This window comes from Rhamphochromis longiceps, linkage group LG7 (genome assembly GCF_057381845.1).
Source record: "Rhamphochromis longiceps isolate RC_006_pf linkage group LG7, R_longiceps_female_GT1.1, whole genome shotgun sequence".
NCBI lineage: Eukaryota > Metazoa > Chordata > Actinopteri > Cichliformes > Cichlidae > Rhamphochromis > Rhamphochromis longiceps.
The window spans coordinates 65596622-65699597 of NC_140563.1; the positions used below are offsets into that span (position 1 = coordinate 65596622).

The 102976-nt window shown below is 41.2% G+C and overlaps 4 protein-coding genes and 1 pseudogene across 7 annotated transcripts; 2 read left to right on the forward strand and 3 right to left on the reverse strand.

The window, feature by feature from the left end:
* Positions 1-7245: 7245 nt before the first annotated feature.
* On the reverse strand, positions 7246-10441 carry LOC146666707 (E3 ubiquitin-protein ligase CBL pseudogene; annotated as a pseudogene).
* A 1886-nt stretch (positions 10442-12327) lies between these two features.
* dkk3b (dickkopf WNT signaling pathway inhibitor 3b) lies at positions 12328-23227 on the forward strand. The gene is made up of 7 exons (XM_085414842.1): positions 12328-15096; positions 15698-15823; positions 15980-16060; positions 19442-19534; positions 21211-21355; positions 21643-21793; positions 21890-23227. Exons 1-7 carry the CDS (start codon positions 14902-14904, stop codon positions 21909-21911), a joined length of 813 nt encoding a protein of 270 aa, XP_085270968.1. The 5' UTR covers positions 12328-14901; the 3' UTR covers positions 21912-23227.
* Positions 23228-28504: 5277 nt separating this feature from the next.
* LOC146666709 (basic helix-loop-helix ARNT-like protein 1) lies at positions 28505-60816 on the forward strand. Of its 3 annotated transcripts, none has more exons than XM_085414835.1 (20): positions 28505-28660; positions 37060-37238; positions 40510-40573; positions 42542-42689; positions 43121-43141; positions 43364-43396; positions 45714-45743; positions 46321-46478; positions 47040-47119; positions 47235-47327; positions 47597-47714; positions 48094-48243; positions 52187-52433; positions 53151-53257; positions 53361-53511; positions 53633-53712; positions 53832-53940; positions 55202-55295; positions 56498-56591; positions 56673-60816. In XM_085414835.1, exons 3-20 carry the CDS (start codon positions 40528-40530, stop codon positions 56828-56830), a joined length of 1917 nt encoding a protein of 638 aa, XP_085270961.1. In that variant the 5' UTR covers positions 28505-28660; positions 37060-37238; positions 40510-40527; the 3' UTR covers positions 56831-60816. The 3 variants fall into 3 exon arrangements, with proteins under 3 accessions (XP_085270961.1, XP_085270963.1, XP_085270962.1); XM_085414836.1 differs by lacking the exon at positions 28505-28660 and adding an exon at positions 28829-28982; XM_085414837.1 differs by lacking the exon at positions 43121-43141.
* Positions 60817-62227: 1411 nt separating this feature from the next.
* Positions 62228-85350, reverse strand: LOC146666710 (BTB/POZ domain-containing protein 10-like). Of its 2 annotated transcripts, none has more exons than XM_085414840.1 (8): positions 85181-85350; positions 74441-74682; positions 74051-74354; positions 73671-73773; positions 70541-70661; positions 67184-67381; positions 66754-66864; positions 62228-64048 (listed from the first exon to the last, which is right to left on the reverse strand). In XM_085414840.1, the coding sequence occupies exons 2-8, from the start codon at positions 74619-74621 to the stop codon at positions 63594-63596; spliced, it is 1473 nt and encodes a 490-aa protein (XP_085270966.1). In that variant the 5' UTR covers positions 74622-74682; positions 85181-85350; the 3' UTR covers positions 62228-63593. The 2 variants fall into 2 exon arrangements, with proteins under 2 accessions (XP_085270966.1, XP_085270965.1); XM_085414839.1 differs by lacking the exon at positions 85181-85350 and adding an exon at positions 80209-80509.
* A 111-nt stretch (positions 85351-85461) lies between these two features.
* On the reverse strand, positions 85462-86825 carry LOC146666711 (parathyroid hormone-like). The gene is made up of 3 exons (XM_085414843.1): positions 86700-86825; positions 86317-86408; positions 85462-86224 (listed from the first exon to the last, which is right to left on the reverse strand). Exons 2-3 carry the CDS (start codon positions 86397-86399, stop codon positions 85966-85968), a joined length of 342 nt encoding a protein of 113 aa, XP_085270969.1. The 5' UTR covers positions 86400-86408; positions 86700-86825; the 3' UTR covers positions 85462-85965.
* Positions 86826-102976: the final 16151 nt, after the last annotated feature.

Below are 102976 nucleotides of genomic sequence, written 5' to 3' on the forward strand. Positions count from 1 at the left end.
AAGCCTGTTATGACGTGAGCTCTGTGTCTGCTCTAGAAACTCTGAAAGTCTGTAGATCTGAGCCGTACATTAAATACTCACATGAACCTGTACTTTGAATTCTGTATGAGCTGTATAAAATACAGCTATGCATAAGAGTTTTGAATGAATAATTAGATTAGATAACTCTTTATTGTCTAATAGAATTATATAGAAATGAATAGAAAGTGGTTCTTTAGACTGATGCCATAGAAGAACCTTTTTTGGTGCCACAAAGAACCTTTCAAACAATGGTTTCAAACATGAGAAGGTGTGTCTTTGACTGTTCCTGCATAACTTAGTTTCGGACTAGTTGACAAGTTATGCTCCGGTCATTTGATGTTTCCAACATAGATGTTCTTTTGTAATATAGTTAAATTTTTTTGTATATTTCATTTATCCAACATCATACATCATACATACAAGCTAAGAAGAGGTCGTTATACTAACAAGAGGTATCAACGCTGGGCCAAAGTTCAGCACATGGTTAAAGTTTGTAATCCAGCCAGGGTGTAAATATCACTCAGCAGCCAGAGCTGAAGCAGGTAGCATCAACACATAAATCTACTCTACCCGGCTTAAATCACAAGAGCACCTCTGACCAAAAAGCTGTAGATTTTTCTTGTTTGCACAAATTAATCCAGATTCACATTAACTGTGTTCACAGCTCCAACAAAATGAGGAAGAGGAGGGGCAGAAACACAATTAGATTGAATTACAATTGGATGGAAGGCGAGGACAAGAAGAAGGAAGCTTAGGATGAGGAGGAAGAGAAGCAGCAGGAGCATCTTTAGGGATCCCTATGATGTCATTGAGGTTTGTTTCATTAATATGGTCCTCTCACAAAGACCGATGACATGTTTTAGTTCACGTACTTCCTGTATTAAATAGTGATATGCAAAATGTTGTGAAAAACCATGGAGCAGGTACGTATAGTGCATCTGCAGGTAAATGAAAATCAAATCTCTAAGACAGACTGAAATCTGTATATTTATCACCCTTATGATAAAACCCATGTCAGCCATTGGTTTATGGACTTTGTATTTTGAAGCCTCAGCATTTGCATTATTGCTGTTGCTATGTTGGGACCATATTAGGATGAGGGATCAGAATCTGGAGTCATGCACACTATTATTTCATTTAGTGTGTATCCATAAGATTCGTACAGCAGATCCAAGTTGTGCCTTGAAAACAGGAAAGTCGTCTGCATAGAGGAGAACTGTAATAGCAGGCTTGTACAAAGTGAGGCTTTGTGCACTCGTTTTACTTCTGTCACCCTGTTTTGATGCAGATTTCACTTGAAATCAGGCAAGAACTGGACTTATTTTTTACAATGTGTTCTTGTGAATTGATTGTGTATCGCATATGTTTGATTGATTTGACTTTCTGCAAGACAACAGTCGTCCACTGGCCAAAACAATTTTCCAAATACCTCCACGTGATCAAGCCTGGATTTAGAAAAGAATAGCAAAAAAAATCTGCACCTCCTGCTTCAGATGCAATTTGTGTTTGTGTGTTCAGAGGCAGCGGCGAGAGGGGAGACCTCGGGTCATCCAGCTGGAGAGCCTGACCAGGAGGAGTCGAACATTAACTCAGCTCTTCCAGGGCACCCTGCAGACTCTGCTGCTGGCATCGGCGAGGGATGACGTGAACGCCAAACTGGAGTCCATCACAGGTCAACTGCAGGTATGCGAGTCAGACCTTCTGAGGAGGGTTTCACTTTTCTCTCTTCTTTATAATTGACTCTTTTCTCTCTCTTTCAGCTCCTTGTCTCAGAGTGGGAGGGATTTGAAGCACAAAGGGAGGAACTTGTCGTTTGGTTGGCTGATATGGATGTCCGCCTGAGTGAGGTTGACCAGCTGACAGGAAACACCAGTGAAAAACTGAAACAACTGCAGGTGTGGGCTTGTTTTGATATGACATATATTTGATATGAAACATACGTCAGAGACATTGTCCTAAACTGGACTAACAAAGGGCCATGAGTACAACATGAAAAGTACATTACAGAGCGTAAGGCTGAAGTTCATTGATCATTTTAATCATAAACTTGTTGTTGAAATGTTTTTACTGAACATGCAAACATCTGCTGATGAAAATGTGTTGATTTATTGGTCTGTTATGAAGCTATTTCTAACGTGTTTTATCACTTTCTGATGTTTTATTAATTAAACAATACATGTATTATTTGTTGTGTTATCTGTAGATCTAGTATATATATATATATATATATATATATATATATTTATTTATAGTATAGCCAATATATTTAATTATTACTGTTTAAAACACTAATATGTGACATGTATTAGTAGTGATGTTGTGCTGAGGGTTAAAATGCCTTTTTGTCTTTTGGTAACTACAAAATGACAATAAACCATTAATATATGTCTATGCTGTGCTCGTATTTATTTTACCCTGCTCAAATTCAATTTATGATGCATTTTATTTTGAAAGATTTAAAATGGTTTTTTAAAGAACCACTCAAAAAAGGTTCTTTAAAATGGTTCTTTTAAAGAACCATTTGAAGAACCATTTTTAAAAATGGTTCTTTGAAAAACCATTAAAGGTGCCCCAAAGAACCATTTCTTGATGGTTCTTTGGGGCACCTTTAATGGTTCTTCAATGAACCACTGAAAGAAATGGTTCTTCAAAGAACCATTGTTTGAAAGGTTCTTTGTGGCACCAAAAAAGGTTCTTCTATGGCATCAGTCTAAAGAACCACTTTTGGTTCCAGTTGGCACCTTTATTTTTCTGAGTGTAGCAGCTAAAAATGGTACTCAATAGATTGTATGTCCCCCAGGTGTTTGTATGCATGTGTGACAATGTCAGGGCATGCTTCTAATGAGACGATAGATGATGTCCTGGGGATCCTCTCCCAGATCTGGACCAGCATCACTGAACTCTTGGACAGTCTGAGGTGCGACCTGGTGGGGTTGGATACTACGAAACATATTGTTCCAGAGTGTTCTGTTGGATTTAGGACAGGCGTCTGAGGGCCACTCAGTGGTAGTAATTCCTTCATCCTCCAGGACTTGTGTGTATACTCTGGACTGGACGGTGGTCTGTCTGATGTGCAGTGCAGGAGTCTGTACTGTCTCCATTCCTGTTCACCCTGTAAACCTCAGACTTTCAGTACAACGCCTGGTCATGCCAACTAACGAGATAATATGACAAAGTGTTGGAGTGCTTGGAAGTATTAGTGATGAGCATAAGAAAGAATACAGAGCATTAGTAGGTAATTTGTGGAGTGGCCTGAAAGGAATCATCTGGTTATGCGTGTGAATAAGAACAGAAACGATGACTGACTTCAACAGGAAGAGGACAGCTCTATGACCCGTGTCTATCCTGACACAGGATGCTGATGTAATGTTTGAGTACAAGCACTGGGGCCTCCACATTAACAACTGACTGAACTGCAACACCAACACAGATACTGTGTATTTCCTATGAAGCTGAGAGTCTTGTGTGTGTGCAGTAAAATTGAGATTTTCCATTAGTCATGTATGCAGAGTGCAGTGTGCTGGAGCTGGTGACACTGTGGACTCTCATCTCTCTCCCTCTTTTCTCCTCTTAAAGCAGACAGTGTTCTGAAACTTTTAAAGCTCTGCAGAAAGACTTGAGAACTGTTGCGCAGCACCACTTAAAAAAATTACTCCTTGGAAGCACAATATGAAAAAAAGAGGGATGTCTTGAGACATTTGGACACTAACCTCTGTCATATGTGGTCATTGTTAAATAATACACCAATCATCAGATAGCTTTATATTTCTAAATATAAAAATTTGGTGAATCTGATCAAACAGATTTTAAGTAAAAGAGAAATGCAAACAAGTTTCGTAACTTTTCCCTAAACAAAATGTACAAAAATGGGCTGATATCAGACAGAGTAGCCATCTGAATACACTTTGACTTTTATACTTCGACCAAGGAAACAAGAAAGGAGGACGAAACAGTAAAATATGCCACTGTGTTACCTGATTTTTGTGTTTTTCTTTTACATAAATAAATGTGCACTGTAAATGATTGCAGAGAAGGCACAAATCAGTGCACAAGGAAAACAAATATCATCAGAATTCAGGAAATGAAGTGTTTGAAGGTCAAAGTTTCCTGGGGAACATCCAAAAGCTACGCTCATTCTTCCCTATTCTGCCTGCACGCTGCAGAGAAAACAGGTTAGCTTAGTTGTATCTACTGAAACCCAGAGCTAAACTAGCACTCTTACGCTGAAATAATACAAAATGGCCCCATGTTAAGTTAACAAGGACATAATAGTAGATCATCAGAAGCAAGAGACTGTGCTTTTGTTTAGCTGGGTGGACAAACTAGTTTAACAGAGACTTGTTTCATTCTGGATGAATACTGAAAGAGTAGTGTTCCAGCTCCAATATTACTCATAGACTACATTATTAAAGATATACCTTGTATACTTATAGTACAAAAATTAGAAGCTAAATGTACAGAATCACAGGCAGCAGGCTCCAGATGCAAGAGCAGGGCATGAGCAGTCCTAACGAAAGAGAAGGATCTGAAATTTTTTTCCATACTTTACACAATATAAGCCAAGAGTTTACAGAAAGGCTTACATCTGCAATATCCATATTCATGAAAGAATCAAAATCTAAGTAGAACATATGGGAGTCTGGTGTGTATGTGTGGAGAGGTTTGGAGATATCACATTTATTTGTGGAAAAACACGGGCTCTTAATGTGGAAATCAAAGAAAGAAAAAAAATCAGCATCAGTCCACGGTATGATCATGTGGGGATCAGCCTCTTAGCATTTTCCCAGTGTGGGTGGTTTGGTGGGTGCATGTGTGTGAAAGAGTGTTATGTGCTGCCAAACACAAAGCAGGCAACATTTCGCCCTCTAGTGTTCACGGCTGTGTTTGGACTTGATTCCAACGTGCAAATAACTGAGTGCTGCTCAATGAAAAGTACATAGATAGATGAGAAAAGGTCACAAAGTATTAAGGTACTTGTGATTTTTTGGGATTTTTTAAACTTAAATATTTGGATTCTCTTTGTATTACATAGTGTTATAGTGTAAACATATACAAAACATATAGCATAAATGCATGCATGTGCAATAAAACTAGCAGACCTAAAACCCCTGATTATTTTAACAAACATATAACCATTTACTTGTTTGATATCACTAAACAATATGTATACTTCACGCTTATTTACATATCTGAACGTGTATATCAAACACACAGTTGTTGTATTCACATTTCGGCATGGTGATGCTGCTAATCCATTTTTATGCCACTGTCATTGCACAAAACAGGTGTTTCTCTGTTCTTTTGTGTTACACTGGTATCTCTCTTTTGAATACAATTACACAGTGCTTTATATTTGAATTTGCAACCCATGTAGATGAGCTAAAGTTAGAGGGCGGGACAACAATTGGATCAAAGCAGGTATATCTTTAGTATCATATGTAGCAGTTTTTACTCTTTCTCTGTTATGACAAAAATCTGTAATCATAGAGCCAGTTTCATGTATGCGGGGACAGGGTTCAAGATGTGCTTGAAAATCATGTTCAGATCTTTTTAAATTACTGACTTCATACACTTAATTACTTTTGGATCAAATGGTGATTCCCCCTTGGAACTGTAGCTAATAAATCTTGAACAACAGTTACTTTTACTGGAAGTTAAAAACTAGGATGAAGCGATGACTTCAGAATTGAGCTATACGTGGCGCCGACTCTTAGCTCAATTACTTTAGATTCATAGAGATATTATCTTATCGTTAACTGTATTACTGTGCCAACACAGTATATTGCTGCCAAACAGACCTATCAGATCTGCTGAGGTACGTGTCCCTGTAGCATGAAGCTACATTTCTGAGAAAGTGTATGCTAGGCTGAGGCTTCCATGGGTGGGCAATTCATTCTCCAAAGGGGCCACATGAGACACTAGGACTGTTGTGGAGGGCTGCACCAATACGCTGAACTTAGTTCTGCTCATTATTGCTTAGGCTATGCTGTAGTGTATAGAGTTAAGATGAAGCTTTCTATTTCTACGCAGTGTTACTGAGCCATGACTTCATGTTGTAGCTATGAACTGTCACCAGGGGACAGTATCAGACAATATTTCCAGCCACCTGTTTCTGTTTTTATTGGCTCTAGCTTAGCTCTTGCCCCAGAGAAAACAGAAGTCGTAGCATATGTAATACTCTGATAAATATCAGTGGTATTTATTTTGTTTTCATGAGAATAAGTTAAAGAGAAAATAATTGTTCATGGTGAGGTTAAGAGTGGTATAAATATGTGATATAAATGTTTGTATTAAAATGCATAAATCGTGTGTGAAAAAATCAGTTATGTTAAAAAAAACATAATTTCATGGAATGTGAATGTCTGTTAAAAGAGAGGAGGTGTAACTTGTCTTATATGCTACGTCACGAGAGGTCATGACTTGCAGATGACTTCCGGGGGAAAGAGACTCGGGAGGAAGAGAGGAGAAAAAGGAGGATTACTAAAATGGCATAGACGAAGCACGGACTTCGGGACTGCTTATGTCACCAAAGTTGTTCGGCAACAACATATCACCCGTCTGCGGACTTCCCGGTAATCATTCGGAGCGTTTGAGCCGGGCTTCCCGTATCTTTTGTGCTTGGCTAAGCACGAGGCACGTTTGGCTACGTTGGCTAGCTGGAGCTAGGCTAACGCCACGGTCCTGGCTAACGGAGATTCCGCCGGAGCGAAGAGACGGAGGTTGAGAGTTGTCTCGGGAGAGAGTCGCTAACCGTGGATGATTTGCTGCTATCTAAGGAACCGGAGATTCGTTGCTCGCTGCCGCGAGTGGAGACGGTTGCTACCACAACGAGCGAGTTATTCATCGGAGGAGGTGGAGACATCACGGATACTCGGAGGTATTGTTGTTATTATTAAGAGCTCCAACTAAAGCGCGCCAACAACAAAAATAAACTAAGAGTGCACTCTGGGGAAAGAATAACATTGGACAGGTTAAGGGAAAAAATACTAAAATCTATCCCCCGGGGGTTTATTGTATGTTTTGTATATGTGTTTTTTTCATGAAGAAAAAAAGGGTTGGATGTGAATTTCCTGCAATTGTTTAATACATTTTCTAACCCTGAGATCCTGTGTTGGGTTTATTGCATGATGTCTTATCATTTGAGTATTCACATGTATTAGCCTTAATCGGTTAAGTGTATTTCCTTAGCCTCCGCTTGTCTGTGTAGACACGAGAATCATATGAACCTTAGACTGATATTTATTTTTCGAGATGTATCTTTTATCACAGAATGTTTAAGTAGAGTCAAGACTGCACCCGAGGGCATAAGGGGGGAGTCTTGTCACACGAGCCGGTGGTAAAAGTGTTACATTTTTGGGGGCTCGTCCGGGATCGCCGCCTGCTACAAACATACTGGGATCTACTGCAGAGTCTATGTTGAGATTGCTGAAGGCTGCAGAAGGGCCGCCGATATCTGACAGGGCTCTTCTGGCGGGGGCAGGAGGGACCACTGGTCTGGGAAAGTCATACTCGTAAACATCCTCCACACTGGCCTCCTCCTTTTTGTCCTGCGGAACAGCTGAATGCTGAGGATGGTAGCTCAGAGTTCTGCGTCGTCTCCGACGAGCCGGCCTGGGCCTGGATGTTACACATGGATTCGTAATCCTGGGGGTCCTCAGAGTCTCTGTCCCCGACCTCACTGCCGGAAGGTCTGAGCATGTTTGTTGATCTGCCGGTATTTCTAACAACCCAAGATCTATATTTTTCCCTTAAATTCAGCGCCATATAGCCCTGTTGTGGTGGGGCCTTCGTTGCAGGGCGTGGCACCATGTAGTTTGCTGCCCAGGCTGGCTGGTCCAGGGTGGAGGGGAGGGGTCTCCTTTCGAGTCTGGATTCCTGGCCGACCAGGGAGGGGCGCTCCGGTGGGGGAGGAGGGGGAGGCTCTCTCAGTGCTGGAGGCAGAGGTAGAGGCTTGTCCCTGTGAGTGGCTACCATTTTGACTGTGGCTCCCTGACTCAGTGCACTATGGGAGGTGGAGGACCTCTGCTGTAAGAGGTCCAGTCGCAGAGGCACCGGAGGCAGCTGAGACACTGGAGACGGAGGGCGCTCCACTTTGGTGCAGGCCAGCCTGATCATGATAAGTTGCTGGTCTTCCAGCCGATCATCCTTTTCCTCTTCCTTGCCTGCGGCTTCTGCTCTGCTCGACCCCTGGAAACCAGCAAAGGAAGCCCCAGTGGCCTTCGGGTGAAAGGGGTCCACTACAATAGGCTCTGTGCCTTTAATCTCACATCGGCTAAACGGGCAGCCCTGACCCTCCGATTCCTGAGTAACTTTGATGTGGTCCTGTGGAGACGGTTCACACAACCCTGTAAGGTCTGGGTTCCGTACACGGCCATCTGGGAAAAGATAGAATCCCTCTCTGTATCCATCAATGAGTGCTTGGAAGAGTGGTTTGTTATGCGGGATGGTCTGCAGGATGTTCCCATCATCTGTCACATAGCCAATTACCCACTGGCCCAGCCGAGTGCAGCTCAGCCTGAAGATATAGCTGCCAGGTATGCGGATGAACCTGTGCAGTCGAGCCTTCATCTCATCATAGGTTAAGAAGGCTATATAACCAGGGTGTGTAACAGCCAGGCTGTTCCAGTTCCTTAGAAGAGATGACCATGGCTGAAAGAGCCTTGTAAAGATGTCAAACTCGAAGACGGAGATGTAGTCGTTACAGGTGAGGTCGATAGTGGATTTGAGCGCCATGGCCTCCAGACCTGAGCTAATAGGGTGAAACTCATGAAGAGCCTGCCGAAATGTCCTCCATGGCACTATGGTCTTGTCCCCGAATGACCTTCTCCAGAATTCAGCAGCATCAGCTTTGGTAATCCTGAAGTTGTCGCCCTGAAATAGGCCATTGGGGAAGATGGCTTTTAACTCCGCTAGCATGTGACTGAAGATCAGAGATAGCTTGGTAAGGTTTTGCCTGGGCTGGGAGTTCTCCTCGTACATCCTCTTCTTGGCCTCCTTAAAAAGACTCATGGTCTGCTTCGTCTTGTTCGTCAAGTTGTCGATGACCACGCGGAAATACTCGTTCTCGCCGAGGATCTCTATTTTGCCCTCATACCTGGACAGAATGGTGCGTAAATGCTGGTAGGTATTCGGCAAAAGATCCGGGATGTAGGGCAGATTGCTCTTCAACGCCACCTTGGGGTTCTCGCACAGATGCACCACCTTATCCATGAGTTTCCAGCATTTTTCCACCATTTTCTTGTCAACCACTGCGGGCTGGTGAGGCTGGAGAGCTTGCTGGTGAGGCTGAAAGGCGTCCTTCATCAAGCCGATGAGACCGGCGCCCCTTCTCGGATTTCCGGCCATTAATTCGGTTGGTGACAGGGGGTTAGCCCGGGGCTCTTCTGGGGGTGGGTGGCTGACAACCTGACAAAACTGACATTTATCCAGTGACAGCTTCAGTCCTTCGTCCTTTAGACGGTCAAGCACCTTCAGCAACCGGATCTCATGCTCCTCAAGCGTGGCTCCAAACACAATGAGATCGTCGAGATAGACCAACACCTCAAGCAAGTTCATGTCTCCAACAGTTTGTTCCATTACCCGCTGAAATGTGTAGCGGGAGCCCCTGTCACTCCCTGTGGCATTCTTTCAAATTGGAAGAATCCAGCCGGGCAAATGAAAGCTGTCTTTTCCTTGTCGGAGTCTGCCATGGGCACTTGATAGTATCCACTCCGAAGGTCAAGCACACTGAACCACTTGCTTCCACTGAGACATGCCAAAGCATCTTCAATTCTTGGCACCGTGTATTGGTCGGGAGTGGTGCGGCGGTTTAGGGTCCGAAAATCCACACACATCCTTATTTTCCCATTCTTCTTTCTCACGACCACAATGGGTGAGGCATAAGGACTGCGTGACTCTGTAATAACACCAGCAGTTTTTAGCTGCGCTAGATGCTGTCTCAATGCCTCTACGTCAGCAGGTGGCAACCGACGAGACCTCTCCCGAAATGGTTTGTCCTCTGTGGTTTTAATAGTGTGCTGGGTGCTCTTACTGCATCCGACATCAAACTCATGCAGAGAGAAAACTTCACTCGTTATGCTCAAGCTTTTCCAACAAAAGACCAGAGAGCCTCTACGGTTGCAAAGGTGTTGCTGGAGAAGTATTTCGTTCATTACGGACTGCCACGGAGGATGCACAGTGATCAGGGCAGAGATTTTGAAAGTCGTCTTGTTCATGAAGTGTTGAGTTCGCTTGGAGTTGAAAAGTCAAGAACGACGCCCTATCATCCTCAAGGAGACCCTCAACCCGAGAGATTTAATAGGACGTTGTTGGACATGTTGGGGACCCTGGAACCGAACAGAAAGAAAAAATGGAGTCAGCACGTCGTTCATTTGGTTCATGCTTATAATTGCACTCCAAATGAAGCTACAGGTTTCTCTCCTTATTTCCTTATGTTTGGGCGTGAAGCTAGGTTACCTGTGGATTTGTGTTTCGAGACTTCTAGTGATGGCACACCACAGAAAACTTACCTCAAGTACGTTTCTGACCTGAGGAAGGAGTTGAAGGCTGCCTATGAACTAGCAGAGTCCGTCGCGGCCAAACAGAATGAGAACAATAAGCAGCGGTATGACAAAAGAATCAGGTTCGCACAGTTGTTACCTGGAGACAGTCTTGTTACGAAACCTCGGGTCACAGGGGAAGCATAAACTGGCCGATCGCTGGGCGTCAAAACCATATGTTGTGGAAAGCAAGATGCCGAACCTACCAGTGTTCCGGTTGAAACCTGAAGATGGTGATGGACCAATCAAGATCCTCCATCGAAATCACTTACTGCCTCTTGGGGAGAGGATATGTCTAGACTCTGCATCCCATACGGATCTCACCCCTACAAGGAGAGTCTTGCGATGGAGGAAACAGAAAGAATGCACAGACAAGCCTGGAAAGGAAAAGACACTATCGCAGAGAACGGCAGATAAAGACTCTGAAAGGGAAGGAGTCACACCCAGTGATAAAGATGAGAAAGAGTACACTGACTCCGAAGATGAGGATTTTGGCCTTTGGTGTGATCTGACTGTTGAACCTCTCAGGTGCAACATGGATAGTGATACTCTGGAACCATTCAGTCTGGATTTGGGTATTTCCTTAAGCGACATAGCTGAACAACCAAAAACAGTTGGGCTGGGAGTAACACAGGAATGTGTAGAGGAACCTGAGACGGACAGTGTAAATGAATCTGAGTCTGTTGAGATCACCGAAGCCGAATCACCTGATACTTGCGAGAATCCTGAGGAGGCAGGGAAAGAGAAAACACTGAATGCAGACCTTATTTCGCAAGAAGAAGATACTGGATTTAACTCTGAGACTAATCCTGACTTTGACATTAAGACCAGACCTCAGAGGTTAAAGAGGGCTCCTTTGAGGTTAACTTATAATGAACCAGGTCATCCCAGTGTGGTAGCCGCCACTACAGTGAAATATGTCTCTTGTTTTTATAAGTGGATAGGTACATCCATCTTTGCTTAGTTGTGTGTTTTACTCACCTGTTGTGCCATAATGGTTTATGTTTTCAAGGTACAAAGTCATGAGGGCATGCTTTTCTTTGGTGGGGGGAGAGTGTAATACTCTGATAAATATCAGTGGTATTTATTTTGTTTTCATGAGAATAAGTTAAAGAGAAAATAATTGTTCATGGTGAGGTTAAGAGTGGTATAAATATGTGATATAAATGTTTGTATTAAAATGCATAAATCGTGTGTGAAAAAATCAGTTATGTTAAAAAAACATAATTTCATGGAATGTGAATGTCTGTTAAAAGAGAGGAGGTGTAACTTGTCTTATATGCTACGTCACGAGAGGTCATGACTTGCAGATGACTTCCGGGGGAAAGAGACTCGGGAGGAAGAGAGGAGAAAAAGGAGGATTACTAAAATGGCATAGACGAAGCACGGACTTCGGGACTGCTTATGTCACCAAAGTTGTTCGGCAACAACATATCACCCGTCTGCGGACTTCCCGGTAATCATTCGGAGCGTTTGAGCCGGGCTTCCCGTATCTTTTGTGCTTGGCTAAGCACGAGGCACGTTTGGCTACGTTGGCTAGCTGGAGCTAGGCTAACGCCACGGTCCTGGCTAACGGAGATTCCGCCGGAGCGAAGAGACGGAGGTTGAGAGTTGTCTCGGGAGAGAGTCGCTAACCGTGGATGATTTGCTGCTATCTAAGGAACCGGAGATTCGTTGCTCGCTGCCGCGAGTGGAGACGGTTGCTACCACAACGAGCGAGTTATTCATCGGAGGAGGTGGAGACATCACGGATACTCGGAGGTGTTGTTATTATTAAGAGCTCCAACTAAAGCGCGCCAACAACAAAAATAAACTAAGAGTGCACTCTGGGGAAAGAATAACATTGGACAGGTTAAGGGAAAAAATACTAAAATCTATCCCCCGGGGGTTTATTGTATGTTTTGTATATGTGTTTTTTTCATGAAGAAAAAAAGGGTTGGATGTGAATTTCCTGCAATTGTTTAATGCATTTTCTAACCCTGAGATCCTGTGTTGGGTTTATTGCATGGTGTCTTATCATTTGAGTATTCACATGTATTAGCCTTAATCGGTTAAGTGTATTTCCTTAGCCTCCGCTTGTCTGTGTAGACACGAGAATCATATGAACCTTAGACTGATATTTATTTTTCGAGATGTATCTTTTATCACAGAATGTTTAAGTAGAGTCAAGACTGCACCCGAGGGCATAAGGGGGGAGTCTTGTCACACGAGCCGGTGGTAAAAGTGTTACACATACAAAGAACTTTATGAAAGAGTGAAGCTTGCAGTAAACTTTAAAATACTTGACTATATTTTTACATACAAAAAACTTACAGTGTTCACACGTGATGTATGCCGTACCCCTCTGGATACACAGTATGTCCATCCATTCTCTTCCACTTCTCCAATTCAGGGTAGTTGGGGGGCTGGAGCCTATACTGGCTGTCGGAGAGAAAGAGGCAGGATACACCCAGTCTGTCGCAGGGCTAACACATAGAAACAGACCACACAGCATATGTCTGTACTATATTCAAACTTGTTTCATATTTCTGCAAGTAAGATTGGAGTCACTGTAGCCGCAGCTGTTGTTATGCTACCTACCGGTAACCATGTGAAACTCACAAACAGTACTCCTTCCAACAGAACGTGTTTGGTTTTTATTGGTGAACGGCTGTGGAATCAAAGCACTTTGAAATCGGATGATGGTTTTTTAATACACCCTGTACAATCAGACAGTCACTTTATTGTACTGACATATGTGCACAATGTACTGAGGTTCACAGTTGTTTCAGGACGTGTAAAGTTGTGAAACCTCATGTGTAATGTGCAAAAGAATAATCTGACCAGGAAGTTGTTCTTTTAAATCTCATTTTGGGGGCAGAATCACCAAATATTTAACCTCCGGACAAAAAATAAAGCTCTCAGACACCTGGAGTTGATCCAAGATGGTTGCCAAGTTGTGAAACTTGCTTCTCTGGGGGAACCCCAAGCATCATTTTGAGTGGGTGCAATCAGCTCAGGTGGCTAAGGTAGGTAACCCAGAATACAGACTGATCTAAAAGCAGTAAGAACAAAGACTCCAGCAGGAGGAAACACAGTCAAAAATACAAGGCAAGACTGAAACAAATGTAACTAAAAGATGCCATAACCATCTGAATATGTGAAACATATAGGAGAACAGCGAGGGATATTTTAAGAAAAGGTAAGCGTTTCTTAAAATACAAAGTCCAACAGGTGAAATCTAAAACCCACAAACAAGAGACTTAGACATGCAGGAGTAACACAAGACTATATACACAAACAGGACTGATTAGACAACAGGACACGGGAGGAATCACCTGACAGCAGACGATAACAGTCAAGGAAACATAGGAAGAAAGAGACCGGAAGTAAAACTAACCTTCAACATAAAACAGGAAATAACCAAAACATAATAAAAGACATAAAAAGTTACAGACAAAAGAACACAAAGGGACTAAAACCAGACGGAGGGAGGCACTGGAGAGCCGACCTCTACTACTACTACTCTATTATATTATTATACTACTATAATAATGTAATATAATATTATACTACTATTATATTATTAATACTACTACTACTACTAATAATAATAATAATAATAATAATAATAATAATAATAATAATAATAATAAAGACATTAACCCAAAATTATAATACTAAAACTCATCATCAGGGTAATAAGATCAAACCAGAACCAACACTCAGAAATGAACGAAAAACCTCAAATTAAGCCTCATAAACTGAGGAGACTAAGTATCCAAGCTACACAGTATCAGTAATGAAACATCGAGTTGCTCTTCATCACATAAATATAACTAAAATCAAATCTTTTTTTCTGTAGGATTGTGCAAAAGAGTCCAAACTTTGTCTCGATTTTCAAAAGAACGGGCAGACCTTCACTAAAGCTGTCTGACATGATGTGTATTTCTTGCTGTCAGCTCCACTGAAGTGACCGGTGATTAAGCGCAGGCCTACGTGGGAACTTGCCTCTACAGATCACATCTGGCATTCGTCTGTCAGCCTTTACTTCTGTTTGTTTTACAGTCCGGTTCACATTTATGTCTTTATAAAGGCCACTCGCCTGTGTTTGACGTTTAAATCACGAAATGCAGCGTGAACTTTTTCCACCCCATTAAACCTGATCCTGCTAATACCCCCCCCCCCCCCACCACCACCACCACCACCTTCCTCCCCTCCTCCGCCTCCCCCTCACCACCGCTGCTGCTGCGCTCCTCATACTTTCCAAATAAAACGGATCCAGCTGTGTCCAGCTGTGTGCCCTGCGTGCGTCACACCCGTGTGCTGCTCGGTAGACAGACTAGGTGGAAGAGAAGGAAAGATGTCCGGCATCGCGCAGCTGTCGGTGTTCCGGGGTTTGTGCTTTCTGTGGGCAGCCGTCGGCACGGCGAGGAGCGGGACCTTGTTCCCGCGGGAGAGCCTGGAGCGGGGGCCGGTCAGCTTGACCGATATGTTCCGAGAGGTAGAGGAGTTGATGGAGGACACTCAGCACATACTGGAGGAGGCAGTGGACCAGGTTGGCGTCATATTTTATCCATTCATATAAAGCCAGTGCTGACTGGCAGAGAAATCCAATGTGTCCATATTAAAGTAAATACGCGACAGTTTTATTAGAAAGCAGGGGGATAAAAAAGTGTTTCAAATTATTTTAATGCTCAGTTACTTTTAGCAGACACATAGTTTCCGTGTCTGCTTTAAATCTGACCCACGCCGTGCTGAGTACCACCGTCACTCATCATGATAGTATTTGCTTAAAATAGAGATTTCCCGGCCAGACACTCAGTTCAATAAAAGAAAAGGCAATACGGAAGAGCTCCTGCAAGAACTTCATACAAACAGCTTTTTCTAGACAGCCTTCAGTACCTTGTGTTTGTTATTTTCCTTCCCAAGAATTGAATTTCAGCAGGTCCGATACATTTCCTGATGTCAGTGAGCGTCTGGTTTTAATCATTTCTGGGCTACTGGGAGGTTTCCCTGTTGCATCAAGCAGAGAATGCAAACTATCCATTTTTATAGCCCCCTTAAGGATCCATATTTTCCAAAATATGAACAACAGATGTACAGTATAACATATGCTGCTCTTTATTTAAGATTTACCCTAATTTTCCTTCCAACAGATCACTACAGAGAGTGCAAAATCCTCTTCAGGCTCACTGGAGCTGGGTCCTAACTACCACAATGAGACTACGATGGTGATAAAGAACGGAGACAAAGCAGTTAAGGTGCTAGACAGAACTGACAAGGTAGGGATTCACTCATTACCGTGTAACTTTCGCACACAAGCCATTCACTTCAGTCTACAGTGTCTGAGTGGGTTTAGGATTAATTGGTAAGAAAAGAAAAGTTGTTTTTCTTCCCCAGGTCTGATACAGTATTTCACCCCCTTACTGTTTTTATAGGACACTAACAACAACACTGGGGAGACTCATTTGTCCCATGTTCATATGGAGATCTCCAGCCAGTGGAACAACATGAATCATGTGAGTCTTTTACCTCTTGTCCTTGATCCAGACCTAAACCAAGTTTTAAACAAGGTTTTGTCTTTTTCTTCTGTGTCCACATTTTCCCGATGCTGCCATGAAGCTGCTATTTTTATGTGTCAATGGAAAATTGTATTTAGTAGTCAGTATAATCTTTTAGTGATATAAGTTTGCTTATGGTGAGTCAGTATTTTGTACTGAGATTAATAGTTTAACATTTTGGCTTGTATCAAGTTGGGATTCTGGAAATATTTTGGAGAAACACAAAATCCAACTCACTTAGTTTCAGACCTCTTTTCAAAGCGATGGAAAGTTTACAGGCTGCCTTTTGGAAACAGATAAAAGCTCAAGCCTCTTTTTTATTACATTCCAATGAGAATCTGTCAGTATTATTTTAAATATTTATCAGCTTTTAGAGTGCTTGATTTCAGATGCATTTTCCTTCAGTTTGGGAAATATTCCACATTTGTAAGACGAGACAGAGAGAAAGAGAGGTTTTTGAAACCATGGGACCATTGTATTAATACGTTTTTTCAAAAAAAAGAATGATCTCATCCAGCAAAGAAACCTACCATATACTTTTCATAGTTTTCACCAAGAGGAGGCCAGTTTGGATTGAGGTTGCTGCTGCTGCTTGCTCTTTACTTTACGGTGGTGGTTTTGATCTTTTTCTTTCCTGGCAGCTGTACAGATGGTGGTTATGTTAATAGAGGAAAAAATGCCAAGGAAGCAAGGAAGATTGTAAGCCAAAAAACTGTACTTTTGTAAAGAAACTACTAAAACAAACAAGCAAACAAATTAAACAACTAATGCCATATGTATTTAACCTTATTTGTTAAGTCACAGTAGAGTAGAGTCAGTTAATCGCATGGCACTGTTGCTGCTTCAGAAAAAAAAATTAGTCAGCGCATGGGGAGTTGAAGAAAAGCACATGTAAGCTAAAATGTGGAAACATTTGGTTAAAATGTGGAAGCTTTTTGGATGAGTAGAGGCAGTCTGCGATTAATGTGATTTAAGTGAATAGAGGGTCTAGATAATTTCCTACAGCACTGCTGTCCATAACAATTGTCAGTCAAATGCCTTATTGTTGCTACAAAGCGTTGCAGACAACTGTGGCTACTACATTTCAGCTGTTGCGTTAAATGTCCCGTATTTTGCTCCTTTGTGGTTTCATAACTCTGGTCTGTGCTCTTTTTACCCTGATTCTGCATACCTCCATTTCTGCTGCTGAATTTTCTGATGGGTTACCTAGCCCAGCTAAGACACTGCATTGGCATGAGTTCTCTACCTAACTCGTTAAGTAGCAGTGCAGCATTCTTAGAAAATGTCAGTTGCCAATAAAACTGCAAGGCATGCGCTCCCTCTTTGTTCACTCTTTGCTTGTGAGTGTGCTGAAAGAGCTACTAGGCAGAAACCGTGCCTTTGTGTCAACTTGTAAGATAGATAAGTAATGAGAAGACAAATTGTATTAAGCTGTGTGAGAGAATAACTGAGCTTCTGCCAGGAGCACTTCAGACAAACCTAGGATTGTTTCTCCATTTTCAGACATTTATATTTGGTGGCATTTCTGGGACCTCCCCGCCATTTGAAAATCATACGTAGAAAGCCTAAGAGGAGGGGGAACAGCAGCAAGATCCTCCTACTGTTATGATTTAACCGAAGCAGGACGGGACACAAGAAAAGCAGTTGACAAGGTTTATTCACCAATTCATAATGTGAAGTGGAATTTTCAGAGGCAAAGCCAGAGAGGAGAGACATTGTAGGAGAGTGGTGAAAACAAACAAGCAGACTAGAGAGCAAAACAATAAAATACTGTGTGGAATTCCTGGCACACAAGGAGGAAATCTGGAGCACAGCACAATTCTAAGGTGTTAACTTGAAAACACAAAAAAATTAACACTAAAGAGTATGAATTATATTATAAACAATCTGTAGAGTGTAGGCGGAAGAGCTGGCGCCATGGTGGATGGGACAAGTGCACAATCCAGGGAACCAGTGATAACAGTTGTGTAGCCATGGCTCTGGGAAACACACAAATGTACACAAATGCAGGGAGAGAAAGGTCAACACTGCAGGCAAGCAAGGATTGCCCACAGAACAAAGCAGACAACCGACAAATAGCGCAAACAGGTTGAACAATATGGGGTGGTGGTGGGTGACAAAGCAGCTTGCAGCAAAATAGCACGCTCCTATAAGACTTGCTAATAGGATGAGCAGAATAGAATCTGCTAAGCCGCCAGCTGATGAGAGCTGGCATCTGAAATCTGCTGAACTTGACTCCCCGACCTGCAAAAAATAACAGTTGATTTCCAAGCTTTGCAACTTTGTCATGTTACATTTCCTCAGAAAAATATAAAGAAGAAACCCCCAAAAAAGGATCATAGAGGAACTTTAAGTCATCCATTCCTCACAAATAAAACCAGGACTCTGTAATGTGTGATTAATATCTAACCTTTTAGCTTCATTTGACCTGTTTTCCTGTATTGATGAGGTAGAAACGCAGACAGTAATAACGCTTTTGGGCAAGAAAACTGAAATCTAAATTTACAGTGGGAAAGGAGGTCTGGTTTAAAGATGTTCTTTGTTTGCTTCCTGTGTTAAACTTTCACAGGCCACACTTTCAAAGATAAATCAGAGAAAGCCACCCATGTGGCTGGGATGGTTTTTGGCATGCACTGTTTCCTCTCACCACTGGAAACAAGTCAAACTAAATCTCAAATATCTCATTAGCATAAAGACTTGTTGACTTCCTCTGCTGGAAAATCCACCCTTAAAAGCGCATTTTTCAGCATGCACAATATTTGTCGCTTTGTTGCATGGTGTACATGGTGTTCCTGCAACAAACTCACAGTTAGCATCATTTAACAACAAGTTTATAATATTTCCAGCTTGGTCTTAAAAGCCCAGATTGTTTCAGGCATTAAAAAAAATTGTGTTTTCTTTTAAGCACCGTTTCTTTCTGTGAGTCATCCTAGAAAGGGCACATATTTGAAGATAATTTCTTTACCTTCAACATGCTGGAGTGCAAATCAAGTGTAGAGGACAGAAGGAGGGGATACTCTAGAGACCCAGCCCTTCTGTTGCATTCGGATGCCACTGATGTTATCCTTAATGCAGTTTGCATGGAGATGGACCCAGCAGATACCGGGAAGTCATTATGTGGGGGTGCAGTGGAATAACGTACGACTGTTATTGTGATACAGGCAAATAGCACTCAGCTACACTGAATTCTGTTTGGCTGAGTGCTTCTTGATAATGATATCCATTGTGAGATGAGATTATTTTCAAGATGCATGTATTTCTTATCTAAAACTATATAAATACTTCTGTTAGGTTCTTCATCACTTCATATATTTGTAATTCATTTTTCTCATCCCACAGGAATGCATGGTGGACGAGGACTGTGGCAACCTGAAATACTGCCTGTATGAGATTGAGAACTCCAAATGCCTCCCCTGTATCCCAACAGACATGGTGGGGAGACAGTTAGTGTTGTCTTTTGTGGTTGCGATGAGCTACTATAATCAGTGTCTTTGCTTCAAGTACAGCATCACTAGTCACGATGAACCCACAGACGATTCACACTTCCCCTCTAATCGTTGTATTGCCTTTCAGCTTTCGAGGGAACAACCTTCCAGCTACAGTACAGTGTGACTGGCTGCATGTAAAAGTAATCACCATAACTTAACCTGGTGGTTTCTGGACTGTCAGTCCCATCGGTCTGAAAGCTCAGCTTTAGCCTCCATGTTGTTTTTGTTGAGCTACAAAGGAATTTGGGCAAAAAGAGTGGAGTACAAGTTTATCAGTTATGCTTGAAAGTTTGAGTAATGGATGCATCCATAAATGGTTTGGATGATAAGTGCTAACAGACTAATAAAATACTGGAATTTCACTCACTGATAGGAGCTCTGCCGTTGAGAGGTTCAGTTCAGTCACTCAGATTAGCAGTGCTTGGCTAAAACCTGTCAGTCACAGAGACAACATGGCTAACTTTGTCTCAACATAATACATACAGGGGAAAAAATTAAAATTGAAAAATCACAAACAAACAGTTGTTATCTAGGAGAAACGTCCACAGAAGCTAATTCTGTTCTAAGCTGTAAACATCCTTTATAATGCTGATAAGTTGGACAGCATTGTTACTGTGTTACTGTGCCTCCCTTGTGTCCATTGTGCTACGTATTGATAATCCTTGACTCTACGTTTGTGTATTTCCTGTTTTACTTTGACAGTCTGTGTCCTGTGTCAGTGTATTCTGTTTTCCTTCCTCCCTGTCTGGTCTTGTCTGATTAGTCACAGCTGTGTTCCTCACCTGTTTGCCATTTCCTCCTTTCCCTCTGTGTGTATATATGTTTCCCGCTGTTCCTCATTGGATCATCTGCTTGTTCTTCATGTTCTTTTGTTTAGCTTCTCCCAGTTTAGGTTTTGTTAGTGTTTTCAGTTCCCCTTCCGTTAAATGCTTTACAGTGTTTTTTACAGCCACCAATGAAAGGCTCACTTTCAGTTTAAACCTCCACCTGTTTCTCTACTTGTCTGCACTTGTGTCTGCACCTCTCATCTCCACACAGTCTGCCCTTGCAAACCATGACAATATGGGGACTTATATATTTGAAGCCTCACGTGGCCAATAGAGGAACTGCAATTTCTGCAGTTTTTTTTATTAGAAATATACAGCATAGAAAATATTGGACATAGTTTTAATGTTATGTGCAGTAGACAAAAAGTAGCACTGAACTTGAGTTTAAAGATAATTTGTGTTGAATGTTTGTTTTGAATAAAACATTTTCTATTGTAAAGTGGCAGAAACAAGTATTTAGCTCGTTTACATAATACAATCCATAATCTTGGTTAATTAATGGTACCAACGTTTCTGAAATAAATGATGTATACTACAATATGTGCAATATTTGCTCCTAAATAGCAGATTAGAAGCGGAATGTAGCATAACATAGAAATACCACCCCATGCCCCCCTCGCCACACACCCCTGGACTTGAAAATGTTCAAAAGTAACATAAGTGACATAAAAATGCATCAAGCAAAAAAAAAAAAGTGCCCTTTATGCCGTGATGTAATGCTATCTACATGAATCCAAAAGGATGCACTTGACATACTTTTTTTTAACATATCTGATTGCGTGTCCTCACATAGCCCTGCATCAAGGATGAGGAGTGCTGCTCTGATCAGATGTGTGTTTGGGGCCAGTGCACAGTGAACGCCACCAGTGGAACAGAGGGAACCATCTGTCAGAGTCAGAGTGACTGCAGGCCACACCTCTGCTGTGCTTTCCAACCAGGTAAGTTTCATCTGGGTTGGAACACCAGAGAGACTACCTTAAAGTGCCTAATTGGATCTGTTTGCTATTTTCAAGCAATCTGTAATATGTTATTATCTCAACCTGTAACCAGTTCTAAATGCTTGGTGACAGAATTTAGGAATCAAACATAGTCCAAGACTAACAAAGTCAGAACGGGGATAGTCTAAGTGAGACATTGTGATTTGGACTGACCAGTCAATGACTTAGAAGATTCAATAAAGGCAATTTTAAACTTCATGTATTTTTTTCACTGCTGCTTCCATCAGAGCTTTTGTTTCCAGTATGTAACCCCAAACCGGGCAAGGGGGAGTCCTGTCTAAGCCACCCCAACCTGCTGATGGATATGCTAGCCTGGGACCAGGAGGGTCCCCGTGACCACTGCCCCTGTGCCGATGACCTTCAGTGCCAGCCTCATGGGTGAGACCAAACACAGCAGCACACGTTTACAGTGAAAAAAGAGCAAGTGTAATTTTTTTTTTTGCTTGAAATTCACATTTTTCTCTTTTCTTGCAGCCGTGGGTCTGTGTGTGGATAACAGTACTAGAGATTTACAGTGCAGCAGAGTTAGATTAAATGACCTTAACGATCCAAAGACGGACGCCTCTGCTGATCAACAGCTGCTGAAAGTACAGGCTGTTGCTTCAGGACTGAACTTGCACTCACTGTATTATTTATGCCTTACTGCCAGTGTATATTATATATATATTAAAAACAACAACAACAACAATAAATGACTTGTTTTCAGCTTTGAGAACCAAGGAAAGCACGTTCTGTTATTTACTGGTGATCTTATTTTTGGTTTGTCAGCAGTGAACACTAGAGGGCGAACTTTTACACATTTAAAAACTTGGTGGGTATCTCTTTTTGTAATGACCTTTCATTGACATTACTGGAAACTATTAAATGTCAAGAAAATGTGTGAAGGAGAATTAATAAGGAGGAGAATCAGTGAATCAGACTGCATGTGCACTCGGCTCCTTAACCTTGTGATATCTGCTGGACTACAAAATGCACATCATACTTCAGCCTGACTTTCTGACTCATATTATTTCATGCAGGTCACATAAAAAAAGAACCAGAGGTGAAAAATATCACTTACAAATTCAAAAAGTTGGATCCATCTATCCACTTATCCTTTTCAGGGTCCTGGGGGGCGCTGGAGCCTATCCCAGCTGTCTTAGGGCGAGAGGCAGGGTACACCCTGGTCAGGTCACCAGTCTGTCGCAGGCGACCAATCATACTCCCATTCACTCCTGCATTCAATCCTATGGGCAATTTTATGTTTTCCAGTTAACCTGTCCCCACTAACTGCATGTCTTTGGACTGTGGGAGGAAGCCGGGGGAGAGCCACGCAAACAAATAAAATAGATCCTGGTTTGTTTGTTTTTTCGTTTGTTTTTGTGTTTTTTGCTGGGAAGGGGATCCAGTATAACTCCTTTCTGTGACTGAAGAAAAATTTCTTCCACTCATCTCTTATCGAGTTCAGGCTGGAGGCTGTCTCATATTACCCAAAGTAAAAAATTAAAAATGATGACTATCCTAAATGCTGGCAAAACAAACAAATGTGCATAAAAATGCAAATTAAACTATAGTTAACTTTAAACAGTTATATAGCTCATAATCTGGATATAAATCTATGTTCTTCATGCAACACAATACCTGGATATGAAGCAGATGTTATTACAGCCGCATAATCAACAGGCTGTTGATCAGGTTATGACATAAAATATTAAATGTAATTTTAATCAACATTTACATGATTTGTCAGTCCTTTTGATAGTTTGTTTTCATTAAAGGGCTGATGGTGTGTTGCTATAAATTATGGATTTAGAAAATTCCAACTGTTGCAATGAATTTGTATGAACAAGATATAATAGTGTAATAAATTGTCAATGTGACAAGATATAATACAGCAGAGGGGGCAAAAGCGCAGACATTTGTCACGTACATAGCAGAAAAGATGTGTTAAAAATACTCTGGCAAAACTGGGAGTACTAATTCAACTTCTTCAAGGGAAAAAGTGTATTTTAAATTAATAAAACATTCAACTTAAACATCTGTTATATAAAACTCGACCAAAGAAAATAAAGGGAATTTAAAAAGATATATCTATATTTTCTGTTGCCTACATTGTAGAGCGGTGACTCTGCATGCACACCTAAAAACATAGGTTGTAACGGTGCAACATGGGCAAAACACTTACAAAGAAAGATGTCACGCTTTCCATTTATGAGTGTCTGAGCACTTCATCTGTAAGTAGAGCAATATCACCACCTGCTGGTGCTCACAGTCAGACACACACTTTTCCTCTGACCTCATTACAGAAACACTAGAACAGCGATCCCCAACCTTTTTTCCGCCACGGACCTGTTTATGTCCGACAGTTTTTTCACTGACCGGCATTTAAGGTGTCGCGGATAAATATAACAAAATAAAACCGGTACCAAAACCAAAGAATGTTTATTCATATCACACGGGAAAATCATAAATTTCACACCCGAGCTTAAGTTATCGCAGGCCGGAGTTCTGGGAATCCATCCTACCTGGAAAAACATTCTACCCAATGTTTCTGCGCAGACGCGGCGCATGCGCACAACACCAACGCCAAATAACAGCGGTACCAAACGACTCACGGACCGTTTTTTGTTTTTTTTAATCTTCGTCCTGTATTTAATAAATTCAAAATGAAGTAAAATCGCTAAATAAGGCAATATTTTAATTAGGAAAAAAGTGCATTTATGTCAGTCATCCGGAAATATAGTCTTTTAATTCACCCGTTTCCTTACATTATATTGTTAAACTGTTTTAAAATCCAATGACTTGAATCCCAAAAGACTTACTGGTGAAAACTTCTTTGATTGCCCATGCCAAATCATAATATTACAAAAAGGGAAAAATAACACTGTTTGTTATTTAAGGATCACCAAGATTACAAACGTGCTAAAAAATAAAGCTAAGCAGTGCTACATGATCAAAAATACAACTACAAATCTAATCGTGAAGAAGAGAAGCGTTGATTAATAAAAAAAATTTTTTTAAAAAGTCATTTTGACTCAAACCTGAGCCCACCTCTGTTTGCAGCTATTTATCTTTAGCTCATGTTGATTTTAGTCTAAACTCTAGCTCATATGTACAACAGTTACATTTACATCTGCAACACAAGAATTTCACTTCTACTTGAGCATTGCTTTTTTAAATCCAGAAGAATATTGAAATCATCCTCCAGAATTTTTAAATATAGTTAGTAGTGTCAGACCAGTTTTGATGTTTTGGTCTCCCTGTTTTTCGTTGATTTTTTTTTTTCCATCAGGATTTGGCAGTCACTGAACCAAGCAGAGGAGATAGCACAAACTGCATGGCAGCAGAAGCAGTAGCTGCATAGCTGGCCCCTGGTTTGTTCCCTGTTTTGGCTGTTAAAAAAAGAAAATGAAGATATCCAGTAATATCTGAAAATAGCCTTGTTTATTCCTTTAAAAAAAAAAAAAACAAGTTAGAATGTGTCACAGCTTTTCACCTTAAATTGATTTCATACCACTGTCAGTACTATATATCACTTTAATTTCCCCTTTAAGTTTATATCCTGTTTCTAATGTTTGTAGTGTGGAAGCCTCTGTCATCTGCTGTTGATGAACTGTATGAAGGTGTTTGACGGATCGGATGGCATAAACAGGCATTTGAGATCATGTCTGAGGGGTCTCCGGGAGTGGAAGAATTCATGAAAGTTAATGTTTCTCATTCCATTCAAACTGTTTTTGGTAGAAAATATAAACATAGTTTTGCAACAGTAATTTATTACTAACATGCATTATTGTCTAAATTGGTGCATGTGTCTGCTGTCACTAATACCCCAGAGCATACAGTTCATTCTATACAGGAAAAATAAGTAGACAATAAATAAATCATCCATGCCATCAACACACAGCAGTGTAAGAGTGTAATTACTGACTCCTTCTTCACAGTCAAGACAACCCGTTGTTAGACTGGCTGTCTCCATCAGTCTATATGTCTGTGTCTCTGTAGTTTACCTCTGCAGGCTGTTTCTCCAGCCTTTCTGATTCTCACTTTTCCAAGTATTTTTGATGTATTTATTAATTATGCTATGATTCTTTTAGTGCAGTTCTGTTATGAAGTCAAAAGGTAATGTTTTAAAACTGAGGTGACGAGCAAGAGGCAGATCTGACTGAGAAACTCAATTACAAGTATACTGCACACTCAAAGGTTACCAGCATGGGAATTATACAGTAAAGCCCTCTTCATTTAAAAAATGAACATCTTAAATTTAAATTTAACTTAACACTAGTGATTGAGCTTATGACGTCATCAGGAAAGTGTTTCAGCTTCTATACAGCTTTCTTTTTGTAACTCCACAAGTCGCCCTCTGCTGGCCATAAAAAAGAAAGCAAGTATAATAGACTGCATTCTTTCTCGGAGCCTCGGTGTCCTTTTGGTGTATCACCTCCTCCCTCTTGGCACACAGCTTCTTCTTCTTCTTCTTGGTTGGCAACCAATGTTAAGGCGCATTACCGCCCCCTGGCTCACAGCTCAGTGCACATTTAGATGAGAAAATATATATTTGACACATTTAAGGAAAATACTAATGAAATAAAATAAAAATGTTCCCTTTAGATTTTTTTTGCTCTATAAAATAGTTGTTTTCTTTTACAATCATTCATCTTAGCAGTAGGATTTACATTAAAAGAGAAACAAATTAAGTTTGAGTGAAAATATACATTTTTGCACTCTCTGGTCAACTGACTCATTGACTCAAATGACTCAAGGAAATCCGATTCACTTTGGTGAGTGACTCATTAAAACGCGATTCAGTAAAAAGAATCGAATTTACCATCACTAGCACATAAATAAGTTACATAATATTCAGTACTTACTTTTAAAAGTTTACTCTTTGGCCTCTCCGATTCAGCCGTTTTTTTCGGCAAAATTATCCACACCCACCGCAGCGCTATGAAGTCTGGGATATGTTGGGCCATGAAGTCTACACCGCCACATCCTTAAAATTCAGGGAAATGAAGGATACATTTGAGGGCTGCATTTCGAGCAGCCTTCGTCGCGTCGCAGTGACGTAATCGGCCTTAAAATGCGGCCTTTAAGGCTGCAGACCCTGAATTGGGATACAACCTGTGTTTCCTGCACCCTCTGTACTACTTGAACGTCATCTTCAAGAATGTCTCAATTCCAGAAAATAGTTACTCCATATTAAATTAACTACTTCTGAAAGGTGGGTTGTATAGTGTATATAGTATATTATATAAATGGGTCCAGCTCTTTTTTTTTTTTTTACCTTCATAACTTTTGAAGTACAGGAGACACCCACCTGAAAAAAGCCACAATCTTCTTTTGCACAATTAGTTTCATTATCATAGTTTCAAGTGTTACGAAATCAGTTTTACCCCGGTTCTTTTTATTCCTCAGGCATCCAGAGACGGCACCGGAACTCAGTAATTATTTCACAAAACCTTTATTCATCTTTATTCATCTTCATTTAAGCATGCATCTTCTAGAAGGGAAGACGTGCAAGGCCGGTGTCCCTCTGCAAATCTTCCACCTCTTTGTTAGTTACAGCCAGCTTTATAGAAGTGACCCCATCATAAAACCCCCATGATGTGCTGCAAACTCTGTGTGTCTGTGTGTATGCACGAGCACGTGAGTGCCTGTGTGTGCGCGTACCCGTGTGTATGTGTGTGCACGTGAGTGAGTGTGCATGTGGGTGTGGGTGCGTAACAGTTAAAGCACTGTGTGTGTGTGTGTGTGTGTGTGTGTGTGTGTGTGTGTGTGTGTGTGTGTGTGTGTGTGTGTGTGTGTGTGTGTGTGTGACTTCCTGCCGGTCAAAAGTAATCTCCTCACCCAAGCTACACCAGGTTCCTTTAGACAACAAACAAAACAAGTTAACATATTACAAACACTGAGACCCCCACTCTGCCTCCACTGGGCCATTGGCCTCTTGTTGTTTTACATTTACAGATAAGCATGTGGAGAGTCTCCTGCAAACCTACTTCTAAGTTATAACAATTATGCATTTTTATTAAAGGTACAAGCATCAGCATCAGCAACCCCCAACTGTAGCTTCCTGTCTCCTTTTATGACACCAGACCCCCAGTGTCCATAAATTCCTTTCTCTCTAAACAATTTCACACACTCTCAGGCCTACAGCTAAGCCAAACTAAAACACAGACCAATCCTTCCTTATTCCTGTGATCTAAACAAATTTAACACATCATATTATAATAATTATTTTCTTGTACTCACACAAGTAACAATACTGCACCAACTTAATGTCTGTGATTTAGAGTAAGAGAACAATCAGTGGTATACTGAGTCCCATGTCATTCCCCAATTCGTTACTGGACCAAATGCACTTTAGGAATTGAAATGTCCTTCAAAATGTGTAATGAAATGTGTTTTCGGATTACGGTGAGAAGAACGGAGGAGAGAGGAGGCAGAAATGAGAGAAATAGGAAAATCCCTTAGGTTAAGTAATTCCTTTTGTTCTGTTCCCCTCTTTTGGTGTCTCTTGCTCACCTTTTTACATCTGCATTTTGGTGTGGTGTCTGGACTCCAGGATCTACAAACTTTGTTTCAATAAAATTTATTTCAGGCTGTTAAGAAAGACCAAACATAACAAAACAGAATCAAATAATTGAAATGAAGCTTCGTGATAAACAAACAAGAAAAATTGAGTCATAAATTTACATTTGTGGTTGTGGAACTTGAGAAGGACTTGATATGTCACATCAAGTTAAGCCACCGTCTTAAGAAAATATTTCTGTAGTAAATGAAAATTTCAGAGAAAAAAAATTAATAAAAAGTACATTAATGTTTTTTCTAAAATGATGAAAAATTATTCAATTAAATGGGATTTTTTTCTGAACACTAGTTACGGAGCAGAATAACCTCCAGGACAACCTGTGAAATGAGAAGAGAGGTTAGGTTCGTCACGAAGTGGGAGGGCGCAGTGGACGGATTGGACTCGGGCCTACGGCTCACACACGGCTAGCGTCTGCGTTCCCTTCATCTCCGACCGTCATTGGCTAATGAGCACGTCGGTCATTGTTTCCCAGCCTGAACTCGCGTCTGATTGGCTGACAGGACACCTACGACGGTAGGGCAAACGCTATTGGTTGAAAAACTAGGTTAGTGGTCCGACAGGCATGACGGTGAAGAGAAACTGGGTCACCGATTGAAAATCGTTTATGTCACACTTCTGTGTGTTGCTATTACATATTACCAGCGGCGTTCAATGGATGGATTAGTCCCCCTGGATCTTTTGTAAGTATAACACAAGAACGAGGATATGTTTGTTGACGCCGCGTCTGTGTGACTTTGCTGGGCTTCGGTCTGTGATGGATATCGTCGATGTTTTCCCAGCGCTGTGGTCATGTCAGTGTGGTTTTCTAGAGCAGGAGGAGGGACTTTAGCTTTGCTGGCCAAGTCTTGACAGTCAGTAGCTAGCAGTGAGCTGTATGCTAATGTTAGCAGACGGGGGAGAAATGCCGTTATGGTCAAAAAGTGCGGAAAACGCCTTTAGTTTGGCGGGGTTGGTTTAAGTGGTGCCAGGAATCGCCGGGACTTAGAGGAAGCTCGGGCGTGGGTAAGTGCCGGTCAGTGGCTTTCAGTTTATTAACTGAACGTGACCCAAGTGAGTAAAGCTCCAGTGCTAGCGCATTAGCTGTGTAAAACGGGCCTTGGTGGGTATACTCAGCAGCATCTATCCTGCTCCGGTAACTTCAAAGCCTCCATTGCTTGTCTCTTTAAAAGGCCTCAACGGTACTGTGCTATTCTTCTATTTATTTGGAGACCTGTGCTTGTCTTAAGTATCGCGACGGTGTATGCACTTGCTGTGGAAATGTGGCCACCGCTAGGTGTCTCTGCTGTGGTTGATCAAAGACTATTTGATTGGGTTGTGGTTATACTGTGCATGTAATTAGTGTATTATTGAAGCAGGAGGATATGGGGTGTGATAGATAATATAAAATCCGAAACAAAACCTAACCAAACCGCTCGAAAGCTGAGTGAGTGACGATTTTAGTTGTTTGTTGTTACACATCTTGGGCATCATAAAGGGTGGACGTGGCTTAAAAGTGAAACAAGTGCAGAAGGCCTAATACCCAGGGATGTCAGCTGGCAAGGCTAATGAGCACCAGAGGGCGATACCTGTGGTTGTAGAAAAGCCTTCCTGTCCTGTATAAGTCTATGGGAAAACAGCCCTCTGCCCTGGCATCAATAAACACTTTCCTTATGTGTTTATGGGCACAGCAACTAATTTCAGGTCACATTGAGTAAGACGTCAAATACATTTTCTAATGTACTGTCATTATTAGAGACAGACAGGAGGATTAGGTGTTAGCCAATGAGCATGCAGGTCTCCTTGCATGTCATACCTGGTTTCAGGCGGGTCCTGCTGAGGACCAGCTGGTTTTGACTGGGAGGATATGAAATGGTCTTGAGCAGGATAGGAAACAGTTGGTTGTCACTGTTGATTCATCATCTGAGTCACTCTCACCACACTGAAGCCTTTTTTTAGTACACAGGGTTTATGGATCTATTTGGGGATACATCATATTAAACCTTTGGACGTTGTGTTAAAGGCAGTTTGCTGTTAATCTTTTTTTTTTTGTTGGATTACTGTCTCGTGTGTTAGTTTGACAGGTGCACCTTGTGTTTTTGTAGTTTCTCATGCCTGCCTTGAGTAGATTATCCATTAACTGTTTCACCACATGAAAGGCACTTGCTGTGAACTTCAGACTGTGTCTTTGTTTTTGTTTCTAGCCAGGTAGCAACCTATATCAGATCTTATCAGTACGGATCTATGTAGCCACAAAGACATTTTTACAGCAGACATTTGTTGTGATGACTCAGAAGGGTTGCAGTTAACCATCCTGTTGATCATGAAGGCCAGATGACAAACTTCTGGTTTCTATGAGGAAACTGTATGATATAAAACGTTATAGAGAAAAAGATCCTTGTCATGACTATGTGGATGCTAATTTAGATTAACTAGAGATCATTCTAAGTAATTATGTGAGAGAGACTGTCACACTAAAAGTTTCTTGTATTAAAATGTATGTGGAAAATTCTTCAATGCCTAATATTGTGGTAGAAGTATAACGTTAGTGGGGGAAAAGCTTTTTAAAACCTTATTTTAGGGCAACCTTAGTAAACTTATTAAACATATTTTTTTTTAATGAGATTTAAGTTGTGATCCTACACATGTAGCTGTTATTTCCTGTTAACCATTGTAATGAATATTCATTTGGATAATTCTTCAACATAAGAGCCCACAAGTGCTCAAGGAAAGTTCCAATTGGTGAGGCTTGCTTAAATGAGATTACGGGACACAGTTTATTTAGAGGTGAATGTATGAGAGCTACTGAAAATGTCCTTCTTAAGGGGTGAATAGCATTGTCAGTAATGAATAATAATAAATAAAGGACATGGCATGGAGGTGTAGTTTGTAGCGCTGATGCCTCACAACAAAGTTTGGATCTTCTGATCTGCTGAGGTCTTTCTTTGTGGAGTTTACACATTCTTTATGTGCCTACATGGGCTTCTTCTGGGTACTCCCACTTCTTCCCAAAGTCCAAAGATATGCATGTTGAGTTTACTTGTGACTGCAGGTGAGAGATTGTGTGGTTGTCTATCTCTGTGTCGGCCCTGTGATGGTCTGGCAATCTGTCCAGTGTGTGTACCTGGCCTCTGATCTTATGATAGCTCCACCGCATTTCCCTAAGTAGGATAAGCAGTTAAGAAAATGGATGGATGTAACCAAGGCACCCTGCCAAGTTTAATAAAGATGCCTCCTGTCTAATTCCCAATAGGAGATGTTGGCCACAGTGACTGGCCATATGCTTTGGCCGGACAAACCTAACGAGCCATGCCATTGACTAAACAGAGAGGTTCCACATCCATCAGGAAACCCTTGCATGTAACTAAGAAGATACGATGCTTGACACTTACTTATTTCTCCCCTGTAAGCTTCTGTGGTTTAAAAAAGGGAAAAGGTAAAGAATTGTTGGGGTTGAAAGGAAAATTGATCAATAAATGTGTTTATCTAAATAAAAAGACACAAGTAGAGATAACAAGCCAAAAGATTTTAACTCGTGTAAATACAATAAATAAATAAAAAAACAATTTTTTCCATTGTACTTCAAATAATGCATTTTAATGTAATTTTTTCCTGATATTAAATAAATTAAAATCTAATTTCTCTAAAAACAAAATGTTCTCAGGTGTATGTTTAAGTATGTTTAAAAGGAAACTTAACCTTATCCTTGGCTGGACTAATTTTGGTCTCCAAATATGCAGGTTTTTCAGGCCTGTATATTATCAGGCCTGATTGGTCAATTTTCCTGAAATCCCAAGGATTCTTTCTGCACATATTGCTCATTATTCCCCATTGCATATAGATTGCATAAGGGATTCGAAGCATCCATCCATGCATCGATCTTCTTATGCTTGTCCAGATCAGAATCACAAGGGTGTTGGAAGTCTAACCCAGCTGTCCTATTCTATACACCATACATTTATTCTGCTGGCATACACAACACAAAGTGGGACATGTATTTAGTGTTTATAAAGGGAGCTACTTCAACAAGCTCCACCAAAAATGCCAGCTTATAAATATGCAAAACAATAAGCAAGAAAACAGTTTCCACTACATGTGGAAACAAGAAACGTGTTTACCACCTTAAACAGGCCGTTGAGTACAACTGTGAAATTGAGGTATACAAGAAGGGGTTGCTAGGTGGATGGAAATTATTTACTGCTTTTGTACTCAAAATTGACTTACAGTCACAAGTGGAAAAAATAAAGTACACCCTCTTTTCAATTCTCAAGTTAGGGAGATAATAAACAATCATCTGGTCCTCATCAACTTCTAAAAAATTTTAAATACAGTTTGTGTTGAGGAACAACTCACAACATATTGCACTGTCATTTGTTTAACAAAAACTAAAGTAAAAACTGAGTATACCCCATGGTTCAGTAGCTTGTTGGGACAGATGGCCTCACATTGGGCTCAAGAATACTTTGCTTACAAAGGAGCTCGTGGTTGCCTTAATTACTGCAAGGTGCCCACATCATCACCCCTTCAGGTATGAGGTGTTTGTGCCGATATGCTGTGGTTTGGTTTTGACAAACGTGATGCTGTGGATTTTGCCCAGACATTTTCAATGTCCAATGAACATTGTTCCAGAAGTCATGTGGTTTGCTCAGATGTAATTTTGCTCATCTAAGTCATTCGCCATGTTCTTCTTAGAGAGATTAGGTGTTTGAAAACCCTTTAAAATAAGCTGTATTTGTTCAGTCTTTCTAATTTTACTGTTATGAATTTTAACATTTAACTGTTAACTGAGAAGTTTCTCTGACTTTGGGGTGAATTGGCTTGGACGACCACTTTTGTGAAGATTTTATGAATGTTTTCCTCTTGTGAATAACTTTGTCAAATAAAATGATGGACACTGTATTGTTTAGTAGGGCTGCCACAAACGATTATTTTGATAGTCGACTAGTCACCGATTATTTTTGCGATTAGTCGACTAATCAGATCATGCATCCATTGGATGTAAAACGTACAGCTTATTGCACCAGCATGCGTCTGCTCTTATATAACTATCATTAGCTGACAGCTTGAAGTGTTTAATGTATGTGATAACTAAAAATAAAGACAAGATGACAGTTTATTAAACTTTTAATGAATTTTTCAGATTGTCTCGGTGGAGTTTAATAAACTCGGCCATCTCTTCTTTCTATGTGAAATATAACAGGACACTGGAGTAAATTCTCTACCATTTCACACTTCTGTTTAATCAGTTCTCTGTTTGACGTTTATTCAGCTGTGTAAAAACTATAACTTTAATCTCAGCCAAACCGATTTACTGAGGAACAAATAAAACATAAAAAAAAAGCCAAACAATAACATTTTTAAATGATCTGAGTGGCTTTTATATCATGTTTAACCTGAGTAGCGAAAGACTGCGGCGGGTTTGAAAATGATGTCCCGGGAGTTTGCCGTTCTCACCGGCTCTAGTGAGCCTTGAACCCTCTAGTTATCGAGCTGGTGGGTAACAGACGTCTCCGAAAACGTCGGAGCACTTTTGCAAAAGTGTGATGTCTTGATAAACCGAGCAGATATTTGAAGCTACACAGCTACATTCTTGCCTGAAAATATGTTAAAAGTTTATTTTGTGACCCAGAAATAGTAATAAGAGTAATATTAAAACTAAGTAGCTGCCGCCATTGTTGAAAACTGGAATTGGCTGGGCCACGCTATGAATTCTGGAATAGTTTGGGCCACGAAGGATACACCCGACCCATCCTTCAAATCTGGGGAAATGAAGGATGCATTTTTCAGCCACGTTTGGGGAAATCTTCAAATTTGGACAGGCTTCGCCACGTCGCTGTAACGTAATTGGCCTACAAATGCGGCCTCCGAAGGATGCGGCCGCTAAATTTGGACACAGCTACGAAACCAGACACTGCTGCTTCTTCTTTGGGGTTTAACGGCAGCTGGCATCCCTGGACATGCAGTGCTACCATCTGCTGTTTCAGTCTGTTATTACACTCTTAAATCCTACTACTTATTCCTGCGTCTTTCAGGATCTTACAAAGCTTCAAACGACACATCCACAATTTTAATAGTCGACGTAATCGTGGCAGTCCTGTTGTTTAGTAATGGCCTTTCTATTTATTACTTTGTATTGTAATAAATAAATATAATGTCATGGCCATCTGTAATAATTACCTGCCTTCTGTCAAAGTAGATTTCAGATATCGTGGCAACAAGAAAAGCAAAGATTTAAAACTGGTGTCTGGGGCTGCTGGTGCTGTCATATCATTGTGATGGGTCTTGATGGATGGGGTCTATTATTACTATGAGGAAAGAGGATCGGTGCTTATTGTGTCACTCAAAAGTGAAAGTTGGTTTCGCTCTTGTCGCTGCACATGTTGTTTGTCGCCACCAGCACTGGCTTGAGTGATTGCATAATCTCTTTGCCATTTGAGATGTCTCTCAGTTAAGGTGCAGTTATTGACACTCGCTCTATGTAACAACAGACTGGGCACTATGTGACGTTTTCCCTGTTGAACACTCTCCAGCTGTAGAGTATTAATTCATTACTTTTTCCATCATAAGCTTATGCCTTTGTATTTGAATAACAGCAGTAATGACTGCTATGTTACTCAGCACAAGAACAGAATATATACATTTCTGCATTTTCTAGCCACTCGTCTCAGAACACAAAAAGCAGTGTGTGCACAGCATTGTCATGAGTGCCGCCATCAACCGAGGTTGGACTTGTTGGCATGCCGGATGCCTGCATGAGTGTCCCAGCTGGATCAGCAGCCATGCATATCCATGAGAGCACAATCTGTGATCTGATTGTTCGCAATGGAAATGCTCCAACCTGTACTCGGGCCATTTTTGTAGCAGCACCTTGACCTGTGCTTTTTTTTTTTCAGCTGGACAGGGCGCAATCTCATGCTGCCAGAGAAGCACAGGTCTTTCTAGATAACAAGCATATCCAGACACTTACTTGGACCTGTTGCCCTGAATCTGAGATTATAATTTCCACATACAGCGCTGCTAGGGTCTTCTTGGGTCAGCAATGTTGAGCCCTGAGACTTGACAACCAGACTTTACTTCCTTGTCAGTGCTTAAATTTAAATCGGTTGTTTATCATTTGTTTAGAAATGTAGCTGGGATTGTTATCGTTTGGCAAGACCTGCCCAGTGATGATGAAAAACTCAACCTCGGCACACAGTTAGTTCTTGGCTGTAAAAAGCTGAATGTGAGCACACTGCACTCAATCTATGCAGTAAACCCTTTCACATCCTTGCAGACAGGCTGCTACACCCTGACTGCTGCAACAATACAAACCCCAACTATGCACGTAAGATTTGGTGACCTCACGTAGAGAAATTCCCAGAATAGCTCCACCCACGAATAGAATTAAAAGAAAACACCTGTGTGAGTGTGCAGGGACTTAAAGTCTGACATAGTTGTACCTGTATATCAGGTTGTTTTACAGGTCAACTTATTGTAGTCTCTTGCATATTTCAGAATTGCCTGTATTGTGATGTTTGTCCAAAAGGTTTGCATTGTACTGTGAGTTTTATTTTTTATTTTTTAATTAAATTGGTCATTCAAAAGGGGCACATTTAAAGCTTTATGAGTTTAAAAGTCACCAGTTAAGAGTTAATGCTGAGTGAAATCACATTACAAGTACCCACAGAATTATGTCATGCTTGCAGATTCCATCTGTGGAGCTCTGAAAGCTGTAATAATTTTTAAAATTTTTTTTTAAATGACTCATGTTGGGGTTGAAACTATTAAATCTCACAGGAAGCTGGATATAATAGCAGTCGTTAAAATATTCCATTTTATTTCACTGACCAGAGGTCTTTGCACAAGCCAGTGTACAGTTTTGATATTTCTGGGTAAGAGAAGATGAGAGTGCAAGGGTTTCGGTTCATCCCTGTTTGAAGCATCGAGTATTAATTTGTAGTGTATTTGATATTTGTAAAATCTTTTCACATCTTTACAAAAACGTTCCATCACTGGCCATGGTGGAAGTATTTGGGAGATTTGGCAGCTGACTTGCCGGCTGCATGCGTCTTTCGTGTATGAACGGGCTTTCTGCCTGCTTCCTGCCTGTCTGAGTGGGTGTTTAGTATTTAGTATTTATTTATTTATTGTCATTGTCAAGAACAATGAAATTGCGTTTGGGGCTTCCATACAACCCAAAAAAAAAAACAGGGAATCAAAGCAGAATGCCTTGCTGACTCACTGATGAAGTAGAAGTAGGTGGTGGATGGAAATCGAGGCTGGCTGGTTAGAGACCATAGAGATTGGCTGACCCACTTTTTACTCCAGCACCAGTTCCTTTCAGTGCTCAATCATGACATAGTGGTTTTCCCCTTCTAGCCCAGGGCTTTGTCCCAATAAAAGAGCTCACCAAACTCGTCCTGACCTAGTACTCTCCTGCCTGCATCTTGAGTTTCACATTGGGTTGTTACTGAAAATTAGATAGTTGTTTTATGAACCCGATCGGCACTCATTCTACATCTATCTTCATCTACTTTTTCTAATAAAGGTTCATTAATATTACACTCTTAAGATTGGAATTGATGGATACACCTGTTAACTAAAGCTGAAAAGATCTTTCTCCATAACTTGTCTCTGCACACAGACGTCATTTTGACATTTTCATAAATGTAAAGTAGAATCTTTACCCAGTTACTCCTCACATTTCTATAGCACAGTGGGAACAGCTGGGTAGCTCACCGTGTTGGAAAATACTTTTTCTTAAATCTCATACAGATCTATGTTGGCAGCCGTGTTGCCACCTTGATGTGCTGCGCTTCTCCCATCTCCATCACTCAGGCATTTTCTGAAGCAATGTATCCAGTTAATATAAAGCTACTGACAATGAAACTGAGCTTGAATCTGTGCAGGAGATATACTCCAAAAAGTGATTCATTAATTTGCTGGGACTAATGAGTAAATATTTTGCAGAATGTGACTTGTAGTTGGCTTTTATCTCGTACCAGAATGAATGTTTAGCCCTGGATTTTAAGTGTGTTACTTGAATACATTTTGCTTACATTTAGAGATTGGCGACAGATTGATTTTGCACCTGACTCACAGATTTCTCTTCATCCCCCTGCAGATGTAGACGGGCCCCAGCTGCTTAAGGATCTGATCATATGAGGGGAGACCACTTCAAAGTGGATGAAACTAGGTCAGGCTGAATCAAACCAGACTCAGACCAGATCACAACCGAGCAGACCAGATTGATTCAGACGATACCAGGCCCGTCCAGGAAGCCTGTTCCAGTTTCCTGTCCAGGTAACTGAAGCCGCTCTGCACGCCATCTGTAGGAGGTGCCTACTCATATTTCAGAGATGTGAATTTGAACCAAGGAGTCCTCCTTCACAGTGCGAGAAATAATTAACATATTTGAAAACTAGGCCAGCATTTGCTTTGGAATAAGTGTGACATTAAAAATGTGATATTTATGTATTTTTATTTCCATGTAATATTTGTAGTGTTTGGTTCAATTTAAGTTATCAGTGAACTTATGTATTAATACACCTCTGTTATATTTGCTTACACAATTTAAGGACTAAATCTGGTTTTAAAGGAGTCATGTTTTCAGAGCAGTGACATGTTGCATGCATCTGATTCTGGCTGACTGCTGTTTAACTTTATCAGCATTCACCCCAGAAAAAAGGCTCACCGCCTCCACATGCTGCTGACATTTTTAGCATCTTATATAAAAACAGCACTCCCATTGCAAAAAATTTAAATGGTATGCTTGGCCTTGAACAAGTGGTTTAGTGCACACACCTGCTTGCGGTTGAGTGAATAGATAATGGCATCGAATATCTAGTTTTTTTGTCTTTGTTTTGTTCTTGTTTCGTATCCTGAACTCCTGAATGACGAGGTGATGCCTACTTCCTTTTTTTTTTTTTGTGGTGTTGAGTTGCAGTGAGAGATAGAGATTCCTCTTTACTTCTCTTTTCTGTCCTCTATTTCACCTGACCTCTCCACTCCCTGAGCCTGGTTGTGCTGGAGGTCTCTTCCTGTCAAAGGAGTTCTTTGACAGGCGTTCTTTAACCGTACGGGATGATCTGATCTTTGGGTTTCTCTTTGCTTTTCTCTAGTCTTTAGCTTACAGTATAAAGCTCTTCGAGGCAAATATTGTTTTGACCTGGAGCTGTATGAATAGTGCATTTACTTGGCAAACTCATTCAGTAGCAAAGGTTTGTTCGTTTAGAGCACGTGTCCCGTGAGAATATTTTTTATAGATGTACTATTATTGTTATGCATGGCCCGGCAATATGAGGTGCTAATGATATACAAACTACAGATTCCATAATGCAGCACTGCAGCCTCCTTGCTGAACCGCTAGGCTAACTGGGAACATTCCCGCCTCAAACAAGTCAAACTTCTGTTATTGCGAAGCTAGCCGCTCACAATGGTGGAGAGAAAAGTTGATTCTGAAAGCAGAGCCTTTCAGCGCCAGTGGGTGACTGAATATATGTTTACAGACATGCTGGTAAACCCGTGTGTCTTATTAGTGGAGCTAATGTGGCTGTAATTAAGGAATTTAATTTAAGACGGCACTACGAGACAAAACGTCAGGATAGCTGAAAAACCTAAACGCAGAGCAGAAACTACAGAAAGTAGAAGAGCTAAAGAAGAATCTGACATTTCAGCAGACGTTTTTCACCAGAGCAAAATCACAAAGTGAAGCTGTTGTGAAAGCAAGTTTTATTGTAGCAGAGGAGCCAAATTAGCCCGGTACCACTCTGAAGAGCTGCATGATGAAGCTGTGCGACGTCTTGTGTCCAGACAAAACGCAGATTTTGGCAAATGTGAGCCTGAGGAGAAATACGATTGCTGATCGGGTTTGTGAGATGGCCACTGATTTAAGAACACAGTTGTGTGAAAGAAGCAAAAACTTTATCGCATACTCTCTTGCTGTGGATGAAAGTACAGACATGATGGACATTGCACAGCTGATTGCACAGCTGGCCATCTTCATCCTTGGAGAGGAAATATTGAACATTAAATCGATGCACAGGACAACGACAGGGAAAGACATTTTTTAAAACGTATGTTAAAGTGTAACCGACATGAAACTGCCCTGGGACAAACTTGTTGGACTTACAACAGATGGTGCGCCGGTGTTGTGCGGTGAAAAAAGCAACTAGTCAGCAGGTTGTGAGTAAAGATGCAGGAGGAGAACTGTACCGGTGAGTTAACAGCATATCACTGCATCATACACCAGGAAACGCTGTGTGGTAAAGTCCTAAAAATGGAGCATGTAATGATCACCGTAACGTAAACCGTAAATTTTATCTGAGCTAAAAGTTTAAATCACCGTCAATGTCAGTCTTTTATGTGGGAAATAGATTCAGAGTTTGCCGACATGCCATCATACAGAGGTCGGTTGGCTGAGTTGGGATAAAAATTCTCAATAGAGTTTTTGAGCTCAGCAAGGAAATCTGTCAGTTCATGGACATGGCATGTATGATGCGGTGAAGGCATTTCAAGTGAAGCTGTCACAAATGCACCAGTGCAACCTGCCTCACTTTCCCTGTTGCCAAGTAATGTTGAACCAAGTCAGCGGACTTTGCTGAACTGCACCTGTGCAGATTCAGATGGAGCTGCAGTGTAATGATAGACTCAAGGGAAAGTACGACACTGAATGGCCCGCACAGTTTATTATTTCCATTCCTGAAGCAATGCCTCAGCTCCGTCTACATGCGGCTCCAACCTTGTGTATGCTTTCATTTATTTTTTCTGGGGTTTTTGGCAGCATGTTCATATTTCTAACTTGCATAATTTTGACAGGATATATTTTTATGAAGAGCAAAATATTTAAAGTTAAAGTTTATTTTTTTAAGTTTATTTAATCTGGAATAATATTCCTGTCTGTTTTTATTCATATTTATGTTTAAAAAAACATAAACATGTTCAATAAATGTTTATCTTGTTTGGCCCGCGACCTAAAGTGTGCCTTGAGTTTTGGCCCCCTGTGCAATTGAGTTTGACACCCCTGGTTTAGAGGCTTCACAGTAAATACATTTGCTTATATTGTTTTTTTTTGGGGGGGGGGGGTTCACCCATTCCTCTGAAACATTAGTGTGGCTCTTGATGAGTCATGCCACCTGTTTGCGCATGCATGTGCTCGAAAACTCTAATCGAAACATTTACAGAAAATGACTGAATAATTAAGCAAGAACTCTTGTTAACGACAGGCCTTCTTCAGTCAGCTCAGAGTCATCATCTCTGAAGTTTAAACACTTGCCAGGGTTGTAGTTGGCGAATTGGAATGCACATGGCACATCTCAACCAGTCTGATTTATGTGTCATGTAACTGATACGGTGCGACCTAAATAGCTTACAGTATTTCAATACATGCAGTTGTAATAGTGGCTTCCTGTTTATTGCGCCTGCACACTTGACCCAGATGACACGATGTTTGCTGCATGTGTCCAGGCAACAGTTACTCTGTCTGTATTTTCTTTGTTTTGGGATTTCTTTGTTTTTGTCTTTGCAGATTCTCAGAATGATTCCATCTTAAAGTGTTGCTTTTGTGTGTTCACAGTTGAGGGCTCCAGAGTGGATGGAAGGAGATGATTTTAACACACAGGCTGTGATGAACATCTGTGGTGAGTTTGGCCCTTCCTAAAAAATAAATTAGTATTTCCCTCTGTGCATCTCTCAATTAAGTGTGCACGCTTTATTGAAAAAAAGGTCTGTGCAGATAGTCACCTCCGTTTCTCACAACTACAGTATTTCCGCTTTGATCTTGACCTCAGACCTTTTATAGTGATTTCTTGTCAGCACGGATAATATGAGTAATCCCGCACATGTCGCGCTTATTATTTGTCAGTTCATTTACATACTTAGACCCAGTAGTTTCGGTCTATGCATGCATATGCATGCGACATTTGTGTGACTGTCTGCTCTGTGTTGCTTATTTTCTTCTGCAAAGAAACAGTGGATTGTTTCTTTTATTTTAGCTTCTAATACACACAGACGCCTGCATTGCAGCTATTTCTTAAAAGAGAGGGTTTAATCACCAAAAGACTGAATAACAAGGTTGCACACGGGTCTGTTGAAATCTGGCACAAGAGCCTTTTTAGATTTGCAAATGGATTTTTATATTTCTGGGGAAATATTCGTCCTTATGTTGCAGCTGTCATTTAGCAAGAATGTGTTTGTGTATGAACCGTAGGATCCATTCATTTTCTATTAGTAAAGTAGACCTGTCTTAAAAATATTTAAAAATTTAGTTCACGAACCACAGAAAACATCTTTAAGGCAGCAAACCTGTTTCATAATTACCTGCCTTCGTCTATGAATAAACATTTTTTCTTCCTCCTACGATTGAAGCAATTTCTCAGCGTTTGTCAGTGCTGTTACGCTGACGTTACCTCGCCATGATTTACATTTAATGAACAATTCTGGATATTAATGAGGTGAAATTTTCACACTTTGCAGTGCCATCCAGGGAACCATAGTGGATGTTTTTGCTGGCCGGTTCTGTCCTCTGAGCAGCTTGTTTAACGCCCCCTGGTTAATACATTTACGTGTCAGATTAGCGTCAGCTCGGTTATTCATGTAATTGTGCTACATTGTCAAAACAGCAGCTGATACGTTTGTTTAGCTGTTGAACTAATCTGGCAATCATGACAGTTGCTGGTTTATTGTGCTGTATTTGAAACTGCTGGATAGTCCTTTTGGATTTTTGAAATGTGTGCCAGAGGCATCATCCATCTGGTTTGCTGTCTACAACAACAGACTGTGGTTTAAGAATCTTTACACCAATAAAACAATATATAGGTCCCCTTTAAATATGTGCATTTGTCCTTCAATTTAAAAAAAATAAATAAGTGAATAAAATAACATTTACCGTACTTGGTCAAACTGCAAGAGCTTTATATAGCCGCAATGATGTCTCATACAGGAGTGGGAGCTTTTGTTTTACTTTTTGCTATGAATATGAGTTATAGACTCACACAGCCACCAACTCGTTTGGGGCAAATGTAATTATTCCAACCACGCAGAGTGTTGTGATCTCAGTCAGCAGTGGCACAGCAGTCACTCCTCCTCATCTGGAGCCCTGTGCAGGCAGGCGGCTTGATAACCACTGCAGAGTCACCCAGAAAGAGTCACAACAAAGAAAGTCGTCAACTGTTGTTATTCTGGTTTGGCAGTGTGGTTTACTAGGTTGCCAGTTTGTCTTAAGATTATGTAGCTTCAGCAGCCGGTGAAATAAAAATGGTTACTAAAAATGTGTATGTAGTATTTTTTTTAAATTTGGTGAAACACTTGTGCACTGGTAAAGCCACAAATGCGGTGACAAATAAATGAAGGAAAAACACCAACTTTTGCAGTGCATTTTTCACAAAAACAGACTGCTTTCAGTGTGTATACGCTTTACACGACCAGTTCGTACCTACAAAAAAACCCAAAAACAAACCAACAAAAGAATGGAATCTTGGGGGTTTTTTTTTTTATTTATTTTTATTTATTTTTTTATTTATTTTTTTGTGACACTGTGTATAAAGGCCTTAAATCCGCACACAGAGAGATGTCTGTTTTTAAGCTCAGTGTCTCATTGTGCTGTGCAGATGACCTGATGGCAGACCAAAGGATGGACATCTCGTCTACAATGACCGACTTCATGTCCCCCAGCTCCACTGACCTCATCTCCAGTTCCATCAGCACGCCTGGCATGGACTACACCCGCAAAAGGAAAGGCAGCACCACCGACTACCAGTAAGTAGACAAGGAAGAAAGAGAAGCTCAAATGCTCACTTTATTGGTAATATAAACATATTTGCTACTACTGCTTGACTTACCAGCAGTGGTAACTGTAACATCACATAAATAGACCTTGAATGTATTCTTGGCAATAAGGTGCACAGAGAAAGGGGAAAAATATACAGACTGAGAATTATGGGAAGAAGTGATAAAGTGAAATGACTAGATAGACAGAGTGTTTCTGGTCCTATTAACCATGTCTGATTATGGAGACACAAAGTCTTTTGCATTCATTAGTGCAGGTGTGCTACAATATTCATAACATTTGTGTCCTTAAACACTGTTAGCCAATGTTGCTAACACTTTACACGTTGTTTAAAAAAAACATAATGATCTGAATCATTCAGTGACAAAAAATTGATTGATAAATTTGTGTTTCTTTGCAGAATTGATGGCTTCTCATTTGAGTAAGTTCAAACCTGACTCGATGTTAGTAGATCTAGCAAACTCAATTAATCAGCCTGAAATGCCACTGAACCCTCACACATAATCTTTTGCACCATGAAATATTGAACAGACTGAAAAGCAAACCTACTCAACCCAGTGAACCCTTTGTGAAGTGCTCTGGTTATTTGAATGTGTTCCTGTGGTCTTGCTGAAACTTATATCTCCTGTTTTCTCCTTCTCAGTGACATGGACCCAGATAAAGATAAACTGGGCAGGTAAGGCGCCATTATTGCCATGGTGATAGAGCTTTAATCTGCTGGATGTGTCTGTTTATTGCTCTTGAAATATCCTGCTTCTGGCACGATTGGGTTCCCTGTTGATTTCAACTTAAAGGGTCCGTTGAGCCAAATCATAACGTTCGTGTTTTCACACTCACATTTGTGAATCTCAGAGATCTGTATTTGGATGTTTCAGTGCCCACATAAACACAGAGGAGGTGAATGGAGGTTTTACACTGGATGCTGCTCAGAGTATTGAGAGATGTTATTTTTAACAACAGCAGCTCTTACTAGAATAAAAATCCATGTTGCTCTGAATATTACACAGATTCCAAGGTTTGTCCTTTAGAGCACAGTAGAGAACGATCGGGTAATAAACACCCAGTAAAGATGTTTAAGTTTTCCGCCACGAGGACTTTTGCCATGATCTATATGACCAAATCTGACACGTCAGAGTTTTTCACCATGTTAGGACTGCATGTTCGATCATTTTATTGCATCGGACGTCATCAGTGCAATTTAATTTCACTTAACAGGGAAAGAAAGGCAGTGATGGGTGTATTAAAATAATTTTTCGCAGAAATGTTCATAAAGTTAAAGCAAAGTTGAATGAATGTAATAAGCTGCACAGGAAAAGTATCATAAACTACTACAGCTGCTGTAATGCATGTTACTCTCCAGGGGAAAATCTCTTGCACACTGCACTGTGACACCAAAGCCAATCGAGGAGAACCATTTCACTACTGTACAGACATGTCTGCAGTTCAGCTGGGGGTGCAGTAGGGAGTGCTGCCTGAAGGAGAGTGAATGACGTAGTCACGTTACATAGCAACTTAAGGGGCTTTGGATGTATTACTTAACCCTTTGGTTTTACTGAACTAAGTGCTCGCCACACACTGGATTAGACAAATCTTCCACTAGCAGAAATAACCCAAAAAAGACACAGACAACGCCGAGTTTGGAGAGATGCTTTATCTCAAAATAAAGTCAGTCTCCTGACTTTTTAGACGAGTTTAACTCATCCTAATTGTTTTTGGAAAGTCAAGGAATCATTTGCATGTACTATGAAGTCATCGTCTGGGTGTGTCTGTAGAGTGGAGTGGACATTTTCCTTGTTGTTGCTCTTTTTTCCTAACTGTAAATATGAGATAAAGAGATGTGTCATGTAGGGCTGCCACAAACGATTATTTTGATAGTCGACTAGTCACCGATTATTTTTGCGATTAGTCGACTAATCAGATCATCATCCATTGGACATACAGCGTACAGCTTATTGCACCAGCAGCATCTGGTCTTATATAACTATCATTAGCTTACAGCTTGAAGTGTTTGTGCTAACTAAAAATAAAGACAAGATGGTAGTTTATTAATTTTTAATGAAATTTGCAGATTGTTTCGGTGAAGTTTAATAAACTCCTTGCTTTCTAAAATATAACAGGACACCGGAGTATATTCTCCAGCGTCTCACACTTCTGATAATCAGCTGTCTGCTTGACAGTTTTAGCTGTGCAAAAACTATAACTTTAATCTCAGCCAAACCGATTTACTCAGGAACAAATAAAATACTAAAGAAAGCCAAACAATAACATTTTTAAGTTATCTAAGTGACTTATATATATGTTTAACCTGACTAGCGAAAGACGGCGGTGGGTTTGAAAACGATTTGCCGGGAGTCCGGTGTTCTCACGGCTCTAGTTAGCCTTGCCCCCGCCTAGCTAACGAGCTAGTGGGTAACAGACGTCTCCGAAAACGTCGGAGCGCTTTTGAAAATATGCGGTGTCTTGATAAACTGAGCAGATATTTGAGGTTTACACAGCTACATTCTCGCCTGAAAATATGTTAAACGTTTATTTTGTGACCCAGAAAGAATAATAAGAGTAAAGTTAAAACTACTAGCTGCCGCCATTGTTGACAACTGCGCTGGGCTGCGCTATGAATTCTGGGACACAGCTTCTTCTTCTTCGGGGTTTAACGGCAGCTGGCATCCTTGTACATGCAGTGCTGCCATCTTCTGTTTCAGTCCGTTATTACACTCTTAAATCCTACTACTCATTCCTGCGTCCTTTGTGATCTTACAAAGCTTCAAACGATGCGTCGACTATTAAATTAGTCGTCGACGATTTTAATAGTCGACATAATCGTGACTAGTCGACTAATCGTGGCAGCCCTAGTGTCATGTTTGTACTGCATTAGTCATCAGATTTGCCCTCTTGCTGCCCTTTTAAAGTATGTGCTATCGCATTAATTTAACAATCAAACCCTTCAGTCCTCTCTAATTTCTCTCTCTAATTCTTTCTCTGTTTTGTTTTTTCAGTGACCAACAGGGCAGGATTAAGAATGCCAGGTATAAACACTCCTTTTCTTTCTCTCTCTCCCATTCCCCCTTACCTGCTAAGCTCCCTTGCATGAATTAAATGTCACTCTGTGGATGGGGACAGAGAGATCTTTGTGCACACTGATAATAAGAAACTTTATACATTGAAGTGTATAGATCCAAGCATTATGTGGAAGGGGACTGTAAAAGCAAACCTAATTGCTAAAGCCAAGCTGTCTTTCTCTTACATGGAAAGAATTCTCTTTTATAGCTGCTTCTGTGCAAAGCGAGAGCAGACAAGCAGGAAGGATATAACCTTATAGTCGTGGAGGATCGGCAGAACAACAAAAACTGGATTTCTTCATGTCTCTTGAGGCTGTTTTCTTTGCGTCTTGCTAGCTGATTTATATCATGTTAGACAGGACTATGAATGCGTAGACAGTGGAGTCTGTTGGATAAGGTGCTAGGAGTTTGTATTTTGTAGAGCAGGTAAAGTTCAGCCAAGCTGGTTTATTATTATTTACTGTGGATTTCTGCCAGCAAGATGGGTGGAAAATGACTTTGTTCATTGACACTTTTTTGATGTCTGATGTCTTCTCCTGCACAGAGAGGCCCATAGCCAGATTGAGAAACGTCGCAGAGACAAGATGAACAGCTTCATCGATGAGCTGGCATCACTGGTGCCCACCTGCAATGCCATGTCCCGCAAGCTGGATAAACTGACAGTCCTCCGGATGGCTGTCCAACACATGAAGACGCTCAGAGGTTAGAATCAACTGGGAGGGTTGGGGAGGCAACGAAGTGAAAAGTCTTCTCATTCAAACACTTGCTCGCATCAGTTTTTGTACTAACATGTGAAATATGCGCTGTTGAGGACCTGAGGGTTTCCATCCCAGTTAAATAAAGATTAAACAACGAAACATATTCATAAACATGGGAAACGTGAGAGGTTTTTACTGATCAGGTGACAAATAAAGAAGATAATTGATGATGGATCCCTAATCGGGGAACGGGCAGGTCAGGATAGTTAAGATGGATGATGTTAATGCAGTGAAATACTTACCTGTGCCGTGTTGGAGACCACTGTTAAAAATGTGAAGGTCAGTGGGGGCTGGTCAGCAGCTGGTCAGTTGATATTGGTAATCCTTTGGTAAACATTTCCAAATATGGAACTGTGTGTAATTCTTAAAGGAAGATAAATTCATGGTACTCAAAGCAAATAAGATTAAGTGGGAGCATACAGCTTTCTAAAAATGCTCTTATGTGTGCATGTGCAGTCTGAATAGTCACAGGTGTGACCTGCGTGTGTTTTAATGTTGTGTGCAGGTGCAGCCAACCCGTACACAGAGGCAAACTACAAGCCTTCCTTCCTCTCAGATGATGAACTGAAGCACTTGATACTAAGGGTGAGTGGAAAAATCAAAAATAATTAAGGTTCTTTTTATAACTATACAAAGGGGGGGAAAAACCTCCAGAAATGAACTTTTAATCCAGTTTTTAACGTTCTGTTTAATAATGCAGGCTGCTGATGGCTTCCTGTTTGTGGTCGGATGCGATCGTGGCAAGATCCTGTTTGTTTCTGAATCCGTGTACAAGATTCTCAACTACAGCCAGGTACGCTGACAGCCTGAGGAATGAAGGGATCTTTTTGTTAATGGTGGATGATTTTTAAGCCACCTTAAAAGGCTTTACTGTGGATCTGCGACAGGCATGCGTTAGTTCCTTTACAAAGCAAAAGAAGGATGCTGTGAATCTGCTCAATCACTATTACTACACAAACAAGTGGACAATTCATAGCCAGCAAACATCTGTCTATCCATCCTAATTTGAAATTCCACAAATTAAACAATTCAAATTTATTCATCTTTCTCTCTCCTCTCAAGAATGACCTGATAGGTCAGAGCCTGTTTGACTACCTTCACCCCAAGGACATCGCCAAGGTCAAAGAGCAGCTGTCGTCCTCTGATACAGCCCCACGAGAGAGACTCATCGATGCTAAAAGTAAGCAAAAATGGACGTGTGTAATCTGTTTTGTAGAGCCAAGAGTTTGGTCAATGCCGTTAAAATCTGTCACACCAAATGGTGTGAAAAAGGAACCCCATATAGGGAACTGAAGGCTAGAAACAGTCAGTGCATTTTCTCAAAGGAAAAGCCTGTTGATTTAACGATGGCAAACACAGCTGGAGGTAAAACAGGGGAAGTGTGCATCATTCAAGGCACTAAGAATAGAAAATGCAACCAAGAGCTCCAAATGGATTTATTTTCCACATGTGCGTTTCCTTTGTTATTTGTGTGCAAGTCCTTCTTTCTAAAATTGCTGAGGCTTGAAAGAATAGTCGTTTTCTGTTGACTGATTATTTTCTTTCCTTTATTTTTGCAGCTGGTCTTCCTGTGAAGACGGACATCACCCCCGGTCCTTCTAGACTCTGTTCTGGAGCTAGGCGGTCATTTTTCTGCAGGATGAAGTGCAACAGGCAGTCTGTCAAAGTAGAAGATAAAGACTTTCCCTCCACCTGCTCTAAGAAAAAAGGTAGCGTGCCATCGTCTTCATTAAAACCTGACAACCTTCCTCTCTGTCAGAGCACCACCTGAAAAAGCTCTGTGCTTATCAGCTCTCTGGTCCCTTTCTGACATCCACTCATTTCTGTAAATCTGATGTCTCTGCTTGTCAGTGCTGTTTCTGTATGGGTGGACTGATCACAGCCTTGTGAAAAGCTGTGACAGCAATCTTATGAAGCACGTGCAGTCAAGTTACCACTTACTCTTTTGGAGATTGGTGTCTAGATCTGACAAAAAGTAACAGCTGAAGTTAGTTTGTTGTTCCCAGTTGCTTCTAAAACTCTTTATTCTAAGTTAATGACATACCTGCAGGGTCCGTGTGCAAGCATCTCTAAATAAAGAAGGATGCACTCATTTATGCACGCAGCACTACAGCAAGAACTTAATTACCCTTGACACAGAGATGGGACTGGTCAGGATCTAACAATAAATGACATGGTGTGTTTTTCCCTTAACAATTATCTAAGGGTGTAGATGCACCATCATGACTACATGTAGGATGTAGCATCTGTAATTACCAAAGTATCGTCGTATTAAACAAACTCTAATTTCAAGCATTTTACATCACTGTCAGGCCTAAAGGGTAAAAGGTATTGCTGCTGTGGCTCGTTTCTCCCACATCGTCTGACAGAACGGGTGAGGAGCATTAACATAAAAATAAGCCACGTCTGAATTGCGGAGAGCTTCCACTATATCAGCTCGATGAAGCCAGCAGTGTTTTGCATCCCGTGTCTTAAGAGACCTTTGGAGCGGCTTCTCTCTCCTCTCTATTTACATCTCACACAGTGCTTTGTAAATATCTCCATCACCTCCTTATGAAACCAAAAGCCCTCATTTCCTGGTGTTCCTGTTCTTCTATTTTTAGGTTCACATCCTTTTCATAACAAGGAATTGCACCTCAGTTGGCATGAGAGCATGGTGTTTATTTAACCTTTATTTACCCGCTCTATATTGTCAAAAACAAATTCTAGAGAAAGACCTGTCTGCTTAGATTTTAGTGCTTGAAAAGGTTAAATTTTTGGTCGGCTTTTGTTAGTTTAACTAGTCAAATTTTTCATATTATAATGAAAACGATACATTTGACAGTTATCAGCTTTTTTCTTGTCTTTTATACTAGAACTGGCTAAAATAGATGCATCCTATTTCGGTAATGCATGAGGGCTCAGGTGGGGAAGCTATAACAGTAATGATGGAGCAGTGATTATTTATTCATGTTTCAGGTATTTCTTTTGTGTTTAAGTAGTTATTTGAATGATGTGTTTTCTGTGTATGAATGCGTCCTATTACCCGATGAGAGGACAGAGTTTATTTATTCATTTGAAAACCTTTTAATTAATCAGCAAAGCTTACACGCCATAAAAGAATCTCACCAGTGATAATCTTTGAAAATAGGGCTGCCTCTGAAAGTCAGAGCTATGAAGCATCAATCAAAGATGCTTTCAGTTGAGTGAGACTGCGAGCGCTTATCTGCAAACAACATGCGCTGCACTTGTAGATGAGAGGAGCTGAAACCTGAGGCGCAGGGCCTTTTTTTCCTGATAGGTGGTTGCTCGGTAAAGTCAGATGAAGAAGATTTTTGCCGGAATCTTTATGATCTTTATTAACTGCTTCTATAATTTAAAGGGGAAGAAGAAGCCAGGTGCTGATAATCAAATGCACTTGACAAACTGATGAGCAAGAATGACTACCTCTGTAAAAGCAGAAGTTGTGCAGTTTGCTTCTATGGAGCATTCAGGAGGGTGATAACATAACGCTATAATCTTTCCAGAATTCACCCCAAGGTCAGACTGTGCAATGCTCAAAGGCACTACAAATAACCCAGGAGCTACATCTCCGGCTCTACAGGCCTCAGTTAACATGTTAACTGTTAAAGTTCATAACATTATATTTAGAAAAAGATCATGAACTCAGCTGTATACATAGGTATTCTAGAGACATATCTGAGGCCGTCTGCCCCTTAATAAAGCTTGGAAATGACGAAGTTGGGTCGTGTGACACGACAGCGATCCCCTGCACAGCAGCAAATCTACAGCTGGGTGGCTGGAAAGAAAAGTATCAAGCTGTTTCTTCACTCTTACGATTACTTCAGTTGGACTTTTATTGTGAAGAGATCCACAGAGTGAAAATGTGAAGATGGATTTTTATTCTCGCAAGATGACAACGTTCTCATTAAAGTGAACTTTGGCCTAACTACCTTAACAGTTTGCTTTGTTGTTGATGAACAGTTGCAATGGGCCAGTAAAAGTCCAGACCTCACCCTGAATGTAATGATGTGGTTGGACCTTAAGATTCAGCTGTGCTGAGCAAATGCCTAAAAATCTCAATGAAGTAACACTGTAAGGTAGAGTGGGCGGGCCAAAATTGATCCGCAACAGTGTGTAAGGCTGATTAAATCATACAGAAAACAGTTTGGTTCTGCTGGTGTCACGCTCTGCCTCCGGCTCATTTCTGCAGAGTTGGTCCAAACAGTAAAAGTTAACACAAAAACGGCTAAAGCCAAAAATGAATTTGAACTCTGAGCAAGAACCAGACTATCATTTAACAACATCACAAACTACAAGAAAATGTTATGTTGCAATTAAGAAGCACTGAGGTAGTTTAATTTGAACAGAAACACGTGATGGCCAATTAATCAAGTAAAAAAATATGAACGACAACAACACATGGGACCTGCTGAATCACATTTAACTGACCAAATTCTGATTTGTGTGAATCTTATTTGGAAGTTGCACCTGGGCTGTTCTGGCAACCTCTATATCACACTTCATTAGCTGTGTGCCAAGCAGGTCAGGGCTGAAAGCAGTCTGAGTCAGCTTGGCAGACGGTGGTTTCAGCCGTGGTGAATTAGCTGGAACACATTGGAGTGCAGTGTAACATCACGCCTGGACTCGAGTTTTTAAGATTAAAAATCAAAGGTTTAGAACAAGACACGAACGGAGCCTGGGTCGCTCAATTTTCCTCGTCGGAAAGTGACGCACGGGACATTTGCACTTCGATCAGTCAATATAAGAAGATTTTCCTGGAATACATTGCAGCATCTGCTCCACTGGTCTAAGAGCAAATGAAAACATGGCTGGCTGCGTTTGGAGCTACTTAGTAGCTTATTGAGGAACTGGAGTGTAAAACGTCTTTTATAATCAGAGGAACATTTGCAGGCACATACATGCAGCTGATTGTCACAGTTCATGTTAAAAAATGTTAGCAGTTAACGTTCATGGAGACACACTTCTCTGTGTTACATGGGGGGGGGGGGCTGCAAAGTTCAGTACAGCTACAGAAGTGAAACCGCCAAGAAGGTATTTTACTTGTGTAACATGTGTTGAGGAGATGGGAGAAGTACTCCCGTCTTCATAGAGAGTGGAAAGGTGTTCCAGATGGTTTGGGCGTTTGCAGAGGAAGGATGGCAGATATACTGGACAAAGGCTGTTGAAGATGAAGTTGCCAGGCAGGAGGTTCTTGTAGTTTCTAATCTTGTAGTTTTATGGCAAAGAGCAAGAAATAAACAGCCCTGAAAATCACAGATGGGCTCATTTGTCAAAAATAGTTTAAAGAGGGTACAGGCCAAAGTCCACACAGCACTAGCTGATTAACTGTGATCCTTTAATCCTGCAGGGACGACCGTATGATTTGTCTTCAAGGGTTCAGCCTAGTGTTTTGATTTGTATTTGATAATTAGCTGTAACTGCATCACTGCTGTGGCTTCCTCAGCGTTTTGTAAGAGATTTTGAATCAATCAGCCAAACTGTTCAGATGTGGGTTCATAATCAAAAATAAATCCCCATCACATTCAGTTCAGTGAACTGTAAAAAATGCTCCATCATACCCCACAGCATGGTGACGGTATCCCACTAAGATGGCCCTGCTTATTTCTAATTTTAACGCCTCTCTCTCGCGTCTCTTCACTCTCATTACAGCGGACCGTAAGAGCTTCTGCACTATCCACAGCACAGGCTACTTGAAGAGCTGGCCACCTACCAAGATGGGTCTCGACGAAGACAATGAACCCGACAACGAGGGCTGCAACCTGAGCTGCCTGGTGGCCATCGGCCGCCTGCACCCCCACATTGTCCCCCAGCCCAGCCTGGCAGACATCAGGGTGAAGCCGACAGAGTACGTCTCCCGGCACGCCATCGACGGCAAGTTCGTCTTCGTTGACCAGAGGTGAGAGGCAAAAGGGGAGAGCCGAATAGGTCACCTCGTCTTGATTTATGTGACAGGACAGTAAAGTTCAGCTGCTTGCATACTCACATGATTTTCAAGGTCGCATTTCCCTCAGCTTATCCTCAGAGTCCGCCTGCTTGTTGATATATTTAGAGAGCAAAAGATTGGATAATAAAAGGATAAAATGGCCAAAAATTGAACAGACTGTAATTTTGATATGAGAGTTTGATATGAAATTGCCTCCTGAAGGGTGGAGGGGTGAGAGCTGTGAGGAAATATGGATTCAGAGAAATCGAAATAACTTGTAGTGCATAAAATGTCAGAGTAGAGCCACAAATAGTCTGCTTTTACCTGCAGCGCTGTGTCATTTAGCACAGCCTTTGTTAGCAACAAACACGATGGAGTCAAATACACCCCTGTTTAGGATGCGGTGATTTTTGAGTTTTTAATTTTAGCTGTTTAGATGAACACATTATGTTTCAGTACACACTGTTTTACCTTGGTGCTGTGTTACAACCGGCCTTTAGTACAGATGAAAAGCTTTTCAGTTAAATGAGTTTTATTCTTGCTCAGTGCATTAAGTGCAGTGAGGTTTCAGGACACAGTGATCTGTTTTTGGGTGATTCACTATCTTAGAAAACCTTTGTTGCCCATAATTAAGACTCTCACCAGCAGCTGCAAGCGAACAATCCTCTTTGTGTCTGTGTGTTCTTCCAGAGCCACAGCCATCCTAGCCTACCTACCCCAGGAGCTGCTGGGAACTTCCTTCTATGAGTATTTCCACCAGGACGACATCAGCCACCTGGCAGAATGTCATAGACAAGGTGCCTTCTGAGAAACCTCTAGAATCCTTGTTAGAGTTTAATAGAGAAGATGTGAATGAATGAATGCGTGTGCTCACTGCGAATGTATCGCAAATGTCCACAGTGCTACAGATGAGGGAGAAGATCAACACCAACTGTTACAAGTTCAAGATCAAAGATGGCTCCTTCATCACGTTAAGAAGCAGATGGTTCAGCTTTATGAACCCCTGGACCAAGGAGGTGGAGTACATCGTGTCTACCAACACTGTGGTGTCGTAAGTATCTGAAAACGCATTTTATTTGCTTTACCTGGAAGTTTTTAAGCTATAAACAAAAATATTTTGGCTCTTTGAAGACTCGGGTACATCACCTGTGCGCTTTCCCCCCCTTCTTCAGGTGTCCTATGATGGAGGGATCAGATTACCCTCAGTCTGCTGCCTCTCCACAGAGTATGGACAGCGTCCTGACCTCAGAGGGTAAATGACTTCCTTCATTCTTTCACTCCCTGCTTATTTATCAAAAACATCAGCCCATGTCCACAGTTATTCTTCACAGTGCATACATTCTTCTTCTCTTGATTGCTGCTGATTGGTAGGTGGGGGGAGGCGGGCGCTGCAGACGGTGCCTGGTATCCCCGGCGGCACAAGAGCGGGAGCTGGGAAGATTGGACGCATGATTGCTGAGGAAGTGATGGAGATCCAGAGGTGAGAATAGGAGAATTTCTGTGGTTTTTACAATCTCAAACCAGTCGAGCAGAAAACCAGCGTTAGTGCTCTAATGGAAAATCACCGTGGCCTAGTTTCTTACTCAGATCATGCTGATAGAGGTGACACAGAGAATGAATTATCAGGTATTACAAGCCAGCTGTACACACTGGCAGGTGAGTATATGACAAACCATATGCAGGATTTTACCTCATTTTTCTGCACTGAATCATTTCAAATGTCAGGTTACAATAAAATGGAGAATAGGCACATGTTCTGTGCTGTCTAAAGTAGGACAGTGTGTTCGCGCTGCAGGCTCTTCTCCTCGCTTTGTGAAACTTCAAGGCTGATGATGAAACCCAGCCAAAATACCACAGACTGTCTCTGCTGATAAATGATCGCCCGATTGTTATGGCAGTTCTGAAAAATGATTGTGTTCAGTGAGGCTGATAGAAGAGGGACTTTTTTTATTTGGGGTTTTCATGTGCTGGAAGATTTTTTGGCATTTTAGGGAAAGATGCTGTTTGACCTTCTGAGACTGGTCAAATTTGCAGACCACATGAATTCATGCCTGATGCAGCAATACATACACGCGTGTGTGTAATTACTCATGCAGTACGTGTGAACATGCACATTTTCTTTTATCCTTTAGGACAAAAAAATAACAAGGCAATAATTGGCTGCCTCTTTAGCAAATACACAGAGGATTAGTCGTCCTTGTTCTGCTCTGGCATGTCACATAAGAGAGCAGCATGAAGACATTCTCCACCTGGTGCAGGTTCTGAGGCAGGAAAACAAATTATTGTTGCCAGCTGCAAACCTCGTAGAGTCTCTCCAACCATGACGAGGGATTTACCGACCTGATATTTAAATCTGAAGTATGTTTGATCTGGACTCACAGAGCTGTTTCAGGTATAATCTGTTCAGTTCCCTTGTATTTAGTGTGTGATACCTCAGCGCTGCACTGGTTGCTAGGAGAAGAAACCACAAAGGATCAGCATACATGCAATGGAAAAACCTTTCTTTAAGTGTTTGAGAGCAATTAACATAGTCACAAAATAAATAGGCTTATTGTAGCACTAGCATCGTGTTGGTACTTGATATCGACTCTACGAGTACCTGGAATGGTGTACTTGTTGTGTTTCATGTACTTGTACTTTTCAGTTCATTCAAAATGGCGAGTGTGAATACAGGAATAGACGATTGGAGACAGCCTAGATCTGATTCAGAAACACTGCTGTTATCTGTTTCTCCCTATCAGGATTCGAGGCTCCTCCCCCTCCAGCTGTGGCTCCAGCCCTCTGAATATTACCAGCACACCTCCACCCGACACCTGCTCCCCAGGGGGCAAGAAGGTAACACACACACACCTAATTGACCTGAAAGCAGTTGAATTTGTGTGCTTCTCTGTGAACGTGCACTGTGGTGAGGGCCACGTGCTCGGGGTTCCTGCAGGACATTTAAAAAAAATATTCATATATCTGTAAATAAAACGTGAAAAATAAAGTCTTTAGATGTCCTTTATTTTGAGATGGTGTCTTTAAAAGTCACTACTAATAAAATAATTCTGTAAATCACTTGCTCGGTATTGTCATCTCTCTGTTGTCATGCACATTTATTTATTTTAGGATAAAATTAAACAGTTTGACCCTCCAGGGCAGGGATGTCAGACTCCTTTTACAATGTGGGCCAAATCCAGACTCTGACTCTGAGTGAGCTGAATCAGTGAAACTACACGATGAATGTCTGTGATGGTTCTTAGTCATTCAGGTCATCGTAGTCTGAGTTTCTTGAAGATGATTCACTTCTCAGATGAGAGGTGAATCATCTTCAAGAAGCTCCTTAGACTACACGATAAATGTGTATAATTACAGAAAAGGTTCTGGTAGTTCTTTGCCCAGATGGTCCTGAAATTGTAAAATATTACATTTTTGTTAATTCAGAGAAAATGTCCTGTGTACTTAATGTAAAAATCATAATTTTATATAGTAAATACGGAAAAACCAGGAACTTTATGTCATTTAAGTGTTTATCTATTACCTAATTACTTTGCTGTGTGAATGGCAATTAATCGGGGTTCTTTATCATTAGGAGAAGTTGTAAAAACTGTTAAAACTTCAAATCTATGCACTCCTTCACATTTTTCAGAGCCATCCAGTGGGCTGGAGTCTTTCAGAGGCCAACTCTGGGCCCCAGGCTTCATGTTTGACACCACTGCTCTAGCTCCTGCACTACCCTAACAGAATAACTGTCCTCGTCTCTACTTTAGACATAATTGCATTGTTGAAACACCAAACTCGTCTGGTCTAATCTTAGTATTTATAGTGCAGGAACTTCATGGGTCTGTCTAAAACCTGAAAAAAAAGCCCCTAGAACAAACCCAGAAGATCAAAATGTACAAAATTATTTTATCCTGTTTTAATAATGATAAAAATGCTGCTTAACAGTTTAACATGTGTATACAAGTTCATGCTTCCGCGAACCTCAGTGTTCGCTCTCACTGAACAAGTTCAATGTTTTTACATTGAACTGATGTTTACTCATGTCGTCTCTGCAGATTCAGAACGGCGGGACGCCCGAGCTGCAAAGCACGGGGATGCTTCCTGGACCCGACTCTGTTGGCTACCCCTACTCCAACCAGTCCATCATGAGTAAGTCACTGAGTAAATCTGTCATTTTATGATTATGACCTCTTCATCAGTCATCTTCTTAACAAGTTGCTCTCTGTAAAGGTGACAACTCCCACCTGAGCATAGACATCATGGATGAGCCCGGTTCCAGCAGCCCCAGCAACGACGAGGCGGCCATGGCTGTCATTATGTCCTTGCTGGAGGCGGACGCTGGCCTCGGGGGGCCCGTCGACTTCAGCGACCTACCCTGGCCGTTGTGAGGAAGCTGGGAGGGACGAGCCGGAGCTGCTGACGTGGGGTCGACGTCTGGTTGCCACGTTTTCCAACCTGTGTGCATGACGGCACCGCAAAAATGTCCATCTTAACAAAAAAAGGAAGAAAAAAAACGCTCTGTAGATACAGAGGAGATCCTCTCTCTTTAGGTGTCCATCAGACTGGATGGCCGTTAGGTTTCACCCCCAAGTTTTTGGTTCGTCATTCCCTGCAGGTGGAGCTGAGATCCTGTTAAGATGCTAATTTTTCCAGTGCTGGTTTTCTAACGTTGCCACGGTGAGAAACCATTTCTCTAACAACGGCGGTGCTGACATGTCAATGCTCCTTCACTCTCTACCCCATCAACACAAATTAACAGAAGGCCCCCCTCCCCCAAGACACTCGAGACGGTGGCAGACGTTTAATGGTGTTGTGTTGGGTGGTGAGCCCCCTGTCTCTGAGGTTTCCCTGTAGGATACTGTACAAGCACGAGGACGTGAACACACAACAGAAGATACTCAGAGGACCTTTATTCCCAAAATTCCACTACCAGGTGTATCTCATGTATTTAACTTCTTCCTTCTTTTTTGTAAAGACTGAATTGTTTTGGAAGGCACCGCCCAGCTGCTGTTTCCAGAGTTTACGCAAACTTTTACTCCAAGCTGCTCATCCTCGTCTGTTTCCTCAGAAATACCGAACTTCTCAGTTTCCTTCTGTGTTCACTCAAACAGCCTGCAGTGCTTCTGAGAGAGGCATTAGGAAGCTAGAAAAAAAAGGCGAAAGCGCTGGAATTGAGGGGGGGGTTGTTGGGTTGAGGATCCCTGTGCGTGTGCCTGTGTGTGTGTGTTGAGAAACAGACCAGTAAGGTTTAACAGGTTGGCCTGTGTGGCCTTGCTTATAAATCAAACTGATCTTTTTACTGTTATTTTCTAGTGAATGCAGACATGCTTCCTATACGGAAGAAGGAGGGATAAGTTGAAACATTGCAAATATAATAAAAATCCCAGCAGTAAGCGAGACGGGTGTGCAGAGCTCCGTTAGGTCGGGGTTCCCTGCGTCACGTGTTCCCGTCTATTTAAAAGGCGCTGGTGAAATAAAGCAGGCGATTAGAACAGCCTCGGGATCGTGGATAGATTTAAGAGGGACTAAACACAGCCACGGGTCTAAACTCACACACCAAGGACCAAACGCCACACGGCTGCAGTAATAACATGACGTAGTCGATGGTACTGCCACTGTCTGCTTGCGTATGAACATAAAAGATGCAGAATAAAAGCGGACAGTGGCTGCAGTGGTTTTAATACTCTGGTTCTTGTTTTAGAACTTAGTCTTTCTCTTCAGCCCACAGAGCGGTTCTTCCTCATACCAATCCAAATGCTCTCTGCAGGTAGACGGGCGTGGACGCAGTGTAGTGTAGATTCTCCACAGATGAGTCCATGTGGTCACAGAGAACAGGCAGGCGAGCAGACATCCACACAGATCCTCACACTCACTGATTGCAAAGCCTCGAAGGTCCGTTTGGTTCGTAATTTGTGACAAATTTGCATCACTCAGACTCGAGCAGACTCCAGAATCGTATTTTTTCAGCGTCATCTTTACTGAGTTCCCAGCTCGCCTGCTGCACTTGCAGTTTTAAATCTTTGCATTATTGGCAAGTGATGCTTTATTAACCAACGTTAAGCTTTTTCCTTTCACCACTGAAGCTTTTTAAATGACTGGTGCTCAGTAGTGATCTTAAGTCCAAACTACTGAAGCCATCTATTTAAAAAAAGAAAAAAGAAAAAAAGTGCCAAATCTTTTATTTGCGTTAAGTTTCTCCCCGAAGAAGAAAGAGGAGGGAAAAACCCAACCGATCCAAGACCCAAACCTTGAGAGAATGTCGGCAGCGTCTGCAGCTCCGACGTGCTGCATGAGAGTCAAGCTCAGTCCTTAATCAGCTTAGCCAACTGAAAATCTCCAATCTGTCATAAACGTTTTGATTTCTATTGGACCAAAAAGGCTAAAAAGTGTAAATCTACTCCCATCATTCATTATTTCAAAAACAAGGCCTATAAACACGGGTGAAACTGCACTGAACCTAATCGAGCAGCACAGTCCCACAGGGAGACCCATAAACCAGCTCTGAATATAAGACAGTCTTGGTGCATAGATTGAAAGACTCCAGCATTGTAGGTCAAAGGAATAATAAAAAAAAAAAAAGACCATCAGCGAAGATCTGTTCCTCCTCGTGGACGGCCTCCTGCTCGTTTATCTCTGGTGGGCTTCTGAGCGTTTGCAGCGAGACAGCTGTCAGAACAAAGAACGAGGCTTTAATGGGGGGAAAAGGTGGTTAATTGAGTCCGGTGGGAGCAGCAGCTGTATGGGCGGGCACACTCGGTGTGCTCGACAGCAAACCAGGACTGTTCAAGTGCTCCTCCATGAGGAAATGTTCTTCACTGCCATTTTATTGACAATGCGGGAGGCGACGCGGCGTCAGCCTGCTAACATAAAAACCAATAAGCTTGGGTTACAGGGTCTCCACCTGCTCACCCCCTCACTGATCCTTCAGCCTCTCAGTCTTGTGTTGAACTGTGTTCTCAGCAGAGGGGACTGGATGGGCTCTTTGGGCTTTACTTTACACCACCCACAGAAGGATCCACCCCCTTTTTTAACCAGCCTGGGTGGGGCTAAAAGAAGCTGAAAAACCCCCCAAAAAACCTCTCAGCTGATTTATTTGCAGACTTGCCAGACTGCATTTACTCTTAAATTTGGTCTTTTTTTTTTTTTTTTTGCCCGTTTCACCCAACTGTTAATTCAAACTACCTTACTAACTGCTGGTGAACAAAGAGGACTTTGTAACGAAGATGGAGCTCACCAACATCTCTAATCACTTCCTGCAACAGTTTCTGGGGGTCACGAGAGATTTTTAATAGACTTTTTTTTCCCTCGATGATGAAGATGATCTCTAATTTGACCTCTTCACCTCTCTGCTGTCACAGCCCCAGGCCTTTGTGTTGTCCGATAAATTAGAGGCAGACATGACAAAAACCAAAAGAAGCAAAGACACAATCAGATTTGCCTTTTAACTTTCTGAAATCAGTTTTGGAAACAAAAAAAAAATCTAATTAGATGTTTGGAAATATTTTTTTAATGGCGCTGCATTATAAATACATTATGAAGGCTCCGGTTTGGAGGCGCAGCGATAAAGCCTGGATTTGAGTCTGAAAGACGAAATCCCAGAGATGTATTTAAAAAAAGTAAATGAATAAAAAACACAGAAACAAAAGAAGTTTTCTTCATCGCTCTATTTGCAAAAGCATAAACAAAAGTAAACTGTGTTCTTGTGTATAACATGAAAAAGGTCTTTAAAGGGCTGATGTATAACTTCTCAGCTTCTCACAGTGACCAGCACGTTCTTATACAAACACGAGGCTTCCTGTCAAACTTAGAACACTTTTGATGTGGGCGGGGCTAACACTTGAGGAAAATACTTTTTCATGATGGGTTTTCTGTTTTTAACTTTCAAAGAAAATACATGTGAGACACAAGCTGGGCTAATACAAGTCCCCTTTTTTATTTCCACGTGGGCAGACAATGTTAACATCGACCAACTGTGGCAGCAGCTTTTAAAAGAAATCCTTATTTGAGGAGGCTGAATGCTGCGAGAGTGGCAGCTGCAGCACCAGCTGCTGTTTGGACCTCAGCCGCTTAAGTTTAAGCCGGGCTCAGACTCCGCCTCCGCCGTCCTCCTCCAATCAGGCAGCAGCTGGCAAGGTCCCCTCTGTATCTGTTCTAGTGGGTTTATTTCTGTTTTAAGTGTTTCTACTCTACACACTACAATAAAGTGTTCTCCTTGTTGATATCTCCCTGCCCCACCTGACGATAATGTATCAAATCTTTAAATATTATCATGTTAAGAGTATACTTTATGCAAATATATATGAGTATGATGAGTGTATTGTATGTATCAGCAGTGAAATATTTTTCAAATAAAATTATTTGTTTCTGTCATCGAGATTCGCCCGTGTTTACAGTCGCTTGCTGGCTTCATTCACAACTCTCAGCCAATCGGTGAAGCCCGCTGGTATTTTTATATGGTGTTGCCATCCAGCTCGGGCAGAATCTGCAACAGAGAAACGCTGCTGCTGCTTCTCCACCGCCACATGCAGCTGAATAGAGCTGAGCGGTTAAAGCACACTTCAGCGGGACAAAGAGCTTGTAGGTTAACCCGAGAGGTTCGTCGTGGTTTGCTTCCCGCGGCCCTGTAAAGTTGCTCAAAGCATGAGCAGACACTGTGGACGCACATTAAATAATCATGGTTACAGTGGAAGCAGCGTATCTATATTTGATCTGTCCAGCCGAGGTTGGGTCGTTTTCCTGTTACTGAGCATTTCTTTCATCCTCTGCCAAAGCTTCACAACACCTCAGATGCCGCTTTAAAAATTGAAAGTAAAGTTTCTTCTTGAGACTCTGCGTGTTATGCGAAGGCATCTGAATTTTAATATTTCAAAACTTTCAGTGCTGCTGCATCTGGAGGGATGTCTTCTAAAGCTGAGTCACTGCACGCCGATCACATCTGCAGGCTTCAAACATCACTAATCACGCAGCCTGGATCAGTGTGCGGCGCCAAGACCTGGACGTGAAGCTGTTATAACAGCAGAAGGCTTCAGCAGGACGGCTTGCATTCAAATGACACAATGTTTGACTTATTAATGAGTGATTAACATGTAAACAGCCAGTGTTGGAAACATCTGAGGTGGAGATTTTAATCACCATAAGCACCTTAGGGTTCGAGAGGACTCATTTTCTGCCATGTATATACTTATAGCCACTTTATTAGGTACACCTTTTCAGCTAATTGTTAATATATACCTAATCTAAGTAAATCTATAATCAGCCAATCACATGGCAGCAACTCGATGCATTCAAGGTGACCTGCTGAAGCTCAAACCAAGCATCAGAATAAAAAGAAAGGTGACTTTTAATGTTGTTGCTGCCAGATGGGCTAATTTGAGTATTTCAGAAACAGCTGATCTGCTGGGATTTCCCCAAACAACCATCTTTCAGGTTTAGAGGTTCCAGTGGTCTCAAGTATTGCTGCTGACCATGTCTACCCCTTTATGACAGGGGTGGGCAATTCCAGGCCTCGAGGGCCGGTGTCCTGCAGGTTTTAGAGCTCACCTTAGGTCAACACACCTGAATCACATGATTAGTTCGTAACCAGGCCTCTGGAGAACTTCAGGACATGTTGAGGAGGTAATTTAGCCATTTAAATCAGCTGTGTTGGTTCAAGGACACATAAAACCTGCAGGGACACCGGCCCTCGAGGCCTGGAGTTGCCCACCTCCAAAATCTGAGGAATGTTTCCAAGACCTCATTAATTCTGAGACATGAAGAAAACAGCTTAAATAAGAAAGCGACTGTGATTCTTGAAGGTGTTGTAAATAGCATTTATTTAAAAAAAACAAACCAAAAAACGTGTTCAGCATCTTTTCTGACATCCTGTGTGCTCGCAGCAGTGATGATGGATCTGTGCAGAGTTTCAGAGCACCGCGGTCAAGACTCAGGAGTGGAGCAGAAAATAAACAAGACTTAAACTAACACCTAACTTATCAGAGGGGTGTACTGCAAAACGAAAATCAGTCTTCAGTTAACAGGTGATGATCATATAATCTGATCCGGAGCAAATTATATTCAGAGTTTTGGTTTGAAATCTGTTGCAAGTGGCACATTTCTGTTTGCAGAGCATACCATCAAGTCCTGCCGTAAAGCTACAGCTCTGCAAACTGTGCATGACACAGTTTCATAGCTCTGATATCCAGCTGTCCAAATAAACAGCAGCACATCGAGCATGCTGAGTTCTAATTTATTAATCCACAGCAGTGTTGCCTTCTGCTGTTTTATTTATATTACTTATACACACACACTATTTATCCCCTCTTTATAATATCTCAGAGTGAGATATATGGCACTCGATCAGATTTGTGAGGAAGAAGAGTAAAAAGCCACATCAAACACCTGGTTTTATGGAAGCGTGCAGAAAATCTGTGTTGACAGAGAAAACTTATAACCACCATTATTACCGTCATCTCTGGGATACTGGGGTTTTAATTACTGTCGAATCAGCTAACTCAAAGTCTGGCAATGCTGAACCCGCTCTGTAGTGCACCCCTCTGAAGTAAACACATGTATGTTGTGTGAAACGTTGTGACACAAGAAAAAGAGTCCATCTTCACATCAAATTATTGCCCCCCCCCACAGAAATATGCAGAGGCACTGAAATCCACTTTCCCAGTGAGGTACAGTATTCTACAACACACACACAGCACTCAGCATTCACACATGTAAAACAGATCTTTCCTCACGTGTACACAAAGGTCCACTAAACTCTCCTTTGGTTGACAAATCAAAGAGTAAACAGAGCTGGGAGGGGAGGTTTGCTGATGTGCTTCTAGTTCTCATTCATTCGGACGCCGTGTGGACTGAAAGCAGCTGCAGCAGAGGTGCAACACAAGGCAAACTGGTGTTTTGCCACTCAGGAGGAAGAGGTGGTGGTGGAGGAGACACTGGAAAAGTCTGTGCTCACACTGAAAGCAACACGCCGCTTAAACTCTACAACTTTGTGCGCTTGCTGACTGCTAAAGGCCAATCACACGTGTGTGTGCTTCATTAGGTGGCAACATGTGTGCAGCTGTGATGAGAATGCAAGAAGCCTTGTTGGTGAAGGTGAAAGCATTTGTTGCTGGAGGTGTGAACACAGAGGTGGAGGGGGGGAGTGTGTAGCAAACCGTCTCATGCAGAGGGTGACGGCATGTCGGGGTCCGGCTCGTAGCGGTAAGTGGCCTGAGTCTGGCTGCCGCTGCTATGCTGCTGCTGGTTGCTGTGTGCGGCCGGGCCCGAGCCGTCCTGAGCCTGCTGGTTCAGGCCCTCGTAGGCCTGTGCTGGCTGGGGGGCTGCACTGCTCTCAGACGCCGGCCCCAGCACCACCTGCTGGGGGAGAGTGTCCAGCTCGTCCACCTGCGGCCCGGGAGGGTGCATGACCACCAGCTGGTCCTGCGGAATGTCTGCGGCCGCCGCTGCCAGGTTGGTGGTCGACTTGGACTTGACGCACTGAAAGTCCACATGCCGACTCTTGCCTTCCTCCTTCTCCCAGGACATCCTGATGAAGGGGCGCTGCACGTAGTTGTAGATGACTTCCGGACGGCCTCCAGGTCGTCGCTTCACCTTCTCTTTGTAGGTCGGGTATCCTGGGAAGGAAGGAACAATATGTAATCGGGACAAAACAAGCTCGAGTGGAGCTGGGTTGCAAAATAGCTTGCAGACAGATACGCACTAACAGCATCTATTGGTTGGAGGATGAGGAGAAACAACTACTCACTACAGGTGCGAGTGCACACAAGTTAATGACATACTGTTATTGGTATAAAACCATCATGGGTAGCCTCCTCCAGCAGTCTGAGCTTAGAGCAGTGTAACTAAGCGAGGATTCAGAGTCACCCGATCCAACCCCAACTATGTTTTATCAAAAAGTTACGTTTTAAGCCAAATCTTAAAAGTAGAGGCTGTCTGCCTCCCGAATCCAAACTAAGCAGCTGAACTATAACTAATGACTCTGTGAGATTCACCATTTGACTCAAACACTGTTTGAGTCAAATGGTGTTTGAGTTAATATAATATGATGGGAAAATAAACCAACAAGACTCTGCTGATGGCATCAAACTAACCTATATTTAAAAAAAAAATTCAACTTGGATATTGTTAATTACTGATAATTGAAAAAATGTGGGATGTGTGGCCCTGATTCTTTTCGAGCTCCAGCTTTGAGACATGCCAGAAGAAAGTGTTACTTGGCTTCACGCATAGAGGCGAATGTTACTGAGAGTTTTAGCATGAAGCTAGAGCTTGTATTTAACATTTTCCTAAAAGTCATGTAATGAAAGCCACATTTACTGGCATTTTACTGTTGTTGTGGAAATTCTTGCCTCAGATTTGGCCTTTTAGATTTTAACAACCTGTTAAACAACATCATTTACTGTGTGTAGTGTGGGTAAAAACGTCCCTCTGCAGGCCCGCAGGAACGCTCCCGTTTGTTCCTGTGAAACTGTTTCCATGACCTACAACTGTTTTTCCTTCCAGGTTTGCTGTTGTGTTTTTTAGCTTGGTAAATGGAGTGATTCTTACATAGCGGAGTACTAGCTAACATTTATACTCCAAAGGATGCATCGGAGAGCAACTTCCTCCTGAACTACAGGAGGTAGAGCAGGCATAACAAGCCATCATGACAAGTACTGTAATGTGAGCTGAAGTACTCTGCAGACTTTTATGCTGCTTATGACGATTAGATAGCGGTCCATCATAAAGCATCATCAAGAAGGTGACTGATGTCTCCTAAATGAATTCATTCCATCCTCTCCTCACACAGACATGACCTCACCAAGTCACTTGTATTAGGAGACGGTAGATACCAATGTGGTCTAAACATAGAGAAGAACTAGGGCAGGGGTCTGCAACCTTTTACACCCAAAGAGCCACTTGGACCCGGTTTCCACGCAAAAGAAAACACTGGGAGCCGCAAATACTTTTTGAAATCTAAAATGAAGATAACACTGTATATATTGGTTTTTTTTACCTTTATGCTTTGTGTGAACAACTAAAGTAAGTAAGTAAAGTTTATTTATTAACACAAAGCGCTGTACACAAAATTAAAATAAACAATACAATCAATAGACATTATACACAATGTAAAAGATCAAATGTAAATAATGTAAAGAATATAAAATACGTAGATCAACAAAAGGCTTGTTTGAACAGAAAAGTTTTTAACTGCTTTTTAAAAGAATCCACAGAGCAACTAAGGTGTGTTGCTTAAGAAATCCATGAAGTGCTACAGAGAAAATTACATTACATTACAAATATGTATTTTACCTGGTTAATGTGTGTGGCGGGGCGTGGTCTGCAGCGCCGCTGCAGGGGAGGCGGACGCACCTGAGCAGCACCCGCAATCACGCCTCGCCGCCTTAAACTCTGTGCTCTCTCTGCTGTTGTGTTGGTGTGTCGGGCTGTGAGCGGAAAAGCTACAGCCGGCTGTGTGCGTACAGCAACCGTGTGTGAAAAGTGGTCAATAAAGAGATGCTGAAAAGCGTGTTCATGGAAACATCGTCGGGTCTGCCGTGACATGTTTACAATAAGACTTATGGTCCCGAACCTCTGCGCACAGAGCGTCTGCAAATCGGGGCTTTCATCTTTATGCAGGACTGTAAGCTGTAATCTGTGAGGCGTGAGCGGCGTTTGTTTTTAACATAGTTCACGGTGGAGAACAGCTGCCGACATAATGTGGATTCGAAGATGCATAACTGGGGTCTGGGGTCAAAAGTCTCGATAAATGCACGGCGTTTCGGTGGGTACACCGGTTTCCGCGAGTGTGGCGCTTATTTTGAGCGATGAAAAAATAATAAGATGTAATTTTATTTTTATATTTCAAAATCACAATAATCTTAAAAGTTAAAAAAAGAACTAAACACAAATAAAATACACTTCAGCTAAATACTTCTAATTTATTTTCCCAAACCACCCGGAGCCGCAGTATAAGGACAAAAGAGCCGCATTCGGCTCCAGAGCCGCAGGTTGCCGACCCCTGAACTAGGACAAGAGCTCACCAATTTAATTTTATTTTGAAACTCAAGGGAAACAGGTATAGGGTGAAAAATACTGGGCCCATCATAGGCCCCTGAGGAACTCCACTGACAACTGTGGCTGTGCCTGTGCCAGCCTGGCTATGAAAAAAAGCAGTCTGTAGGAAGCTGATAAGGACTCTTTGTGACATCATCTTTGAAAGCAATTACTTTTACAAAATATTTTACATTGGCTTTAGACATTCAAGGACCAGACTGCATTTGAAGACAAAAACTATTCTGAAAGCCACGAGTAACAAAAAAACCCCTTTGTGGTGTACCTTCAATTCCCAGTCGGATCTTTTTCAGTCCTCTGTCCTTCAGCACCGACTTGGCCACGTCTCTGTTCTCGATGTACTTGAAGAAGCGGTAAAGTTTGGTGCTGTAGATGACTGCGGAAGACAAGAGATACATTCAAAATCGAACTAGTGAGCGCATTAAAATATGAAGCAAAACCGACAACTCTCCGAATGCACGACTTTCCTGCCCTATCTGAGACATTTAAAAGGTGAACAAGAAAAAGCCACACAAACAGAAAGTAAGCGGGAGCTGCAGGAAGTGTTCGTGCCACTGTGGCCTGCTTTCACACACCGAGGCACCTTAGCCTGGTTTCTGTAAAGTGGAGCACGGCCTCCATCAGATTAATGTCACCCAGTTATGAGGCTAACAAACCAGATCAGTGGAGCAGCAGGGTTCACTATGAAATCTTACTCTGCGAGTACTCCTCTCCCATCTGCGGTGGGTACTCTTCGTCCCAGTCCACCACATCGTCGTCAGTCAGCACCACCACGTGACACTCCCTCTCTCCGCTCTGGGCGCTGGCCACCATCAGCGGCAGCACCATCTCCTCCAGGTAACACTCAAACTGATGCCGGGCTCCGTCGTTGGACAGCTCGTGCATGAGGGCGCCTGAGGACGAACAGACCAGACGTCATTGTGGACAGAAAGCAGAAGCCAGAAACGATACTGAGCTGTGATTCTTGCTCTAATCAAAGCAAGTAGAAGACTTTAATTACCCCACATGAACGACTATCTGTATCAAACTTGTTATTGTATTGGATTAATAATAGAAACAGTCGAGACACTCAGATAATCCTGAATAGAAGCATATGGAGGAGCCTTTTAACTGTGGGTTGTTTTTTTAATCAAATTTGACTAACAGTTCTGAAAATGCAGTTTGTGTCCACAGAAGTTATTTCTAAGGAAGACTAGAAGCTTTAGGTGGTGGTGGAGGCACCACATGATTCAACCTTTAGCAGGAATAATTGGAAATCGGGCTGGACCATATCATACCGTTCACGGTAATACCGGTATAATGTTCGGCAACGATAAGAAAATGAAATATCGCGATAGAATATGGGTAAAACGCGCATGCGCAGTGCCTTTGCTTTCATACGCACATGGCGGCAACGGAGAATGAGAAGAGCGAAAGCGGATCGTTGAATGAAACGGATGAACCAGAACTGGTTTGTAAAAATGCTGCAACTTCAGTGGTGTGGAACTGGTTTAACTTTCGTCCGTCAGATACACAACAAAGCACTATTTTTGGTAGCGCATGCTAGCGGGCCGTTGTTATTATCATGTTTTTTAGAAAATACGGCACACTTAAAATCAATCCTTTGATTTTCTGAAAATCGACAGTGCCCCTTATAATCCCGTGTGCCTTATGTACTCCTTGCGGAGTGATACGTACTGTGCTTCAACATAATATTACCTTATTGTGTGTGTATAACCTCTTTTTAAGTTTTGTGGATATTATACATGGTTATGCTCAGGATATGTCGGCCAATTTCCACTGGAAATGCGTTTTGGTTAAACTACCAGCAAGGAATTTGCATTTGCACTTTTATATTTTTTTACAACTTTAATGCACATAAAAAAAACAGCTGCTTGTTTAAGTGAAAATATACTGATTTTTTTTTTTTGCACTAATAAAGTTGTGGAATTGTAAAGTATTTTGTCTCGTGTCAATTATATCGTCAGTTATGTCGTTATCACAAATTTTCAAATGTATATCGTGATAAATATTTTTGGTCATATCGCCCTGCTCTAATTTGATTTAATCGTTCATTGAATGTCTTTATCAGTCTCTCAGAGTGTTGTGGAGGAATTGTGGCTCACTCTTCGTTACAATGCTGCTTCAGTTCATTGAGGTTTGCGGGCATTTGTTTATGCACGGCTTTCTTAAGGTTCCACCGCAAGCTTTAGCTCTCAGACAGATGCCCTCACATTTGACTATAAAATACGCCTCAGTGTGGCTGCAAAACAGGCCCAAAGCATAGACCTCCAACGCTGTGCTGCGAGTTGATACGAGATGTTTGTGCTGATATGCCGTGTTTGATTTTCACCACATGTGGCACGGTGCATTAATGCTGAACATCTCAACTTTGGTGTCGTCGCTTTGAAGGAGATTGTTCCAGTAGAGGTTTGCTCAGATGCAACTTTATCTAAACTGTGCAGCCCTTTTCTTTTCAGAGGGGAGAGGCTTTCTCCTAACAACCTTTCCTTGTTCAGTCTTTTTTATTATACTGTCATGAACTTTAACATTTAACATTTAACAAGCTAACTGAGGCTTGTAGAGCCTGAGCTCTTGGGATTTTTGCAGTTTCTCTAAGCATTGTGCCATCTGACCTTGGGATGTATTTCCTGTGGCATCCACTCCTGGGAAGAACTGCAACTGTCCTGAATGTTTTCCACTTGAGGATAATCTTTCTCAGTGTATAACGGTGGACTTTGAAATCATTAGAAATGGCCTTATAACCTTTCCCAGACTGACATCATGGCAGCAACAGTTGCTGTTCTAAGATCTTTGATGATGATTTACTTCTAACTTTTCAAAAGTGCTCACACTTGCTGATGGTCAGTTAATCAAGTGCATTTGATTAGCAGCACCTGGCTGCTGCTTACCTTCTTAGTTAACTAATTAAGTCTCTCTCAGACTGTGGGCTTACTTGTGGATCCTAGCGTGTATACCAGTAGAATGGAAGGCAGAGCCGTCAGCTTCCTTTTGTGGAACCAGCTCCCAGTTTGGATTCAAGAGACAGGCACCCTTTTTACTTTTAATCCAAACTTTCCTTTTTGATAAAGTATACCGTCAGGGCTGGATCGGGTGTCCCCTTTCACTCACCATGTGTTCATGCACCACTCTGCATTTAATCATTAGTTATTATTAATCTCTGACTCCTCCCCCTCACACCAGCCAATCATCTTGTCATGTGTTGTTGCTCACCTGTGGTTGTATTTACTTAATGTTTATTAAGATTTAAGGTTTATTAATTAATATTTGTAAGCTGTACTGTGACACAAAAGATAAATATCAGCCAGTGACATCGGTAAATGTAATCTTATTTGCCAGTATCACTGAACAGGGTATTCTGATACTGAGCTGATATATCAGTACATCCCTGGTGTTTCTACCTGGAACAGCAATCAATTGAAATCAGAGACATGCTGACTGAAAAAAAGAACTCTAAAAAGTAGAATTAAAAAAAAATCCCATCCTGTTGTGGATTAATTAACTTTACCAGCTTTGGCTTGTTATGTGCCTGCATAACAAGCACTGAATCTCACAGCTAATCATGACCTACTTTAGAGCTCAGCATAGAGCAGCAGCAAGCAGCAGGCTGCGCGCTGAAGCCACTCCTCCCACACACTCAGACACACAAACAAGAGGCACAGCCATGCACAACGACAACAACAACAAACGTCCATCACACGCAGCATTGTCACAAACCAGTACAATGTAGCTGTGCAATAAATTTAAGCAAACAATGTTATTTCAGCTCTTTCTTTTTCACAATAAATCAATCGCATAATCTGCTCCACATTCAACTGATGGCTTCAGTAAAGGACAGTGAACAATATCCAGCCTGTTAGTGTGAAATTATTGCTTTCCTATTCCTGAAGTAACTGCCTGTACCCATGCAACATGCAGAGACGTGTACTTTTTCCCATTAAAAAACAAAAGAAGTAAAAAACCAACACACTCACCAAACTGTGCACTGACAGAAGGAGGAACTACATCAGTGTGCATGCAGTAAATCAACAGCTAGCCATTTAGATACTCACTGAGGTCTCTGCACTTGATGGTGCTGTAGTTGAAGGAGATACAGAGGTAGTCACATGCCTCCCTCAGCTCGGGAATGGAAACGCCGTCAGGGCAGCGGATTATCCCCGACTTGTAGTAATCCTGCCATTTTCAGCGGTGCGATCGCACACATAAATGGACGGAGCGGTGGATGTTCATGCACGCACATGAGCAAGGGAGAAAAAACAAGGCGCCATTATTAATGCTGCTGCTGCTGAGAGAGAGCGAAAGAGAGGATGAGGAGAGGGGGGAGGGAGGGATGGAGAGCGAGCGAGTGGAGATGAAAGTAAAAAGCAACGTCACAGAGGAGAGAGAGGCTTAGAGGAGAAAGGGTGAAGGGTGATGAAAGTAAAAGCTTCCGACGTCAGCCTCCCTCCCTGCCCCACTTTCCATCCTCTGTCTGTCCCTGTGCACCCTCACGGTGGCTGTTACCCAGGAGACTTTCTACTGATGGGGAGAAAAAGAAAGAGTGGAGACACTCGGGGCACACAGGACAGAAAGTTCTGGCACATCTCATTTCCTGCTCTGCCTCATGTCTCCTTGTGTAATTCCCACAGACATGCAGGCTTTTGCCAAAATCCATTATACCACGACCACAATCGAGCAGCTTTTCGCCTGTTGTTACTAATGCTCTCCCAAAGAGAAGAGGCAAACACATAACATTTTACACCTGCCACAAACACTTTTGGAAGCAGACAACTTGGACGGCTTTCAGAATATTTCCTCTCCTCAGGCTGCTGTTGTGCTAATGATTATTTTGCTATGAACAGATGAAATCAGCATTAATGAATGAGCATGTTCACTGCGGTCTGTGCACTGGGTGCTCTTTCAGCTGGACAGTAAATAGTCCAGGAAAAAGAAGCAGCAGTATGCTGTAACACATACCAAACATTTCAAACCACAACTGTATTCATATCTGTGCATAACAGTCTTTACGTTATCTCACATTATTTTCACCAGCAGTTCCTCTTTCCGTTGTACTCTCAGATAAAAACATGCAACGTGACACCTGCAGTTTTTTCCCCTCTGTAAAAAGCTCCACTAACATAAAAGTTTCCTTCGCGGCCTTACGAGACACTTTTACACGATCCAGCAAACCAGACAGTCCTGCAGCCTCTGGGTCAGATTCACCTTTTAAAGCTGGCCAAGTTTCTTTCAGAAGGGATCTTTGTTTTCAGCTTGTTCGCACAGTATTAGCATTATAAGCCAGCTTCTCCCATCAAAGCATGCCCCAAGGGGCTGTGGGTTCTCGACGTGTTGAGTGCTTTTGCAATAGTTTATACTGACAGTTTTTTTTTTTTTCATGTTGGGGGTTAGTTGTCAATTGGTGCATACAAAAAAATCCCTACCTCCCGCTCCTTCTTTATCAGTTTTGCTTTTAATTACGGCCGTCGACGTGTCACGCTGTAATAATTCTCCCCTTCAGTTTTCTTTTAGCAGAAAAGAATTTAAGGGTATAAAATCTGACTTGATAAATACCTAAAAACTGATATGTGTTATTTTTCTACACTTAGCCACTGCAAAACTTTCATGACAAAAGCAGATAAATGAGGGACAGTGACACCGGTAAATGTCACCTTATTTACTAGTTGCTTAGCAGCTGATACGCGACAAGACACTTGGCTGATGTATTTTTGCATCCTCACCGGAAGTACTCTGCTGCACCTGGCACAATTTAAATTCTGCAGTATTTAATTAAAGTGATTCTTTCTTTCTTCGGGCAAAACAAATGACAAAAGAGTAATAATCTATGTTAGAGGAAAGAGCAGGAAGCATTTAGTTCCTCTCTCTACATTTAACTGCAATGCCTCAACTTTAATTTGTATTAGACGTCTTTAGACGGCACAAATTGACATTTTAGTGATACTAAAACTCACCTAGTACAACTGCACATAGGACTTTCACATGAATCTACCTCTGAGTGTGAGCGTGTTAAACTGTTATCCCTGTTACCTGGTGATGGGCTACAGAATGAAGAAGCAGACAGCTAGTGTGGGGACTAAAGTGCATGGTGTGGTATTGTGCTGGTAGTTTATAGGTGCAGTGTGTGAAAAATACGTGGAACAAGCAGTAATATGGTAATATTCTTGTTCATGTATGTGGTGACTATAAAAATAATATACAAAGAAATTCTTTGTAGTGAAGCGGAGTGTTAAAACAGATGAAAATGTCCACTGTGGCGATTTTTAATGCTACTTCTTCTTCTTCTACTCTACTCTCTACTATTCAAGTCAATTTTAAGCCAACCAGCATTCTACCTGTGGATAAAGTCCCTGCTGTCAGGCCACCCGCTTCTAGCATTTTGGAGGACTGAATGTCTCCGTCACACAATCCCTCTCTAAAAGGGACACAAATGTAGGACCATAAATCATTCGCAAGAGTTGCTGAATTGCAGCAAAAGCCCCCAAAATCTTAGCAAGACTATACCAGGATAGGTGGATATGACTGAACTGCACTGCAATGTACGGGTGCTTCTATTTAGCCAACATCATATGAACAGATGGAAGAATAGCTTCAATTTTAAATAAACTCCCATCAGCTTCTTATCCTCTGCAACCCACTAGAATATGCCAGCATGTGGCATACAGGTCTGACTGTAACTATAGGATCCCACCAGAAACAGACACTTTACTGAGACTGCAAATATTCTCAGCAGATATACGACCCCAACTTTCCTCAATGAGCCGTGCTTCTTAGAATAAAAAGAGCTGATGTTGTGTCTTTAGGATACAACATCAGCTTGTTTGAGGTACTTTGCTGCTTCTGTAATTGCAATCCCTGTGTGGGGAACTACATATTTATTTTAGGACCTATGATAACCATAATAAATGAGAGTTTAGATCATGCAAATAATCCAACGTTTTCAGAGAGGTTCTGGGCCCCAAACACAGGATGGAAAAAGAGAGAGAAAGGTTACAAAAAAGAATGAATATGCCGAAATAATCACACAGAGAATACAAGAGAAGACACTCATTGGGTCTGTGGTTAATAGAGGGGAAATGGAAAAGTCTGAGACAAAGTCAGGGAAAGAAATGACAGTGAAGCGAACACTAATGAGAGGATTACACAGAAAGTGACCGACACACAGACACCGTGTACATCCTTTCTCACCAGGATGGCTCTGAAGACAGTGGAGCTGATACCATCTGCCACCTCAAACTCTCCTTTTTCATTGGGCCGAGTGAAATTGTTGTCCCGCCCAGAACCGAACATCCTGAAAATACACGGCAGGTTTTTTTTAATGACTGCAAACAACGGCTGAACAGATAAATGACCATCTATCTGTACTGCCATGCTTTGTGTTCATTAAAATGCATAAGCTGCTGATGATATACCTGGCCTGTGTTATCTCTATGCAGTTATAATCTAACAGAGAACTTCTTTTTTTGCCCGTCGTCTGATTTTCAGAGTGACTACCTCAATACTTATTTTTGTTGGTAAAATAATAAAACTTAAAAGTTAATGTGCTCTGATGTGGTCTGGACAATTACCTGCCCAGCATGGTGTTAGGCTGAGCTGTGAAAATAGCAGGATCCACCACAAATCGTGTGTTGTCCACAATGAGTGTTACTCTTTCTCCCAGTCTCAGCCCACTGCGATGTCCTTCTTTACTGCTCAGGTCATAGATGTAGATCATATCAGAGGATCCTTGGCTCAAAGTTTTGGAGTGGTGGTCACCTCCAGGGGAAGCCAGGAAACGAGGTATGTGTCCTACGTGGGAATGGGGAAGAGAAACCCTGGGTGGACGTGGGCTGGAGGACCTGGATGATGAGCCTCCTTCGCCACGTTCACGGTCTATGGATGGAGAAATGTGGACAATTAATGCAGAGAATATTTGGCCTGCTTTTACCATCTACAACAAGCACCTTTATCCTCCTCACCGTGCTGCCGAGTGGGAGAGGTAACATTCCTGATGCAAGGCGTCAACTGGCTCTCTCCCCGCTCATGGGAGGAGTCGCGTGAACGATCGCTGGAGCGCCGCCGCTGCTGTTCCCGGTAATGTTCTGCTCCTCCTCCTCTTTCTCTCGCACCGCCACTGGCACCGCCCCCGTACAGACTCATGGTCCTGACCTCCGGCCGCTGCTGGTGGTTGCAGTCCAACGCTGACACACCACACTGCTCACTTGTGAAGAGATGGGAGGAAATCACAATGACGCACATCTCGTAAAGTTCGATTATTAAAAATAAATAGTAATAGGATGCAGTAGAATAAAACTAGAGAAGATTAACAGAGTTTTTTTAAGAACACTTGATGCCTCCTACAGTTATACATGTCAGGTCAACTAGCTACAGCTGTGTAAGGTACATAAAACCCTGCAATGCTTTTAATATGAAATGGATGCAGAACATGTCGAGTTATGCGCTAATAGTGTAATGCAGTAACATGTAAATGACCGCGAAAGTGCATCAACACAAAGACTGACTCGTACACTAATTAACCAGGTGAGATTAGACCTCGAGTCCTGACTCTAATATAAGCCAGTTTCAGATTAAGACCTACGACCTTCTCCAGGTGAAGCCAATAAATGCCCACATACTTTTAGACTAATTAAGGCTATTATTGTTTGGCTCCGTATATTTATCTCTATCACTTCTGTGGCTTTTATATACATAAAAACAGCATAATCCTGCATTTCTTTACTGTCTTATGGAAATCCATGATTGCAAAGATTAAACAGGTTTTTTTAATTTAATGAGAGCAACTGCCAAATACTGGTTCTCATAAATTAAGAGTGGAATCAATACAAGTCAGAAATTGCATTACTTTGTTTGTCCGCTGCAATGATGACCTTCATCTGCCCTTCTCATTTATTCCTTAATATTTAGAGCAACTAGCATCATTTCATTAGACCAAAACGGAAAATATAAGAAGATTTGGTATTAATTATTAGGTCGCAAAACTTTAAAGTATACCAATCTCTAAAATGTTTATTCCATATATATACATATATTAAGCGTTTCATTAACTGTGTCTGTAGCTCTAGAAAAACACCTCATATCTGACAGCTTCTCATCGTCTTATACTTCATGGAGCTGAACAGTGAGTAGATAATCGAGCAACTCCATAAAGGTTTTTATATTTAAAGCATCCCTTTAGAAACTCATTCAAAGCAGCCATTCAGGTTTGATGTGCTCAAAGCTTCGAGTCCAAGTGGGACGGCAATAATGATCGCACAGAAACCCAAAGTACTGATGCGTGACTTCATGGAGCGGCGAGGCACATTACTCTGTGCGTCGACTGCATCCTCTCTAGACTCATTCACACTGTCGTGCAGAAATCGCTCGAGGAGCAAAAGAGTAGTTTTTTTACATGCCGAGCCGCGGGACGAGAAAAGTCTGCAGTCAACTCGCGTGAACCCCAACAGGCCCTAAGTGCTGCAGAAACACAACTGCACCAAACTGTGAGCACCACCGACCTCAGCCTTCAGCTACAGGCACACACTACATCAGCATCAATTAGAGGGTGCATCCATGTGAAACAATCTGAGTGAGACGAACTCACTTGGCTACAGGACAACAAAGAGAAATCGTCTTGATTGTTTATTTGCTCCACAAGCTGGTTTTTCACAGGTTTTTGACAGATAGGTAACGACCGATCCACCTTGCTTCGGAGTGAGCGATGCTTCCTTGAGTGTTTTTTCCAGAGACAGACAAGCAGCCCTGAGAGAGCTCTTACAATATCTGCCCTCCATTTCAGAAAGGAGTTAAACACACAAGCTCCTGCGTGCATTAATGCACTCGAGAAATGCAGAAGCAGGCACGCACACTCAAGCGAAAAGCAACTCGCTTCCATTATTGGCTTCAGGCTTTCATTGTTTTAAGACTGAAAGAGAAATACTTGCAAAAACGGATCTTCAGTCATGTTAAACTACATGACAAATACCAAATGTAAAGCATTATCTATACTTTTACATATATAGGTGCTCATATTAAACACTGACAAAGTTTCAAAAAGGTACAAAACAATCCCCAGGAGCCCAAAGCTCAGGTTCAGATTGTTCTAAACACTGTTTCAGACATTTTATCTGCTCGTGAATCTTTGTGATGTCACAGAGCAGGGATTTCTCACTCTATCATTATTTTGAACTGTTAATCATGCAAAGCTATTATATGAGCTGGACACTAGCTTAACATGTCCCCTTCAACCAGATCTTAGAGATGTGAACATCAATTTTCTCCACATTCTTCCCCAAAAAAATACTAAAATTCAGATGCCGTCAGTACATTCTGTTAATTTTAACCCAGGATCAACAAATATGGATTCGTTTGAACTGTGAATCATACAAAGCTGCCTTAGGAGATTCCCAAAATAAAAAGATGGAGCTAAAATGAGCTTACACAGAATACAGGTGCAGTACACTGAAGTCATATAATGTAGTTACAAGCAGACGAATAGGATGAATAGGGAACATAAAATCTGCTTGGATAGCTGTGTGATAATTATATCACTGCATTTACTATTAACACAGGTCTGTACCAAACGGTTAATGACAGTATTGATTAATCTGACTCAATTATTTATTTGTTTGAAAGAAAACTTGAAAAAGGACTATAAAATACATGAATGTCTTTAGCCTAATAACAGTCCAGAACCTAAAGGTTGACAAATCACTGAAGTGTACAAAAATGTAACCAAACAGTTACTAACACAGTACTGTACTACCAAAGGTTCTGATAATTAAATCATTATTTAGTTATTACTGATTGATAACTCTGTTAGATGTGTTGATGAATGCACCCATTATAGATCCACTGCGACAGTACAGCTGGCTCTTTGATCAATAGCACTGAGCTTATAAGGCAGAAACAAATCCAGGTCTCAGTAATGAAGAGAGCTGGGTCTCCCGAGAGGAGTCGCTATGAAATATGATGATGACCGTCTACTGGAGGTGATATCATCAGAGAGACATAAAATGGAAGAAACAGGCTGACTTCTTCCATAAAAAAGACAAGGTCCTGTAAAAGTGGCTTCAACTCTGACAATGACAACACATATAAGTTGTTACATTAACATACACTAAAAAGCGTCTGGTCTGGATTTCTAACATGTATTCTGTTCAGTCTTTTCAATTTGAACTTGAACATGATCATCGAGGAGGACAACATTTAGGGCATCACTCAAACTGTACATCAAAATAAAGATGATAACAGAGAAGAGGTGAGAGTGTCTACTTATAGTAACTAGCATCCACTGCCACAATGTGGGATACTTTTATTTAGGATGTGAATGTGTTTGAACATTCAAATAATCATTATTCTTAAATGAAATTGTTTGTGGGGACATTTTTTCACTCTTGATGTGACATAACACACTACAACCATGAAAAGGTGGCAGTAAAGCACAAAAAAAGGAAAAAGAAATCAAATTTTGGAATAAATGTCTACAGTATTTTTGCTATTAAAACCCATCCAAACTTTACATTACAATAGTTTTGATTTGTGGTCACAGGCAGCAGTACTTCAATATCTGTGCTTTATTTGGTTTTAGTCTTTGCGTAAAACAAAACAAACAACAGCATTTGTGGCGTGAGCTCTTTTAGTCGAGTGAATACACCAGGAGAGAAATCCATCTTTTGGAAGTTTTCTCCACAGGAAAGCTGTGAATAGTAACGTCTCTTGCCTCGTTTCCTTTCCACCTGAAATTACAACCTTTAAAAAGTGCACTGTGGCATTTCTGGATACTTTGTATACCCCAGACTGTTAGATATAGCAACTCTATAACTATAACTCGGGAGTGCCACCAGGGATTTGTCATCAACCCAGAGTGGAGGACTGCACACTCCAAGTACTGTCGCCCTTTGGATGGTTTTATATACATCTAGGATAATTCAAATAATGACAGCACTTTGTGTTTTTAACAAGACACTAAGTGAGGAAAATCACTGGGGTTTATTCTAGAACCAAGGGTTAAGTAAGCTGTTCAATAACACAGCAGAACTGAACTTTATTTCCCTGCACCATGCCCACTAAACAGGTTTTGCATGTTTTGGCAGAGCTTCAAAGGCTGGTAATTAGAAAAGGCTCCCTGGATGCCGGCTGAGATCTCAGCGTGCCGGACAGCCGGCTTGCTGCTGCTGGTCAGACGGGTTGACCGGCTGGCTGGCTGACAGACTGATTGAGTGGTTAATTGGTTAACTGTCTGTCTGGGTCAGCGGGAGGGTAGACCATAATGTCAGAAGACAAGCAAACTGATAAATTAAAAAAAAAAAAAAGAATTCTCCGCAAAAGCAATGCAGCAATGACTTGCCTCTATGGCGATTCAAGGTCATTTATTCATTTTACCAGACGGCAACCCATCAGTCTTGTGAAGCAAAAAGCTCAACTGTTTGCGCACAAATTTCTACAAATTTAGCGTGTCTAAAATAAAAATAAAAATTTAAAGCCATGCACATGGAGATAGTTAACTTCTCAAGCAGGATAACCTCTCAGACATCAAAGTGGAAACAAAAATTAATAATAATTTCCGTATTAATACAGAGCTGCAGACTCCGCCAGTGTCCTTGAAGGGAAGGGTCACCATAGTAGCTGAGCAAAAGGAGAAACGGGTGCAGACACACACAAAAACACCAATGTCTGCTTCAGGTTCAGTGTCTTCAGGTGAACTGTACGACAGGCGCACACACAAAGCGGGCACTGACCATTGCTGAAATGTGAAAAACACCATTATTCATACAGAGAGCAACAGCCCGGCCCGTTATCCAACACAGCATACCTCGACTCATGACACACTCATTAATAATGAAGTCTCCTTTTCAAAAACACCACAGTTAAGAGTTCTGGCAATATGTGGCTGATTATGTAATATATGTATTTACACCAGTGCCTGACACAGCATGAATCTCCAATGGGATTCTAATGCTTGGCCGAAATGGGAAATTAAGAATAAAAGCGGGTCTTGCAGCCAAACAGGCTGCCAGCCAGCAGCCACACCAGCAGAGTGGAGGGAACAAAGGAACTGAGAAGGCAATACTTCACTCAGGGCAGGCAGATCCTCTCATCTTTCACATGGCAATGCAAGTCTACAGAAGCCACGATTTCACACAGACAGGGCTAACATTTCACTTGTCTAATTTCCTGCTACTGGACACCCCTCCCTCCCCCCTCCTATACCACCATTTCTACTTTCTTATTCATCTCAAGAGGTACATTGGTTCTGTGTGTGCAGTTTTAATGCAAGTCAGCAACCCATCTAAGACACAGTAAGACAGGCAACGATGCATGGCGTCCTGGCAGTCTATTAAAAGCATGAGGTGAGAGCCCCAAGTGGTGAGGGTCCAATCTATTATTTAGGGGCAGCTGACACTACTGATGGGCGAAGGCAGGGAAGCTGCCCTGTACAAAATAAATCCAACAAAAGGACAATTAATTAAAAAGGCATAAAAATGGGAATTACCATTCATAACAAGGATATAAATGCCACCCCTTGCCCAGGATGAGTGGATGTGAGACTACCATAAATATCATTATATCATCACACACTCCACAGAGTCCCATCAAGGATAAACCTCCTGTCACTGCTCTTCCTTTTTGGACCACTATTATAATTCTTTTCATGACAGGGAGGCATACCGAGAGCAGAGCACTAACACATGTAACACAATGACAGAGCTGAAAAGCCTCGGTGCTTTGAAAGCCGACGTGCACCTACCGCTCGGTATCAGAGGGCCAAGTGAAGACAAAGCAGCAGGGAACGAGCTGCGGGATGACAGCGGCACAAAAGCCTTGCGCTCCTCCGAACAAAGCGGGCTTGCCGGCAGCTTCAGCATCCTCGCTCATTACTTTCCAACTTCATCAGCATCGTTTCACACACACACACTCAGGCCAGACTTAACTCGCTGGTTTCAAAAAGAAAAACACAAATAAAAATCCACCAAAAGCGTTTAACGTGTCTGGATGGCGAGGGGGGGAAGACTCGCTCGGGCTAGTCATTCAGAGTCACCGGAGGGACCTTAAACTGTGAATGGCCGCGTGCTTCGCTGAATCAGAGCGGTGCTGCCTTCACGTGATCCTCGTAAGTTGCCACTTCTCAGGGCTCCGTGTATTTTTTAATTTTTAATTTTTTTTTTTGGTTTGCTTTTAAGTCGTTCTTTCTTTGCGCACAACAATTATAACGATTTATTTGTTTGACATTATATCGTAAAGAAAATTTACCCTGGCTTATCCAGAAGGTTACTGAACTTTAAAAATTATTTTCAAAACTGTGATATTATCTAATAAAACGGAAATCCTCCAGTTTCCCATTCCTCATAAATATATTTGAAAAACCGCAAATGAGATTAATTCTTCAAATTTCATAGGCTCTGGATCCTAGTTTGATGAAGATGAAATGCAGAGATAACACAGCCTCTTTTATACTTAACCCTTCGCATGAAATAAAAATGCATTAATACGCTTTTTTTTTCTTTTTCTTTTTGTTTGTGCCTTCAACAACTTCCAGTTTGAAGTGACTGAAGAACAAACAGGATGAATTCCTGGATAACAATATCATTAGCAGAATCTCCCTCACTGTGCTGAATGCTGAACTACTGAAACAGCAGAAACCCTGGACTTGCATCTGAAAGCAATATATTTTATCTCCTTGCTTTGTTTCTTAATTTGGTAAGTTTAGTCCCCAGGCGTTTTATAACTGGATATTCTTGTATTTTGCTTATTTATTGTTGTCTTTTTATCTCTTATTCCTCCATTTCTTTTTGCCTAATATATTTCCTGTGGGGGGAAACTTGTTTATTGTGCCTTGTAAATGGGTTAAAAATCTCTTTAGATAGGACCACTAAGACATGGAGCTACTTTTGTAATTATTACTACATTTTACACATACATTTTTTTAATCTTGCATTTCATGGGCACTGACTGTTCAACACAGCCTACTTCTATCTTCAGCTAGATGTCTAAGGCATTACACCTACTTAAGTGCTGCATACTACAAATGCTAAATTCTTTATACCCAATTCGTAACTCTTGAACTTTCAGCAACCTGGCAACAAATCTTTTTTTTTGAGTCTTGCATAGCCTTTTTAAATATTCTTAACACGGTGGTCAGATAATATTTGAGTTGAAGAAATGTCAAGAAAACATACACTCACTGGCCATTTCATTTGGTACACCTGTTTAGCTGCTCGTTAACACAAACATCTAATCATCCAATCACGTGTAGACATGGTAAAAAACAGTTAAACTTGAAACCAAGAATGAGAATGGTAAGAAAGGTGATTAAGACTTTGTTGGTGTTGATTTAGAGGTTATCAGTGCCAGATGGGCTGGTCTGAGTATTTCAAAAGCTGTTGATCTACTGGGATTTTTTCACCCAACTAGCTCCAGGTTTAACGGAGAATGGACTGAAAAAGAGAAACCTTCCAGTGAAGGCAACGGTAATTCAAATAATCACTCATTACAGCCCAGGTATGCTAAAAAGCATCTCTGAATGCACTACACGTCAAACCTTAAAGCAGATGGGATAGAGTGGTAGAGGATCACAATGTGTGCCACTCCTGTCAGCTAAGACAGCAAACTGAGGCTTAATTTTTGCTGCAGGATTTGGGCAGCATAGTCAAAATTTGACGTAAACAAAATTAAAGCATGGATCCAATCTGCCTTGTATCAGTGGATCAGGCCTCTGCTGGGATATTTTCTTGGCACACTTTGGGGACCATAGTCCCGTGTATTGTTAAAATACCGCAGCTTACCTGAGTACTGTTGCTGACCATGTTCATGAAATTCATCAAAGGGGTTTCTTAAACATGACAGTGAGTTCACTGTACACAAATGGCCTCCATGGTCAGTGAAGCACAACTGACAAATCTGCAACAACTGTAAATATGACATGTCTGTAAAGAGTCACCCAGGTCATGGTAATCTAAGTCTTTAAAAAACATAAAGAAGTCCATTCGCTTTTCTTTCCAAGCTTCCTAGAGTGTATGATATGACAGCATTTATCAAAGTCTGAGGAATGTTTCCAGTACTTTGTTGAATCTGTAGCATGAAGAATTAAGGTGGAGAAGACTAAATGTCAACAACATGTACCTTGTACATTGACTTGCCAGCTGCACTACTTAAAATTATTTGCTCATGTTTGTGAACACAACTTGCCATGTTTGTTCTGCGAGTCAGCAGATATTTTGTGCAGAAAGTTCAACACGTCACCATCGCAACCAAGAAAGCTGAGTTTTAAAGCAGTGTTTCTCAAACACTGTGCAGCGGCACATAGGTGTGCAGTGAGAAATGATCAGGCGTGCCGTGGAAGGTTATCTGGTTCCACCTGATTAGTACTCTATAACAGCGGTCTCCAACCCTTTTTGCGCCACGGACCGGTTTATGTCCGACAATATTTTCATGGACCGGCCTTTAAGGTGTCGTGGATAAATACAACAAAATAAAACCAGTACCGGTACCCCCCAAAAAAGATTTACTCATAACACACGGGAAAAGACCCAGGGAAAGCGAGTTAACGATAAAAACTATTAAAAAAAATGATAAAAACCGATAAAACCCGGAAACCATTAATTTCACACCCGAGCCTCAACTCTCGCGGACTGGGGTTGGGGACCGCTGCTCTAAGCCATCGGAGTGAGGAAGGGGCAGAACAATTACATTCTCTTCCACTAGAGGGCAGTACAACTACCTGCTCTAAATAAATCAGAATCAGAATACTTTATTAATCCCTACGGAAATTATGTGGGTTACAGTTGCTCCGAGACAGTAACAGTAACAGACTAAACTATTTAAATAATACAATATGTTACAGAGTTTACAAATTTAAGAAATAGTACTAATATATAAAAATCGCTCAATTATAAATATCAAGAATATTGACAAAGAATTACAAAGCTGAGAATATTACAGGGGTGGAATATTTATGATTGACATTTGACTCTAGCCTGTGAACTTCTTTTGGACACGTGTGCTTGTATTTGTCTTACTTTTAACTTTTATACTTTTTCAATTATTAAACTTTATTCAACAATAATTTATTATGTATTTCAGTGGGAGAATCTTCAAATCTTTAACTACTTCCACATACTCACCTACGGACACCATTCAAACAAAGACAAGACCCGGGTCTCTAAGAGTTACCGCTGCATTGACATGAGTAGCAAAGGGGGACAAAACCTTGTTGTCTCTCAGCAGCTTTCAAGCTGGAAAAGTGCAAGATCACAGAAACATCAACACTAATTACATAATAGTGATGCTGTGAGACGACGCAGTGTGTAATAGCAATAGATAAATATTTAAAAAGAAAAAGTAGTCAATCTGACATGTGTCCTGGAGAAAATTCGGACCCAGCTGAAGGCCCTCGCATGAGTAGTGGTCAGGAGAAATCTTTTTGAAACCTAGTCCTGGACACTTACCGACAAACCCCAAACCAAGTTGTCTGTAATGTCAATTAATAAAATTAACTACATTTTATTTAAAAAAAATCACCGGTCTTAGCTGAACTGTGTTCTCTGATACGAGCAACAAAATAATTAATTCCTGCATCCTCCAAATGTGGGCGTAAATACTAAATTCAGTCTACATGCACACAAATCGGTACATATGAGACTGAACGGATGATGATGCATGTTTGTGTTTGACACCGTGTTAAATTTTTATATCGACCGTTTCATCAGTATACCTCGGTATACTCTCACGGTCTTAGCACTGACAAGGACACTAGCAAAAATCAAAACTCGAGAAAAAAAAACAGTCAGGAAAGCTATGAAGGGAGCAAAGGTCTGTGGCTATTCCCTTTAACAGGGGTTGTCTTGTTGTTGCCTCTCCTGTTTGACCTGTTGTCACTTTCATCTGCACAAAAAAGCAGGTTAAATAGTTTCACAATGATTTATGTGATCCATGAGCTGACTTTGTGTTATGCTGTGATGATCCAGTGTTCCCTTAATTTTTTTGGAGCAGTGTATATAGCTAATCCATAAAGGTTTTAGCCTGCAACAAGACTCTTCTTACTACTTATTCTATCTCACCCCTATCCTTAGCATCCTATTCTGCTGTCACGGCATCAAGACACAGTTCATTAACCTCCAAGATAAGCTTCAAAGCGCACTTATAATAACTCTCACCATCATGCACTGATAAGACCATTCCTCAAAGATCTGGACAACAGCAAAAATCAATACAGACAGCCTTCCTTGCATTAACAACAGCACTACCGCCTCCTCATCTACGGGAAAATTAGCTGTTTTTGCAAAGGTCAACTCCCAGCTCAGTAATAAATTTATGGATCCAGAAGTAGTGGAGCCATCAAACTATTTCACAAATATTCACTCACTCAAGCTGGGATTAACCATTACATCACCTGTCTGTCCATATGGATTGCAATGTACCCTGCTTTCATATCGCATAATGGTGAATTATCACATTAGCTTCTTATTTTACAGCAACTACAAACAACCACCCACTACAGAGTTTTGACACTTAACAGAACTACACTAAACACAAAGTGCAGCTCCAGCTCAGCAAAGAGTTGAGTTAATATCAAATTAAGTTGGTTAACTTTAGTTGAGCTGCGTAATCTGATAAAATTATAAGAAACCAGGTTAGCCTATTAAGTTAGCGCTTACAGCATCTCCTGACTGCTAGGAGCTAACTGCTACCAGAAAAAGGAGTTTATAAAAGCTCCCTGTTACCTTTTTGCGTTACATTCCGATTTGTAGTCGTGACAGTTGCTTAAACAGCCCGCTGCACCTTTAACCGAAGATTGGAGAGGCAGAAAAAGACGAGCGTTTTTGTAAGAAAACCCTCTGTAGACAAACTACTGTTAGCTTGAGGACTCTTTGTTTTGATTTGGGTGAGCGGAGTTAGCGTGGAATATCGCGAGAAAACAGTTCAGCGTGCTGACACAGGCGCACACTGCACATAATAAGAATTACAACAATGACATGACATTTAAATATTTTATTCCGTTTATTCCACTTCATTAGTGTCATACTTCTTACTAAAGTCATTTAAACTATATTTTTTATATTTTTGAAGTGCATTGTAGCCTACTTATTTATTTTGGCTTTGCAGTCAAAAGTAAAGTAAACAGCGCGCAAACCTGCAATGCAATCATATAAATTAATTTATACATGTAAAAATATATGAAATTAAAAACACGACACATTTGGTCCAAAATTTTATCTCCTTCAAGATGTAGAAGTCGTTTTTATGAGTGGCCTACACACCACCTGTCATATAAAAGTGCACGCACAACAGGGAAGCTTTGCCTAATCCAAAAAAATTCATAAATATCAGTTTAATAAATAAAATCAGTCTAAATAAATAGAGTAAAAATGCACACTGACAGTAAAGGCAGGCTAACACTTATAAAAGAAACAAGAATCTACAAAGTAGCCTCAAGTTTTGCACCGTGAAGGTTCTGGAAATGTTGCTGCGGTCATATAATAATAACAATTTTAAAAAAAATCTAAACTCATTCTGACTTGAGGAGCTCGTCCAAAACGTTCAAAGCGTGCTGGATCTCATCAGAAGTCAGATCGCTCAGCTCGTCCAGCTCCTCCAGACGCAGCGGCCACCTTCTCCTCCTCCGGCTCGCCGTCTCCCGACTGCTGTTCCGGGCCCCTGCCGTGTGGATACCCCGGAGTCTCATCTGTAGCCACTCCCGGCGCTCCTGCACCTGCTTGTGCTCTCCGAGGTTGTGCATGAACTGGACCTCACTCACTGTCCTTTTACTGTGCACAGATATGTGATATAGCTAGGATCTAATAGTGATGAACTTGTTATGGTGAAAAAAAAATCATCTTAAATGGTCTGTGAGGATTACCTTAGTGGTCGTCCTTGACAGTGAACGGAGAAGTGTAAAAGGCAGAGTGAAATAAGTAGAATCTTATAGTCAGTTTTTCCCATTTTGATTACCTGTTAAAAACAAAAAATACAAAAAGAACAAAACTTCAATATTTTTTTTAAAACTGCCTGAAATGAAAAAAATATTTGACCTTTAGTCTTAAAAGTGTCAATTTATTTTTAAATTTAATCTACCTTGAAACCACTGCATCCTTTATCTCAACATATATTAATTTTATTAATGTATTAATGTATAAAAATGCTAATATATTACAATAAAGCTTACACAACTAATAACTTCAATTAGATTCAAGCCTTAGTGGGCCTCCGTTTTAGCCCAAGTATAGCCCAAGATGAACTTACCTGTGTTGTAAAGTGAGTCAGCCTGCTTTGGTGGTCCGCTCCTATCAGTTATGATTAGACCAGGACTCCCCAAGTTCCTTTTTATATCCTCGGGCTCCTGCCATTGATGAGCTGCCTTCATTATTGCTGTTGATGTCACACCTCTAGCTCGTGGAGGGGGCAGAAGAGGAATGACAACACCGCCTCTGAACTCCAGGCTTTCACTTTTGTCATACGAGAGCAAATAAATGCTTTTGACCCCAAATACCCACACACACTTATTTTACACGCACAAACTTTTGTCAGAATGAATGCATTGTTGGTATATTGCAGATCCATTAACTACTTTTATGCACAGGGATTTTGCGCCTGGAGACATTTTATCTATGTGACTGTGACAGTGCAGTTTTTCTAACTGGCACAGAATCGTGTTATGAAGTTACTTATTGTAATAAGATGATGGTAGTGGGACTACACAGAGGGTCTTGTTTCAGGGTCCAAAACTACACATTCCCAAGCTTCAGTTCAAACTTCTCTCCACATTCTCAATTTAGCATGCTTCTCTTTTGTTTTTTCTTTATTTCTGTGAGCCATCCAGATCTATTAGTTCACATCTGAAGTGACCTTTTTTGTCTGACTCCCGTGCGCCTCACAACAATAGCAGCAACATTTGGATGGGTTTATGACCCTCATTGACTTATAGGGAGTCGCCCTGGTTACGCCGACTTCTTACCCAAGAATTAACATTATCTTAATGAGTTTGTCTCCCAAAAAAAGAGCTTTTGCACCAAGTTGACGTCAGAGGAAACATCCTGAATCAAAGAGTAAGCAGTAGTTCAGGAGGTGCATGGCTGGGTGATGCCACTGCCGTCACCGTCTTCACCATGACTGGCAAGCATACATGGAGAGTTACACATTTTTCTTTTTTATTAAGTTAAAAAACATTTAAATAGTGGCGATTTTTATTAAAAAACAAAACAAAACATCATTTTCATAAAGATTTCTTGGTGATCGCGTACAATAACACCATCAGTGAACCATAAATCTGCTGCTTCGATCCTCTAAAAGATTTTCCCTTATTCAGCATTTTGATTATGTGTTACGGAGTGCTCTGTAACACCCTGTAGGTGATCAGTGTTAAGAACTGGTGACTGACCATTTATATACCATCCAAACCATAAAAATGTTGCATTACAGGAGAAAGGCAATAGTTCAGAAAATCTGTGTATTGATTTGCAGTGTCCTGTTCCCTCTAAGGGGACATGTGCATCTGAACCATGCCAGCAAAATGCCCCCACCCCCCACCCCCCAACAGCATAACAAATCCTAACCATTCTTAAAAAAAACAAAACAAACAAACAAACAAAAACAACAACTAAAAAGTGGTTCTGCAATGGCAAATCTCAGGAGCTTGATTTCCCAGTATCAAAGGAGTTGCTTGTATCCTATGAGCTTCACACTCATTAAATTTCTCTATCAGCCAAAACTGATGTATTTCCCATTGATCTAAATGCAGATGTTAGTTTAGTTACAGTGCTTAAAAGATGAGCCTGTTACCTTTCGTTGTCTTAATCAAGATCAAGTGTCACAGAAAAAGATGGGATGTCAGCTGTGCCTCGAGGTGACTGCCATAGTAGGTTGGTGCAATATTAATAACACTGAATGAATACGGAATTTTTGCACTGTTGTTGAACTATTGTATCATCCAGCATACCAACATGAATAAACATTCATTTTATTTATTTATTTCCTATTAAAGGAAAAGGACGCCCTGCGACAGACTGGCGACCTGTCCAGGGTGTACCCTGCCTCTCGCCCTATGACAGCTGGGATAGGCTCCAGCGCCCCCCGCGACCCTGAAAAGGATAAGCGGAAGCGAATGGATGGATGGATGGATGGATGGAAAAGGACACCTCGTCCCTCATAGCGTTCATGGTCTCAGTATCATCCAGACACTCAGGGTTTACATGAAGAAATATGAAGAAACACACGATAGAGCTGTTTTCACAAACTGAACAGAAGTGTGGCAAGAAAAAGACAAACACCTCAAAGACGCAAGCTTTTATTCCCTGGTCTACTTTTTGACACTTATAAGTAAACGGGTCAATTTGTAGCTTGATTAGTTTTTCATTGTTTCCACTTTACAGTGTTAATACTGAACCACTATAATGTTGTCTGATATTTGCTGTGCTTGTTTTGTTTAATACATTTAATTTTTTTTTAGTATTGTTTACTTTACAGTTGTTTTACTTGGAATATTTGGCTTTTTAATAAGAGCTCCTTTATTGTATTTTTACTTCTTAAATATGCACTTTTGTTTTGAGTAAAACAATTTCTCTTGAGCTTTTCAACTGCTGTAACACAAGAATGAACACACTACACATTTCTCTTCTTTTACATTAGTTTATCTTTTAAACTATATTATAATATACAAATATGTATAATATATATTTTTTGAGTTGTCCTGTTAGTTTAAACCAAATAGCCCAGTTCCATTTATTGTTGCATTGTTTAATGATGTCTAAAAGTTGCATTACTTGCTGGATGCTTGTTGTTCCCTTTGTACTGTATGAAGACATTTCAAAAAAAATACTCTTATTACAATCAAAATGATCATTTCTCTCTTTGTAAAGCGTCAGACTCTGACTGGAACATGTAACTGTACTATGTATTTCCTTAACCTTATTTATTGCTTCTCTTGGCTCTCAGGCATACCTCCCATAAGCTTTGATAACAGTTTTGCAGCATTCAGAAGGTAAATGTTTTAAACTATATTAGACAAAAAGCAATATCGTTTTTTTTTATCTTTACAAAATCTGAATAATCCTAATTCATCCCTTCCCTGTCTCACTCAGTGCAGCTCTGTCATTTAGACGTCTGGGTTAGTTTTCAGTCACAGGTGTCCCAAGGGTAATTGAGCCACGGGACCAAATAGCTTATACTTGAAAGAAGAAGTCTAGGCCTTATTACGGGCACATACGCTGCATATTAGGTAAGCACAAAGGTATGAGTTTTCTAAATGTGGAGGAGCCGGGGATGTCTATGTCATGACACGCTGTCGAATTACAGTAAAGTACTGGCAGCTAAATTTGCCAGCATTAAACTGATATTTCACACTACACCTACTGTAATCTGAGAGCTGTTCCTTACTGTAAATTAAACAAAAAACAACAAGTGTCTTATTGCAACGCTTCACAAAGTGCAGAAAAAATCATCTCTCGTGAAATGTGATCATCCCCGGTGGATATACTGACAATTGTTTGACCTCTTTTTGAACGAGTAAAAACGGGAATGACGGCATCACTAGTTATGCCAAGCAGCTCAAGCATTCATAACTAAAACATGAGAGAAGAAGTAAATGTGTCTTATTTATAAATCCACACAGAGACAACAAAGCCAAATCATTGGTTTTAGATTTACCTGCAGAGCCTTTTGTGTTTAACCATCATGCAAAGCAAACATGTTAATTCATAAATATTGGCTTTACTCTGAAGTCTGCTGTTGAACCCGTTGATCCAACAAACAGGTCTCGTGTTCAGTGATTAAAGTTGTTTGCATACCAGCCCTGTAAGATTTATGGGGTCTTCTCAGACGGGCTGACCTCCACTCGCCTTGACACTACTACAGCGACCTCTGACCTTAGCTTAGGACCTTGTCATTCTTATTGCCTCATGCTCATTCAATGTGTAGAGACTTTCTTATGGCACGCAAAGCCAAAAAGACAAGGAAACTGACAGTGTTGTATTTTACCTTCTGCTTTTCTGTGTTTCTCCTGATATTCTCAAACTGGACAGGAGAAACTGTCTGAGACGGATGTATTCTTTTAATCCTTATTTCTGTCTCCAAGTAAGAAGATGGTTTATTTCTGAAAGACAAGGAAAAGACTTTCTCTCTGTATCACCAGAAGGGCAAGTGAGGCTATAAACAAAGAAGTGAACAGCATTAATGCTAAATAACATAAGCATTAAAACTAGGTAAAGGGGTGTAAATAAGGGGATTCCTATTTCAGTTGATGTTTTGGCTTTTAGAAGGTCCCAAGATGACGGCTGACATTGACAAACGACGGAGTGCAGGAGTGGCTCTTTCCAACTGAGACGTAGGGTGTGATTAAAGGCTGTGGATTGTCACACATGTGATTTAAATACTAAAATCTTGAGTTATGGATCATTTTGACCATTTGTGGAAAATGGAATACAGTGAAAACACAGCGTCTGACATTATCACCTTAGCAAACACCATCACCAGCTGGCTACTGTGTTTCCACAGCTCATCAGTCCAGTCAATTCATATCATCAGATGTTTTACACTGAAAACAGTTGCCATGGGCAGTTATTTAGAAGTCTATGAAGAAATGGTTTTCTTTCTCTGTAATCTCAGTAAACACTTTCCTGACTTCACATGGGTTACAATCATATTTCTGTCTACGGGGACGTAGGACAACCAACGTATTCCCCGTAGGAAGCTGTAAACACTTGTTTCAGATCATCAGTAAACTGAAGGGCAGCACCAAAGCCCAATAACAAGATTATTTCCAACTGTAAATCATGCAACATTAGAAGAGTGCAAGAATAAAAAATATGATGGGATTTGAGCAAAACTCATGAAACATGAAATGATGATATCTATAACAGTTTACTGTAATGTTGCACACATATATAAGGGCTTTTGCTGCAGATGAAAATAGTAACAAAAAGGTCAGATGTCCTGTGAGTAAGTCTGCTAGAAATATGCAGTTTAGTATAAAAGATTGTGACAGTTACAGGTTTTCACTAATGTAAGGCTTTCACAAAATACTGAGGATTGCATTAGTTAGGTGAAATGTTATCCCACACTGACTAATGTCTAATCTGAAGCTGAAACTGCTGTGCATCTGTGGGCCACTTTGCACCACCTCCACTTAAGCCGTCTGCTGCCACTGATGCCTGCTCTATTTGGGGCTGAGGGTCTTGCTGTTGCTCTTCTCACCTCCTCCTTTCCATGTATGCACACAGAATGGTGAGGAGGTGGGATTTATGATGTAGGGGTTACAAGCTGTTCATGCCTCTCGCTTCTTCTCCCAGAGATGCACACTGCCACCTGAGGCGTGGTTTTACTACCACACTGCACTGTTACTACAGTCAGAATTCCCTACACGTAGCTGGACTGATTGCTTTGATAAGGCATTTTCACATTCCACCAATCTCTGCGATTTTGCCAGAGTACATCATTTAATGCTGAAAGAGAAAGTGTTTGTCTGACAATTTGAAGCAGTCTAACTGCTGAAAAGTAGGTTATTACGATTCATCAGATTCTGGCTTTCAGCTTCAAGGTCAAGGTCAAGGTCAGATTTATTTATATAGCACATTTCCAACAGCCGATGCTGCACAAAGTGCTTAACAATAACAATAGTTATTGTTATTATTCATACAGTTTTCTTTTAATAAATTCACTTTATTCTGCTGCACTCAGCTCTCTGATTGTGAAAACAGCCAAACTGATGGATAAAAAATATCTTGGGAAAGCTGTTACAAGCTAACACTCTTGCTAAGGAATCCTGAAACCAATTTTTAAAAGCTAAGTCAAGGCACCAGTTTTGAATGTTATCAATCCAACATGGACTGGGCGGTTAAGGCCAGCAGTGACTACCACACAATGTGAACCTGACATCTGTCGAAGGCTTTCAAACTAGAACAGGTAGCTATAAAACTGAATCAAACCAAAGTAAGGCTTTTAAAAATGCCAAAGTGTTGGTATCTGTCAGAAATCAGTTAAATTGATTTATGTGGATGCTCTGAGTAAATAAATTATATTGACTTTGGTGATGCCCTTATTGGTGCTGTAGTGATGCCAAGAAGTCAACACTTAGAGTACTGACTGGGATGAGAAGGCAGTTGTTTTATTTTATTATTAAACTATCTTTCTATCCCCCTCTCCCTGTCAGTGTGTGTATGGTGTTTGAGTGTGTGCAAGTTAACCACGCCTTGTGTTTCAGAGGCGGGTCCTCCTTTTTTCTCGCTCTTCAGCTCCCACACCTGGGATGACTCGGCTGCTCTCTACCTAAGGTGGAGGATTTGATTGTTGATTGTTGAATTGCAAACAGTTAGTGGAATTGTCTCTTATGAATTCTTACGTTTGTCTGATTTGGCGTTTGTTTTCCTGTTCCTTCCTGTACATGAAACCTATTTTATGAGTTCTGCATTGAGTCCAAATCGGACACGACAGGAAGACCTGTCTTTTAAGCTAGAACACTCTGGAATAATTCTTTGGTTACTTTAACACTCTAAAGCTTTTTTTCCCCCACTTTTCTTTGTTTTTGTGTCTTGTCATCCTTTTTTTTCAGTGTGTTCCGCACTTTGGTCTTCCTCTGTTGTTTTTAAATTTGCTTATGAATAAATTAACTTGACTAATGGCAAAAGAGCCCAAACTGACAGCAAAATATGTTACAAACATGAGTAGTAGTAAATCTGGCAAATATTTCATACACACTCAAACCACTGTGACGGTAGTTTGAATGTATATGAAAGACATAAAGTCCATCTATCTTCTTCTGCTTACCCACTTTAGGGTCGTAGAGGAACTGGAGCCTGTCCCAGCTGCTATAGAGTGAGAAGCGGGGCACACACACTGGGCAGGTCGGCAATCTGTTACAAGGCTAATGGAGAGCACCATTTATACTCACATTCACACCTATGGGCAATTTGAAATAGCCAGTTAACCTGACTCTAGTAGCTGCATGTAGGAGTCTGAGTACACAACAGTATACAGGGATATTACACAAAACTACAAATATCAATAAGGAAGGGGACAAGAAACATGTGAAAGTAATCAAGAGAACAGAGTAAATAGGAAGTAAATCCCATAATACACTATCAAGGCAAACAGGAAACAATCCAAAAGACATATTACTGAATACAAAGTCGAACAAAAGACCGAGACAAAGAGACTCTGGAGGGAGGACAAGGGAAAAAATACAGAAAGACGAGACAGTGAAGGGAAAACACAGGGACTGAATTCAAAGACAGCACCAGAACTGTAAACCATCTAAATCCGCATCCAAAAGTCTAAAAAAACAAACAAACCTATAACTAGAGCTTAACTACAACAAGAATAAATGCTTAAAATTACTCAAATTATAATTGAATTAATTCAAAACCTCAACCTAACAATAATAAAAATCTTAAGGCTCTCAAAAAGCAGTGAAACCAAACACACTTAATAATCACCATGAGTGCCAAAGATAAAAAGTGAAAGTTTTTAAGTAGTCCATCGTGAGCTTTAAGGAAACAAGAAAAAAAATATGTCTGGCTTCAAAGTCAGATTTTCAGTCAGTTTGAAGGAATGAATGAATAATAATGAAGAAATATGTGATGTGTAAATGTGGATGTTGGAGACTTTTTTACAGGGAGTGCAGAATTAGTAGGCAAATGAGTATTTTGTCCACATCATCCTCTTCATGCATGTTGCCTTACTCCAAGCTGTATAGGCTCGAAAGCCTACTATCAATTAAGCATATTAGGTGATGTGCATCTCTGTAATGAGAAGGGGTGTGGTCTAATGACATCAACACCCTATATCAGGTGTGCATAATTATTAGGCAACGTCCTTTCCTTTGGCAAAATGGGTCAAAAGAAGGACTTGACAGGCTCAGAAAAGTCAAAAATAGTGAGATATCTTGCAGAGGGATGCAGCAGTCTCAAAATTGCAAAGCTTCTGAAGCGTGATCATCGAACAATCAAGCGTTTCATTCAAAATAGTCAACAGGGTCGCAAGAAGCGTGTGGAAAAACCAAGGCGCAAAATAACTGCCCATGAACTGAGAAAAGTCAAGCGTGCAGCTGCCAAGATGCCACTTGCCACCAGTTTGGCCATATTTCAGAGCTGCAACATCACTGGAGTGCCCAAAAGCACAAGGTGTGCAATACTCAGAGACATGGCCAAGGTAAGAAAGGCTGAAAGACGACCACCACTGAACAAGACACACAAGCTGAAACGTCAAGACTGGGCCAAGAAATATCTCAAGACTGGTTTTTCTAAGGTTTTATGGACTGATGAAATGAGAGTGAGTCTTGATGGGCCAGATGGATGGGCCCGTGGCTGGATTGGTAAAGGGCAGAGAGCTCCAGTCCCACTCAGACGCCAGCAAGGTGGAGGTGGAGTACTGGTTTGGGCTGGTATCATCAAAGATGAGCTTGTGGGGCCTTTTCGGGTTGAGGATGGAGTCAAGCTCAACTCCCAGTCCTACTGCCAGTTTCTGGAAGACACCTTCAAGCAGTGGTACAGGAAGAAGTCTGCATCCTTCAAGAAAAACATGATTTTCATGCAGGACAATGCTCCATCACACGCGTCCAAGTACTCCACAGCGTGGCTGGCAAGAAAGGGTATAAAAGAAGAAAAACTAATGACATGGCCTCCTTGTTCACCTGATCTGAACCCCATTGAGAACCTGTGGTCCATCATCAAATGTGAGATTTACAAGGAGGGGAAACAGTACACCTCTCTGAACAGTGTCTGGGAGGCTGTGGTTGCTGCTGCACGCAATGTTGATGGTGAACAGATCAAAACACTGACAGAATCCATGGATGGCAGGCTTTTGAGTGTCCTTGCAAAGAAAGGTGGCTATATTGGTCGCTGATTTGTTTTTGTTTTGTTTTTGAATGTCAGAAATGTATATTTGTGAATGTGGAGATGTTATATTGGTTTCACTGGTAAAAATAAATAATTGAAATGGGTATATATTTGTTTTTTGTTAAGTTGCCTAATAATTATGCACAGTAATAGTCACCTGCACACACAGATATCCCCCTAAAATAGCTAAAACTAAAAACAAACTAAAAACTACTTCCAAAAACATTCAGCTTTGATATTAATGAGTTTTTTGGGTTCACTGAGAACATGGTTGTTGTTCAATAATAAAATTATTCCTCAAAAATACAACTTGCCTAATAATTCTGCACTCCCTGTATATAAGGACTGTGCAGCATGGCATTAAATATAGACCTCACACCTAAAAGCTTCTTTCAGGACACAGAGACACACACACACAGTAATGCTGTGAACTGTCATCTGGAGTGCAACAGTGGTAGATTGGGAGGGAAGCAATTTAAGACCAAAACACCTGAAGGGAAATATACCTCCACACACACACACGTAGACACACACATACTCGCACATACACACATACCCCTTCTCTCTGAGCTTCGATGCCTAGCTCCATGTGGTTGGCATGGAAACAGAAAAACTCCCCCCAGATGAAAATGAGATGCCCCCAATACGATTCACGTGGGAGCACAATGGGAACATTAAGATGAGGAATTATAGGAATAACATCCAACATGCTAATGCCTTTGATAGGTCTTCATTGTCAGTCTTCACATGAGGAGATTTAAATCAGTCCACATGTTAGACCCCACCGAAAAACAATGATTATTCCACATGTGTCAGAGCTTATTGTTGCTGTTTTAGTATCTAAATTCTTTTGTAAACCCACAACAGAGTGAAAAGAGTAGAAATCTCACCCTGAGGCAAAGTATCGTCTGAGTCATACGTGTTAATCACCCCCATCAGCCCCCACAGACTGCGGTCATTTAGAGCTGCAGGGCAGCAAAAGTCTTACTCATAGCATCCTTCAAACTCCCAGGCAGACCAAAAATAGCTGACAATTTTGGGAGTCTGCATGGCAACACAAAACATACTTCTGGTATATGTGCAAAGTTCCCAGGGAAAGGGTTTTATACATACATACATATATATATATATATATATATATATATATATATATATATATATATATATATATATATATATACACACACACACACACACACACACACACATATATATATATATTCCTGAAGACTATTGAAAGAAATTACAGGAGCGCTTTGCTAAGACAGTTCAAGCTGTGTTGTTTGGCGGCTCAAGACTTCTGCACTGTATATTGCTATGTTGAGCCCCAAATCTGCCCATAAGTTATAATAGAATCACAGTACAGTAATTTCTTTAGAAAAAGCAATGGTAGAGGGAGATTTATATATTATATATCTAAATATATAATTATAGATATATTTAGTCATTTTCTCACCAAGTTTTCACGCTTTTTTTCTCCAAAATTTGCCACTTTAATGTGAAAAAACGTTATTTTTTCATGGATTTTTATACCCACCAACGCCATGCCCCTTAATTTTTTTTAATACGTTGTTATGAGTACATGTCTTAAACTGTAGTTTAAAATACTATTGGTAAAAGTATTTGGTCTACCACTAGGTGACAGTGTTTCACTAGGTGAAAGTGTTAGTGTGCTTGCCCTTAGTGGGAAACAAGAAAATTGCTTACTTGTTGGGTCCTTCTGTGGAGTTTGTATTGTTCTCTCACAGTCCAGAAACATGTTCATAAAGTCTGATGGAAATAAATCAGCCAGTATGAGTCTAAACACCTCTCTGTCTTTCTTTGTGATGGACTGGTAACCTGTGACAGCAGGGAAATGTAAACTATTTACAAGCAATAAAAAACAAAACCCCATTTTATACACTTAGCTTTTCTAATGCATTATGTCTAAATATTTTAATACGCGTTCCACTAACTCTCAAGAGTCGGGATTTAACAGAAGTCCGCGAACGCCGCATGAACTCTCGGCGGTCCCTTTGAAGTGCAGTTTGTGGCTGGAGCTGAAGCTGCCCTCGGAGGTAACAATTAGCTTATGTTAAAAAAAAAAAAGGTTTCTGTATAATGATATTATAATTTTCAGGCTCTAAACAGGTAATAGCGCCCTCCGGAATAGTTGACCTACGAAATTGACTTTTAAAACCTCAACCCTTCTTAACCTGGGATAGGCTAAAGCTCCCACCCCCACCCGCCGCCACCTTGAACTGGAAAAAAAGTGAGTGAACATCCATTACCCTGTAATATAGTCATTTTAACTCGTGTTGCTAATCCCCAGATTCAGTTACACTGATCGCTACAATGTTACACACTCCACTTGTACTTAGAATCTTCAAATAAAAGTAAAGATAGCATAACCTTGCTTGGTCCTACAACCATTAAACAGTTTAGTTTGAAACGTCAGTAGTAACCAGTTATATAGGAGCTTACTGATTTAGGCACCATAATTTATAATAAGGTACAGAAAGGGGAAGAAACGTGTGGAGAAGCACACGAAATACTTCCATTCAGTAGGTTTCAGTCGCTGATTCGTATCATTCCCCTCACCTTTTAGGATGGAGTGAAGTGTTAAAGGCAGGCTAGAGGATGTGAGTAAAGTTGCCCCCCCCCCCCCCCCTTCTTCAAATCCAACAAAAGTGGTATCAAACGTTTGTGCTACGTTTGTGCTGGTTTGTGCTGCAAAAATGTTCTTTTGTGCTGCTATCATTTTAAAGATATTAATAAAAATTTCTAGAGGTCATCAGAGGTCAACCAGCCCCCCCACGTTAATTAACCTCCTATGAGCCGAACTCTTCCACGGCATTCATTTTTAATTTCTCTTTGATATTTGGGCATATTGGGGCCCGATGAATGTAAAAACAAAGAATTACCAGATTTTATTTTTTTTTACCTTATTTTTATTTTTAAGAAAAATAAGAGCCACATATGAGGATATTCGTTTAAAATTTTGATAGAACTGTAGCAGTATAATGTCCTCGTAGGTGGATATCAGGCCCTTCTAGAGCAAGATTGAGTATTTTGGTCTAAATAACCGAAAATGTGATGTCCACATATGTGGACGCCAGGTCCTAGGAGGTTAAATCAAACAAAATGGGTGTCAATCAACTGTGCTACGTTTGTGCTGCTAAAATTGTTGTTTGTGCTGCTTCTGTTTTAAAGATATTAATGAAAATGTAAAGGTCAAAGGGTCAACCAGCCCCCCACCACCACATTACCCAAATCAAACAAAATTTATGTCAAACGTTTGTGCTATGTTTGTGCTGGTTTGTGCTGCAAACATTTTTATTTGTGCTGCTATCATTTTAAAAATATTAATAAAATAACGTCTTGATGTGTGCTTAATCATCCAGGTAAGTAAATCCCAAAAGGTTGATACTGTTCATCTGGACATTTTCAGTTGGAGAAACGTCACTCATCCAAGTGACTTCTTCAGTCTCAGCTGACTGCAGGTTTTCCCAACCTTATAAACACATGTGAGTGAAGTTGGCCCCCCTACCTTCTTCAAATCGAACAAAATGGATGTCAAACATTTGTCCTGCAAATTATTTTTTTTGTTCTGGTTATGTTTCCCTAATTTTATAAACAGTACATGTACAGTGAGAGAGAGATGTTACATCTGTCTTCACTTGCATCCCAGTCACGGAAGCGTTGTAGGTAGTTCATAAGAGATTACAGGATCACCCCAACCTCGGCAACAGGACCACTCTCAGCACTGATCAGTTGTGTTTGCTTTTGGAACTGTGTCTTAATTCCACCTATTAGGCAGAAACCTAGGTGTGTCATGGGTTCCCCCAGGCCCCTGGTCAAAGTCACCAAACCAGTTCATAAACAGGTACAGGTGTGGCCAGAAGGGTCCTCAGAGGCACTGCAAGACTGCTTTTCCACCACAGGCTGCCACACATGACAACACCACAGACTTTCAGGAATATACAGAAACTGTCATTGCTTACATCCCAAAATGCATCGATGATGTCACAGAGATCCCTTGCCAAAATCAATACACGCAAAGCTCCAGGTCCTGATAACATCCTTGGACGAGCACTGATGGACTATGCTGTGGAACTCCCAAATGTCTTCACAGACATCTTTAACACATCACTAGGGTCAGGCCGTCGTTCCCACATGCCTCAAAGCCTCCACCATCATTACTGTACCCAAGAAGTCATCTACCTCCTGCTTTAAGGACTACTGTCCTGTCAAACTCACCTCCATCATTATAGAATAGAATAGAATAGAATAGAAAACTTTATTTGTCAATTTCTTCAAATGTACTTGCCATACAAAGGAATTAAAATTACGTTTCACACTGTCCCATGCGTAGACATTGACAACAATAAAGTGCAGATGCACAACAAAAAACAGCCCTAACAATAAGGTAATATTAAATAGGTAACAGGATAGACAAAAAAATAAATAAAAGTGTTCCAACAGTGTTCCCTGGAAAATAGTATACTAGTCTACTTGAGGTAGTCCCAGGTTGTGGTTGGTAGGGGTATTTTGTTTTAATGCAGCATAAGACTATAGCAGCAGTAATAGTAATATAATAATACAAATAGTGCTAAAAGAAATACTAAAAATATATAGCAGCAGGTGTGTGCAATTGCAATGCAGAGGTAGTTGTTTCCAGTCAGGAATGTTTTCCAGTTCTTAGTTCAGAGAGTGTTTCCTTGTTGGAGAGTGTGCGTGGATGGGGGTGGGGGTGGGTGGGAGGGGTAGAGTCCAGTCTGTCTTCCTATACTTCTGCCAATCTGGTGATTCTGCTGGCTGGGAGCCAGGAAGGAAGAGAGTTCAGCAGTCTCACAGCCTGGTGGATGAAGCTGTTGGTGAGCCTGGTAGTGCGGGAGTGGAGACTTCTGTATCTCTTTCCAGAGGGCAGGAGGTTGAACAGACAGTGCGCGGGGTGGGTTGCATCGTTGACAATTGTGATGGCTTTGCGGGCGAGGCGAGTGGTGTAAATGTTTTGCAGGGAGGGGAGTGGTACACCAACTATCCTCTCAGCTGTTCTCACAATGCGTTGTAGAGCTTTCCTGTTATAGTCAGTGCAGCTACCGCCCCACACAGTGATGCAGCTGGAGAGGATACTTTCAATAGTTCCTCTGTAGAATGTGGTCAGGATGGGTGGTGGAGCACTTGCCCGCTTGAGTTTGCGCAGGAAGTAGAGGCGCTGTTCTGCTTTCTTGGCCAGTGATGCTGTGTTAGTGGTCCAGGAGAGGTCCTCACTGATGTGGACCCCCAGGAACTTGGTGCTGCTCACCCTAACCCTTATTAAGTGCTTTGAACGGTTAGTCATGCATCAAATCAAATTATCGCTTTCGCCCAACCTGGATCCATTTGAGTTCGCATACCGAACTCAGCAACTCATTCACAAACTGGATCTGCTGGGGATCAGCACCTTGCTGTATAACGGGCTGCTAGATTTCTTGACAGGAAGACAGCAGACAGTACGGGTCGACAGCAACACCTGCAGCCCAAGAACACTGAATACGGGGGCTCCCCAAGGATGTGTGTTGAGCCCCCTTCTCTTCATTCTGCTGACCCACAACGAGATCTACTACAGGGGTGAAGTTAACCATCTTGCAGAGTGGTACAGCAACAAAAACCTGTCCCTGAATGTGGAGAAGACCAACAGCGACTCTACTTCCTCTGCAAACTGAGAAGCACAAGAGATTCAACCCCCATTATGAGCACCTTCTACAGAGGCACAGTTAAGAGTATCCTCACCAGCTGCATCACTGTGTGGTATGACTCCTGCATTGGGTTCTGCAGGAAAAAATGACAACGGGTAGTGAGAGCAGCCGAGAGCATTGTGGGGACCTCTCTTGCCTCCCTCCCCAGGAGATCTACTGCACCTGCCTCATCTGGAAGGTTCTCCTGCAGTCAGCTGAGACTGAAGAAGTCACTTGGATGAGTGATGAAATGTTTCTCCCACTGAAAATGTCCAGATGAACAGTATCAACCCTTTGGGATTTACTTACCTGGATGATTAGGCACGCATCAAGACGTTATTTTATTAAGATTTTTAAAATAATAGCAGCACACACGAAAATTTTTGAAGCACAAACCAGCACAAACGTTTGACATGAATTTTGTTTGATTTGGGTAATGTGGGGGGGCTGGTTGACCTTTTGACCTTTACATTTTCATTAATATCTTTAAAACAGAGGCAGCACAAACAACAATTTTAGCAGCACAAACCAGCACAAACGTAGCACAGTTGATTGACACCCATTTTGTTTGATTTAATTCATGTGGGGGGGCTGGTTGACCTCTGATGACCTCTAGAAATTTTTATTAATATCTTTAAAATGATAGCAGCACAAAAGAAAATTTTTGCAGCACAAATTAGCACAAACGTTTGATACCACTTTTGTTGGATTTGAAGAAGGTGGGGGGGGCAACTTCACTCACATAGAGGCAGAGGTGGCAAAAGTATACACATTATGTACTTAAATAAAAGCGCTGAAAAAGGTACAGATTCAAATTCTTTTCTCAAGTAAAAGTGAAAAAGTACAGGTTCTGAAATGTACTCAAAGTAAGAAAGAGATAAGATAAGATAAGACTTTATTGATTCCACAACGGGGAAATTTTTGCGTCACCTCAGCTCAGGTACAGACATCAGAAGGAAATACAAAAATACAAATAAGTACAATCAATGAAAAAAAGTAAGATAATACACTATATACAATGGTAGCATACACAGTATGTGATTATGGATATGGTTGGAAATATGGAAGACATAAACTATATAGCTTGACATAACTATTGTACCACTACTATTCCTATGTATAGACATGTACACACACACATGTACACACTAAATATACATATGCATACATATACATACATATATACCTGCACATGTCCGTACACATGGAAGGTCCATTATGCATGAAGTGGTGACCGTGGATGTTCAGTGTCCAGTGACTTATGACATCGTGATTGAGGAGTTATAGAGTCTAACTGCTGTTGGGATGAATGATCTGCGAAAGCGCTCCTTCCTGCAGCGAGGGTGTTTCAGTCTCTGACTAAAGGAGCTGCTCAGCCCACTCACATACTCATGCAGTGGGTGATGTGGGTTGTTCGTGATGGATGTCAGCTTTACTAACATCCTCCTCTCGCCAACCACCTCCACAGACTCCAGGGGACATCCCAGCACGGAGCTAGACCTCCGCACCAGTTTGTCAATCCTGCTCCTGTCCCTGTCCGTGCATCCACTACCCCAGCAGGCCACTGCATAGAAAAGGGCAGATGCTACCACAGTGTCATAGAATGTCCTTAACAGAGTCCTGCAGACTCCGAATGACCTCAGTCTCCTCAGCAGGTGGAGTCGACTCTGGCCCTTCTTATACAGGATGTCTGTATTTGTAGTCCAGTCCAGTTTATTGTTGAGGTGAACACCCAGGTACTTATAAGAGTCCACTATCTCAATGTCTTTCCCTTGGATGTTCACCGGTGTTGTAAAAGTAAAAGAAAAACTTCATTTCAGTCTAAATTTTTAATCTCATAAATGTCTTCTGCTTGAGTCACTAGTAGAACATGAGATGGTGGCCACACATCATTGCTTCTTATCCCTTCTGAGATATGTTTTAGTTTAGTTTAGTTTAGTTTTTTATGTGTTTTTATCACTGCTGGCACAATGAGACTGCGCCTGCAGCCATTCAC

Coding starts and splice junctions, on each gene's coding strand:
- LOC146666709 (XM_085414835.1), top strand. CDS start 40,528: ATGGAAGGAGATGATTTTAACACACAGGCTGTGATGAACATCTGTG. Junction 52,434..53,150: donor TTCGTCTTCGTTGACCAGAG/GTGAGAGGCAAA, acceptor GTGTTCTTCCAG/AGCCACAGCCATCCTAGCCT. Junction 53,258..53,360: donor GGCAGAATGTCATAGACAAG/GTGCCTTCTGAG, acceptor AAATGTCCACAG/TGCTACAGATGAGGGAGAAG.
- LOC146666710 (XM_085414839.1), bottom strand. CDS start 80,336: ATGAGCGAGGATGCTGAAGCTGCCGGCAAGCCCGCTTTGTTCGGAGGA. Junction 74,355..74,440: donor CTCTCCCACTCGGCAGCACG/GTGAGGAGGATA, acceptor CTCCATCCATAG/ACCGTGAACGTGGCGAAGGA. Junction 70,662..73,670: donor CTGTCTTCAGAGCCATCCTG/GTGAGAAAGGAT, acceptor TGAAAATGGCAG/GATTACTACAAGTCGGGGAT.
- LOC146666711 (XM_085414843.1), bottom strand. CDS start 86,399: ATGGGAAAAACTGACTATAAGATTCTACTTATTTCACTCTGCCTTTTA. Junction 86,225..86,316: donor TGTCAAGGACGACCACTAAG/GTAATCCTCACA, acceptor ATCTGTGCACAG/TAAAAGGACAGTGAGTGAGG.
- dkk3b (XM_085414842.1), top strand. CDS start 14,902: ATGTCCGGCATCGCGCAGCTGTCGGTGTTCCGGGGTTTGTGCTTTCTG. Junction 16,061..19,441: donor AGTGGAACAACATGAATCAT/GTGAGTCTTTTA, acceptor CTCATCCCACAG/GAATGCATGGTGGACGAGGA. Junction 19,535..21,210: donor CCTGTATCCCAACAGACATG/GTGGGGAGACAG, acceptor GTCCTCACATAG/CCCTGCATCAAGGATGAGGA.